At 43.3% G+C, this 125073-nt stretch overlaps 3 protein-coding genes across 6 annotated transcripts in view; 1 reads left to right on the top strand and 2 right to left on the bottom strand.

Annotated features, from left to right (window-relative positions):
• Positions 1-4925, bottom strand: part of DPY19L4 (dpy-19 like 4) — a 31713-nt gene extending 26788 nt beyond the window's left edge. Inside the window, exons 1-2 of the mRNA XM_071554152.1 lie at positions 4724-4925; positions 814-921 (exon numbers count right to left, since the gene is read on the bottom strand). Coding sequence (XP_071410253.1) covers positions 814-921; positions 4724-4862 — 247 coding nt within the window. The 5' untranslated portion in view covers positions 4863-4925. The remainder of the gene's footprint in view (positions 1-813; positions 922-4723) is intronic.
• Positions 4926-64556: 59631 nt separating this feature from the next.
• LOC139670912 (collagen, type I, alpha 1a-like) lies at positions 64557-67080 on the top strand. Its single transcript, XM_071553061.1, has one exon. It carries the CDS (start codon positions 64817-64819, stop codon positions 66269-66271), a length of 1455 nt encoding a protein of 484 aa, XP_071409162.1. The 5' UTR covers positions 64557-64816; the 3' UTR covers positions 66272-67080.
• Positions 67081-78133: 11053 nt separating this feature from the next.
• On the bottom strand, positions 78134-120068 carry ESRP1 (epithelial splicing regulatory protein 1). 4 transcript variants are annotated; one of them, XM_071554156.1, is made up of 15 exons: positions 119675-120068; positions 119346-119474; positions 118375-118488; positions 115843-115957; positions 108493-108591; positions 108338-108392; positions 106276-106386; positions 106055-106187; positions 105929-105971; positions 104171-104472; positions 102478-102696; positions 100361-100559; positions 98370-98538; positions 88318-88423; positions 80802-80819 (listed from the first exon to the last, which is right to left on the bottom strand). In XM_071554156.1, the coding sequence occupies exons 1-14, from the start codon at positions 119804-119806 to the stop codon at positions 88333-88335; spliced, it is 1911 nt and encodes a 636-aa protein (XP_071410257.1). In that variant the 5' UTR covers positions 119807-120068; the 3' UTR covers positions 80802-80819; positions 88318-88332. The 4 variants fall into 4 exon arrangements, with proteins under 4 accessions (XP_071410255.1, XP_071410254.1, XP_071410257.1 ...); XM_071554155.1 differs by lacking the exon at positions 80802-80819 and adding an exon at positions 84220-86803; XM_071554154.1 differs by lacking the exon at positions 88318-88423 and having other exon boundaries at positions 78134-80819; positions 100373-100559.
• Positions 120069-125073: the final 5005 nt, after the last annotated feature.

The raw sequence follows: 125073 nt of genomic DNA on the forward strand, positions 1-125073 counted from the left end.
ACACTTCGAAAACTGGGTTGTTATTCCTGTCCTGCAGTTTTCTTTCCCAGCTGTTACCATTGCTTTGAAGCACCCTCAGATAAAATACTCACACACTGCACCACAAATTTTCTCTCCATTCCAGTAAGCTTCATGTTCGAATTAATTCCAAGAAAGAAAAGTGCCTTCCAAATTAACAGAGCAAACTCTAGATTCTACCCCAAACACCACAATCTCCTTAAAGACATGAATAGACAGAGATGGCAATACCGCATTCTAACACCATTTCTGGAACATTCAAATTTCCATTCTGTTTCTAAATATAAGAAGGAAATAATCTGATTTTTACCAAATTCATTCTACTTCACCTGTAGCCACCTTTGAACACAGAAGTTTTTGGTAGCTTGGTGAGTGCTTGCCTAAACTTATACCTGGTTTTGGTTCTGTTTCTTGAAAAGCTGTCAGGACTTTTTGTTTGTTCCTGTTTCAGAACTTCCTGCCTCTAGGGTTCCCAACCAAAAGATCATTCCAGGAGAAATAAAAATATTTATTTGTATTCAAATAGTAACAACAGTAAGATTCTTAACTCCTCTCCTTCTCCCCCACCACCCTGCCCCCAGCCTGAAACAGTCCAGGACTACCATTTCACTCCACAATACATAAAATGTCATTATTAAAGAATTCTCATGTGCATGCCTGTTTTCCCTTGAAACATTCAATAAACCTAATTCAAATAAGTCTGTTATAAATTACTGTGCTACAAATATCTTCCCATAAAATGTAAATGAATCATGAAACAAAAATCAAAAGTCGGCTAAAAACTCTGTAGCTTACATTTTGGCGATCTTCCCAGCTTTGAGTTTTCTTTGTTTCTCTGCTCTGGAGCCATTTTGTCAGAGTCTGTGCAGTTTTGTTTCTTTCTCTGTCGCATGTCTGCTGCTCCTGAGGACAATTTTTTTATATTATTGCAACATAATACCTAAAATCACACTCTGAGAAACCCACACAGCAGCAGGTAGTAGCCAGTTATTGCTACTGATTCAATCCCATAGAACATATATTTGACAAAGACTCAATTAAAGTATGTCGCATGCTCAACTAAAATAACAATATAACCATACAGAAATCAATTCCTGTCTTATTCCTTAGAAAAAACAACAGCATTCTCTTGAGGTCATATTCTGGGATTACACAGAACCCAGAGTGGAAGCCAGTATTCCATGATGAATATATTACACAAATGAAGGAAATCAGTAGTACAGATAAGCTGCTGCAGGCACTGAGAGACACTGGTGCCAATTCCATTCTATTCTCATCCTGGTTTTACGCTGCTGTCTATAATAGTGTACAAGGCACACTACTGTAATACAAAAATTGCTCTAGTCCATTGAATTGAGCTGCCTATTACTCACATGGCAAAAGGTTCTTTAATAAATATCACTTTTTTCCTGCTTTCAGATCTACTGGAACTAAGCAGATTTGCAAACAGTTAGTCTAACATATAATTAAAAAGCCCAATCTGCTCAATCACGCAGATCACACCACAAGACTAAGAGCTTCTTCGGCTCCTGTTAAGTTCTCTGTAAACAGAAGGAGAGCACTCCAGACTGAATCCCAAGGACCTGAGTTCAGGTCTCAGTGGGACCATCCCCTGGCCGTTCAAGGCCTCCCTGCCATCCCATCTCATCAGATCTCGGATGCTCAGCAGGGGCAGCCCCAGTTAGTACCGGGTGCTGTGACAGTCCTGAGGACTTCACTGTCACTGTCCAAGCTCGCTTGGCCGTGGCAGATGGACCTCAGGACTTAAATGGTGGGGCCAGTTCTGCACACGCTGTGCCTCACCTAAAACATCCACTGCGCAGGCTGGAAGGGCTCACCCAGGTGGGGAGAGCCCTGCCCGAATCTTTTTTTCTGAAGTCTGGCCATACATTCAAACAGGAACAGTTTGAAGCTCTAGTCCAATTATTTTACAGTCTGAAGGGCAAGGAGTCTAATTCATAGAGTCTATATACAAAAAGACTCATTGCAAAAAGTATTTTATAATTATTATATTAAAGATATCCCACAATATCCATGCCATTTTGGAAGGGGATAAAAACGTTTAACTGTAACTCATGCACCAGAATTTTTAGCTCTCCTTTTTGACCTACTGTCCAACATTGCTTGAAATTCTGTAGCCATGAATTTCCTCTGGACTTAAAACAGCTCTTTCATAAAGCCATCCACAACAAACCTTTTAATTACTCTGCTTGTATATTACTTCAAGTCAAATTCAGTCTACTTTAACTCCCAACTATTGGATTTAAAAGTTAGAAACTAGAGATAGAAATGAAAATTATTAAAGCAATGTGTGCCTGTATCAGAGCAATTTCTAAGGTATTCTGAGAAAGCCAAGATCTCAATGGTAACATTTTTCATGGAATGAACAAAAAAATTTCTACCTTCTTAAAAAATACAAGAACTGGGATGATTTTAAACAAAAGTGTTCAGTATCACGTTTATCACTATGCCAATCCAAAAGGAAATGTACACCAGTATCACTTCATGTGATGCATATGAGAAGCTAATCAGCAACATAAACACCAATGCACTGCAATTAAAAACCACTTGTACCACACAAAATAAAATGGGATGGGAAGAAAACCCTCAATCACCAGAATAGGCAGATGTGCTTGGTGGGACAACTGACTGTCCTTGTCATTCCACTTATGACTAAAGCAACAGCACTGAGAACACTGGAGGAAAAGGTATTTCTTTTGGTTTTCTGGCAGAGAAGTGAGCCAAAGTGGGAGGGTAACACAGTTATAAAGTCTAGAGTTAGCAGCATTCATAGAGAATTCCCAAAGAAAGAACAACTTAAAATTCTAATTCTGAAAGAACTACAAACGATTTTCACCTCTGTTTTGAACACTGGACAACAGATTCTCTCCACAAAGCAATAACACAGAAAGATCCAAGTATGTTACTTCTGTTTCATCTGCAGCTGCCTCAAACAAGAAAAAATATGTTTTCCCTTTTATGAATCCTTTAAATGGGGTGGAAAGAAAGTCAAACAAGGAGACAACTAAAATTTATCTAGAATTTTGAACTGCTGACACAGCCTCTAGTAACTCTCTATCCAGCACACAATTTTTCATCTGAGATTGCTTTCTGGTTCCCAGTAAGGTCCCAGTATATTTTTTCCCACTCTTGTTCAGACATCCTTTTGTATATGTATTGCAGAAAAGTGTAACTCATTGTTCCTTTGTGCCAGTATATTCATCTATTTTTCCCCTGTAAACTGAACACTGTCTGCAATTCTTGTCCTCTCACCTAAAGAAGAATAAGATAGAGCCAGGAAACATTTAGAGAAAGGCCATTAGGATGCTCAAAGTTGAGCAATGGCTCCCATAAAAGGAACAAGGAAGGAAATTGAGGATGCCAGTCTGGAAAAGAAGATGACCAACCAAAACATGCTAGATGTCTACAGGCCAGTGAATTGTACCAACAGGCTGAATAGAGAGCAGTGATTCACCTTCTTTTCTAATACAAGCAGTTCTCAAACAAACCCAGTGAGTCAGGCTAAAAGGAACCAGGTCATGGCACATCACCTTCACGTACACCCCTCCTACTCAAAGAATGTTCTGTAAACCAACAACTTACACAGATTCAAGAGAAGACTGACACATCTGTTGAGGACACACAACCTAAGACTACTAAACACGCAGAAACCACATCCAGCTCAGAAAGTACCCCAGCTGAGAATAGCTGGGAGGCTGGAATATGCCATGGAACAGATTTGCATATGCCTCCTGCATTTCTCTGGGTGCCTGCTGACAGTCGTGTTTCTGCTGATTTCCCCAGAAAAACTAAATGCCATCTCCTAGACCCCACAAAGGGGTTAGACATGGAAAAAATGCCTGTATGGGGGCTAAAAGTGAAACAGAATCGTAGAACATCCTGAGTTGGAAGGGACCCACTAGGATCATCAAGTCCAGCTTCTGGTCTGGCACAAGACAGCCCCAAGAATCACACCATGTGTCTGAGAGTATTGCCCAAATACTTCTTGGACTCTGTCAGGCTTGGTGCTGTGATCACTTTTCTGGGGAGCCTGTTCTAATGCCCAACCACCCTCTGGTGACGAACCTTCTCTAATATCCAGCCTAAATCTCCCCTGACACAACTTCTGACATGATCACCACAGAGATCAGTGCCTGCCCCTCTTCCCTTCACGGGGAAGTTGTAACTGCACTGAGGTCTCCCCTCAGTCTCCTCCAAGCTGAACAGATCAAGTGCCCTCAGCCGCTACTCATATGGCTTCCCCTCAAGGCCCTTCACTATCTCCACAGCCTTCCTTCAGATGCTCTCTAATAGCCTTAACGAAACGAGGGAGGACACTAAAACTTACGGAAGGATGCTGAAAAAAACCCACACTCCCGGAGACACCCACGGAGCCCACAGATGCTGCCCCGGGCGCTCTGCCCAGAGGCAACACCGGGCGAGGGAAGTGAAAGCGTCCCCAACAAGTGCCTGGGCTCGCACCGGCCCGGCCTCCTCCCGCCTGGGGCTGCCCTGGGAGGGGATGGGGCCCGAGGGGCCGCCGGACGGGCTGAGCCCGGGCGGCCGCCGCTGCCCTTCAGCCCAGCGCTTCCCCCGTACGTGTGCCCCGACCGGGCCCGGCTGCGAGAGGCGGCCACACCGCCGGCCTCACAACCAGCGGCCCCGACCCGGCGCAGACCCTGCGGCCTGAGGAGCCGCTCCTCACCTTCCTCCATGGCCTGCTCGCGGCCGCCGCCCTCCGCCGGGTCCCCGCGCCACTCTCCGCGGGGCGACGCCTCCGCCCCGCCCGCGCCGCCGCCACCGCCCGCCTCCCGCCGGCCGCGGGGGCGGGAGCGCTCCCGCATCCCCCGGCGAGCGGAGCCGAGCGGAGCGGAGCGGAGCGGCCCTGCGCTTCCTCCCGCCCCGGAACTGCGGCTGCCGAGCCAGGGGGACGGCCGGAGCCGGGCGGCGGCGCACAGGGGCACGGCGGGAGTACCGGGGCATAGCAGGACTACCGGGGCACAGGAGGAGTACCGGGGCATACCGGGAGTACCGGGGCACAGCGGCCCGATCGAGGCATACCAGAAGTACCGGGGCACAGCGGCCGTACTGGGAGTACTGGGCCACAGCGGCTCTACCAGGGCACAGCGGGGGTACCGGCGCATACCGGGGCATGGCGGGAGTACCGGGGCACAGGGGCCGTACCGGGACACAGCGGGAATACCGGGGCACGGCGGGAATACCGGGACACGACAGGGTTACCGGGGCATACGGGGAGTATGAGGGCGCAGCGGGAGTACCGGGGCATGCCGGCAGTACCGGGGCACAGCCCTGTCACTCGCCCCGCCTCGCAGGCTCCGAAAGCAGCATCCTGTGCCAGTCCGGCGCAGTTCCCGCAGCCTCCGTCTGCCAGCCCGGCTCAAGGGCCGCGGGGCTCCAAATTAACCCGGAGAAGAGGAGGCTCAGGGGAGACCTTATCACTTTCTGCAACCACTTGTAAGGAGGTTGTAGCCAGGTGGGGACATGGTCTTTTCTCCCAGGCAACTACTGACAGGACAAGAGGACCTGATCTTCAGCTGCGCCTGGGGAGGTTTAGGCTGGACATCGGGAGGAATTTCTTCGCAGAAAGGGTGATTATACATTGGAATGGGCTGCCTGTGGTGGGCGTGGAGTCACCCTTACTGGACGTGTTTAAGGAAAGACTGGATGTGGCACTTACAGGGGCATGTTCTGGTTGACATGGTGGTGTTTGATCAGAGATTGGACTCGATGATCCCAGAGATCTCTTCCTACCCCCACCTTGCTACGGTCTCATTTCAGATGGTTGCAGAGAGTGATAAGGTTCCCCCCAAACCTCCTCGAAGTTAACAACCCCAAAATGAACTGTGTGGATAAAGGGAGGGCAAAGAAAGAGCATAAGAAAATGGTGAAGCATCCTTAAGCAGTGGACTGTCAGGCTTTGTTTGCTGCTCCTTCAGCTATCAGCAGGTGACTCAGAGGGGAGTTGGAGGCGGGGCTTGCTCGTTAGCAGGAGAGTGAGAAGGCTTTAAAAACATCTCTAGGGAGGGCAAGTGACCTGGAGCGGGCAAACAGGGGCGTGGCACGTCAGTGAGGGCGTGGCACAGCAGTTTGCACGCAGTTCGCACAGGCAGGGCAGAAGCCTCGGTATTTCTGCAGCCTTTTCTTTTTTTTTTTTTCTCCTCTGTTCGTTTGTTCTTTCTACCTTTCCCCACAGCTTAAGGCAGTCATGCCTCCCAAAAAAATGAAAGCTGTTGCTCCTGTTACCAGTAGAGGGGTGTCAATACAGACAGAACCCTCTAAAAAGGATGCAGCCACTCAGGCCTCTGGCTGCATAGACTGTCTGAGCCTGGACCTACTACCAAAGGACAGTATGAGAAGCGCCTGCATACGATGTGAGCAGGTGAACGATTTGCTGGGTCTGGTGGCAGAGCTAAAGGAAGAGGTCGATAGGTTCAGAAACATAAGGGAGAGTAAAAGGGAAATTGACTGGTGGAGTCACACCCTTTCCACTCCTAAGGAAGCCCAGCCCCTCCTGCCATCAGGCAGACAGAACAAACCATAGGGATGGGGATGAATGGAAACAGGTGCCTGGTTGTAGAGGCAAAAACACCCCCTCTCGACCCCTTTCACCTGCCAGGGTGCCCTTAAAAAACAGGTATTTGGCCCTGGACTTGGACAGTCTGTTGGAGGACAGTCAGGAGGAGGATCTATCTACAAGATCTTCTGGTTACCCCCAGCCTACCGGACGGGTTACGACTACAGGTAAGAGGAAAAAGAGAAGGGTTGTTGTAAGCGGTGACTCCCTTCTGAGGGGAACTGAGGGCCCTATATGTTGGCCAGACCCGTCCCACAGGGAAGTTTGCTGCCTTCCTGGGGCCAGGGTGAGGGATATTACCAAAAGACTTCCTAAACTTATCCAACCCTCAGACTATTACCCACTGTTGGTTGTCCAGGTTGGAAGTGATGACATTAATAAAAGGAGTACCAGAGTAATTAAAAAAGATTTCAAGGCACTGACCCGATCTCTTCAAGGGACAGGAGCACAGGTAGTAATTGCCTCAGTTCCTGTGCTAGCTGGGATGAATGAGGAGAGGTTTAGGAAAGCCCAGCTTACCAATAGGTGGCTTAGGGGATGGTGCTATCGTCAAAATTTTGGGGTTTTGATCATGGGGCAAACTCCGTGTTGCCCAGTCTTGTCAAAGCATATGGGCTTCATTTATCTAGGAAGGGCAAAAGAACTGTAGCCCATAAGTTGGCAGGGTTAGTTAGGAGGGCTTTAAACTAGGTTTGAAGGGGGAAGGGACGGCAACTGGGCTCTCCAGAGATAGGCCTAAGGGCATAGAGCCCGAGTTGAGAATGAAATCAATGGCCCAGCTGAAGTGCATGTACACCAATGCACGCAGTATGGGAAACTAACAAGAGGAGCTGGAAGCCATAGTGCAGCAGGAAAACTATGACATAGTTGCTGTCACAGAAACGTGGTGGGATGAATCACATGACTGGAGTGCTGCTATGGGGGGCTACAAGCTCTTCAGAAAAGACAGGCAGGGAAGGAGAGGTGGAGGGGTGGCTTTATATGTTAGAGAGTCTCTTGACTCTGTTGAAGTTGAGGTCAGCAGTGACAAGGTTGAGTGCCTGTGGGCCAGAATCAGGGGCAAGGCCAACAAGGCTGACACCCTTGTGGGAGTCTGTTACAGACTGCCCAACCAGGATGATGAAGGGGATGAATTATTCTACAAGCAGCTGGCAGATGTCTCAAAATCTCCAGCTCTTGTTCTTGTGGGTGACTTTAACCTGCCAGATATCTGCTGGGAGCTTCATACTGCAGAGAAGAGGCAGTCAAGGAGGTTCCTGGAGTGTATAGAGGACAATTTCCTTCATCAACTGGTAAATGAGCCTACCAGGGGTAAGGCCCTGCTAGACCTACTGTTTACAAACAGAGAGGGGCTGGTAGATGATGTAGTGGTTGGAGGCCGCCTGGGGCATAGTGACCATGAAATAATAGAATTTTCAGTCCTCAGGGATGTAAGGAGAGCCACCATTAAAACCTCTACCTTGGACTTCCGGAGAGCAGATTTTGGCCTATTCAAAGAACTGATTCAGAGCATACCCTGGGAAACAACCCTTAAAGGCAAGGGGGTCCAGGAGGGATGGACATGTTTTAAGAGGGAGATTTTGAATGCACAGCAACAGGCTGTCCCTGTGTGCCAAAAGGCCAGCCGGAGAGGAAGACGGCCAGCTTGGTTAAATAGGGAGATTCTGCAAGAAATCAGGGATAAAAAGAAAGTTTACAGACTATGGAAAAAAGGGCTGGCTACTTACAAAGAATTTACAGATAGAGCTAGATCATGCAGGAAAAAAATTAGGGAAAGAAAAGTGGAATTTGAAGTAAATTTGGCTATTTCAGTTAGGGATAACAAAAAGTCCTTTTATAAATACATTAATAACAAAAGGAGGGGCAAGGAAAACCTCCATTCTCTGTTGGACTTGGAGGGAAATATAGATAAGGAAGATGAGGAGAAGGCTGAGGTACTTAAACACCTACTTTGCCTCAGTTTTCACCAGTAAGACAGGTGGCCCTCAAGACAACTGGCCTCTGGACCTGGTGGACAGGGAGAGGGAGCTGAATACCCCTCCTGTATTCCAGGAGGATATAGTTACTGACTTACTGAGCCAGCTGGATCCTAACAAGTCTATGGGACCAGATGGGATCCATCCCAGGGTGATGAAGGAGCTGGCAGAAGAGATTGCCAAACCGCTCTCCATCATCTTCCAACAGTCCTGGCTCTCTGGGGAGGTCCCAGATGATTGGAGGTTGGCGAATGTCACCCCAATCCACAAAAAGGGCTGCAAGCAGGACCCTGGCAACTACAGGCCTGTCAGTCTGACCTCCGTGCCTGGCAGGGTTATGGAGCAGTTCATCCTGAGTGCAATCACACAGCACCTTCAGGGTGGACAAGGGATTAGACCCAGCCAGCATGGGTTTAGGAGGGGCAGGTCCTGTCTGACCAACCTGATCTCTTTCTACGATCAGGTGACCCACCTGGTGGATGAGGGGAAGGCTGTGGATGTGGTCTATCTGGACTTCAGCAAGGCCTTTGACACTGTCTCCCATAATATACTCCTGAAAAAGCTGGTAGCCCATGGCCTGGACAAGTGTACCCTCTCCTGGATTAAGAGCTGGCTGGAGGGTCGGGCCCAGAGAGTACTGGTGAACGGAGCTGCATCCAGCTGGCGGCCGGTCACCAGTGGTGTTCCCCAGGGGTCTGTATTGGGTCCAGTCCTGTTTAACATCTTTATTGATGATTTAGATGAGGGGATTGAGTCCATCATCAGCAAATTTGCTGATGACACCAAGTTGGGAGGGAGTGTCGACCTGCTGGAAGGCAGGAGGGCTCTGCAGAGGGATCTGGATAGACTTGAGAGATGGGCTGATTCCAATGGGATGAAGTTCAATAAGGCCAAGTGCCGGGTCCTGCACTTTGGCCACAACAACCCCCTGCAGCGCTACAGGCTGGGCACAGAGTGGCTGGAGAGCAGCCAGGCAGAAAGGGACCTTGGAGTACTAATTGACAGGAAGCTCAACATGAGTCAACAGTGTGTCCAGGTGGCCAAGAAGGCCAATGGGATCCTGTCCTGTATCAAAAATAGCATGGCCAGCAGGACCAGGGAAGTGATCCTTCCCCTGTACTCTGCATTGGTGAGGCCACACCTTGAGTATTGTGTTCAATTCTGGGCCCCTCAGTTCAGAAAGGATATTGAGGTGCTGGAGCGGGTCCAGAGAAGAGCAACAAGGCTGGTGAAGGGACTGGAGCATAAGTCCTATGGGGAGAGGCTGAGGGAGCTGGGGTTGTTTAGCCTGGAGAAGAGGAGGCTCAGAGGTGACCTCATCACTGTCTATAACTACCTGAAGGGAAGTTCTAGCCAGGTGGGGGCTGGTCTCTTCTCCCAGGCACTCAGCAATAGGACAAGGGGGCGCAGGCTTAAGCTCTGGCAGGGGAAATTTAAGTTGGAGATCAGAAAAAAATTCTTTGCAGAGAGAGTAATCAGGCATTGGAATGGGCTGCCCAGAGAGGTGGTGGATTCACCATCCCTGGAGATTTTTAAACACAGATTGGACGTGGCACTGGGTGCCATGATCTAGTAAATGGACTAGAGTTGGACCAAGGGTTGGACTCGATGATCTTGGAGGTCTTTTCCAACCCAATCGATTCTATGATTCTATGATTATCGTGGTTGATGTAAGCACCCTGGCAAAAGAAGGTTTTGGAGAGATTTTGTGCATGTGAGCTGGGCATGCCTTCAGAGTGTAAATAGCATGGAAATGTGTTTTCTGTAACTTAGCCAAAGATCTGGGGAAGCCAGTATGTTCAGTGTTAATGTGATTAGAGATAGTAGCTGAATTAGAAGGACAAAACTGGTGATGAAGGATCTTTAAAGTGATGTGCTTTATGCTTGAAATGACATCAGGTAGGGGTCCAAGGAAGAGATACAAGTCAGGGGATGATGTGGCTACCATGACAATCATCTACATTGTCTGTTGCCAGGGCCCTTTCGGGCTCTCTCAGTCAGAACCTTGTCATTTTTGGGAGTCTGTGAAGCACAGTGTTCACTTGCCCCAAACCACCAGCAGTGATGCCACAAGAGCATATTGCACCCTGCAGCAGTAGCAGCTTGCATGTTTGGTGGTGAAAGTCCTGAGTTCTGGCCATGACAGCAAGCTTAGCTGATTATACTTATGGAACCAGGTTCATTGCAGTATGACAATCCCCAGTATTGCAGCTGTGGCAACATAAGCTGCTTCTGTGCTGCACACAGTGTATCAGGCCAGGGCAAACGCTGGTGCCCTCCCTGACCACTGCCTGGGCACATGCCTCAGGAGGTCTCCCTAGAAAGGAGCGTTGCTGCTACTGATGGTGTTTGCCACTGCAGGTACTCTAGTGCTTGATTCTTGAGTTGGGATTGTCAAGGACAGAAGTTGGTGCCCCAAATCTGCCTGCAGATCTCTGTGGTGGGCTGAAGGCTCAGGGCTGGCTGAGTGGGTTGCTTGGATCACAGTGGGAATTTGTGTTTTGGTGGTTGGCCACAGCCCTGGGGAGGACCTCCAAGCCTTGCCCAAACCTTGCTGTGCAGAGAGAAGGTCGAGACAACTGGTGCAGGACCCAGCCCAGAGGGAAGGGTGCTCCCAAGCAGCATGTTTTCCATAGAGTACCATGTTTTCTCCTTCCCGATGTCCTGCTACAGCTCTAGGGAATGGACCGAGGCATGGGCTTGAGCTGCCAGGTCACCATTCATCAGACCACAGCTGTACTACAGGCTAGCCTTCCACATGGGATTTACCTCCACACATCATCAGATGGTCATGGTGTATGAGGCCCGATGCATTAGAAGTATTCTGAGAAGCTCCAAAGTCTGTAGGCTTGTGGTCTTGGCAGAGGTAGCCTAGCAAAAGATGAAGGGCTGGGGCAAAAGCTGATGCTTTGCTCAATCAGCATAGGTTTTTCTTTGACTTAGGTCAGACCTGTAATGTTGAGGGTGGGGAATGCCTCTCTAATCACCCAGGGTGTGTGTGTGGAAATGCACCAAGGTTCCCTGACAGGGTGCAGACATCATTCCATACGTAAGTGCTCTGGTCTAAATTCTGCCACCTGATGAGGGAGTCTTGGCATGGACATGAACTACCAGAATAGGATCATCATCTCTGGGAGCAGGATGGGATCAGCCAAATATTGAAAAATTGCTGAAGAGACCCAGCTATTTAACTAATAATCTAAAAATGACTGAGAGGTTGCCAGGACCTGTGCTGTCTGTGTCTCATCCTCCATGTGTGTGTATAGGGAGTTTTCCAGTCATGATCTGCCAAGGGCTGTGCTGCCTGGGGTCAGTTTTGGGTTGTGAGGCTGTAATTCCCAGCAGGGACCCTGTCCTGCTGGACGAGTGCATTACTGAGCAGAGCAAATGGGCTTATTTAAACCTCTCAGAAGTTACCATTGGAGGAGCTATCAAAGAAGTGTGTGGGAATTGCCCCTTGGAGACTACATGTCATCTGACCTGCAGTCAGGCCAATGGCTGATCAACTGCTGGAAAACTGATTTGGCTTCTTGTCTGGCAGCTGCAAGGAAAAACTAAACCTATTTGTATGTCCTATTGGAGCATAAAATGAGATTTGTAAGTTGCCTGGATTTTTAATAAAATCTAAAATACTTCTGCAATTGTTGATTTATTGGATAGTTAAAGAAGTTGGTTATGATTTTAATGATCCATAAATTATCCATTGCATTTCTAATGTATTAGATTTGATCTGGTTTCTGTTTGGTTTTGTCTGGGTTTTTTGGTTAAGTTTTTTTTGTAAGTTACTGGGCACAAATAAGCCCAAATAATCATTGCAGTGAAAAGAACAATAATTGTTTTGAATATTTGTACTCAGAGCATTGATACATGGATAGGGATAAAATAAATTACTATTCAGTGGTACTTGCAATGTTGTTTTTCTTAAGCCTTCTTTGTACCTGCTCTTTTATACTCTACTTTGTTACATTTCTTATGCAACTTCAATTTTCTACTGATGCTCCAGTATGTAGACCATCCCACACCTTGAATTCAGTAAAATTGTAAGTACACATCAAGTTATTTATATACACAACTGTACAGTTCGCAGAGAAATGAAAAATCCAGCCTGCTCACTTGACTTTCATTTTTTTCCAAGGGAAAAAATTGCACATTTGAAGGTGGGAGAACCAAAAATCATTTTTCATGCAGGTTTCTTTCTCTCAGAATGAATATGCTGAAATGATTTTTAAGGTAATGTTGAAAATGTTATTACTGTTGCACTTCAATCTTCCAAAATGCTTGCTGTAACTAATATTATATGAAAGTTATTTCATTTGACAGCTTATTATGTGCCCTAAACATTGTACTGTGATACACTGCAATGAATAAATATGGGGATGTTGTGTTCTTTTTCCAAGCTTTCTCTGTACAAACATGCATCATGTATCTGCATGATGGCATTTCTTCTCTGTTTTCATGTTATTTGTAAGCCCTGCAGACATAATTTTTCTTTTTATTTACAAGTTCAACATACTGATGCTTTCTAGTTTAACAATTGTCTTTTCTCTCTTTTAGAGATGTCAGCAGGCAGACAGAGATGCACCTTAGTTTAATACATTAATACTGGGCATGCTAGTCATTACTCAAAAGTAAAAAATGTGTAATTGTTAGTTTTGTAAGCAAACCAAGTTATATTTTTGTACGTTCAAGATCCCATGCCTAAAAATCCTTGTAACGTTTCAATGATCAGATGATGACTGTGAATATTTCACCCATTCTCCTAATTCCTTTTGTGGGGTTAATTTACTGGCTTCTAACTTATGGTTCTAGAATATCAGTATCCAAAGGTTTTTCTTATTTTAATTATTTCAGACTCTTCCCTACACCAAACTGTATATCTCCTACCAGGGTGTAAAAGAATAGTTCCTTCAATGTGGGACCAAAATTTTGCACTGTGCTGTCCCACCTGACATGGGGAATGGAAGGAAATACGTGGGGGGAAATTGGGGGATAATGACAATGTGGAAGCATTACTTAAAACTGGATATAAGAAGTCAGAAAATTAAATGACACCAACTACATAGAATCTTTGGGATTTTTTCCCAGCTATCTACTTCTCTTCCTACCTTATTTCAGCACAATTTCCAGTGTTTTTGATGGCTTCAACTCCTGCCTGTCTTGCCTGGGATATAAGTAAGTCAGGATCTATTGTCATCTGCTTTAGTGTAAAACATGGTTAGTACACATTAAATCAAGGGAACTGAGTTAGATTTGCATGCTGAACCTGAGCTGGGGGTATGAAAACATGGATTGACTCTATTCTCTCTTTGCATCAATCATCTGGTGGTAAATCTATGTTTTGATTTCTACTGAGGCCTTTGTAATTTTTTTTAAACAGCACTGCCCCCCACAATACAGAAGATGCTACTGATGTGATTGCCATGACCATCTTCTGGTTCTTTTTTCTTCTACCCTGCTTCTTGTATTTACCACATCTTCAGTGATACAGTTTTCATACTGCCCTTGAAGCAGCATGAGATCTTGCATGTTCATTTTCTTCTTTCCGTCACTCCCAGTGCTTCTCTGTAATCTAGAACTAACTCATGTCACCCTGTGTTTAGATGTTTGTGATGCTCTACAGCCTGTCATCCCATCTGCTTCTCTTCTACTTCCCTCTAACAAGCCCATCATCTTCTCCATTCCTTTTCTGTACCACCTCAATGAATTCCTCACCCTTCTTTGTGTTTGCACCCTCCATAATGGCATTGATCCTTATCACAGTTGCCTTTATCTGACCTGTAATTTTCTGTGTTAGTCCCTTGCTTTTCATCTCGCTTCATAAGACCAAGCCATGTCAGCTGGCTAACTGCTGTATTGCTCCTGCAGCCCAAGTGTCTGTGGAGCACTGTATCAGTAATAGTCATGGTAAAGGGGACTCCAGGAGAAAAATCTTGATATTTGTTTGTTTAGTTGCTCGTTTAAACACACACCCCCTAGTGATGGGACTTGCGTTCTCTGCCACTTCCCTCTTTCTGTTCCTGCTCTAGTTCTTGTTTGTCCTGCAGGTGAAGTTGCCCAGAGCAGGAGTCTGACTCTTGTATTTGTGAAACATGCAGAGTATTGTGGGTCTGGCCAGAAATAACTGTAAGAGAGCATAACTGGCCGGTAGCAGCCTTGCACTCCACATGGCCTCTGCTCTGCAAGCAGGCCCAGATCTCTGCCATTGTCTCTGTCCTTTCCTGCACTCCTTTTTTCTCCCTGAGCTGTCTCTTTGACTTTTATCCAAGGATAAAGCCCTTTGAGGTGGATGACTCACAACTCTGCACTTCCTTTGACTCACGCTTTGCCACCTAAGACATTGGTCAGCTCTTACTAAATTGCAATTTGGGGTTTTTTATTGCTAATGACGACAATCCTTGTAGCTCACATCTCTGATTTCACTGTCACTTCTGCTGGGTCAGAGCTATGCTTGTTTTTTCTACAGTTAGTCAAAGCTGTATTTCCCCTTTCACCCCTCTCCATTTCCCCTTTCTCCCTCTCCATGGCTTTGATAGTTTTTGGTTTTTTAAACATCCCCTCCAGACTTCAGAGCCTGGAGGCACTTTTGTCTCTGGATCCTGGCTGTTTGAGCTGCATTTCTGAGTAAGGAGGTCCCAGTCCCCACTGAAACCTGCCCTGCCAACATGGAAAGACAGCCTGGCCTTGCCACCCTGTGCAGCATCCTCACTGTTCATCAGCTGCTTGGCCACGAGCAGCAGTTTCTGCAATGACAGAGCAGTTGGTGGCATCTCATGAGAGCTGATGATGTTAGCAAACACTTCAGCTGGTGCAAAACAAGCACTAGAATTCAGGTCACTTCCCAGGCACTGTGTTGTCCCCGAAGGACAGGGCTGTCATGACTGGAGTCACTGAAACCCCATCCTTGGCACTGACATCAACAGGAATGACTGATCACATCCAGGAAATCACTCTTGGAATATTGTGCTGGCCTTCTTAATATAAGTATTTTTCAGGCAAGTGGAGCAATGTGATCTTTAATGTATTAGTGTTTTAGTGTCTTAAGTGCACTAGTTGGGCACATCTCCCATCCCAACATAGCAACTAGCACCCTTAGGCCCACATTCTTGTCCGACCATGTTACTGATGGCATAGGGAAGGACAACATCACTGCTTTTGATGTGTTTCCAACTTTGCAGGGAGGAGTTTGGCCTGATACTTGAAGATCATAAATCAGTAATACAAGTCATAGCCTTAACTCTAAGCAGGCACTAGATCCCTTCTTAAAAGCTGTGTCCAGTGTTATTAAAACATCTTGGACTGAAGCAGCCCTCAGCAGCTGGTGCTGCTTTTCAGTGGAATGAATAGAAACAGACTTCAACACAGGTAAAGCACACTTCAATCAGGCTGATTTGCTATTACCACACTACTGAACTCTTTGCTGTCTTCTGAAGTTTCCTAGACAGCAGGAAAAAAGTGGATGTTGTTATTAATGTAGGGTGCAACTTCCATCTGGGATGTGGATTCTTGGCTCCCAGGCATCTCTGAAAATCCCAGCTGTAATTTTCCAAGGAGGAAACAAAAGCCAGGCAATTTGTTACAGAGAGGTGTGATTCCTCTAGGAAGGGCAGTTCTGTTCCCTGAGCTTTTCTTGACTCCTGGCCAGCATTGCCAGGCTTTGACTTCATTCCCAGAACTGATGCTCCCCAAGCCTGGAGTTGTCCAAGTTAAACTGCCACATTTGAAATTATTACTTTTGTTGGCACCTATATCAGTCAGTATAACTGCTTCTGTGAGACATGGGGCATTATGAAAACATGTGGAACAAATAAACCTAATGTGTTAGCAGGACACTCATCACTCTGTAATTATGCATAACTGTACAGTTACATAAATGATTTTCTTGGGGAATCACCAGTGACGGCAGCAAGCTTTGCCTGCTGTGTTTGGGCTAGTTAAAGCACTGGTTCATCATACTTTGGATGCTCTGTTTCCTGCTTGTTCCATGGTAAATGGATTACTGCCTGCAATTTCAGTAGTAATAAATGAAGATGAGAACTTCATCCACTGATAAAACTGGGTTGTCTGAAGAAAAGGATTAATTTACTCCACATGTCAAATCTCAGAGCATTACTAGAATCATTAGCTTGTTTGCATACAGACTCTTCCTGACAGATGCATTTCTATCACTTAGGATATCCAAACCATTATTTGGTTCTTTTGTTCCTCCTTCATCTGAAGTCTTCCCTTCCTTCTCTTTATGCTGTGTGCATGGGACTCACTTCTGCAGTGTGTATTCTCAAGCTGTCCCACCGTCTGTTACACATCAAGCTGGTCAGACCTTAGCTGCAGAAAGCAGACTGGAGGAAACCTTATTGTTTAGATGAAGAGGGATGCAAAAAGGGAGCAATGACATGAGAGAGTGGATCTGACTAGGCAGGAATCTCAGCTTCATCCACTCAAATGGAAGCTCCAGAGGAGATGCCCACACTGATTATTTCAAAGCACATTGTGAGCACCAGAAGAAGGCACTATATTAGTGCCAGATGATTATTATTGTGATATCATTGCTGCTGTTATGGTGACTGCTACTGTAATACCTTATTGTAATGCTTAGACAAGAAGAAATATGCATTGGCAGGTGGAGGGAGGGAGGGAAGATAAATGATAGGTTTGCTTCAAACAAATAGTGGCTAAACTTGACATTTGATCTGAATACAGTAATCTCAAAACAGATTCTTTGCTTCCTTGTAAATCTGTGCATTTCTGAGTTAATGCAAGTGCTTTCTGCACAGATAAAACAGAGTCTGAATAAGGTGGGTAAGAGTTCTATCATTAATGAACAATTTATGAAGAAATTAATTTATGTAGAGTTCAGATGAACAAACATTCAATGTGTTGGTGCACATTGCTAGCAGAAGTGCCAGATGTTTTTATGGTTTTTGTGATGGGAAATTCTGGGGAAGCTGGGCATTGTGGTTGAACTTAGTTGACTGCACTGCTTTTTCCTGTGTTTGTCATGTTAGAGTCATTTGTTAAATCTCTTTCCCAACTTTATGTAACTCCGACCTTACAGGTGAAGAGTTTGGTTCTGCAAGGAGAATGATGTTTGTTGACAGAGGTAGATAATATCTTCCTCTTCAGTGAGTCAGAATGTCAACAGCAATGACTTAGACAGGAATTGACAGGAGATTCAGGCTTAGTCCTTGAACTCAGTTGTTTTGGCAGAGATGTGAAGAAATGAAACAGAAAGTGACAGAGGGAGGAACCTGGATTCCCTCCCAGAGAGAGAGTTTACTTGAATTGCTTTGTCACGGACTAGCTTGTTTCATTCACAGAAAAAGTTATGGATAGTCTTAAGAGACACTACTGCGGTACCATGCCATTGACATCAGGGACCCTGAGAAGCAGCAATCATGTAACTGTTCCCTGGAATATACTTCAGGAGGGTGTCATTAATTGCTGTAAGGGTTCAATGTAGCTTCACTGAGTTCCAACAGCCCCACAAATATCACTGAAACTTCTCTGGTGAGTTTTGTAAACAGGATTTAATTGTGAATTAAACCCAAGCAGAGATGGTGTGTGTTCAAAATGTCAGTTATTTTATCCTGAAATAATTACTTATTACTAGTTTAAATTTTCATTAGTTCAAAGAATGGACATTCTTTTTATCCTCCAGATGTGCAGGGTTGCAAATCAATAGCCAGTCCCTGCAGTAAGTTTTCATTTAGATACTTTATGACCAAGGCAAAAACTATGTGTATAAATAGGGAGAAAACTGATAGACTGCTAGAAAATGAGCGTGCCTGCCTTTCCTTGGAAAGGTTAATGGAAGTATTAGCCTACAGGTATTACATTCGTTTGTGGAGTTTTCTTACCTCCTCCTCAGCCCTGTTTTTGGGGTTGGCATTTGGAGAAGTACCGATTTAAATTCAAGCTGATGCATGTGTCATGTAATTCTGCTGAACTGAATGGAGGGGCAAGAGGCTTATGAGCCCAGTCCTGGGAGATTCTGGCTGCCATTTGTGCCTGCAATAGGGAGTTCAGGGTCTTATGAGAGCAGAGTCTAAATTAAGGCAGGCTCTGGCATGCGCAGTGGCAGGGAAATGCAATTTGATACAAACATTGAGGCTCCAAGGTGAGCGAACACCACCTACACTGCTCCCAGGAGGCTCCTGTTTCTCGGAAATGTTATGGCAACATGTTGCAACCTAGATATTAGCTGTACTTTTCAGTTTGCTTTGTCACTTTGATCAGCAGCTTTTACTCTGTAATAAAAACATACTAATACGTGGTAATGTAATGATCTTACCATGAACACGTGTTTTCATTGACTAAAGAAGTGGGCAGCATTTTGGCATGCACCTCTGCGGTTTCCAGACTTGATTGCGGTGTGCAGTTCCCACCCTAAACACTGAATTTCCATTGTTACAAAGAAAGGATTCTCAGTGAATACAAAATTGCTAAGTTCACCAATAACGCACAGCGTTTTTCCATTGGATTAAACGTACAGAGATTGTCAGGACTCAATACTTGCTGGCCAGGTTCAAAGGTAAATAAGCCAAAAAATAAAATTTAGACAGAAAAAAAAATTAAAAAAAATCCTACAACACTGCCCAGTGAACATTTCTTGCCCTGTGAGATGTTCAGTGATGAGGTGGGTATTTTCCCTCAATGGACCCTGCTTAACAGAGACGCATTGGAAGGCTTATTTATAGCTCTCATGTACATAGGATGCTGCTCTCCTCTTAGCCAGTGCTCTGCTGCTCTCATTTGACCTCATCCCTAGAAGGCTGAAACTTTATTACTGTAATGAATCTTTGTTTCTCCTGGCTTGCTCCTGGGGGATTTAAAGGTGCCTGTGTCAAGATGCCCTCTCCTCACTCGGCAGTATATAATCTAGGATACATGCAAGTTGATTTCACATGGGAATTAGAGAGGATGGAAGAGATTTGTCACAAGACATTTCTGCCCCACGTTACATCAGCCTTTGGGAGCAGAGTATGTCAGCCAAAATAAAGACTTGCCTTGTGAAATAGGTTGTTAGCACTGATAAACAAGATTTCAATAGGAGTTGAGAGTCAGGCTAGTAGCTTGAAATAGTGAAGTCTTTTGGGACCTTGAATTAATATATTTATCCACAAACAGGTTCAGGGTGGAGAAGGGCAGGGCAGCCTTTCTCACCTAGAAAACACCATACGCCATCTGATGCCAGCCATTGTGGGAGAACTTTGATCTTCTTTGATTACTTGTTAGCCTTCAAATTGCTATTTATTGTTTATTAAGTTCATCAGTGCAGAATCCAGCCAGTCTTGTGTTCCCTTCTGATTCCCAATAGCACTGGCATTCAGTTTTGTAATTTGCTGCTTTAATGACTCCTAATATACCTGATTCAATGCATGGATTGCAAAATGTGTTTTCCATGGAAGCTCTGCTCTGAAGGGCAGTAGAACACTTCACTTTTACACTTACCAATGTGTGTAACTTAAAGTGAGACACAAGTGAGTATTTCTGCCTCCCTTTTAGAGCTCGGCTTCAAAGTTTTTCCTCAACAGCTCCCACTGGAATCAGAATTCTCCTTTGTTGTTCTGTTTCTTCCTTTTCCTCTATGGCCAAGCAGTTCAGCACTGTTTAATCCTGGGAAAACCAAGAATTGAGAGTTACTGGGAAGAGGGGTGGGATTCCTCTCACCTATCTTGAGCTATCTGAACACCTGTATGCCGCTCCAGCTCATCATCCTGCTCAACCTGAGCAAATGGCCAGCAAGGGCTCTCCTGGGGGCCATTCAGCCCATCCTGAGGGAGTGACTGCGAGAGGTGTGAGGAACCACATGAGCTGTGCCCCAGCAGCACAGCTCTGGCATTTAGAAATAAAGAAAAATGCTTAATCCCAAGAAGCACAGATTGACAGTCACACAGGATGAACAGAGCAGACAAAGAAGGGTTTAAAGTGTGGATCAGCTAGTATGTTATTGATAAAGAAGTCCACAAAACTTCCGTGAAAATCTCACTAGTTTATTTTTAAGAGATATATTGTGTTTTATTACAGTATATATTTTAATATAGAACGTGCATAAATGTAAATTCATAAATAAATGTAAATTTGTAGATTTTAATACACTTTTTCTTCAAGATAATATTTGTTTAATTTGAAAATCATTTTTTTACCTAGAAAACTTTTTTCTTTTTTCCTTTTTCTTTTTTTTTTTTTTTTATTTTCAGCTAAAAATAAAGTGAATTTCAACTTTATGAACAAGCCCCAGAAAAAGGTCCAAGGAAAGGTAGCAGTTTAATCTGTATGATGGATCAATTCCTATGCATCTCAAAAATTTTTAGCAACCATAGGCCAAGCTTAAACTTCTATCTTGAGCACCCTTCATGCATTGTTAACTCACAAAATACATCACTGTGCACATTTGGTGTATGTAAATACAGAGTTTGATTATTTACTCCGCCTAGTACAGCAGAGTTAAAGAGCTTTTAAAGTGCATGTATAATAAACAAAGGTTCTCAGAAAACTATTTAGATTATGTTTAAAAATCTAGACCAAACCTCAAACGTTTTACAATGTAGATTATCTGTCACAATCATTATTTGCTATGTGACCTCAGAATTTATTTACCTGTGTAACACAACAAAAGTCACTCACAATTTTTATTTTGCAGTGGTTCTGCTTCTTGTGACTTCTAATGCTCTATATTTGTTTCATGTGTTGCTTTTAATTTACATTCCAGAAGTCACGTGCCTGGGATATAATCTCAGTTATATTTCTCTTTTATTTTTATTTTAAAAAAGCATGTTCCAAACTTTCATGATTAGATAGAAACTTGCAAAACTCAAACGCATGAAGGCAAATGTATCCCAAATATATTACACCCATGACTTGTAAGCTAATTCCTGGATGTGAGGTTTGTTAGTGCATGGGAGGCTCCATGCTGTGCTGTAATTTATGAAATGTCTACTGCTACACAGGTAAACAAAGAAACACAATCACAGTCAGGATTTGGGGTAGAGGTGGCAGGTTGCTTTCCATTAAGATTGTGAGGTTGTTTTAACTGTGGGAAAGGATCCAGAAATTTAGAAGCAGAACTGATGTAGAGAATAGGGGTTGGAACAAGGCTGCTTTTGTAGGACCTGCCTGTGGAGAAGAATGCTCAGGGCTTGTCAGTGGGTGAAGTACTGACCAGCACAAGTGTAGGGCTGTCCTGTGTGTGTTCCAGCCTCACTTCAGGAAAGGTACTGATAAAGCAATGAGCATCCCTTTGCATACCAAAGGGATATTTAAATTCTTTGATAACATCTGAAGTATCAGTAGCCGCTTCGTTATTGGAAAGTAGAAAATGAAAACAATACAATTCAAGCTGTAAATTAAAAGTCCACTACAGATGTAGACTTCATGAGCAAAGTTATTTAAGAGTATTACTATGCATATTAGAAGTAATTTAAAACAAGCAAACAGGAAGAATGCCAGGTGAGAATATGTAGGTTGGAGGAGAATTCTCTACTCAATTACACAATGCAAATTAATATCTTGTAAATAAGTCCACAATCATTTCCTTGGATGAAGGTACAGTCATGCTGCTTTTAAGTAGCTTAACCATAAGCACTGAAAACCAAAACAACAGCGTACCATTTACAATTACAAGAAAACAAAAATTAAATGGAAAACAGAACCGACTTGTCTGTTCTCAGTGGTGCCCTGGAAATGAGGTTGTCCTCTCTGAGGATGCTGATAATTTGCTGGGCTGAGACTAGTCCATTTTTTTCTGAGTAATATTCAAGAACTATTTTCAAGAAATATTTTAATAACTGAAAGTTGTCTGGCTAGTCAAATAAAAGATGATTCATAGAGCCACATAGGAAAAAAAATCCATCTTGTTTGCCCAAATGACAGCCAATATTTTAATTCTCTTCAGATTAGTTTACTCATGTGAAATCAATATTTCAAGGTGCTACAGTACCTCCCAGAATAAATAAGTTACTAGCCAAACTGGGATCTGTGGAGCTTCTGCATTCCATCAGGTGTCACAAGGAGCCTTGACGGGTCTGTGCCGACTGGGGGGAATTAAGGCCAGGTGAAGTGCCAAGCTCCTTAGCTCATCAGCTGCAGAGAACAGGTCTACAGTGTGCCTGCTCAAGTCTAGTTACAGGAATAAATCCGACATGCCTCACTTACTAGGTCAGAAACAATCTGCAGTGTCTCAATATGCCATGATATCAAATGTATCACAGAAGCCAAAAGCACGATTAGGTTGCAAAGGCGAGGACTGGAAATTTAAGAAATGCCAGAATTAGGATGCTTACTCTGCTGACATTTGTTTCCTGGTGACAAATGACTTATGATACATTTATCTCTAGCCATATGATCATTCACTGGTGTCTTCCCCTGCCCCAGTTCTCTGTTTACTCTGTGCTGAATGTGCCCAGCCCATGGTTACCATACACTCTTCAAACCCTGCTCTGAAAACAGTGATTTATTCTTACATGGGATTTTTCATATGATTGTATTGCTGGAGTAGCTTAGAAAAACAGATGTGCAGAGATTCCCCAGCATTTCCCTCTGCAGATGTTTGACCTGGCATTTGCAATAACAGTCCCGAGGGGGAGGAGAATGGGTGATTTGCCCACATAAGAGATTTGGGAAAACAAATCAAAGACAGTTCCCTTGGGTGTTACTGCAGTGAAGGCCAACTCACCAGCAAAATTCAGAGACTGCTTTGCAGGCCCTCCATCTCCATCCACAATTCTTTGCCCTGATGTAAATCTCCTCTTCCTCCCAGAATTTATCCCACCTATATTCCCTACATTTCCCACAGCTCCACATTCATATTGGGCAACTTCATCTTTATGACAGCATTCACATGTCATATTAGGGACCTAAAATCACCATTTCCCATTGGTTCTGGTGTCTAGCCTTGATGGACCAAGATCACTTCTCATCTTTAACTGCAGGTAAGGTCATGGCACCCTGAGCTAGAGCACACCCCAGGACATCAGATGTCATGCACTGCATCTTGACTGGTTACATGTTGATTTATTGTTCTGCCAAAGAATATAATTTGCTATATTTCTCTAATTTTTCAGACACTGCAGAAAAGCAGATTACTGAAAAGAAATCACACTGCCATGACAGACTTCTGAATGTAGAGAAATGAGGCTTCCTCAAAGAAAAAAGTCACCAGTGTCTTATTTTAACATAAGCAAAATTATGTCTTTTCCTCTAGCATCACAGCTGGACACAGCTGCACTGTTCTGCCTGAAATGTTCAACAGTAATTCAACAGGAGACAGAGATTCAGAATGAAAAATTTCAGTTCAAGTTTGACAAAATCATAAACAACAGATTTATGGGTTCCTAATGGGACACGCTGAAGACCTTAATAACAGATGCTTTCAGCAGCTCTGCTTATAGTAAGCTGTGGGAATTGATGGTGTTCATTTTAAAACCATTTTCACATTTAAATTTTGATGGGACTCATTGGTTAGACGCTGTGTGCAGGGCAGATAAAGCAAATAGTGTTGCTAAGTCATCAGCAGCCCTGCAGGGGTATTTCAGACAGAACTCCCTTTGCATTTATGAGGAGGCTGGGGTTTGCCTCCACCACAGCTGTGGATTTGGGGCATGTAGCTCTGTTCTCCTGTATGACCATTTAAGTGCCTTGCTCTGAACGGCTGCTGGTGCTGTACCACGTGTGATACAGGCCTGTGCCCCATACTTGCCCTTTCAGAGATCAGTTCCCACGTGGTGTATAGGCTTCTCCTGCAGGCTTGGGCTTTCTCAGGATGCTCATAAGTCAGGAGCTGCTTAGGAAGCCCCAGGACTCCAGCTTGGAGTGACTTATGGGAATTTTCAGCTGCTTGGCTGGGCAACCCCCAACTTCTCTTCAGTGTTTAGAAGAGGGTTATAAACCATTAGGAAGTGACCTCAGATGACGAGTATATCATGTTCTTTCTTTCTGTTCACTTACAGCATTTACAACATCTCCCCATTATCGTTTAGACTTTTACAACTCTTAATGACCCTTTTATCAGAACAGCAATAACCAATAAATCCCCTTTGGCATTTATTGCCCTCTCTCTAATACATGAAAGACCCAATTTATAACATCTCATGAATGCTGGAGATTGTTTCTCAAACTATTTCTTCACATCTCACTGCAAAAGTAAATGCTCTGATAAGGGCCCTGTTTCTGTGGTTTGCTCAGCATCAGCCCTAATTTAAACTCACCTACTACCTGCAATAAACTCTGTGGACTGGATGCTTTATGGCAAAGAGAAACCAGAGGGCCAAAATGTCTTCCCTATGGGAGGTGTTCTGCCCCCGTCCGTCTCCTGCTAGGATCAGTTTTGTCCTTAGCTACCTGGGTACAATCAGCAGGATCGGGAACAGAGGACAGTGCTTTAATTGTCAACAGCCACAACAGACAGTACAAGCACATCTGATGTGCTCTACTCAGCAGTCAGGTAACTGAAATCAGTTTGCCTGGCTTTGTCCAAAAATGATGAAGAAAAACAGGCACCACCAGGAGCAGTTTCATCACACTCTACAAAAGGTACCCAAGAAGGACACCTCTGAGGTGCACAGTCCCAGCTGCCCCTCTCCCTACACCCCTGGCTGACAAGTCACCCAACTTTAAAACACCTAAAATTAGATGTCACAGATCTCTATGCCTTAGTTTGCAGTGATGACAACATAACTTAGAAGTTATCTCTCTATTACTACAGGCAGAAACAAGACTCCAAAGATACCTTGTTTACTCATTGTTGTAATTTTTACCCAGTAATGTCCTGCACATTCAATGAATCACCATTAGTACTATTTGAAACTGTCCCTTGTCTTGGTTTATCTACAGGCACAACACATGCAGCCACAGGACTCTGCAGAGTTTCTTTCTGAAACTCTCCCCTGCATTTCCAAATCCCAGAAATCTGAACACAACAAATTCGTCCTTAGGAAGAATTTCAAGGGAACTGGTGATGAAAGCAATACAAGAATACTATGTGTTCCTGGCAGTGATTTCAGTTTTGCTAACTCTATATCTAGACACCAAGCTTAGACCTGATTCAAAGCCCAGCACCAGAAAGACTTGGCATCACCAGATTTTGGACAGGGATGTAGATATTTCTATGGGGTGAATGCAACACTGTGTGAAGATGCCTAGGCCAGGGCTAAGTCAGCCACTGCCAGGGCTGGAGGTTGGTATTGCTGTACTGGTTAGACATACTATCCCAGCTAATTAGCCCTGATGAGAAACCACCTGCTTTGACCTGGGCAGAGAGCTCAGTTAGGGCAGCAGTTTTCCTCCTGACGTAAGTTAGCCCAAGCATCCCTATGCCATGTGGAGACTATTTCAGTGCCATTGTAGCAGGGGCTGTGCTAGAGACAACACACATGCTCGGTTCATCCTGTTTCCCATCTTCTCAGCTGCCCATTCATTGCTCTGCCCAGGTCTACTGCTAGGTCCTACCATTTTTCTCTTTGCTCCTGCTGACTCTTCTCCTCTGCAGAACTATAAACCAAACAGCTCCCTAAAGAACTTTTCATTAGTATAATTTATTAGTTGAATCATTCCTCTGACCTATTTCTTCTTCAACTAGCATATCTCCCCATCCACTCAATATAACTGGTACAGCACCTGAACTCTGCTGCCAGGGTTTAAATGGCCTGACATATATCACTGAGTCACAGGATATTAAGAGAAAGATGAGAGGATTATTGGCACACTGCCACTCAGATCAGATTGGATTTCTTGTCCAACTACTGAAACATGGTTGCATAAAGAGGGTTCTCACAGGCTGAGTTTAGTCCTTACTCAAAGCTTGACCACTTGTAAACAACACAGGACTTCCACTGAGGACTGGGGACTTGGCCATATAAGGAAGCCCTTCTTACAGACATTATCCTGTTGATTTTCTGAAGGTTGTGAACTGTGTGAGGCTCTGCATAATGGAGCTGGTGAGGAAAACTGTACTGACCTCCTGCCTCTGGAGCTGGAGTTGCATCAAAACTCTCCTCCTGCCTGACCACACCGGCCCATTGTGAGAACCACTATCAGCACCCTGGCCTAGCCTGACAGTCCTCACATGTTCTCAGGTGCTCCCACCACTGTGATTTCTCATTTTGCATCATGGTCCTCTCCCCACTGATCCTCTTGTTTCTAAGCTTAAGGAAGTACTAAACACTGTAGGTTTTCAATGGTGATTAGTTTTGTTGCACAGTCTTCTCCCCCTTTTGAATTATAAACCATCAAAGGGTACAAACAGCCATCATCCTCACCAAGAGATATCCATTCTTTTTGTTCTTTTTCCCTGGGAAAAAAGGCCTGCTGATGTCATCTGCCTTGTTCGGGACCTTTGCAATTGGCCCCTGTCTTTTTGGGCTCCTCCTTCTATCCCCTCATCTTCTTTCCACTCCATATTAAGAGGTAACCAGGGAAACTGGGAACCATGGCAACCCAAAGCAGCATAATTTTTCTCTGAGGAAAAAAAATATAAGCATGCAAAATCCCTTTAATGTTTATACCAGGTGACTGGGACTGAATATTCTCTACACCTCCTCTTTGGTGCAAGGAAGTGATGGGCCTGCCTTGAAGCCCAGGCAAGTTCACCTCCCATCACTCCATTCCTCCAGCCAAAGGTCTCGGCTCTCCATGCCCCCACAAAGCCAATGTGGCAGGAGGGCCTCAGTTTCCATCAGCATGGGTGGTCCTGTCCCACCAAGAGCAATCAGACAGGCCAGGACAGTAACCCCCACAGCATTTGGCTCCCTGTTTTTATCACAGGGACTTGGTTGCCCCATCACTAAGTGCTCATCAGTTTTGAATACATTTCTCAACAGAACACAGGGAAATGCTCTATCACCAACTGGAGAGGGAGAGCCTGGGCACAGGTTTATGGCCTGGTTTTCAAAAGATGACCCAACTTGGTGCTTCCTGTAGCTTTGGAAACCTTTTCCTTGTCACAAAACTGAGGATGAAAAAGTTGGTCTTCCCAGTCTCACTGAATTTTTCACCCTCAGATTCCAAACTCCGTGGATGAGAGACAAGGCTTTCTCCCTGCTGGGCAAGGCCAAGGACACAGAACTTCAGAACACAGAATACGTATTTTTAATACTAATATTATGAACTAATGATCATATTTGAGTGGTGCTATCATCACTGCTCCTCCAAAATATAGTAACAAAGGACAGCTGGGGAAGGGGCTCCCTTTCTCTCTCCCCTGACATGATGCTTTCTCTTTTCCATGGTGAACAGGGTGACATTGCCTGACTGCAGCTCACTGCCCATCAGCAGGGCTGTGCACAGGACTAGGAGGCAAGGGTCCTGCAACCCCCTCCAGGGCAGCATCACCGCTGGGCAAAGCCCCTGCTCCCTGACCTGTCACCCTGCAGACAGGCCAGTCTCCTCAGGGGGTGATATCTCAGCCCCTTGACAACCCCAAGGTCACTCCTTCTACAAAGAGCTACTGCAAGTGCTGTTCTTGGTGGGGTACAGGAGGTTTGGGTATCAGCTGTAGAAGCATCAGGCAGCATGCCCAGCACTGCTCGGAGGCCAAGTCAGCAAAGAAATACCTAACAGGTTTTGCTACTCCAAAAGAGTACAAGAGACAAACTGCTTGACTTCTAGCTTATTTCCAAAATAGAACACTGACTATAAGTTGTCTTCTCTAGGAGAAGAATGATGACAGTAGTAATAAATTGTACACACTTATTTTTGAGTTTGCAGATGGATAAATGTTGAGCAATGGTTGGGAAGAAAACAAACAAACCCTGGCAAGCAGCTATTTTTATAGGATAGTTTTGTGTTGAAATTTCTATAAGCTGGCAACAGAGTCGTCATGAGACCTTTTATACAGATAAGACCATGCCAAAATCTTCAGGAAACATCTTGCATGCTTAATTTTTTATTTACAAAAAAGGGGAGAGGAAGGGGAATGAAAACTCGGGGGAATGTTTGCAGACATACAGTGTATGTTCTGTAAGGCAACAAATACTTTTCATTTTGTGGATGTAAATGGGACTTTTCCCAAACCTGCCACTTGCAAAGTTCAAATCTGGGGTAGCTCCAAATCAGACCTTGCACTGGATTTGCTTGCAGGCTGGGGAGATCGATGTCACCAGGCAGAGTAAGCAAAGTTCACAAACCGTAAGGACCAGTCTGGGATATCTCACCTTTAAGGTCAATGAGGCTGTTGAGAGCATAATGGCTCTCCAGTCCTCCTAAGCACAGTTGTTTTAAAGAGACATGGTCAAAACTCTACTGATATGTTGTCCCTACCTCCTGCCTCCCTGCCAGTGCCCAAACAAGGTCTGTTCATGAGAAGCATTGAGCCAAGTAGACATCTGCTGCCTCTGTGACTGCAGCTCCAGGCCCAATACTCCGGGAAGTGGCTTCTTTATTGATGTTTGTTCTTTGTGCTTAATGTCTAGGAAATATCTGGACTTTCTTAGACTGTGTGAGTGCATGCATCTGTCAGTCCCTAAAATCTGCACTATAAAAAAAGCATTTTAAAATTAAGTGTTGGGTCATGAAGAGAAACTATTTTGTACTAAAAAATAATCTAGAGCCCTTGACATTGCTAGAAACAGTTTCTGGCTAATAAGACATGTCAAAATCCTGTTTATTAGAATTGTTCTTTTGAAATCTGTCATCCATGCTGTCTGAAGAGGGGAGGAAAGGGTTACCTACTATGTGAGAATGGAAATCTAAGATGAGAGCTTTATAGCTGGCTCTGTGATGTGAACATTAGATAGTAATGTCTCAAAACTAAACTATTTAAGCAGCTCCAGTTTCTATGTTGAATTGACTCTAGTGTGTTTGTAACCAAAGGGACAGATGCATCCTGAAGAGCCTTTCTTAATGCTTATAGGGATTAATTGGTTTTGTGTTGAGATGATTGAGATCATCTTGATGCATTTATTTCATTTTGATTTATTGCCTCATTTTCTTTTAACTTCTTTTAACTTCACTTTAGAAGCGTATTTTCCTTGATTTTACTCCTTTTGCTTAGACTCAGTTTCTTCTAATAAATAAGGGCCAGAAGGGGGTTCAGAAGTGGTTGCCAGTTTGCCATTGTAAAAGCTTGACCAACTCCTTCAAATTTACCTGCAGTTGCCTCTCTCAAGATTCATGGTGAATTTTTCACTTTTCACATTTTCGTGCACATGTGCAGTTCCAAGTAGTTCACTGATGTTCCCAATGGAATTTATAGCAAGTTCAAGCACTGAGTGAAGTTTTCAAAACAGTTTGTGAATAGTGCACAGTGAAGTCTTCTGAGTATGTAAGAGGTTGTTTGCAGAGGTCATGCCTGGGCCTCAGCAGCAGCAGGTTGGTCTCTGCTGAGGATCTCTCAAAGGACCCCACATGTCCACCCAAAAGTATGTGCCTTATTTAAATTCAAGGCATGGGTGCACCACAAGGTTAAAATTAAAACCCTGTGGCATCAGTCACTAATTAGCTTCTCTGCTCATTGCATACCCATGGACCCCACTCCAGGCAGATGAAAGACTTATGGCAAGCAATTTAAAGGTTCAGGGAGAGGGAGAGAAAGTAAAGAGAACAAAAGCTGGGGCAAAGCAGGAAGAAGTAACACCATTTATAGCTATGTGCAGCACGGGGAGGGATCAGAAGCACTGAGGAAGCTAAAAAAGCCGTCTGAATTGATCAGCAGCCACCAAAAACAACCACAACCCTGCCCAGAATGAAGGGCCATAGAGAGCAGATGTAGAAAAAGGACAAGACAGAAAGACTTAGGAGGTGCCCATGTGTCCCAGCAAGGAGCCAAAGAGGGCCCTACTTGAGCTTGGTGCCAGGGAGTCTTGCAGTACTGCTCCCTTCTAGATGACAAGGTTCACATGCAAGTGTTAGGCACCAGATCAGTGATTACTGGGTCAGAACCACCTCATCTCTGTGTGTGTGTGTGTGTGTGTGTGTGTGTGTGTGTGTGTGTGTACGCGTGCGCGTGTGCACACGTGTGTGTGTGAAGGGGGAAGGGATGGGTTGAACCTCATGGTGATAGGGTGGTGTCATATGCCTGGAGCCTGCACGGGGAATCCTCAGAGCACCTGCCAGTCACAAACAGCCTGGGAAAACTATCTCAGCTTGGATTGGCAGGGACAATGAGAACTCTGGCCTAGAACCCCAGAGTGGCTTCACAATGGATTTTCAGATGAATCTTCATAGCTCTAGTAGAATGACATGAAGATACTATTTTATTCTGTGACATGGGACTCAGCTGCCTCTGAGGGACTTGTGTTGTAGCATACTATGCATCCTAAGTACCTCTGCTTCTTTTCTTCAGAATGTCTGAGGCTCCCAATTCCATTGCAAAGTAAATCTAATAATTCCTTGGGCTGCTGATAGTGCTTGCAACAGGAGATATGTATCTGCTTTCTGTATTGAGGTACAGCCACCTGGGACACATCTGTCTGTCCATTAGCTGGTGTGTTTGTGTATACAATCAGTGGTTGGGGATTTCTGCCACATGGAAGTGACATGGTGTTTCCCAAGCAGAGGGCTCAAGTGCATGCTCCTGATGAGAAGGAGAAGGAAGAATTAATCCCCTGATGAGAACTCTTGGTGGTTTTATGCTTGAGCTGGAAGGCATGAGAAATGATAAAACATTGATTAGGTTTCTGAGTCAGCAGCAGACGCACCCTCAACACGCTACCGACTAGTCTACTCGCTCTCCCACTTGTTTGTTGCCTAACTTACCTTCTTGACTCGTCCCAAATCCAGCTGATATCAGAGATAGGCTTACTACCCACTACAGCCCTTTCACCAGCCCGCAGTGCACCTTCTGCTGCCCTATATCTCCCATCAGGAGTAATATCACAACAATGACATTTTTGCCAAATCAGAAGAAAAACTTTGGGAGTGTAACAAGGAGAGGGGATCCTTGGGAGGAAAAGTGAGTTAGGAGAGCTACTGGGAGAGGAAGTGGGGTTTTTTTTAAGAGATGTTTCCCCTTCATGCACTTCTGCTAAAAATGTTTGATACCAGTTGTGTTTCAGTGATGGTGATGTGCTCACCATGAGTGAAGCAGCAACCTCTTGTAGCAGCAAGGCACAGGTAATATGCAGTACAGTCTTTCATTTCTCTCTAGATATGATGGGGTTCTGTCAATGTTTACTTGTTTTGTTTTGACAGATTGACATTTCACAGTGCCTAATTAGAGCCAAAGGACTGGCATGGGGCTCACAGGCATCCCAGTACTGGAGGTCTGTGAGCATCACCACTGCAGCCAGTCCTTGCTACTCACTGGTTCTGAGCTCAGCCATTTGGACCCAAAGTAGTCTCCTAAGCACCTCTGCAAATTCCTTTGTAATTCCTTTTTAACTAATATGCTGTAAGGTTGGTGCAAATGCAGTGGTCATGGAGAAAAAGAGGAACTTGGGAAAGGGTGCTGAACATTTCCATGCACTTCCTTCGATTGAGTAGCCTCAAACTGTCATAGGCACCTTCCCTCTTTTATTGAATTTGCAAGGGAAAAACAGAGACACACTGTGTGTGCTTCTGGTTGAGAGCAATACAGGCAACAGATCTCACTTCCCAACACATGCTGCGAGAGCCCAGTGGGAATCCAGTCAGGTTCAGGGAGGATGCAAAAGAAGACTGCGTGGTTTTTGGTAGGACTTGACAGCAGATGGAGGTGGGGGTGAGGTTCATCTAGGTTTGACAGGCATGAAGGGGCTGGACTTGGGACTAAAATGTCTTAGGGGAGATGAGTAGGAGGAGAACAGGAGCTATGGATCTGAAATCCTGAACAGGAAATTGGAATCTGCAGTGGGAAAGTGAGATATTAGGGGCAGGTGGAAGGAAAAAACATAGCAAAGAGGGGTGATGTCAACAGTGTAGATTGTACCTCCTCTATGCACACACACTGGCTTGCAAAAGGATCTCCAGAACCCCTCCTTTTGCTCCAAAGGACCCCGAACTTTCCTTCGTACCTTGGCCTGTGGACTGCTGATGCAGTGGCACCTCTCATGGACCTAGCTGTCCTGGAAAGAGGGTCTATGCTGCAGTCACCTAGCTGTATTGAGGCCAGGAAAGACCTGATGTGCTCCAGGACATTGTTTTGGTGTGGAAGAGTGAGACTATTCACAGGCTGTGGGATGCCTGGCAGGACCTGTCCCATGTCACCAGTCCTGCCGCACAGTCACTTGCTGGTGTCACATAGATATCATCAGCAAAATGCCTGCTGCTACTATCATCTAATCCCAAATAACGTTAATACCAAATAATGCCTTGCAGTTCTCTACTTTCTAAGCTAAATCCAGTGTCTCAAGCTGATGCTCTCTTCAACCCTCATACAGGGTAGCATCATGTACAACTGCTAATACTTCTCTCTGATGGTCTCTTCTGCCTTCAGACGTGTCAGTCTGTTCTCCAGGAGAGGGACAGGCTCTGCTGGAGTGGGTTTCATCATTCCATAAATGAATGAGGATGGCAGCCCTGGCATGGAGATCTGGATTATATCACTCTGCCTGTTTGATGTCCAGGTTAGCCTTGCTTGTTGCAAATTCAGGAGCTCCAGATTTTACTTCTTGGTGCAGTACTCCTGCTTATTTTGTGAATTCCCAGTAGAGTGTCCGAGAAAGGCATCCTCTCCAAAATGGCATCCTAATGCTTACAAGGAGCTTTGTAAGGTGTTCTCAGAAGCAAGGAAGACTGCCAGAACAGACCTCCCTTCTCTAATTAGCAACTGCCAGCATAGCAAGGAAGTAACATTGTTCCTTCAGATATTCATTATTCTTGCCTGGGACAGATGCCCATAAATGTCCTTTCATGTTTGAATTTTGATAAGGACACCCTCAGCAGCCTCTCTTTGAGGTAGCTCCCCTTTTCTGCTGCTCGGGTGGCCACTGTCCCAGTATAAAGTGCACATAAAAGGACCAGCCTGAGAGTATGTGCTGCTGCTATTGCACATGTGGAAACTGAATTCATTGCAAAGCAGAGAAACTCTTGGGGAAAGAGACGTACTTTCAGTTTTTCCCCCTACTGCTGCTCTTGGAGGTAGACATTCACCTGAGTTGAATCAGCTGCAGGAGGCATAGCTGAAAGGCTGCAGACTGTCCTGCTTATCAACTCACAAACACTGGAATGTGATTTCATGTCACAGGCTCTGCCTGGACTGGCAGAAGCTGGTGCTGGCTGGGCACAGGTGAAAATTCAACTTTGCCTGCTGCTAAGGCATATGAGGTCTGCTTCATGCTTTGTGGCTTCTAAAAACTAAGGCAAATCTCTTGTTTGGTGTCATTTCCGCTGCTGTTAGTGGGGGCTGAAGATCCCTAACTAAACTGCAGAAAGAGTATTGTAGATGTGTGATCCCAGACCCCTGACTTCCACCCTGGATTCACAAACTTTACTTTTACTTTTTTTTTTTTAACTTTCTCTGTCTTTCCAGCACACATTTTTCCACTCCCTCTACAGCTGAAGGACACAGAAACGCTTATGCATAAATATTCAGGACACTGTTTAAGTAGGTAGCTATATCTTGTAGATCATTTGCTTTGCTATGTCACAAATGTTGCATTTTGTATTGTGTAGTGTCAATTATGGATATATGCTCCATATAGTCTGGGATAGGCCCGTACTTGTCATATATGCCAAAATATAATCACACAGGACCAGATTTACTTCTCCCACTTCCTCAGCTGGGCTCATTTGTTTGTGAAAGCAGTAAATATGTGCACTATTCCCAGTTACAGGGATATTTGACCTAGAGCCAGAAAAGAAGGAGTTGTCATGATGATTGCTAAAATTCAGTCTCAGTCTTTATAATGAGGTTGAAAGAGAAGGACTTAGCCCACCCTACCCCTTATCACCTGCTCGGCTGTATTGGTAAATTAACCAGATGGATCCAAACTATCCTACAGCCCCGTGTGAAGGAACATGCAAAACTCCAAATCCAGATTCCAATCTGTTAGCAAACAACAAGTTTCTGTAGTAAAATGCCAAACTAAACCCTTGTATTCAAAACACCCTTCCACCTAGATGTTCAAAATCCTGGGCCAAACTGAAGCTGTGTGCTGGGACACTGAGGAGCACTGCGGTGTTTCCAGAAGTTGCTGGTGGAAGCTTCCTCTGGAGCATGAACCCACTTGGTGCCAGAGCATGCTGGGATCCACATCTATTTGGCCAGCTCTTGGTGCCAATGCCTGCATGGTAGGATGAATTAGGCCCTTAATGGCTACAGAAAGACTTTGGAAATAAAAGTTTATATTTACATAGTACATTTCATCCCAAAGGACACTAAATCACACTGTACAAACTTTACATAAACAGCAGAACTGAAATGCAGTCGCATCAGGAATGAAGGGTGGCAGCCAGCTGGCATGGGTTAGGAGGACAAAAATAAGCCAAGTGACTATTTTTGGCCAAGGACATCAGGGCAAACCCCTCTATTGCGAAAGTGCCTTCAAAACTTCAAAGCGCAGATTCACTCCAAATAGTGATTGTGGATAAATAGATCTTTTGGAGTCAATTGACTTGTTCCCAGGCACATCTGGGGAATGCACTCACTAAAATAAGGATTTGCTACATATTATGCCAATTAAGGGTGCAGAGCTTCCTCACCCAAGATAGCACATTTCTGCTCTGACTCCAGTCCCATTCGCAGAACTGGAAGCCCCTCTTGCACAGCCCTCAATGCTGAGGGTGGGACATAGAAAAAGCTGCTCAAGCTTTCACAGCTGAACTTACCCTGAACTGACACATCTGGAAATGTGCATTTTCAGTTGTAAGCTGGGCATATACATGTGTTGATTAGAAAGACAAATTTTCACCATGCCCATCAAGGGAACTTTTCGGCATACAACTGACCTTTAAATATCAGCACTGAGAGGCCAGGACATTGGAAGATCTCGCCACAAAGCCCCTCAGAAAACAGGCTGTGCAGCATCTCTCAGGTCTCTTTGGGCTATCCAAACAGTTCATAACACTGAAAAGCATGGTTCCTCACAGCAATGTCACTGATGAAATGCACAGTATTTTTAAAGATACATATTTACTTTGGGGCCAGAAGGATATCTATGCTTACAGACCGAACTGCATCTCAGAGAGCTCTGAATAACCCTTCAGGATAAGTTGCCCTGTGGCAGCTGGTGGCTTCCTGTGGGTCTTCTCTCTCCATGTTGTGTTGCAGCTGGATCCTTGTATGTGAACCAAGCCATGTTTCAGCATCTGCCGTCCCAAGCCATCCCGTCACACTGTCATGCAATTTAAGGACTACTAGAGCACTCCCTGGCATGATTTTGGTCCGGTTTGGGGGATATGAACAATACAGGGACTGCTACCCAAGAGGAAGGATGGATGAGGAGAGTTTAGCCATACCACTGCCCTTTAGGGCCAAGAAAGAAGCCCTGAGCTGTTTGATAAAATAATATGCCTGTGGTCTTTGAGAGCAGAGAACTTCTTTGGCAGCACACCGGACATTGGATGGACAAGGAAGGAAGAAGCTGACCAGGAGCTAGATGTCTTTCAAGGAGCCTTCCAAGCTTGGACACAACTTTGCTGGAGCTCCATTTGACATAATTTGCGGCTCCAGCCATCCTCCCTGTCTCCCATCCCTGGCACTAGCAGTGGCACCAGTGCAATCACATAGTGACTGTGTAAGAGAGCTGGTTTGTCTGAAGACTAGTAATATTTTCCCTGTGATGTTAACTTTCAGCCAGCTCAGCTCTCTGTGCTGGGTCCTGCCAGCCCTTGGTGTGCAAGGTGTGCCATTGTTGGGTGTGGAAATACAGCTGGGGCTGGAGAGAAGGATGTACTGCATGGCAGCCTGGGGTTTATGCTACTAGGGAAAAATTCTGCATTACAGTGTCTCTACCTACAAACATGGACTTCAAGAGGGAGCCTGCCTGCCTCAGAGCCAGTCCCTCATCCTCTTCCCTGCCTCTCTCTCCCAGCACCTCATAGAATGCATTTTCCTGACAGAAGAGCTTTTCCAATGAAAAAACATATAAAACTCAGACAAGTATTACCTATTGATAATAGTTTTTAAGTGGTATTTCTCTATCAGAAGAACTATAGGAAGTCCAAGTAGGACAAACACTGCAGAGTCCTGTTAGTAAGGCTTCAATGTGGTTAGTTCCACCAGTCTCCAAATTAATCTCAAAGCAGCATTAAAGGCTGTTTGGACTCAGAGCAGGGCAGCAAGGGAGGTAGGTAGCATTTCAGGTGCCCAAAGTGCACTGCCTCCTCTGGGATCCCAAATTCATGGCTATCTCCTACCAGCTGAGGACATCAGCCTGTCTTTGTAGGAGAGGTGCTCCATCCCTCCAATCATCTTCATGGCCCTCTTCTGGACCTACTCTAACAGGTCCACATCTTTCTTGTTCTGCAGCCCCCAGAAGTGGATGCAGTGCTCCAGGTGGTTCTCTCATGGGACAGAGCAGAGGGAAAGAACTCCCTCTCCTGACCTGCTGGCCACAACCCTTTTGAGGCAGCCAGGATGCAGTTGGCTTCCTAGACTGTGTGCACACACCGTTGACTCATGTCCAGCTTTTCATTTGTAACAATCCCAAAGTCCTTCTCCACAGGACCACTCTCAATGATGACTTCTCCCAGTCTGTACTTATATCTGGGTTTGCCCCAATGCAGGTGCAGCACTTTGAACTTGGACTTGTTGAACGTCATGAGGTTCTTGTGGGCCTTCTCAAGTTTGTCCAGGTCTTTGTGGATGTCCTCCTGTCCTGTTGTGTCAGCTGTACTACTCAGCTTTGTGTCATTGGCAAACATGATGTAGGTGGACTGAACCTCACTGTCTGTGTCACTGGTGAAGGTACTGAAGAGAAGAGGTTTCAAGATACAGCCCTGAGGGACACCACTAGTCACTGGCCTTCACCCAGACATAAAGCCATTGATCCCAGCTCTCCAGATGCATTCATTCAGCCAAGTCGTTATCCACTGAATGGTCCATCCATCAAATCCATGTCTCCCCAATTTGGAGGTAAGGGTGTCTTGTGGAATCATATTGAAGACCTTACAGAAGTCTAGATAGCTGACATCTGTCAGTCTTCCCTTGTTGATCATTGCTGTCACTCCACCACAGGCCACCAGATTTGTCTGTAGTTCCCTGAATCTTTCTTTTTCCTCTTTTTAAAAATGGGAGGAATATTTCTCTTTTTCCAGTCACCAAGGACTTCACCTGACCACCATGACTTTTCAAATATGATGAGTGGCTTACCAACAACATCAGTCAGTTCTCTCAGGACCCTGGGATGAATGTCATCAAGTCTCATAGACTTCTGGCTATTCAGCTTCATCAAGTAATCCTGAACCTGCTCTTCACTTATGGTGGAAGGGGCTTCACTCCCTCCCCACCCACACAGAGGATCAGTGACTTGAGAGAAGTGGGAAGCCTGACTGCCAGTGAAGAGAGAGGCAAAGAACTCATTGAGTACTTTAGCCTTCTCCAAATCAATTGCCACCTTCCTTGCCTACCGGGAGGTGGTACACTCTACTTGGCCTTTTTCTTCTGACTTATCTAATCCCTTCTTGTTATTCTTCATGTCTCTTGCCAAGTCCTGTTCCAGCTTTGCCTTGGCATTCCTGACCCTATCTCTACACATACAAACTGTATTCCTTTGCTCTCACTCCACTGACTGTGCATTTCTGTCTTATTCCTCAGTCTGAGGAGCAGATTCTATTTCAGCCATACCAGTTTCTGGACTGCCTTGCTTGATTTTCTGTACACTGGAATAGAGAGCTCTTGTGCTCTAAGAAAAGAGGCCTTAAAGAGCTGTCAGCTCTGGTGATCCCCTCTGTCCTTAAAGACAGTTTCCCAAAGGCTCTCGCTCACAAATTCCTTAAACAGCTGGAAGTTAGCTCTTGCAAACTTCAGAGTCTTGACTTTGCTCCTTGCCAGGCTCAAGCTCCTTGTGATCACAGATCTTAAGATCTGTATCTGAGGCATCCTGAGAGGCTCTGAGAGTGTAGACAAGGAAAAACAGAAGAAAACACTTTGTGACTTAATTGGAGCTCTGAGAAATGTGGAAATGTGCAGGACAGGGGTGTGATGTTCTTGGAGGAGCAGAGGCTGAGGAATGCAAGGCAGTTCTCAATTAAAGAACCAGTGCAAAAAGGGTTCATGGAGGTGGATCCATCTTTGATGTTGTGAGTGGATTACAGAGCTATCTCACACTAGTTCCCAAGATTCCCAGATAAGAAAGCTGGTCACACACTAGAAGACTCTTCACAATGTACCAGGAGCGCCCAGCTCTGTATACCAAAATCTCCCTTGTCCTTTAATTAAGCCCCTTGCCTTTGCTCTGCTTGCATAGCATTAAAGAACTACACTTTCCAAGGAGGAAAAAAAGTTTTGTCTAATATTTGCAATTTTAAAACTGAATTTTACTTTTTTTTTTTAATGCACCAGAATTACCCAACTTGTAGTCCAATATATAAAGTTGATCATGACCTAGAGAAAGCCTAAACTTTTGGAATGATGCTGCAGGCAGGGAGGAAAGCCCTACAGGCCAGCACTCAGGCAAAAGTTCCATGGTTTTATGCATTCATAAAGTACTCAGGCACTCCAAACCAAAATCTCACTGCGCAATAAAAGAGCCTCCCCTCCTTCTCCACTCTCTGCCTCCGAACAGAGGGCCCTGAAGGGAAACTCGCTGTACTACTGCTGATATTTCCCCCAAGCAGACTTTCATCCATGGCAATATGAAAAATTAATAAAGGAGTACAGAGTGCATTAACAAGTGCTGACATATCTCCCACAGTTAACTGACATCCACCATTTTATTTAAAATTAATAAATCTTGCCAAGCCTGCAGAACTCGTACATCTTGGCAAAGGAGATGTCCCACATAGCTCATTGGGTCAAGTCACTGTATCACTGATACTGTGTACCAAAAATCATGACAAATATTCCCAGTATTATGTCAGGCCTGTATCCAGGGTGTTGGTCTCAGCATCAGTGTAGGAGGGCTTTCTGACACATGCTCTAGAAATTGCCACTCTAATGGATGCATGACACAGGCTGCTAAGACAGTCTTGTAGCATCTAAGCCCCTTGTCTCCAGCTGAGGGGAGTCCCTCACTCTTCCTGGTGCAGAGAAGGGACAGATCACCCTCAGCTCATGAAGCCTGACTGGTGTCTCCATCCAGTTTGTGGTGATGGGGAGCTGCACTGCACTGCTGACCTGTCACTTCTCCTGCAGCCATTAAATGGACTTTTCCATGGTCCAGATGTCCCACCGATATCTTACTAATCCACACACAGAGGGTGCAAGCAGAACCTTCTAGAAACTAAAGAAGAAACCCTGACATTGCTAATGACACTCTTAAGTGGAATGGGAGCTGCCCTTTCTTCAGCAGTGGAAGCAGATGACAATTTGGTGAATTGCGTACACTATAAAACCAAGACCTCTGTAAGGTTTTCACAAGGCCTGAAATAGAGCAGACAACTCCTAGATGAAGTTTTACTGGTAGGCTACAGAGCTTGAGGTACCACCAATGGCACAGCCTGAAATGGGACTGGCTTAGGCAATCTGGAGTGATCCTGAACTTGCATGGTCTGCCCCATCAAGACCAGGGCTGCATCCAGTTACCCTGACTGTATTTGTTAAGTGCAAGCCTTAGCTCAGGACTAACAACAGCAAAGGCTGTGCTGCCAGGGAAGCCAGGGAAATTAGGGACCCTCATAGGTGACTCTAACAACACTGCAAAAACTGGGGACTTCCACATGCTGCTCTGACAATGACACCTTTCTGGATGGTGGTGACTGTCTGCGTTTGAGTGGGCAGTCTGATGTGGTGGCTCTCAGGTTAACTCCCTGTGGAAAAGTGTCTTTTCTCACCTTGAAGCAGGTCCTCGGCATACTCCTCTCCACTCTCCCAAGCTCATGTTTAACATCTTTATTGATGATTTAGATGAGGGGATTGAGTCCATCATCAGTAAATTTGCTGATGACACCAAGTTGGTGTTGACCTGCTGGAAGGCAGGAGGGCTCTGCAGAGGGATCTGGATAGACTTGAGAGATGGGTTGATTCCAATGGGATGAAGTTCAATAAGGCCAAGTGCCGGGTCCTGCACTTTGGCCACAACAACCCCATGCAGCCCTACAGGCTGGGCACAGAGTGGCTGGAGAGCAGCCAGGCGGAAAAGGACCTGGGGGTACTAATTGAAAGGAAGCTCAACATGAGTCAACAGCGAGTCCAGGTGGCCAAGAAGGCCAATGGGATCCTGTCCTGTATCAAAAATAGCGTGGCCAGCAGGACCAGGGAAGTGATCCTTCCCCTGTACTCTATGTTGGTGAGGCCACACCTTGAGTATTGTGCTCAGTTCTGGACCCCTCAGTTAAGGAAAGATCTTGAGGTGCTGGAGCGGGTCCAAAGAAGAGCAACAAGGCTGATGAAGGGACTGGAGCACAAGCCCTATGGGGAGAGGCTGAGGGAGCTGGGGTTGCTTAGCCTGGAGAAGAGGAGGCTTAGAGGTGACCTCATCACTGTCTAGAACTACCTGAAGGGAAGTTCTAGCCAGATGGGAGTTGGTCTCTTCTCCCAGGCACTCAGCAATAGGACAAGGGGGCACGGGCTCAAGCTCTGCCAGGGGAAATTTAAGTTGGAGATCAGAAAAAATTCTTTCCAGAGAGAGTAATCAGGCATTGGAATGGGCTGCCCAGCGAGGTGGTGGATTCCCCATCCCTGGAGGTTTTTCAACCGAGATTGGACATGGCACTGAGTGCCATGCATGATCTGGTAAATGGACTGGAGTTGGACCAAGGGTTGGACTTGATGATCTCAGAGGTCTTTTCCAACCCAATCGATTCTATGGTTCTATGATTCTATGATGAGGATGGAAGATGTATGAAGCACAGTTCTTCCAGAAGAACACCATACTGAGCTCTCTCTAGCTTTCCTCTTTGTCCTTGTTCTTCTGGCCCTGCTGCTGGTGAGGAAGATGAAGCTGGGAAAACGACAGTCAAAATTGCATGGGAGATTTGTGCCTGGTTGCAAAACTTGCAGCTGTCTGACACTGGTATGCCCAGTATCCCAGTTTCCATTGCTGATGGACACCTATGCCCAGTTACTTTGGGGAGAGCCGGTTTGTTCCTAGCGATTTTTTGTGAACTTGAATGATAATAACACCCAAAAGGTGAATCACAGGGATTTGACAGTGTGAACATGTGTATGGAAATCTGTGACTTCTGGTTATGCTTTGTCATCTGCCCCACTGGGTGCCACGTGAGCCATTGCAAAGCCCAACAACTCCACCAGGTACCATGGTATCCAGCTCACTGTATGTCTGAAGCATCCTCCTTCTCTTTCTCCAAGCAGAAAGAGTGGCTTGGGAAGTAAAAACCATGTGTTCATTTGAAGACTGCTCCTGCATACTAGTTTATATTAAGAAATTACATTGCAACACCACACATTTTAAAGTAAACTTCTTTGTGTAGCCATCTCTGAAAAGAGAAAAGAGCTTCTCCTCACATTTCAGCAGAGAATTGGACCCCCACTTCTGAGGGAGCTGCTAACTCTTTTCATTTATGCTGTGGTGAATTGGCTCCTTGAAAAAGGTACCAAGCTCCACTTTGATTTTCAGTTTCTAGTCTCTACACAGAGACTGAATCAAAGCAACTTAAACTGTGGCTTTGATTCACGTTCCCAGAGCTGGCTTAAGGTGTAGTTTCGTGAGTTTCCTGCTATTTGTTATCTTCTGTTTGCTGGAGATTTATACCTCCCTGGCAGAGCTGGACTTGCGTGTGTGCATCTCTGGGCTTTGATGTTCACAGCTTCCCAAGACAGTATTGAAACACAAGCACTTCTGCTCAGGAATAATGGTGAGAGCTGATGAATTAACATATGACTTGAAATGCTTCCATTCTGTTCTTCAGCATAACATGCTCAGTATTCTGGTTTAGTAGCGTTTACATATACCCTGATCCAGTTGTTTACATCATACTTGGTAATTACCTCCACAGGGTTATTTGGTTGTTTCTAGGCATGATGTAATCTTTGCTTGTACTGCTTGTCCACATAGTTTGCTGTATTGAAGGGCCTTGGAGTACTTCCTCCAGTGATTTTATGTCACTGGCTCTTTAGAAAAAGCTATAGTTATTTTCTCATATAGTTGTGTCCAGAACTTCTGTCTCAGGGAAGCATATGAGGACAAACAACTTCCCACCACTAAAAGAGACACTCACTGTACAACTGGAACTGAGACAGATAATTCAACCTACACTTGCTACAAAATAGGTTGGATCTTCAGCTGTGCTCATGCACTACTTAGTCTGAAAAAATTAGTGGACAAAAGTTTAAACAAACCTTTAGGTCCCTCTTCAACTATTATATTTCCCAGAGGTCATGAGGGTTTTTGTTTTAGCCCATGTGTGATCTCATCAGTTTAACCAAAGATGCCAAGTTAGCCTGGGATGGTTAAACTGGTGTGTTTCAAAGCATGAATATGTCCCATCACACTTCTCCAGGGTATATGGACGGAAATGGGGTCATATAAAGACACACATGATCTGAGTTGTGGAAGTGTCCTAGGCAGTGATAAGTCAGGTTTGGTTCAAATCTGATGCCTGGATAGGGGATAGGAAGAAGATGCAAGCATTTAACTATGGTCTATCTCTCCCAGAGGACTTCACTGTTGTAAAGTAAGTGGGTTACTGGAAAGGGTCTAAGGTAACATTTTTTCCCAGTTCTGTCCTTTGCTTGCCAGATGACCCTCATCAAATCAATCACCTACCCAATGCTGTTGGCATAGTGTCTATGCAATGGGTGTCAAACTATGTACCTCCAAAACTCTTTTGAGATTCACCAGTGGGATGTGATAGTGAAGTCCCCACTTTGCTTCCCCTAAATCTTGATTTCTTTCTTATCAGTGGATAAAAAATCATGAGATGAGACAGAGATTGTTCCCTTCCTCTTCCTATCCCATAGCCATGTGGCTTGGGCATAATGCTGGGGTATGGCAAAGGAAGGATTTAAATTCCCTGGGGCTGTGGAAGCAGCTGTGCTGACTGACAACGACCGACAACCCTTGCTGCTACAGGCCAGGAGTCCCCTCCTCAGGTGTTTACTCGGCGCTTGTGCTGGTCATCATCATCCTACAATGAGCTGGCGGAAACAAACCTCCCTGTGCCCCAGTTGCTCTAGGACAAAAGTCCAGAGTCCTCCAAGAAGGGGCTGATGGAGGTAGGTATGAGGGAAGCTGCTTAGTTTTTGCACAAAACCAGCTGAGATGAGCACCCACAGCAAGGGCCACCAGCTTTGCTGGGAGGGACAGACCTCTGCAGGGGATGGGAACAGAAATTGATGAACCTGTGAAACCACACCCTGAACTGGCTCTGGGAATGTAAATCAAAACCATGATAGAAGTTAAATTTGTGCATGTTCTGTGTTCAGCTGAGTCCTCTAATCTTTGAATTACTAAGGGCCTTGAGGGACCATTACATAAGGTAAAGCATACCAAGGGGTAGGTTGCTCCTGCCGCTTTTTGTGCTCAGCAAATGTGGAGACTGTCTAGAAGTGGCAGGGATGTCTCTGGTTCCCTTTTAAGAGGGGTACTTTCAGTCAAATTGTAGAGTCAGCTTTATGACCCTTTTCTTCCATCAACATGGTACAGAGGAACTTCATGGGAACCAAAAGCTCACCTGGGCTTTTTCTAAAAACTTTTAGAAGGATTAACACAGATTTATGTTTGAGAAGCAGGCTAATTCCAATCTAAAGTGCAGGACAATTTCTCCCAGTTCCCAGGAGGGTAACATCATAATCCATTATTAGCTGTGCCAGTTACAGTTATTTCCTTCCCACATTTCCTTTCACATGTCAGACTAGAGTGCAATTGCTTTTCTTCCTAAGAGCACTATTTTTAAATCTGAAGCATTGAATGTTATTAATATAGTAGGTGTTGTACTGTGCAGCCCATTCTGTAATGGGGTGTTTATAGTACCGATGCTCTTACCCAGCCCATTTGTAATCAGAAGTAATAGCACCACTTCACCACTTGCTCTGCTTGAAGATGCTGCAATAAATTCCAATGAGCCATAGCTTGGCGGCAGCTGGTGAGTGATGTAGAAGCTTTGTGCATTTTCACTTCTTTAATGTTTATAGCTCTTTTACATTATATGAATATTGCCAGTCCCAAGGATTCAGCTGTCATGAATCAAGCCTCAAAAACTAATGAGATTTCACAAAATGCATACAATGGAAGTGTGTTTTATGGGCCTTCAAATGTTTCAGCCTTTGTGCCATGCTGTCAGGCTCCCTCATTTTCCTGCCACAAGCTTGCTTTAAGAAAGAAAAAAGAAAGCTGCGATTAACATATGATCATCTGATTCCAACAGCTGGCCCCTACCAACATCACCTGATATCACAAAACTCGAGATAATATTGTAAAAGCAGTCAGTACAGTCAAACAGAACCTTATAGCTCAGCTAAAACTGTCACCTAGAGCTTATACACCCCTGGTTTTCCAGGGTAATAAAAACTTTCAACTTCAGCTGCTTGCTGCTCTGAGCTCCCTGCATGGAAGTAGGAAGGCAGAGCTCATTTTGGAGAAGTGGCAAGCGAAGCCATCGGGCAGCATGGTGTAGGCTGAGCAGGGCAGAACACATGCATATGCCACCCTTGTCTGGTTGGCAAGGGAAGTTCAGCAGCACAGACCCCCCAGCCAGCAGCTCATTGCCAGCTCCACCGGTGTAAGTGTTTGTGAGGCTGCAGCATGAAATGGGCAAGGGAATCAATCCAGGTTAAAAATAACCATGCTTCTTGCTCCCTCTCTCCCCTTCTCCCAACTTTTAAGTATTACTTTACACCTGGATTGGTTTCTTATGCATGCTCATTAGCTGGCACCACAGCAATAGTGGGACAGCAGGTAGATGACACTTCTGAATGGGAAGAGTGGATGCAGAGCCCCAAGTGGGAGACACCACTCTGAATACCAGAGCTTTCTTAGGACAGATTACAGATCAAAGAGTGCATGTGCACAGGAAATGGAAAGGAAATGAGAAAAAAAATCAGAGAGGGGATGATGTGTCTTCTCCAGCAGAAGTAAGGAAGAAACTGGAATTCGGGAGTGGTGTTTGCTGGAAGGACAGATTTGGCTTTCTTGCAGTGCTCAGGGAGGTGTGAATTTGGAGGGCTTTTTAGTAAGTGATGAAGCCTGAACCTAAGAAATGCCTGTTCCTGGCATCACTTCCTCTTAAAACTCAAACATAACCCCAAATTTAGTTTGAGACTTCACTGAAATGCAGGACAACTGCAAATGGATTTGACTCTGTATCTTTGCACATTTCTTAGTACTGAGGCGCAGGACTACTTCTATTGAGACTGGTGGCCTTAGGAGCAACTACTCTCAGAACAGACTTAACAAAAGAGTACTGATGAGGAAGCAGTGTGGGAGGAGGCAGCAGCATCCTCTTCTGTCTCTCCTTGGATAGTGTCCCTGTCTTAGTACCAATGGTCCCCAGATTCTTTCTGATGATCCTGAGCACAACATTTACATGTTTAAAACTTTGGCTATTTTTCACTCTTTTCCTAAACTACCAATGGCAGTTGTCCCTGCTTTATACTGCACTTCTCTTAACTCTGTACTCTGTCATCTACCTGTGCTAGTGTTCTCAACTGATATGTTTTTCCATTCCTATTGTATTAATTTTCTTTCTTTCTGTTCCTTCTTTATCCTCATCTCCTTAGTTTTCTTACTAATTAGTTCTTCCTTTCCCTCTCATTTCTACTCTGAAGAGCCTTTTCTGATAAAAAAAATGGATTTCTAAACAAAATACAACCAACCAGGAAAGTTGAGATTAACAATTCTGCCACAAGTGTATTTTTCTTGGTGAGATCTATAAGCATGTGGAAGAGCTCTCATCATTACCTTGGTATATATTTGTAAGACAGAGTATTACTTTCCCCCAGATTCCCTCTCCTTTATCTTTCAGAAGTGTTCCCTTGTGACAGAGATTATATTACCCTATCAGTTTGTACAATTTCTAGAATGTCTGTTCACTCCTGAAAGATAAATGCTGTATAATCATCAAAATAATACATAAAGTGCTCATTGCTGGCAATCTCAGGATGTCTGGAGCTGAGCACATCATAAGCATCTCTCTTTGTGATTGCCCACTTCCATAGCTCTAAGGAACTTGGAGCATCCTTCAAAGGTGACAAGGTGCCCTGACCCTCACACCACACACGGGCAACAGTGATGTGCCACAGGACATGTCACATGTCCCTGCAGACATGAGAACCAACATCTGTTGAACCTTTGTGCTATGCTTTGATGTTTGGTGTCCTTCTTTCCACACAGCAATGGGAAGCAGGACTTAACTTCAGTGAAGGCAAAGCCTCCATGAGCCAAATGATCTTATGAGCCCCCTTAAATACAGCCATGGCGTCTGGTAGACTATAAAGGGGAGAATGAGGAGGGAATGATACAAAGTCCATCTCTGTTTGCCGACACCCTTTATTTCTTTTTTAAATAATGCTCTGAGCTAGTGCTTCCCAAGGGGGAATCTGGAGGGAATTGCCATGTCCACATGGACTCATGTAAGAGAGGAAGTGGCTGGTCCCTGATATTTATTGCTGTACATCAGATTGGAAACTTTGGTTGAAACACTGCACAAACCCCCATTTCTCTATGTTATTTTCATCCTCCCTAACTTTGTTCAATTAAGTAATTAATACTTCAAGGGGGGAAAAAATCCTCTGAGAGTTCATTTCAGTCAGGACAGAGAGCACTGGAGCATAAGTGGAGACAAGATAGAGGTGCAGTTGATCACAGGTTTATTCCTGTTCTTATTTTAGCTGAACCAGTTCACCCTCCCTGACAAATAGGTGATAAGGCAGTGTGTTTATAGCAAGAATCCCGTGTGGCACAGCTGTACTATGGATTAGGAAACGTCACTGACTCACTGCAGAGTTATTGGTCCACCTCATTCTTTCCTTTGTCAGAGCAGTAGACTTCACCATGTACACAGTGGTGGTTTGCACACACTAATCAAGCCTCACAACTTTTGTTAGGTTAGGTGTAATTGTAGGCATTTTTCAGATACAGGGACTGAGAAACTAATCTTTCTGCCACAGACATCAAGTTGTTTCCTCTGGGTTTTTTTCTAGGAGTGTTGGGAGCTCCTTTCAAAGAACCAAACCCTCACAGGTTCATGCGGGAATTACCATCTGGTATCACCATGCCTAGGGAGTTCCTGGCCAAAACTTTGATACTTGCAATGAATACGGGGCACCTAGATCCAAAACAAGTAAAAATAAATAAGGTTTTAGTAATCCTGCTGTAAACATGAGCTACAGACCTAAAGTGTCCCAGGTTTGGGATCTTCTTCAGTGGATTTGGAGAATTGTTCTCCATTTTAGTTTAATGCGAGAGGGGTTTTAGTGTATGTACTGACCTACCCAGACAGTGAAGCTCATTACAGCTTTTAGGGGAAACAGCATAGGACTTTCTCTGCACAGCTCCTAAACTAACACAAGCACAGAGTACTTGGCCAAGCACGGTGAAGAGGATGACTGATTGCTCTTTCAGTGGACGTCCCAGGCATCCAGTGCTTTTTTCCCTGCCTGTGTTCTCAGCTGAGCTAGGTACACAGGATTCAGATTGAAGGAACTTGCTTTCATATGATTGTACATCATCCTTAGTCACAAGAGAGAACAAGGCTCTTGTAGAATATCAATATTCACATAAAGCTGGTGAATAAATCAGGAAATGGGGGGGAAAAATCTATAGATTGCTACTCAAATGAACTTTTAGTACCCATTCCAAATGACCTCAGATGGAACCTTCATAGACAACATCAAAATTCAGATGAGGTTTTTACTCTAAATGCAATTCCACTGAAACCATGGTGGGGGAAAAATGCTCTCTGATTTCACTGTCACTGAGATTTGGCTTTGCAATAGAGGGACTAATTGTTGTACACTGAAGCCAATGGAAAGAACTGTAATAATAGCTTGAGTCCATGGTTTGGCTTCTGGTGTCAGTATTGCTTTGGACTGGCTAAAGTAGTTGCTGTTTACCCTGTCCCCATAAGCTGACCACTCATGCCTCCTTACAGCCTCCTGAGTTGCACCAGCCTGCTGTTTGTGTAACCACACAGTAAACCATCTTAGGAAATAACCCATCACAGTGATGTTCTGCAGCACAGCTCACCACCTGGCTGCAAAACAGCTGTCCCAGCCCTAAGGACAGGTGGCACAGGGTCTAGGGTGAAGAACGAGAAGCAGCTGCTCTGTGTTATCAATAAAATGTCCTCCCTGAAAGATACTCCCAGGTTGAGCACGCAAAGAGACGGAGCTGCATCTGCAGATGCTGTCAAGAGGGTCTTTGCTTGAGCCATTTGACTTGTGCTGGCTCTAGGATTCGAAAGCTTCACCAGGGTAACTGAGCTCACTAATCTGGCAGAAAACTAGGCTGGCTGGGAAAGAAAGAGGCTAGTTTTCTCCTGGGTTGTTTGATGGCTTTATTGTCTTGTAATATCTCAATAACAGTGATCAGATCCTTGATCCTTATTACTTATACAAGAACACATGGTTGTATGCACAGCTCTGCCTATGTTTGATGGAAATAATCCATGTTTACAATGGAAATACCAGAGAGCATAAGTCAAGAATGTGGTGACTAATTATATTCCTTTAGCATTACTATATTGGTATTTTGTTTATTGAGCACTTGAAGATTCAACACACAGGCTCATTCGTGGCCTTTTCCAGGACATCTGCCTTATGAAGAATATCTGCCAAAATGGCCTTGTACATCCTCCACTTGTTAATTCAAAGCTTTTACTGAGATGAACGAACCCATCCCATACAATGCTCCCAGCAGGATGGCTTTCATTTAATTCAAAAGCAGTGTAGCCAGGGGTGGGGATTTTTATCTAGTTTCTCCCTTCAAATACCAAATTTCAGCCTGAAAAAATATTTACATCTATATTATGTAAACTAATGAAACACAATGTTTAAAATTAAAGTGCTAGCACAACTTTATAGAGAACAACAGTGGAAACAGTCATATGGTAATAAACAGGCTACCTGGCACAGTTTATTGTTTAACTCCTTGCTTACTTTTAGAAACTTAAGTTTATGTTCTCAAATACCTGAGTCCTCTGAGACACACACATGTGTTGGGTTAGTCACGCAAATCTGTGAATATATAGCCTTGGAGTAGCTCAGTGAGCAAAGAGACTTCTCAGGCAGGGACTGCCTGTATTTTCAAGCCCTTCACAGCACAGAGCACATTATAAAAAAAGCTTCAATGTCTAAGGTAAACAAGAAGAAATTTTGATTTTTAAAAAAGGGCAGGAAATGTCTGAACATTAGCTGGTTTTCCATCTTGCAACAATCCATCAGGAAAAACAAAAGAGAGTGAGTGATTTTATATTACTGCAGTGTTGCCTTTGTCATGCATAGCTGTGATAGTTTCCTAGCCTGTGATTGCAATGGTACAATGAGATATTTATAACATGTTAGGAAAAATGTTTCCTTTTTAAAGCCCATCACAGTAGCATAATAACAAGCCTTGAAATCTGTCTTTCCTATATCCCAAAATCACTTGATGGAAATGATTTTTATGTGCTGGCTGTTGGTGTGCATATTAAAGCCATTTCTAAGGAAAAGCTGTAAAACATACACTCGTATGCTCCACTCTGCACACATGACTGCACAACCAGATTAGGCCACATGGCAGTAAAAGTGCCCCTGCCTGGTCGAACAAGAGCTTCTGAGTTGTTACTGCAAGAGAAGCCACGCTGGTATTGGAGCAAGGGTGGGAACAGCGTGAGTGCAGATAAGCCTTTACAGTAAATCAGCTATAACATGGTTTGGCTCCAGGCCCAAGTAATAACTAACCAGTTTTATGTTAATTATTTGCTATCCTTCTACATACAGCAATAGTTACTAGCCAGTGCTAAGCATAAATGACTGCAGTGCATAGCTGGCTTTCATAAAGTCTCTGCTTTTTTGGCATACTGCATCACTTTCTAACTGACAGATGTGAATGATTCTGTTTTTGCCTTTTGCTCTTGCTTCTTTCTTGCAGTCTTTCATGAAGTAATATTTTAGAGTGTGTTTGTAAGGGTAAGAAGAGGCACTCCTGCATTCAGGTATTGCTCTCCATAGTTCCTGTGTATATGGTAATTCACCTTTACGCATGGACTGCAAACCAGTCATTCTCTCCTGAGTGCCCCAGTAAATCTGCTCTGGTTAGAATCTATTCCTGTATCTGGAATGTAATCACCAAGAAGATGGGCCACAAAACCACAGAGCCCCTCTCTATCCTCCTCCACCCGTCCTGACCACAAGTCTCCAGTTCCCAAATCACAATCCAACACTCCATCAGGGAAGTTAACCCAGCTCTTTGTGGGAGTGATCGAGCTGGTCCAGCTTTGAAAAGTCAGCACATTACTTCCCCCAGGGTTACTTTTTAAGCTTACATACCAAAGGGACAGCCTGCAGCAGCACTGGCAGGAGCAGAAATGAATGTCAAAGGAACAAATACCTATAGTTTTTAGTGCCTTGATTCCCTTAGTGGAGTCATGATCTGCGACCTGTCTCCATCACAAAAAGATCACAGTAGGAACCCACTGGCTATGAGATGCACTCACTCCCTGCACAGTTTCACTAAGGAACCATCTGTCTCCTTCAAAATCCCAACCACAGAAGTCCTGTACAGAGACTTAAATGTGTAAACTTCCCTGAAGTGCTTGCGTTAATTGCTGCTCTAGGTCTTACCATCTTGGTCTCCACTGGTAAGGATTTTGATTCTCCATTGTGTCTTGTATACTCCTTTAGGGCTCGTGTACACTTGGAAGGGTTGCTAGGATGGTTCTACACTACAGGTAACACATACATGGACACACCTAGGCATTGAAGGGTTTGGGTTGTGGAGTGATGGTTAACAACTTTGCTGCTATCACAACATATCTGGCTCCTTGTGAGTCTGGGTTTCCCACTAACTGCAGGCACTGCTGTAGTATTATCTCACCAGCAAAGCAGGAACAGAAAGGAACTTTGGAGAAATTATTCTACAATCAAATTCTGATGTTGAAGAAACGTAGGTCAGTGTTGAATGCTCTGAGACCTCACAGGCTTCAATGGCAGAGCAGCTCTCAGTTTCTGAAAATGAATCCCCTGATGCACAAATGGCAGCAGCAGGGCCACTGAGGCAGCCCAGATACACTCAGAGTATTGCTGTGTTCTGATTCCGCCAGCCAAACTCACGAACCCTAATACTACGTGCTAGAGCCTTTCAGCAAACTACATCACAAGAAGGAATAGGACAGAGAACTAAACATGTGTTGTGCTGTGGAAAAGGTAGTGGCAAGATCTAGAGCTTGTGTTGCCATATAAATAAAATGAAAACTTTGCAAAAAAAAGCAGGAAGAGTGTTTGGAAAGAGCCCAGTTCTTGCAGTCCTCGTTTTTCTCAATGTTTTTGTTTATTTGTTCTATTTACGGCCTCTAGTTTTCAAATGTGTCCAATTATGTTTCACCTTAGAGCTTTCCAGCTCTCAAATGCTGCAGCCAGGCGCTGGCTGCTGCCCAGCTGGCCTCTGCCCTAGTTACACTCCATAACACTGCAAGGGCTGTAGTATCAGTCCTTTTCAGGGCTAAACCATGCCACAGACTTTTGATCATTAAAGGAAATGAACTTGAGATGACATTAAAAAAAGTAAATAAGGCTTGTGTACAAGGACATTAAGATTACAAAGCAGCAGTCTCAAAGGTTGAGAGATACCGTGTGCAGAGCCACTGATTCAGTGGTGTTCTTTGGCAGGAGTTTAACTGACAGCAAGATGCGTGAAGCAACAAAGAATAAAATCCTGAGTATTCAGCTTTCAAGGAAATTTGCAAAAAACACTGTCTCAACAGCCAAGATCTACACGTGTCTTCCGAGAAAGAATTACTTTTCTGTGAGAAAGTAATCATCCCCTGACTGCTGAGCTAATGATGTGTAAAATAACTCTGACAAGCCCAAGTCCCACAGAGACACTAGACAACAGAGGAGAAAAGAGGGAATCCAAACAAACTACTGGTGACCAGAAAACAACTAGGAGCAGATCACTAGGAATAAATCATAACATGACATTGAAGCTGGGCTCATCTTACAAAGAGCAAAGAGTAGAGAGAGAATTGCTAAGGGCAGATGGCAGTGCCTTTCCTGGTGATATAAACACAGATGAATGCATATCGTTTCTGAGTACTGTATACAGCTCTGCCTATCTCAACTGCATAAATAACTGGAAAGAACTATATTTCTAGGGATTGAGTTTTAATTGTTCTGTGGTTTACAACCACTGGGTGCATCTAATTATATTTAACAGGCTATAGCTTCAAATATTCCACATTGCAGAAACTGGAAGTGTTATACCTGCCAAGATCTGAATTTCATGTTATACTGCAGTAGCTGGTGGCAAAACAAATCTACTGCAGTGTAACAGGAGGTTATGTCCTTTACACGGTTATATTTAATCTCTTCTGATGCTTATCTGAGTTGTAGCCAAGTACAAGGAAAAACAGATTCTACATTCAAGTTGCTGTAAGTATGAATAGTAATGGCAACGGCCACAAGCGTAATGCATAACTCCTGCATCTTCCTGTCCAAGGAACTAAGGAATATTTTGTATTTTACAGGTAGTTTATCCTTGTTTCAAATATTTCCCACCAAAGTTGTGTGGAAAAGTCCATGAAAATCAGGAAATCTGACTCTTTATAAGGAGTACTAGAAGAAATGTGAGCCTGATCATACTGAACATATGATCCCATGCATAAATGAACAAGCTAAAAACTACAGTATATATTCTTCCTCTTCTAGAATTTGCTACAATTCCTTTTGGGATATCTGTAGCAACAAGTTCTAAAAAAAATTCAGACAGTAGAGTGACTTGCCAAAAAAGTATGTCCACATCACTACACATGACTAAAACTTTCATTTTTCTATACTATTTATGGATACATTTGTTTGTAAATCTTTTAAAATGTTCTTTCCACTTCTTCAGATTTACTTACACCAGTTCATACTTCTGTAGAACAAAGCTGACATCTCCAGATGGCAAATATAAACACCAAAAGATGGACTGCCACTCAAAGACACATGGGAAACATTTGCCAAAGCTAAATACAGTCTGAGAAGGATTTCAATATTAATGTGAGAGTTCTTCTGAATATGCCATTAATAGTGGTGCAACAGATGCAGCTGACACACTGGAGGTGATGAGCTGCACTCAAGTACTTTGCTACTCAGAAAATGGCACTTATTTGGGGATTGCTCCATACTCAGGAAATCATACAGTAAATCAAAGTTACAAATTACACAAACTGTGCAATAAAAAGCAGCACACACTAAATGACATACAAGAAACATGCGCATGTGCATGGTGAAGGAAGAGTGTATGGGAGTCAGCCTTTTTGCTGAATAAATACTTGAGAGTTTTACAGTTCTTCAGCATTTCTTTTTATATAATCAGATAACTGCAACTACAAATTCAGCTTGAGGACTGACATTTTTACATCACAGTGGTTTCTTTGTTGCTGCAAACAGCAATATATATACAATAAATCAGTTTAGAGAGAACATACTTTCCATCATACTTGGCTTTACCTTATTATCAGAATGAGAAACTATGTGCATGAAGTTCATCCTATTTTTTTTTGTTTTTACTTTACATATTGGAAGGGGCAGAAGGGCCTCTGCTAAAATCTATTACACATTTTGTCTTGACTGTAGAGAGAGAAGGCATTCATTGTGAGCTGGGCAACTCAAACAGCTAAGAATGAGAGAAAAAATTCACTCATAATAGTATACAACTAATCTGAACTTTGCCACACTCTCCAAGGAGAAAATACATTATAAATAAAATATTTTACAATGTTTTCTCAGACAGAGAAGTCCAAAATCCTCACTCATCCCTTACACCAGCCGCTACAGAAACAACTCTATGATGACTGGTCCTTGTGTCTGACACCAGTTCTGCCAGTCATATGGTTGCATAAGAATCACATTTCTTTTGGAGACTCCACCACTAGCAAACTCCTAGTGGAACACTGAGACTGCCTGTGAAGACCACACCTTCAGGGGCTTTGGTCCAAATCTAAATAAAGGCAGTCTTAAGGTGGATTTTTTTCCCAGCATAATCTATGGTTTATTGCCAGCATGGAAGAAATTGGATTTCTGTTTATTCCTAAATCATTGTAAAAGCAATGGATTTTGAAGGCCTGCAACATAAACTAATTGAGCAGATTTTCATGGCTTCCTTCTGTTAAGGAGATCTGTGGCACCAGTAAGCCCTGGTAACTGTACTGCAGCTGTACTTGTGTTCCCTCTGTGATGCCTGTCTACTCTACAAGATCAAATGATGTCCAACCATGGTGTCACATACAAGCCCACAATGCCATGCCATAATTGCTATGTCTTATCTTGTTCCCCCAGTAGATCATTTTCTGTGGCGAAAACTAAATCCACTACTGTAGCTGCCACACAGAGAATTTAATTTAATTAAAAAGCACAGAGGTATTGCAGATCCTGATGTGTTCAAGGAACATGATCCACTGAGATCTCTCCAACTGTAGTTTTATGAGGCACTGGCTCCTGCAACCATGTTGGTTAAAGTTCCTGCCCTATGACCTCCATTTACTCACTCCTGGTGTTACACCACAGCTCATCACCCCTGTGTTGCATCACAAGTTATGTACCTTGAGCCACAGCCCAATTTACAGTCTAGTGCTATGGACGATGATTTCTCAGACCCACTTGAGAAGGCTGTGAACTTCAGCATGATGGTGGGAGCAATCAGCGGGGCCTGGACCAGGACAGGCACTGCTTCAAAGAGCTGGACTGCCAAAGTCAGTGTTTTGGGCAAACCTCACTTGAAGGTTTATGATTCAGTTAAGCCAAACTTGCAGCTGAAAGAAAAAGTCCCACTCTCACTCCCTCTCCTGCCTGCTATCCATGCGTTCTGCAAGTTCTTTCCTAGGCAGGTACATCAAATCGTAAATAATCCAGTGCAGAAAGCTAAATGGATATAAAACTCATTGCTTTTTTGCAGGCCTAGTTTTCTGGTGTCTGAATCCTCTGATACAACTGCCTGTGGCTCCAAGGAGCACCAGGACCAGCACAAGGATGTGTTAGAAACACAGGAAGGGGAGCTTTCAAAGGCAACTTGGTTGCAACTTGGCTTAGTCAGGTTTGGTCATTATCAAATGACATCTCCACGAAGAGGTGCCATCCAGGCTACCCACAAGTTACACAAGTCATCTTACAACACCCCCATGAAAGCTGGGATACCTCAGCACAGGAAACATTCATGTAGTCACTCCCTTCTGCTTGTCATTTTCAAGGGGTTTCTCATTGAGCAATGCAACTGACTTCCTCTTTTGGTATCTTAGAGGACCTTTTCTTATGGGATTTTGGGACTGCACCATTATTTTAGAATTATTTTATTAAGGAAGAGGAATTTAGATTCACATTCTCTTTAAGAGATTTCTTCAGGTTAAAATCTTACCTACTTCAGTTGCAGAAGCTTCAATGAGAACAGCACCAGGAGTGAAAGATGGCAGCAGTGATAATGAGAGCATATGGAAATCCCAGTAAAACTTTAATAATCATCATTAACATTTTATTTTCTGCAGTGCAATTCCTACTCTGATGTACTACAGTTTGCTGTAGAAGACTGCAATGCCCAGTGCTGATAAGAATCTGTGTAAATATGAAGAGTAAGAAAGCCATGAGGAAGAAAGTAATCACAAAGCTGGAACTGCCATGGGAGTTTTTCCTTTTGGTGTTTTGGGTTTTTTGTTTGTTTGTTTGTTTTCCTGCTGTATGGGTGTCTTACAGATCAGGTATGATTTTGAAGTAAAAGAAAGGTAGTCTCAAACATATAGACAGATGATATCTAGTTTCCCTGGTTCCTAGCTTTGTTGCTCATTTATAAGTTTGTGTCTTCATGAACTATACTGCAGCTTCTGGTTTTAGCACTGTTTTGCCCAATTTACTATCTTATTCAATTGAATGTTAAATGAGGGTGATAAAACACACCAGGCAACAACGAATTTTGGTAAATGTGGTCTAGAGTTTTCCTTTTGGAGCTTGGCATTCAGTAAGAAACACAAACTTAAAGTAGGGACCATTTGAAAATGTGTAATGTAGATAAATTTGTGAAAACAGTAAAGGAGGGAACTTCTGGAATATATGCACTCATAATGCCAATGGTATATAATCTAAGTGATGACTTCCTAGCTGAGGATGGTGACCTAATGTCACCGTGTATTTTATAAGAAAGTTATAATGAAAGTTAATAATACTAAGTTCTTTATAAAATGGTTCATTAACTGAAAAGAGACATTTCTTCCTTGGACAAATTGCCTTAGAAATGTTGGCTTTTGGGGTCCTGTCTTCATTCCTAAAATAGAATTGTGTCATCAGAGCTACTTTATACAGTTTAAAATCAATTTTGCAATCAAAGATTCTGTTTATAAGCTCTTTGGGCTCAATTTCACTGCAACGTTAGCCTGAGTTGTAACTTATTCCAGCTAAAACTGGAATCCTTGCTACACAAAAAATATGAAGCCCTAGCCTGTCATTGCTTTTGATTCAAGACAGTGAGTTTAACAGGAAGACAGGGGCTGATTTTGAAGTGTCTATCTTGTCAGATATTCTGCATTATGAGCACATTTTTGCACCGTTTGAAGGATGTTAGTCTTCCAATGCCTTGTCATTCTCCTTCTTTATTGCCAGAGGGCTCCTGCTCATGCTTTCAACAGAATGAATAGCACAACCCAAGACACAATGATAGTTGTGTTGTAGCAGCCAGTGTGGGGAAGAGGAAATGCAAAATGAGTGGAACAGTTATTGCTATTTGGCTTTAAAGTGTTGAAGAAGTTTCTTCATAATTGGTGGGAATTTTGGTTTGCTGCTCTTAGTTTAAATGATGCTATACAGAAGGCAGAGGGTGGAATTATTTCAAGATGTTGCATGTTTTCAAATGGAGGAGAGCACATTTATTGACAGCAATGGTGAGAGCCCAATAAGAACAATTCAGATCTTGCAAAAAGCAGTGGCTTTCCTAAGCCTCATCCCCATGGGTCTTCATTCAACCCAGACACAGCCTTCCAATCCCAAGTGGGAAGGCAATGCTCTCACTGAGATGGGTGAAAGAGCTTCTCCCCATCACTTCTCCACTGCCTGCTTTCCTCGTTTAGCCTGCTCCTCTGCAACTACAGAACTGCCACAAAACCAGCTCTTACCAAAAAGGAAACTTAAAATTTGACTTAACTGCATGCTTCTGAGTCTGCTCAGAACTACGGGAAATGGTTCTTCAGGTACATACACAGCAAGTAGAAACAGAAGGAAAATAAAGTCCCACCGATAAACAGGAGAGGTGAATGCCAATACAGAGGTTCTCAATGCTTCCTTCACCTCTTTCTGCCCCAGCACTGCCAGGCCCCTGGCCATGGGAACAAAAATCCAGGCTGATCCCAACACAAAGTCATAAAGCAGAGATCAGGAAGTCATTATGCCACTCTGCTCAGCACTGTCAGAGTGAAATACTTTTTCCATTTTGGTCCCCACTATGAAAACAAGATGTAGACAGGCTGGAGAGGGTCCAAAGAAGAGCCACAAAGATCACAAAGGACTGGGAAGCCTGTCACTGGAGAAAAGGCTGAGACAACTCGGTTTGTTCAGTCTTGAGAAAGGAATGTTTTGGGGAAACCTTGCTGCCATGTTCCACTATTTAAGGAGTGGCTAGGGAAAAGATGGAGACTCCCTTTTTACAAGGAGTCACATGGTAAATGCAAAGATAATGGGTACAAGTAGCTCCTGGGGAGGTTCTGACTGCTCACAAAAGGAGAAGTTTTCACAATGATAACAATCAGCCATTGGAATAATCACCCCAGGGAAGTGGTGGTTTCCTCAGTGTTGGACACTTCTGAGATTCAGCTGCCAGGGTGCTGGGCCATCTTGTCTGGATCGTGCTTTTGCCAAGGAAGGTTGGATGAGATGATCCTTGAGGTCGGTCCTTTCCAATCTGTATTCTATGATTCTGTAATTTAAAATCATGGCCAGTTTGTGTGGGTGCCTTTGGCTGTGAATTGTGGTGCTTCAACAGGACCCTGGAGAGAGGAAAATGGAATGAGGCAGGAACATTCTCCATGCATCTTACTGTAAGCCAGAGATTTTATTTATACAAAAGTCTTGAGAGGTAAGTGACACGACCTGTGATACTTACTCTAAATTATGAATAACAACACTGCAGGATATAATGAAATCTATTATGTTGAACATTATATACTGAAAGGTTTGCAACATAAGGGGCTGCTTTTCATTATCTACTGAGGGTGAATTTAGCTCTAAACAAAATATACAGGAAAACACAATTGCTAATGTGATGGGAATTATTACTGTGTAATAATTTATGGATCTTGTTTGTTGACTTTGCTGTTGGGAAATTCACTGTCTAAATATATTGTCTTGATTTAATAAGGGAAAACCAGTGTGACCTCACAGATGTCTGGAAGATAAAATAAGCAGATACAATAACAAAAAAACCCCAAACATTCAAAATAAACCACTACTTTACACTCAGACCAGCAAATCAAGGGAGGCAATTCTGCCACTCTATTCTGCTCTCATGAAACCCCACCTGGAGTACCACACCCAGCTCTGGGGTCCCAAACACAAGAGAGGTGTAGACCTGTGCAGTGAGTCCAGAGGTGGGTTACAAAGGTGACTGGAGGGCTGGAACAGCTCTCCTATGAACACAGGCTGCAAAAGTTGCCTTCCGGTACCCAAAGAGGGCCTACAAAGGCTGGAGAGGGACTTTTGTCATGGGTATGTAGTGACAGGGGGAATGGCTTCAAAGTGAAAGAGGGCAGGTTTAGATTGGATCCTAGGATGAAATTCTTTACTGTAAAGGTGGTGAGACAGAGTCACAGGTTGCCCATGCCCCATCCCTGGAAGTGTTCAAGGCCAGGTTGGATGGGGCTTTGAGCAAACTGGTCCCGTGAAAGGTATCCCTCCTCATGCCGGGGAGTGGTAGCTGGATGATCTTTAAGGTCCCTTCCAACCCAAATCATTACATGAATGTATGAAATGTGTTTGGATATTTAGAAGTTAATGGGAAAAAAAAGAAATAGTACTGTAAGAAGGTCAAAAGGACTATCTTAGGTTAAAAGAGAAGTGGCATATGCAATGTCGTCAGGCTGTCATGACCACAGTTTTTTAAAAGAGAAAAAGGTGTGAAGGACTAAGTTAAATGGGAAAAGATGAGATGAGTAATATTGAAAAAAAAAAAAAAAAGCTGTGGTCAGAGAGTAGAAAGAAATGCTACCATATCTGTAACCACAGCAGCTGCCCTGAGCTGTTTCTCACCTGCAGGTTGATTGTGCTTCTGTGAGGAGCAAATCCAGGGCCTAAATTGCACAAACACAACAGTTCAGATTTGAAGCAAGAAGGGGTTGTCAGATCTCAAGTGGTGCCTGGTTTTCATTTTTCTTTTTAAGTAACAGTCATCTTATTACAAAGCCTTAATGTCAAAAGTATGCTTGAAGGAGGAATTTCAATGAAGAAAGCAGGCAGTCCTGCCCAGGTTCCATTGATTCAGTGGAATTGGCTCCAGTCCTTATGGAACAAGTGCTTCCTTAATTTTAGATAAGTCTACTTCAAACACAATTAGACAGAAGGTGCTTTGTTTTTTCTTTGCTTTTTTCTTTTTTGCCCTACATGCTGAGTGAGACACATTACTTGTAATCATTATTTACTAGTTTATTGATTGTGGCTTTTCAGTATTCACTGTAGATAGGCTTGTTTTAACAGAACTGTCAAGAGATGTGTCTGGTTAACAAACAATTACCAGTTGAAGGTATAACAACAAGCACAGGGATTTTGTCAGAACATACTGAAATGTGCAGGGAATTTTGACAAAAGGTAAAAGGGATTTTCTCTTGAATCTGATTTTTCAAGAGATGTTACTGAAGTCTAATGGCATTTTAGGGGTGGTTCAATATTTTGTTTTAATCTCTGCTTCCTATAGTTTCATATTTGAAAAGACCAGACAAATGGAAATTATTCACAGGAATTGCATATATGGAAAATCTATAAGAGCCCACATGATGGATTACACTGACCCAATGCTTATAATATAAGGTTACCAATAAAATGTATTCCAGTTATTAGGAAAGCTGGAAGTGAGTCAATTATTTGAATAAACAAAGAACTGGTTACCCCACAGTTTAGTGCATCCCTGAGACGTCTGTAGGCTCCTTTCCCACGCCTGCTGTCTCATTCCTAAACTAGCAGAGGCTGTTGTGCAAGGCAGCCTGGCAGCTCCTAAAGAACAGGTAGCTCAATGCACTCCTCAGAAGCAATCCCTGCACACTGTCCCCCTCTGCACATTTGGGGCAGGCACAGGGTATTGACTGCGTCTTTCATGTATCAGAGGAGGGAGAAGAGGTTTGGCAGACTAGGGAAAGAGGAAGATCAGCTTATTAAGCCAAAGGAATGTTCCTCTGGTCCCTCTGAAGAGGCCACATGTTCTGATTGCATGGATGAGCTGGAATACAGTACTTTGGTGTGTCAGACATTGGCAGAAGGTGAGAGGAGAGAAGAGGGTGCCAGCCTTTAGCCTTGCCCAAAAGACTGGAGAGGATTTTTTGTGCCTGAAAGATGCAAGAAACAGTGACAACTTCAGCAGAAAAAGTAGCTCAGCATCACAACTGACAATGAGGCTGATGATGTAGCCTTGCTAGGAAGCAACATCCATATATGCAAATTCTTAGGTAATTTACTGGGGTTAAATAATACATGAAAGATACAAATCCTAAACATCCATTGGGACAAAATATACGTATTTGAATTTCTTAAGAATGAAAGTCTATATTTTTTAAAAACAACTAGTGTTTCCTGTTTCCATTAAGGTCTCAGACCGGGTATTCAAAACTATATAAGGCTATTGGCCAACAGGTTTATATTTACCCTGGGAGTTAAGGAAAGATTCATGACACTGGTGCTTATTAATTCTCTTGTTTTAATGTGTTTGGCTTTTGCAAGTTATGACACAGTAAATACATTTGTGTCACATAGCAACCTCAGCTGTTTCTAAAGGAATGTCTTTTGTTCTTGGAAGTCTGTTATAAATGCAGATTACAAAACAATTACTGGGGAATCTAAACTTGTCTTATTTGGATGGTGTTTTGGCCTTTTCCCATTCTGTATTTGAACTGTGTACAGGAAATTAATTTACTTTGCACAAGCATTCTTCATTGACACTATTGTTACAAAAAGAAGCTCTGCATATTTAATAAATGTTACAGAAGTTTCTGAAGAAATTAAAAGACATGAGAAATGCCTGGAGAAAGAAAGGACTGGAAAGGACCTCCTAGTCACTGGGTTCACCGTCTTTCTGTTTTGTAAACAACACTAAAATACTTTACCATTGTGATGCAACACTACCTAGTCTCTGTCACCAATTTATCAACCTGATTTGATATACACAACACTAAAGTCTGAGATCACAGATCACACCATTCCAGCATAAAGGTTTGAAATGTAAGCACCTGTACAAATTAAATATCATTTATAATTTGTACACTGATTGGGTTATAGGGTTTCCATAACAGACTAGAACACATGAATGATTCTGAACACGTACATGTAGTGGAATGACTGAGATTACACTGGATTGCAGACTTCCAAGGATTTAAGGGTTTTCTTTGTCCTCAATGGATTTAAACCTGAGAATTCACATCCACATTATCAGGATCAATACAAAAGGCAAGATATATAAATTGACCTTTATATTCTGAAATAAAAACGTATTCTCAGGAAAACGCTATAAAACCATGTTAAAATGTTATAAATGGCCACATAATTAATACAATTAGTACTTGTTTATGAAACTCAGATTTTATCCTCTGCTAGAGATATCTGAAGGACAAGTATGACTAAAAATATCTTAAAGACTGTTTTCTAAATGTTTGAATGGAAAAAGTAAGAGTGTGAATGAACAATAATCATACAAAGGAACAAACTACTGTTTGCAACTGTTATGTCTTGCTAATAAAATGACTTAGACAACAAGTTCCCATGAGAATTTTGGCAATCCCAAAACTGAAATAGACAATACTCAGAAACGTATTCAGAAAACAAAAAAAAAGAATAGCAGAAATGCACATAGTCAAATTTCTGATGAGGAAAATGTTGTCAGTGGTAAGAAAAACCTTGTCAACACTTTTGTAACTCTTTTTGTACTTTTATGTTTAAAAGAACTTTCCCCTATCCTCAGTGTTTTGGGCTTTGGGGGTTTTTTGCTCGTGAGGGAGGTGTGGGGAGGGGGTTTGGCTGGGTTTTTTTAAATTATAATTACTGTGGTAATCTGCAGAACTCATTACCAGGAGTAGAGCCCCAGGTATGATAACCAAGCTCGGATTGTCCTGATCTAAATGAGAATATCTTGCTACAGCTAATTCAGGACTTGGCCAAGTGACCTGATAATTACAACTGAAGAAGCCTCAGCTTCTTCAGAACTGACCTAGCAGCCAGCCCTGTTACTCATGAACTCTGCATCAGGGACCTATGAAAGCCACTTTGTTGCAAAAGCCACTGATACAGTTGTCATTTCTACAGAGAGGCACTAGCACTCGGCTACCAGCTCATAAACTGCTGTAGTAATTTCTGCCCGGAACATCCAATGGCGGCTACAGACAATTTAGATGTGCCCTTGGCATAGATTGGGGTTTAAGCAGAAAGGTCTCTGAGTGCTGACACGCAGAGATCCACTCCACAGATGTGATTATGATGTGAATTCATACTGAGCCCTTTTTGATGCAATTTTCCCACATAAACAGTTTGAGGGAGAACTCCAGGATCTAACATAGGATATACTGTCTTTCCAGCATTTCAGCTTTTCTCTTGTCTTATTGTGAAGATAGACTACTGAAGTAGTGGCTGAGGAGAATACAATCTGAAACAGCCCTTCTCCTGAAGATCCACAAATCTACAATACTTACTCTGCTGAGGTGGTAAATCTATTAATCCTGATCAGCAGCGTGCAGCGTAAACATTTTCAGTGTGTTTAGTCCTAAAATCCTCAGCAGATACTCAGTCGATTATAAATCAGTCATCACTAAAGTTTGCATTTAAAAAGATCTGAGGACATCAGGATTCTAATGACTGTGCTCTGAGGTCCCTATCTGTAGCACTGATCTGCTCTATCCTGCCAGCTTTTCCCAGCGCTGCTGTTGGTTAGGGATGCAGTGGAGCGCGATTTGCGATTATCATTGCTGGGCTCGTGAAAGCCCCAGGTGTAGATGTAATCACAGGCGGCACTGAGCTTTTGCTGGTATAGCTTATTTTGCTTTTGTGGGAAAAGAAAAGCCTGGAATAAGCTGTACTGGTTTATTGCAGTTTTGCTTGTATAGAATGACAGATTACCTACTCAGAAGTGATCTGAATATAGATCTCCCTTGGAGTTGAAGTAGATCCATCCACTGTAGCTATGTAGGCCTGCTTTTATTTCACTTGAATAGGTACTACATAATTAGGGAATAAAAGTGTTTTCTTTAAAATATTTTTGCTGGGGGGCAACAAAATTTTACTTTTTCATCATCTGTAGAACAACGCCATCTGAGTTTTAATTGCCGGTTACCAAGAAGGTGCTACAAATAAGAAAGTATCTGTACCTTAAATATACGTATGAATAAATAATATGCAAGTAAGTAGCATGCTCTATGCCTAGCTCATGTAAATCCAGACTGGAGATGTAATAATGGACTTGGATATGTATGTTGGTGCAACCAGTAACATGTTCAAGTGACAGGCACGTTCATGAACACGTGCAAATATGCACAGGGTATCTTGCTGTGTACAGCAAGTGAAATTAGCTCAGGAGAACATGGACAAGCCGATCAAAGGACATTCCCTTTCCTTTGCCAACTGTTTACTGATTAATCAAAGGCACGGTGCTGATGGCAGTTTCGTGTATGAACAACTCACACTTCGCTAGGTGTTCCCAGCGGAGCCGACCGCATGCCCCGTCATGTGAATGAGCGTGCTCTGGACTGTGCCCCCAGAGTTCCGACACCCAGAAAATGTTATTTAAGGCTCATCATAGAAACGTCAGTACCTGCTTAAAGGATATGGTGGCGGAATCAAGGAAAGGAATGGGACCGGGACATGCACGACAGAGCCTTGGTGCAGGTGATGCGAGTTGGTAGAAATCCCGACAGAACGCCCGCACAGAGCTGCCTCACGTCGGATAATTCTAGTGATGAAAAATAAGACTCCAGAGGCATTCCTATGCCAAGGAATCAAACGCCAAACCAAGGCGCTGCCGGGTGTGGGGACGCGGCGGGCATACTAAGCAGGGCCAACGTGACCGCCGGGCGCGAACCAAGCGGCCAGAGCCGGGCGGTGCGGCGCGAACGTGCCGCGGTCCCAGCGCGGGATCCTGCGGAAGACCGCAAAGGGCAGCGGGATGGCAGAAGACGCCGGTGCGGGACGGTCGCGCTCGGCCGGGAAGGGAAGGGCCGGCTCCCGCTCCCAGGCGCGCGGCGCTGCGGGAGACCTGCGCGCGCGCAACCGCCGGGCGCTCGCGGGGGCACCGGCGCCCCACGGGCCGTTAACGGCGGGAGCAGGAGCGGGGCTGGCGCGGGGCGGGCGGGCACAGTGCGGGCTCCGTGCGGAGTGCGGGACGCCGCCGCCGCCCCGCCCCCTCCTGCCAATCAGCGCGGCCCCGCCCCCGAGACCCGAGGTGCGGGGTTTGAAAGCGGGCCAGTCCACGCCGCGCGCAGACGGGGGGGAGGGGGCCGGGAAAGAGACCGGTGTGTCCGGCGGCTGCGGGGCGGCCTCCCCCGGCCGGCGGTGCCCGGCGGCGGGAACCGCCTCCGCGCTGTTGGCCGAGACCTCCCAGCGCGGGGCGCGGGCCCCGGGAGCGGCGGGCGGGCGGTGGGTCCGCAGGGCCGCCCCGTGCCTCCCCCCGGCCGGCGCAGTGGGAGGCGCCCGGGCGCGCGCGTCACCCATTGTTTACAAACCAACGCCAGCGGCCGAGCTCCAGCCGCGACCGCAGCGCCGGAGCCGCGTGTGCTCGCGCGCGCGCGGGCGGCGGCCCCGGTCCCGCTGCGGCGGCTGCGGCACGGCGGGGACCCGGCAGACATGCCGTGCCGCCCGGGCGAGCGCTTCCTGCTGCTGGAGCGCCCGGTCGCCGTGGGACAGACGGGCTCCAAGGAGGTGGACGCGCTGGTGGCCAAGCTGGGCGAGGTGCTGCAGCTGAGCGCCCAGCGGGCGCCGCCGCCGGCCCGCGCCCCGAAGCACCTGGGGCCGGGCAGCGCCCGCGACCGTGCCGCCCCTTACTCGCCGCGGTGCTGCAGCGGCGGCGGGGCCGGGCTGCTGGCGCCGCGGGGTCCGGTCCCGCCGCAAGCACACCCGCAGCACGCCGAGAACCCGCGGCCGGACCGGAGCGGGCACCAGCGGGTGACCAAGCAGCTGTGCGGCCGCGGCTGGCTGCGGAGCGCCGCCCGACGGAGGAAGCAACAGCCGCCGGGGCCAGGCGACGGTTCGGCGGAGGAGGAGGACCCGCACCGGCTCCTGCAGCAGCTCATCCTCTCCGGCAACCTCATCAAAGAAGCCGTGCGGCGGCTGCAGCTGGCGGCGGCGGCGGCGGCAGCGGCGGCATCCGCGGGCTCCAGCGGCAGCGCCTCGGCGGGCAGCGGCGGTGCGGACGGCGAGGCGGCGGCGGGGCAGCCCCTGCAGTAGCCGGCGGAGGAGCGGGCGGCGGCGGGGCCCCGCCGGGCGGGCTGCGGCAGCGCGGGGCGGGCTCCGCCACGATGTAAGTGTGTCCTGGCGGCGGCGCCCCCCGCGCCGGGGCCGGTCGGGGCGGAGAGGGTTCCCTGAGGCCCCCCCGCCTCAAGGTCACCCTCGGTGCCCACCCCGCCGAGCCCCGCCGCTCGCCCACCGGCGGAGGCCGCGCACGCCGCCGGCCCCGAGCTGTTGTTGTGCCCCCCTCTCTCCCTCCTCTGCCTTCCCTGGGAGCTCCTCCTCCTCCTCTCCCCCCGGAGCAGCCCGGCCGGGGCCGCGGACCCCCCCGCCGCCGGTCCCGCTGCCGCGGAGCTGCTCCGTCTCCCAGGAGCCATTTGCAATAATCCTCGCTGACCCCGGCGGGAGGTGTTTCCTTTCGCCTCTCGCTCTCGTTTGTTTTGTTTTGTTTTTGTTGGGGGTTTATTGTTATTTTAACGTTTATTGTTATTATTTCTCGTTGTGACTGTATGAAACAGTTTTTAAAAAATGTGAATATCAAAGCTGAAAGGCAGCTGGACTTAACAAATGCGTTAATGGAGCCTGAGACGCATTATTCACATAAGGTAGCCGAAACAAGTTTTTTCTACCAAAAAGAAAAGCCCTAAATCCACCCTTCCCCGACAAACTCAATGGCTCAAGTACAGGATGCAGCTGTTGATTTTAAAAATGTGCACTTCGTACCGGAGCGTTTGAAATGTGTTCCTGATTTACAGGACTTACTGTCTTAATTAACCTGTCTGTATTGAATAAACGTGGTCTTGTTTTTATTTTTGGGTCTGTGTCTCATTGTTAAGGTGACCTGAATCCTGGTTCGCGAGAACAAAACTGTGTGGTGAAGCTCCGGTAGGCATGTTCCCCCTTGATCTTCGTTCAGTTGTATAGATCTCCATTTTGCAGGAAAAAAAAATTCCCACAACAATCCGCATAGTCTGATGCAGTGGGACACCGGTTATTAATGCACGGAGATGCAACTGAGCCCCTTTGTTTGCCAGCAGCGTTCATTCGTAAGCTGTGAGACGCCCCTTCGAGCAGCCAAGAATGTGGCTGTTGGAATTTATAAGTCAAGTCATTCTGAAAACAGAATTAGGTATCCTCTCTTGGGGCAGGAGCGTGGCTTGTGTTGTTTGCTTGTGTTGGTTACTTCTTCGAGTTGTCTTTTTTTGTTTGTTTGTTTCTCTGAGTAGGGGGAGGGAGAGATGAGAGAGGAGAGGTCTAGGCAGCAATTTAAAAAAGAATAAAAAAAATTGTAAACCAGACTTTGATAATTTGATGCTGGTCCATTGTTAAGTTCCAGTACCTGCTTTGAATAGCTTCTTTGGTAAAATCCTACCTTGGATTTTTAGGAGTCATTGGGCTTCAAGATCAGAACTGAACACATCAGACAGACTGGAGCATAACAATCTCCCAACCCCCACTCAATTTGAGGTAAAAGCTTCTCCTTTGAAGAAGGTAGTAATCCCACATGAAAGAAAATGGAAGATGTTTGCCTTTGTCCAAGACAGCAATTTGAACAGCTACGTTTACTTCTGTGATTTGTTCTTTCATGAATACATTAAATCTCCAAAATATTTCACGTTTCTTTCTCTGTCGCAGCTACTAATAGAAACTGATGCTAGAGGTTTTTATGATGTCTCACTGAATTCCCCATGCACTAGGACTAGTGTGCGATGTTATTATTAGCTTTATCTTGATTAATTTATAAGTAGAATGCAGTTTTTCCATATCAAAGCATGTAAAATGCAAAGGAAGTTCAATGCATTTTAGAATTTTCTTAATTGCTAGCATCTGAAGTCCTTTTTCTCATAACTTGCACAGCTTTTGTGGCATTTTGCACAACTTGTAAAGGACTCAGTCTACCATTAATTCTTATCCTCTAATACAATAATGTAGCGGATAGATTGTCCTTCAAATGAATTTTTATTTGAAAGTTTCTTGTTTCTTTTTTAATCCAGGAAAAAATTTCCATAGAATATACTAAGAAATCTTAGCTTCAAATATAGCCAACTAGCCACAACTAAAACCCCTACTTATTCTCATATTTGTTCTTTAGATGCTCAGGGAAGCAGGTATTTGGTGTGCTGAGTCTCAATTTGAACTCTGGGATGAGTAGTTTAATTACTAAAGGAGCTGGAGGAAATGAGCTAAAAACAGAGCCCAGCCGATGGAGCCTGTTACACAACTACGATCTAAAGTGTATGTGTGGCGGTCAGCTGGAATTCTGAAAGCTGGCAAGTTTGACTTGAACTTTTTTGCCACTGATAATTATGCATCGATTTTGCATCCCCCTTCCCTCGTCCCAGCCTCTGTATACTAATGAGAACAGCTAACTTTACAAGTGTCCTTTGTAGTCATTGAAAGCCTTGAGACATTCCTTTTAAGGATTTTACTAGAATAACACTTTTCAATAAAGTGGCAGTTGAAGTGAGACATAGAAAAGATGCTAATAAATTTCACTGTGACTGGCTGGTTTTTATGCTTCCTAAATTACTTCTAAAATAGCTTTTACTTTCTCCTTTGTGTGAGGCTGGTAGGTGTATATATGAAAAGGGTTATAGCAAGCTAAGTGTTATGTAGAATGTGATGATTTGGTAAAAGGAATTTTGGCACTTGTTTCAGATAACTTGCATAACTCACTGACACATCTTCATCATTTATAATGTGAATGTCCTAAGCTCATGCCAGCAGCCTTTCTCATCACATCTTCCATGTAAGTCTTTATATTCTTCAAAATAGAGCACATGCCATTTCTTCATATGGGAATAATGGATCAAACATGGCTTATTTTAGTTTTGGAAGCCACAGTTTGTAAGATGTTGGACCAACTGAAATATTGCCAAAAGGTTTCCACTGATTAATTGCAAATTTTCTTTTTTTTGCCCTGTGCTACGCTGTATGGGCATACAAACAGGAAGGAACTGTGACATAAAAGTTACCATCTACTTTGTTTCCCAAACAGGAGAAAAAGTGTTGAGCAGGAAAATAACAATTTTTTAAGCTTTATATATATTTATAATTCAGAGTGAGGTTTCTTTAGTACATTTAGTTTGTGCTGGTCCTCAGATACCTGTTGCTGATTTCTTAGAGAAGCTAAAAGAAAATGCCAGTGTATTTGGCCTTCACAGTATGCTTTGGCTATTTTCATTTGTAAGTGAAAATGTAGTTTACCTCAGCTTCAGATTTGGAATAAAATTATGTTTTCATGGTAGGCATTCAGCTAGATTTTAGTGGGTTTTTTCCATCTTTTTTCTTTTTGAAGAAAAAAAATTATTCAAAACACAAGATTTTGCAGTGGATCACATGAGCTGTAGAACCGAAAGTAAACCATTTAGATGTTTGTAACAATTGACATTTCAATGCATTGGGGAAGATATTTATTTCCATTTTATCGGTGGGAACTGTATTTTGAGAGTACACTTGATTTTAAACTTCGTAACAGATGTACTGAAGACTCACAGCCTCATCTCTCGATGCACCTCTCTGTGATGCAGAATTAGCATGGCAAAAGGCTGGCACAGCTTTTTCATTTGTAGTCTATGTTGCTGCTTAAGTCCTCCTGAGTTTTTTCTGTATAACTGGACAAGTGTTTTCCTGACTCTTTGCCCAAAACTCAACTTCACACCATAGTTATATCTTGCTCTTTCTAATCCCATGTTCCCAGAGCTCTTAAAAGTAACTCAGTTTAGCCAGAAGTCTGGCAGGTAAAATAATTTTTGTGTGCTATTTCCCTTGTGTGTCCTGTCCCCCTTTTAGCTCACTAGTGTATGTTGTACCAGCACCTAGAACATGTGTTGGCTTGGTACTTGGCATAATAAACATGATAGGAAAGTAAGGACTCTGCCCTAAGTCCTTAAAATCAAGTTTTAGAGAAGTCTTTCAAGCAAATAGCAGGCGCTTCATGGAAGATGTAAGGGAGAAGAAGGATGCAGAACTCCATCATCTCCATCTTCACCTCCATCTAAAAAACATTCCTCATTTCCTCCTAGTCTCTTGCCCAACGATTTTCCTTTCCTCACCCTGCATTCCCTGCCTTACCCAGGCCATTATTTTCAGCTTGTGGTTGTAGTCTTTTACATATGTTTTGTTCATGTGATGTTGCTCTTCCCAAATATTAAGTAGTTTTATTCTCTTCAGTTGCTTTTTGGTAAGTACTTTTGATGGACTTATTCACTTGACTTCAAATATTACAGCTCAGTCACTTATTGGTAGCCACAATCTGGATGACTTCTTATAAACCTTGTAGTGTGTTAGTTGGAAGGCAAGTTAAAAGTGTCCTTCATCTTCAGTTTGTACAAAATAGTGCAGAAATCAGGCTAAATCCTTGCTGCAATTAAATAAATAGATTAAGTTAACAGAAATAGCCCTTTCAATTTCTATCTTCTGTAAGGCTTTTTTGGTTTTTGGCATTTTTTTTCAAAGTAGCTGGAAAACACCACCTAAATTGCTACAATGACTACATAAACGACATCAGCAAACTCATCTCCTGAGTCAACGAGTTTGGTTCACTTTTTCTCTTCCAAAATTGATATTCTACCTATGTGACTAACCTCAGCCACCTTTGTCAAAACTGCAGAACTGCCATTTTGCAATTTCCTTGGCAAAAGGCAGCTGCTGGAAAAGAAGGAATTGGTGCCCATAGAGAGAGGAAGGCTGCAGTGTGCCCAAGCTGCATTAGTCAACACTGTAAACCCCACAACAGAGGAAGCTACAGGAAATCAGGCACCATAAATTGAGAGGCGTGCAGCTCCTTTTGCAATATCCTGTATCTAAACTGTATTATTTCTGTTTCCCATTATATAATATGGTGGTGTCAGAGTAATACAGCCAGCTAAAGGTGTTCTTCATCACTGCAGGCACTAGGACATCAGCAATCAAAAGAAATTGTAAAAAACATCTTGTTGCTCTGTCCCCCTGGCAATCACTGGCTTGGCAGGACTTCATTTTTGAATAGGTGCTAAAGAAAGGCTGTAAGCTCCTGAGCTCTATGAAGGAGTTTACTACATCCAATTCCAACCCCAAATACATGTTTTATAGCAGCAACAATTGTAAAACTAAGGGTGGAGTTTTTGTGCTTGAAAGCCAAGTGGTAAGTTTGAGAATAAATAGACCTGCTTTCATTTTCCTCCAATGTAGGTACTGTCAGTCATCCGAGGAACTTTGCTGCTGCCTGGCAGGCTATGGAGCTTGTGTCATCAGCTCCCCCTCAGAAGGTGGTCTCTCAGTCCAGTGAGATTGTAGCCTTCCACCTCAATGGAATCACTTTCAGGAGCAGTTCTAACTTGATAAATACATTTTTCATTTGGTGGGATGGGATGAAACAGCACCAAGATGAAAATTTTTTAATTAGAGGAAATGGATCCTGGCTGGCTTAATAATAAATATTTACTGCTCTAAGCATTTTACCACAAGAGGTTGGGGTTTATTCTACCTGCATCACAAAAATTGTCCTAGTTTCAAGGCTTTAATCTAAGGAAACACGGACTCAAAGTGAAAATTTGGGTTATTAGCGTTGTTAAATCCACGGTGCAATGCCTTTTCATTTTTACAAAACTTGTAGTTTTCCCCAGGAAGTCACACAGTGCTGAAGCAGGTGCCTGAATCCATGTATGTACATTCCCAGCTTCTCCTGAAAGATGGAAAATGAGGGGGACATGTAATCCTCTCCTGTTGTCAGCAGGCAGCATTGTCAGTTGCTGTACTGGCAACACCTGGCTATCAGTCAATGCAGAGGTATGTCCCCCTTCTCCCCCACCAAGATGTGATGGCGTATCTGTGCATTGTTTTGGAAGGTAAAAAAGCCGACATTTATATTTTCCATCTTGCTGCTCTGCTTTTCTTAGCTTTCACCAGGCTGCTTTGACAGCTGCTTTCCTCCAATACCTCCAACAGCTTTCAGCTCTGTCTTGAACTGGCTGGATCCTGGGTCACAGGACACAGAAATCTTATTCTCATAAAAAAGAAGGAAGACAGCCTGGAGTGTGGCAGAGTGGGAGAAGAATGAAAATAAGATACAAATTCCCACGTCTGCACCTGTATCGATCTGTTCTTCTCCCCCCCCCCCCCTTTTTTTAATCTCTTTAGAGAGGCTACGGATGTCAAGAATCTCTGGAAGTCAAACTGCCTCCCTCAGAAGGGATTTGAAAGTGATCCACAGCCCCATTTTTCACTTTCCCCCTTGTTTTCCTGGAGACCCTTTGACAGCACGTTTGGTTTGTGCTCATTGTGTTCTCTGATCTGCAGTGAAACAGAGATGCTTCGGGGCTAAAGAGCCAATGTTCTTATCCTGAGTGCTGTGCATGTGCACGCACAAGCCTGGACCAGATGTGAGTTGCTGAAAGTGCTTGTGCAGAGGGTCAGATGTGCAGGTATTTTATGGACACTGAGAATAAAAGACAGCCCTACACAAGGGACATGCACTATTAATTAGATTTAAAATTAAATTGTCAGGGAAAAAATAGTACATAGTAAATACTGTGGAAGAACATCATTGTGCTTTTTTTCTCATTGTAGAAGTTAAGGCAAATGTATCTTTGGAGCAATACCACATATGTCCCGTGTGTGCATTGCCTTGATAGCTGCTTCTGAACATGTCTTATCTTAGTAAAAGCAGATCAACCCTATCATAACTACCAAATTATTGTAAGTAATAGAATTTCAAATGAGTTTTGGTTCCCCTGCTTCTTCCAAAATGAAACAAAATTCCTCATTGTCAGGTATATATTCATGCTGAATGACTCTTTGAAGGATGCAGGAGTGACTTGAAGTTTGTAGCCAGTACAATATAAATTTGGCTTATCATTGCATTGGCTTTTACTTATCTATTATTAAAAGTCTCCATTATTTTGGCTTCAGTATTTTAAAATATGATTGCAAGTTTTTTTTCTTATTTGCAAGAGTGGAGATTTTTCTCATATCTTCTAGAGTCACCAAAGTCTTCCTTCAGGGTGAGAAGGGAAAAAAAGAAAGAAAAGAAAAACATTTAATGGTTTCAAATTGTATATGCTTGGCAAAATTATATTACAAACTGATCTTCACCTTAAAGTACAACAAACATGGACATGTAGAAGTTGAAATTGTGTTATCCAGGAGGGACTACTTTTAAGTCCATAAACTTTAGAAAGTTTTAAATTGGAGAGGGGAAGTTAACTTGAACAGTAAAACTAAATAGAAAGAACAATGATTTTCCATGGGCAATTTCAACATCCCAAGTAGTCCAGTCCAATTTATTTGAACTCCTGTGACTCAGCAGATGAAATTATAGATTGACACCAAAGGTGATCTTTCATAAGTGATCTTTCATAGAATCATAGAATGCTTTGAGGAAGAATCACTTCCCACATAATTAAATCTTTAAAACTCTAGGAACTGTTGTTCTGGGTGAGACCTGAGCTCTAGGTAGGTAACTCAATACCTTGGGTGCCACTCAACTGCTTCATATCAGCTGCTGCATGGTGGGAGAGCACCGGAAGTTCTTATTCTGATGTCTGGCAGTTTGGCTGCCTCTTGGTTACAAACCCTTCCATACTGTCAGGTTTTGGAGCTTTAGTCATGGTTACAATTGATCTTGATAGCTGTGCAGATGGTATGGGTGTTCCAGTGCTTTCCAAGCCAGGAGATCAGACCTGCTGTGGTCAGTTGGCCTGTGTTTGCTCAAATGCAAAGCTGCCTTCTGTGGAGGGCAGGGGGAGGGTGGTCAGCATGGTCTGCGGAGCAGAATTCCCTCTATGAGAAGCAGAGAGCATGGCCAGCCCATCAGATATGCCTACCTTGACTTCTGTGTGTAATGCCAAGGGCTGACAGTCAAACAGCAGGAATGGATGCTGCCTGTGGAAGCTGCCTTCAGAGAGGAGTGTGGGACTGGAAGTCAGGCTCTTTGAGAAGAGACTCCTCAGGAAACACTGGAGCTGACCAGGAAGAGAAACAGAAGATGAGCAAGAGAAAAAAACTTCACAGAGAGTTGAGATTTGAACCAGCACAACGATGGGAGCAACTCTGGAGAAATGATGGGTTCAGACACTCTAGACCAAAGGACCTATGCTGAAACCTAAAAGGGTGCATAAGCCTCAATTCCCCTTACTAACTCCTAGAGAGGGAGGCTACTGAAGCTCTAAGAGCAGATTACAGAGCCCCATAATGAGACAAAAGATTGTGAGAAACTGTACTAGAGAGCTGTAGGTTAAACAAGCTTCCTGATGAGAAAAAACCAGCAGCATAGCCAAGAAAATGAAGACAGGCTTGAGTAGCCATCCTTGACTACGTACAAAAGCCTGTTGAAATGTGGATGCTGGCTGTGGGTAGCACTGACCAGCTCTTCCTTTTATGCTTGTGTACTCTTGGCCTGGGTCATGCTGGGGTTTTGTCTTTCCTGTCACTGATTGACTCCAGGATTGCAGGTTTGCAGGGCAGATGGCAGGACAGAAGTAATTTTGAGGCTTGACCGTATTTATTTCTGCATCAGTACTTCTCAACACTGCAGCACTTTAGATTTGAATCTTCTGTCTAATGCTTCACATAGAGGCCTCAGCCTCTGTGGGGAACTGGGGGAAGTACAGCACTGACCAAGCCTGATTTCCATAGTTGTCGCTATAAAACAGAACCTCTGTGGTTATCCATTCCTTGGTTATTGCAAAGCTTGTGATGTTGAAAGCAGTGGAGTTGTAGCAGTTTCACCTTCCTCTTCAAGTTACCTTTTTCTTTGTTTAACTTAGTTGCTGCTGCTCTTTAACTTGTATCACAGTGAGCTGAATTAAGTACAAATGGTATCTACTGTCTTGCTGCTCTTCTGACTGTATATTCAGCAATGATGACAAGACTTTTGTCAGTACCAAAGACTTCAGCATTTATGTTGTCACTTATGTCTCACAGTTGAAATTCATGGCCCTGGGTGCTCCTGTCATCAACAGCTTCCCTTGAATGATGGCTGTTACTCAGCTGTTAACACTCTCACTGGTTTTGGTGATGTCTCTGAGGTACAGAAAGGCTGATTATATAGTTTACCACATGCTTATGTCCTGCATTTAAGGATAAACCTCTTCCCCATGTGGACAGTCAGACATTGGAACAGGTTGTTTAGAGGTTTCTGTCTCCATCCTTGGTGAGTTTTATCAGACTTGATAAAATGCTGACTAACATGATTCACATCACACCTGTCCCTGCTTTGGGAACAGGTGGTTGGAATAGAGATCTCTTGAAAGATCCTTCTGTTTTGAATTATCCTATGATCCTATAAAGTTGGCACATCCACCTGCAGCAAAATATTCCTTGCTAATGCAGTGCATGGAGTTTATCCAGTGTTCCCTAAATCTCAACTAGGAATAAAGAATCCAGGCTATGTGGATGTGGTCCTTAGCAAGCATGTAATTTCAAGGCTCTTTTCTGCCATAGCTTCATGCACTCTGATTCCACTTGAGTACTACTGTCATTTAGGGTCCTATGATTGAGAAGACCATTCTCCTCAGTTTCTTCTATGTCTAGATTCTGGTGTTTCCTGCCAAAATCTGTGAGGCCTCAAAAGCAATGACATCCTTTCCCCATGCACCAGTTACTCATCTACAACACAGAGGACATCCACTGCTCAGCTGATACTGCTGAGGCAGATACAGGTGCTTTCTTCTCCAGTACTGAAAAAGGCAGACAAGAAGGACAGAAATGATGGAAGATGTCACCTTTGGGGTTCAGGCATTATTAATTTCCCCCATGGCTCACATCTGGATCATACCTTTGGACTCATGAGAGGACAAACCAGTTCAATGTTCATGTTCAAGTGAAAGGGTTATTTCTAAGAGGCAAATAAAAAACCCTTTCCTGGATTTGAAGGACCCCATCCCCTGTGCTCTTTAGATTGTGTTCATAGTGGCAGCTCTGTCGCAGTAAACCCAGTGCTTTGGAACTTGACAGGAGCTGACAACACCCTTTGTATCAGAAAACAGTTTCCTTCTGAACCAGTGACTTCTCAGAAACTCTTCTAGGCCCGTGACTGTATGGGAGTTTCAGATTACTGTGCCTGTACAACAAAACTCTTGATTGTTAAAACTGAAAATTGAATATGATGTCAAGTTTTTGTTTACTACAAAATTAAATTCATATCCTTTGCTTCAGATAAGCCATAAACCTGAGACCACCTCTCAGGCATGTCTATGTGCCCTGTACACCTCTGCTCTCCAGTGTATACCCTCCTATTTTTCTTTTGGCAAGAGCATTAGGAAATATAGGTATATAGCCCACAGGTATGATCTTAAGAAGGCAGTGCCAGCTCAGACAGTTCAGCTGTCCAGATCTCCTGAAGCTCTCACTTTAATCATCAGTATTGTAGCCAAGTTGTTCAGTCATTCTGAATGGGAGCATCTCTAAACCTCACCTGGAATATTGGTTCGCTGGCTTCCACATGGACAGCTTCTTCAGAGTCAAACCAAACTCCCACAAGGTCCAAATTATGTAAGATCAATTTTTAAGAAAAAAAAAAAAAGAGAGTGTGTGTGGAGTTCTCTATGGTGAGAGAACACTATGGTATTTCTTAGCCGAGGTGGACATCTGCAACAGATGCACGTACCCTCTCAGAGCAGAGTGTATATGGCCAACACTTCTCAAAGAGCCAGTTCTGAGGAACTAACCATTCTTTCCTAATTAAATATTGAAAATGGGACATGATGGATGGTTTAATCAGTCCCCTTTACATAATTTACTCTGGGGTGGAAGACTATTCACAGAGTTTTTTTTCAAATGTGTCTCAGCACAAGGGCTTTTCTTGATCTTTAGTTCTTCTCCTCTCTCTTATCTGAAATGCCATTATTCCTCCCCCCCCCCTCCCCGTAGCTCTCTGGGAGGCGTGACCACCACCTCATATGGCAGTGCAAGGAGGGGCACTGCTGCCTGCTATGAACCACCTCTCTTGTCTCCATCCCTGCTTTTCAGAAACTAGAAGAGCTTGTTTGGTTTTACAACAAAACTCTGTAATGCCCTATATCCTACCTAGCTGCAATGTACTGCTTTTGCTTTTTGCTTAGCTTGTTTGCTGGCAAACTCCTTTTGCATGTGTATGTACTGCACTTGGCATGCCAGGAGGCAAGCAGAGATAGGTCTATCTGGCTACGTGTTTGGCAAAAACAAGCTAATCCTTTTATCACCAAATGAGATGTCATTATAGCCACTCTCTGGCCTTTCCCTCAGCAAAATGGGGCTAAAAAAAGAGGCGGGTCTCCAGTCCATCCTATTAATGATAGAAAGCCAGTCCAAGTCAGCGGTGCAGGGGCCTTAACCATCCTTAAATTGGCGGCACAGGGCGCGCTGCCGCCGTGGTGAGTCAGCACGGGTGGGACGAGCTGGTCGTGGTTAGCAGGCACTCCACGACTTGGCACCGTACCGGCTGCGTTATGTCATTGCTGGAGATGTATTAACACCTCGTCTAATCTGTCTGCTTTCTCAGGGGCTTATCCTTGCACCTCCCTCAAGTGTGAAGTGGAGAGAGAGCGCTTACAAACTCAGTCTTTGACTGCCGAGACTCGGGATCTGTGCCAGCAGCCCCTGTCAGCTTTGAGCCTCTGTTTTCCCGTGTCGTGGGGCTCTGACAGTGCAGAGAGTGCTTCCCATTAGACACTCACAGACACCAAAAATAGATGCTCCATTACTGCAGCGCATTGGCTGATGGTAATGTCAGGGCTCTGCTTACTAGTTCAGTTACATACTGGCAATCTGGCCACTTTGCATGCTTTATTTATCAGGTATTAATTGCAACTTCCACTTACCACCCCCAGCCTAAATCACTGCATGGTCTGTTGCAACGGTCAGACATTTACTTATTTTTGTTTTATTATTAGCATCAGAAAACTCAATTACAGGCAAGCAGGCATGCATACACAAACACACAGTAGTAGGTCTGTGCTGATGTTTTTAAAGATACACATCTGCTGATACTAAAAATAGGTCCTTGTCAGCAGCTTGGTAATTTTAGGCTCAATGAGAATTCATCCCCATGGTAACTGTACAGTTGTTGAATCATTTATTATTTGAGCTTCAAAATCACAACAGTGCCGGCAATTTTCATCCTCTGAAGATTTTTAAGGACCTTTTGCAGTCTTGCAATACTCCTTGCTCCACACCTTCAATATTTATCAAGCAAACAGCTCTAGCCCTTGAACAGACTACCTGCTTCTCTTTGAACATACTGGAGCTGGAATACTTGATAGGAGGATGGCAGTTTAAATAGGTTTCACTTTTGTGATAACAGCAGTCCTGCAACGTGGCTGTTTGGCCAGGGATGGTACAAATGGAGCCCTGCGAACTCCCGATTGGCAAAATGAAACTTCAAAGTGTCAACCTAAGCCTTGGTCTTTGTCTTGAGAGCCAGAAAACAAGATATGTCAGGCCTCTCTGTTGCAAGAGGTTTAGTAGATAAGAGGCTGGTAGTTTTTAGCCTCACAGATAGATGCCATTGACCCCAAGCTGGTGGGGGGGACACACTGCCTGGCTTCATGGAGATAAAAGATGTTTGTACTTTCCCTCATTTTCAGATAGTGCTCATCAGCCATCTTGTGCTAAAGCCAAGAGAAATCAGGCCACTTGGCTGGCAAAATGTAAAGTGAAACTCAGGTTCCCTGAGCCCAGGCATTGCTCAGACTCTGCAATCATGGAGTCTCCAGGGAGTGGGACCCGGGTAAGCTCTGCAGGGTGGGGCAGGGAGACTGTGAGCACTGTGAGGCTTGAAACAACAGAAATAACTCAGCAGAAGAAACGCTTCCAGTAGCACACAAATTACACTGAAATGGGGGCCTAAGACTGGTTTCAGGATGGACTAAATCATAGACAACAGCTTGCTCACCAGCTGCCCCCATGACTTTTGTTGCACCATTGCTGGCCATTAGATTTACTGGAGTGCACAATACAGAGACAGCTGTTACATTTTACGTAGAGGATGTTCCAGTCCCTTTTAGTCTGACAAACTTCGATCTGAAAAACAGACCCAGAAACACAGACGGTCTTCCCAGGTGCTAGCAGTTGTACAGTGATACACTTAACAGAGATGATTCCTTCCGGGTTAAGCATTATGGCTATTATACACTGTCATGGCTGATGATGTGTTTTTAGATCAAATGCACTTTCTTTGTATGAGCTTTTAAGAAGCTCCTGGGCAAGGTAATCTGCTTTTAAATAGCCTTTCATCTTATTAATTCAGTTGAGTTGAACACAACAAAATAAAGATGTGCAGGCGCCTTGTACAGCTGCTGTGCAGCTGCCTTCCACCTTAAGCAGCTTTCTGTAAATCTGTCAGAACCCAAAGCATGTTGTACATCACCCATATGGGATTTGTCAGGTGATCCTGGTATGCACTGCAGGGAGAGGCAGTTGCTGGCATTGAGGGAAGCTCAGTTTCCCCTCCTGTGCAAGTGTATGATCACCACTTACGTCACTTCAAGTTACCCACATGCCAAGAGAAAAGGCAGTGGTTTTCCCATGGGCAGGAGCAGGAGAATGTAACACATCCACAAACCAACACTCAGCACTGAACTTGTCTCCTGAACAAGTAGCAGCTCTTCTTTATTTTTTTTCAAGCATCTGTTTGCTAAGTCTGCTCATTTAATTAAACCAGAAATTTCCTTCCCTACAGTTGGTTCAGCTGCTATACATTTATCCCAGAGCACATACAGAGACAGCTTTGGAAGACGCTGCCTTTTTGTATTTTCACCTACCAGCCTCTATCTTCTTGGGCTGGAAAGCACTCTCTGTGGCCATGGCCTTAGCTGGTGGAGGTGATGCCAGGTCTCACCATGTCACAGACACACATTTCAATGACAGAGTTACTTTCCTATAGCATCCAAAAAGTTGATCACTGTTCACAGGTTTTATAATTGGTTGGGAGGGGGAGAAAATCACCTGCACAATAGACTAGAAGCAGAATTTATTTTCAAATCTGTTGTGGTGAAAAGCTTAGTTCCTAGTAGTTTTTCCCAGTTGCCACACAGTGCTGGGTGGGTAGGTCAGCTCTGCCCCACGGACTGCTGACTGTGGAGATGGGGTGGCTGTGCCAGAATCCCTCAGCTCTTCCCAAACTGTTTTCCTCAGTTTTTCCCACAAAGAGTGAAGATCTGAGCAATGACCTCAAATATACTGTTACTGCCCTGTGGTGTACAGGTAACGAAAGTACCCAGTTTTGCACTGTCATTATTTATTTCTCTTTAGCTTTTTACACTCTCTTGCTCCTGATTGGGGAGGGGGGGAGGAGGGGGATAGCATCCACAGTGATGTTGTGTGATGTTCCAGCAGCATTGCCAGCTAAGGGCCCCCACAGCTCATGAGTTCCCAGAGTGGGTGTAACCCAGAGTACCTGCACAGCCATCCTCCAAGGTACCTGCACAGTCAGCAGCCTGTGCCAGGCACTAGAGAGAGTGTTACTGAACCTGCAGAGCAGCCGCAATTGGTGACCATGCATGGAAAGGAGACCCACATTGCCTGAGGCTTGGCAGGTTGTGTTTGAAATGTTGGGTGCAGTCTCCTTGAAGATGGATTGCTTTTTAACCTGAAGTAAGAGAGGAATAATGTCATTCCATCATATTATTTTTTGCAGTTGCTGTCTGAAAAAGAATTCAGTGTTAAAGCCCATCTATTAGCTCTGTTTTACTAGTTTTTCCCATCTGATTTTAACTGTATTATCCATCTGAGATACTGGTTAGTAAAAATAGTTCATCTATGGTTTGTATTAGAGTAGTGAGAAGGGTCTTTTCACCAGGGTGGCTCATGAGCAGTGATGTACTCTAGAAATATTGTCACTCCATCACTTTGTGCCTACTTTATGATAGCTTATGACATTCACTCCATGTAATATCCCTTCCCACTCCACCTACAAGCAGACTGCATGGGCTGAAACTTTTCAACAATTGGGTTGCTTTGTTCTTCATTTGGTCTGTATCTTGCACCCAAAATTACACACGAGTCTCCTAAGAAATGCAGGTGAAGCACTGTTATGCCTTTTCATGTGGTAAGCACAGGCCAGATGCTGCTGCTGCTGGCAAAAGCTGAGACTTCTGGGGAGCTTACAGCACAGACACCTTCCTCTGAAACCTCTCGCTAGCACTGATGTAGGGGCTGAGCCTGGAAGCCAAGCAGAGCCATGGGTGATCCTTTTTTTTACTGGCAGCCAGAGGAGCAGGTCAAGGGACACACAGACAGCATAGATAGAGCCAGCAGCCTCTGGATTGCAATATCCCATGCAACTGCCCACTTGGATGGATGGACACAAGACATAGGGTTTGATGTTAGAGATCTCAGAGCAAACACAAAATCCCATTCTGATGCTGATGCTTCTTCATACAGTGATGGATAGATTCTGCAGGCACCAACATGTAACAGCTCTCTAAAAAGCAAACCAGGCTTGCTGATTGATGTAGGCCATCTTTAATTTTCTCTGCACTCATTTCTTTACATTCTCATTTCATTCCTATGCTGTTATGGTGGGCTCTCACTGCTAAGTGCACTTAAATGTGACTGGGACCATGTGAGAGAGAACACCGCCCCCCCCTCCTCCCACCCCCCTCCCTCCCCACGAGGGATCTGATTGCAGCAGAGGTGATACAGCCTCAGCCCCTGCCCAAATCCCTCAAACTCCAGCTGTAATTCACAGAAAGACTTAACATTTCCAGGCTCCATTCGTGTGGTGAGCCCAGGACTGTTCTTTTATCACGAGTCAGGCTCACAAATCACCACAAGATTAGTCATTGATTGCTGAGGGAGGCAAGGCTTGTAGTCTTTGAGGTCCACACAACTCCTGCATTTGATTTCTCCTCTGTGATTCAATGAGACTGCATGGGACAAGCTTCTGTCCCCCACTCATTCATCACAGGAAGCCTTGATTGTGTGGGACAATTCCTTGTGCTAATGCTATCATTAGAGTGAGAGCAGAGCATCATACCTCCAGTTGGCCTCCCTATATTTTACCTGGGTGTTTTCAGGCTATTTCATTGCCAGGGATCCTGTGATGCTCTAGTGACAGCCCAGTGTTCCTGGTGGTGCTGCTTCAACTCCCTGCTCGTCCCTGGCTCTACAGTGGAGCTCCCTTGGGTGTGCAGCCACCACTGTTGATCCACCTCCAAACTGTGCTTAGTAATAGCAAACTATTACAGTAAAGATCTCTATTATTTCTCTATGCCTATGGGTGCACTTGAACTCTCAGGTCCTAGCATGGTGTGTAGTGGCAAAGGGCTGAATGCAAGCATAGATGGCAAGAGGGATTTTCAAATGAGATTGCTCTCATACTATGACATCATGGCCCCAGAGTATGAATGGGGGCATATCTTGTGGTAGAGGTGATATCTTTCATTAGGTGAAGTGATAAAGTTGAAAAAACCTCCAAAGTTTGTGTACGGTATTTCCATGTTTGAGAATCTCATAGGCAGTCAGAGCCAGTCAGGGTATGATTTATCTGAGTTCATGTGGGCTCCTTGCTTAGGTATGGCCACTCAATCAGTCCTCCCCCTCAAGCCCAGCCAGGCTGACATGTGCAGCCACATTTCTCACATCAGTAAATAAAGAAGCAGGGTTGGTATTTAATAACTTTTCTCAGTACAGCCACAGTGCTTTTTCTGCTGTTTTCCAGCTTGATTCTGTAGCCAGTGCTTTGGGCACACGTCCTTTCAGCAAGGTTTTCAGGGGCTGCTACTGAAGTGCCTTGTTGCAGGAGCTCCCACAGCAGGACAGGATTACACAGCCCCTGGGGAGATGTAGCTACTCTGCCAAGTAACGGCCACACAACATGCAAGAATCACAGGAGAGCAGTTTTTATCATTACGCTCCGTTTACACCATGAAAACAATTTTTTTCCCTTTATTTTCATTAGACAGCATGACCTTCCATCAGCTCCACAAACCGAGCGGGGCAGAGGTGGTGAAGGTGGGTGAAAGCAAACTTTGCTCACACTTACTCTGTCAGCCCAGCCTTGTCTGCCAAGTAGCCTATCTTTGACCAATGAAGTGTAACAGGAACACTTGGCTCCCTTTCCAGGCACGGATGCAGGGAAGAGCAGTTGTTTACATCTCTGTTCAAGTGATTAATGAGAAAACAACAATAAAGGAGTCTGTGGAGATCCATGAGCTGAACATGCTCGGCTGAGCACACACTGAAATAACCAGTTGCTTTAAGGCAGTGGTGAGCCAGCAAACACCCAGGCTCCTTACCTGAGCAATGCACTGGAGAGGGGCAGGGGCTGGATGGGAGATGCTGGGGAAGGGACCAGACCTGCCCCTTGTCCTCTCTTCTGGGGCAGCACTGGGGCACTCACATGGGATGCTCAGTGCTTTGGGTCTCCTCACTGCATCTTTCATTCCCTTCCCTCCCTCCAGCCAGCCTCTCTGCCCCTCTGAGGGGCACAATCCTCCTCTATGCCTTCCCAGTTCCAGAGAGGTCAAAAAAGTGACCCTGGGAAAAGCAGAACAGGGCAGAGATAGATGGAAACATGGAAAAAGAAAAGAAAAACTTTCTCCATGTAACACAATAATTTTAAATACAGTCTTCATGAATATACAATATATATTTTTACATATTTTTTCAGATTAATTCTAATTATTACCTACATATTACACATTCCTTACATATGCAACACACACAAGCAATAGACTCACATCTGAAGTTCAATCAATATGCTTCATCTCAGAGAAAGTTACATTGTGGAACTGGACTTCTGTCTTTACTGATGGAGTCTCATGCTTTCTTGCTTAAATAAATAAAATTGCCTCCAGCTGAGAACCTGCCTAACTGAAGTTAGGGAAATAATTCAGAGATAGCACAGCTGTGAGTTTTCCCAACTAATTTTGCAAAAAGAAAACTGAATATGCACATGATTCCTCCTTTTGTAGAAATCACCTAATTTCTAATTTGTTTTCTAAATCCTGCAGGCATTATAGTGAGAGAATAGTATTTTACTCAGCTTTAGGATAAATTAACTTTAATGTTGTAATCAATTAAAACAGAGTTATTGAAAAAGAGTATAAAGGATTCAGTTCTGAAAATAAATAGATTCCAAAGATTCCCAAACATGAGAGCGCTTACAAAAAGTAACACAGTCCCCAGCTCAGATCCGAGATATTAGGATGTACAGATAACTTTGTAACATCTAAGGTCAGGATCCTAAGAACAAATCAGTATCATGACAGAACACAAGGCTGGAGGGGATCTGAAGAGGACATTATGTCCATGTCTGTGCTGACAGTGGGACCAGCTATACCAGTGCCATCTCTCATGAGTCCTTGGCCAACCAGTCCCAAAAGATTACCAGGGTGGAGACTGAGCAGCCTCCCCAGGCAGTTCAGACCAGTATTTAACTACTGCTGCTGGGAGCAGGTTTGTTCTGATCTCTTAATCACTATCTGTAACTCCATCCCTCTCTCTTGGTCTCATTCACAAGGGGAAGAATTCATTCCTTCTCTCTTCATAGCCATATTTTTTAATAGACTGTTCTCATACTTCTCCTCAGCCTCCTTTTCACCAAATTAAAAAATCCCAATGCCTTCAGCAGGCTTCTGGAAGCAGTTTTCACATTCCCTCTGTTCACTCTGCAGTTGATCCACATTTTTTGCAATTTTTGTGCCAATTGATGGCCACAACTTTTTGCTAAAGTTTTACCAGCACTCTATAGAACACTTGGAAAACACTTGAAGGGCATTTCAAACTAAAGACCTGTGCGTGTAATCCAACAAGTATGCCTTTGTTTTTCAGAAACATTAAATTATTGTTGCACTCAGTTTGTGATTTATTCTTCCAAACCTATTCTGGCCTACTGCTTCCCATCCACTCACCCTCTATCTGTATTTGCACAGTTGTGATATTTCTGCACAGTTAAGATGTGAAGACTATTTCACCATCACTTCCCCCGTGGCTTATAGAGGCTAATTTTCCCTATGCATAACTATTAATTTATAGTCATGGCACAAAATAAAAGGCAAAACCATCTTCTCAGAAACAAAAGTTGGAAATAACACTTAAAAATATTTTGAATCAATTAATCATGTTCAATGTACTCATGCTTACAGAAGAGTGATTAAAAAAAAAAAGCTCTGTCAAATGCTTCAGACTGTGACAGTATGAATTTTGCCAGGAGAAAATATAAATCTAGATTACAATGGCTGTCATGACTGGGGGAAGGTGGCACTCAGGAAAGAGAAGTGAAAAAAAATAAGGGAAGAAAGAAAAGGGGAGACTCTCACTTGTCTTGTTTAGAAGAGTTTTCCTACTTCACCACCTCACCCCACCAACCTTGTTTCGTTTTTACTTCCTTCCAAAGATACCAAGGCACTGTTGTGGATTTGAGCTCATGGGAATTAAATATTACTATAGGAGTACCCTAAGCAACACATACCCAAAGTTTAATTTTGAATATGCCACAGAACCTATCCACTTTGCAACATTTAGCCTCACAAGTCTCTTTATTTCAATTTCTTTCCCTCTTTCTTCAGTAAAAGTGATGAGTGCAATAGCCATGGAAAGATGCAGTGACCTAATGCTCAGCCTGAAGTCCAGCCCAGGCAGGGAGACTAAAGGCTGCTAAAAGGTATCAATTATTTAAGTAAAAGCACATTCATCCCTTGATTTCTCTAGTAAGAGTAACAGTTGTGGTGCTGGATTACTTGCTTTAGTTCAGAGAGACCAAGCTCAAACTACTGTGCCTGACTGACCCTCCTTAAAAGCAGACAAGGTGCTGGGTCTTACTACACATCACAACTCCTTCTCTTGCATAAAAGACTGTCAAACATCAAGTAGGGTGGGTACAGCAGGAAGTGGAAAAATAAAAGTAGTAGCACAGCAGAGAGGTTAACTACATTTCTAATTTTCTGGCTAAGCAGTGTGATCAAAGTTTGAAAATGTCTGCTCCTGTAAGCCTTTTAAAATTTAAATACCTGAGTGCATATGAAAAAGCATACAAGATAAGAATCAAAGCATTTAACATCCCACACATGTATTTTTACAAAGTTACAGCATTTTTTTCCTCAGATTTTACATTCCCAATTATTTCTTCACTGTTATTATTACACCTGCATATAAGTTTACAAAGCCTTTGTTTGCACAGATTAGACAACAATATACGAGATTTTTTTATTAAAATATCATATGCACAATTAGAGGTTATAAAATACTCTTTTAATTAAAAAAAATGTGTGCAAAATTAGATAAAAAAGATTTTCTTCTTCTATTTCAAAGAATGGAAGAGATCAGACTTATGTTCAGGCTAAACTATTTCTGTGTTCAAAGCAGCTTAATACTTGATCAAGGAGAAACCCTCAAGGACTTGTGTGATCCATGTGCTCTCAGTGAAGGGCTTAGTGGTCTGTGTGTGCATGTCTGAAAATGGTGCATTAAACTTGAAAACAATGAGAGATCCACCTGCTGATTTCCAGAGTTCTGGTGATTTTTCTCTTGAGCACAAGTGGCTTGAGAAGTGGTAAAACTGGGACCATAATCAAAATCTCCATCTGTGCTCGCTGTATTTGTTCAAAGCACCAGAAAGAGTGGAGGAATCTGCATGAAAGAGTTGTGCAGGTCACTGAACACCACCATAAAAGCAAATATTAATTTCTTGATTTCCAAAATATCAAATATTTACTGAGGAACTAAAAGCTTTAGTTTTCACCTTATACAGACAGGATTTCAATGACATTGTCTATTAAAGATAACAGTGCTACACTGAGAGTATTTAGAATTGATGCAATATCACATGACCTTTTACCTTTCAAGGTGAAGTTTTGTGATCAACAACTATCCCTCAGAGCCTGCTTTGGCCACTTTTACATCTCCATCTCTGGGCCAACACAGGCACTCACACAGCTGAGACATTAAGTGGCTGAAAACAGATTGAGAGACAACCCCCATAGGTTCTTCCAGTTGGATCAGCTTCCCAGCCTAGTCACTGCCTGGCAACACTCACTGCAGACAGGCAGCTGTGGGATGGGAAGCAGTGTAGCACAGTTTAGGCCAGGAGGTTACTAAGCATCTAATTTTGGCATCAGACTGAGTTATAGGGATGGGGTTTAGCTTTATCAATGTGAACAAAAGTCAGTTTGTTAGCCAACTACCTGAGATGGTCATTTTTGCTCTTACACATGCCAAAGCAGCACACTTGGAGCAGATGACAGAGAAGTGATGCTGGAGGTAAAGATTTTGCCCAGAAGTAGGTTATACCCTGGGCTAAATTACCTTTATGTCAAAAGTAGAAGAACAAAAATGAGGACTTTTTTTTTTTCTGTTTGTTTTAGAGGTAAAGCTGAAGAAAGGGATAAAGGAAAGGACGTAAGAAATCTTATCACCTCTTTGATTATGTGTTTTTAAAAGACTAGAGATTACAGGGGCATTTTTCATAAATATATTTCTCTATCTTCCTCTGAGCCCATGGCATGTGATAAAGCAGCTGGTACAGCCATCAATACACTGTTTTGCAGTTCAACTTGCATTTTTCTGCACAAATGTTTTCTGGGTGACTTCACCCTTTGACTGTTCCTATACAGAAGATTAAGTAAACCAAGCTTGAAAGGCTCAAGGGGCTTGATCAGAAAGCTCACAAAGGCAAGAGAGTAGCTGCCATTTTACGAACACAGTCTACATCACTGCTGCAATTTTACATCAGCATGAGGCTTAGAAATTAGACTCTATAGTCACCTAAGAAAGTTGCTCATTCTGACTAACCAACACTACATCCTAGTGCTTTGCTGCAAGAAGTAACATCATCTCTGCACTTTGCTCCACAGAGAAAACTGACTCTGAGGAGCTTTCTCTCAGTACTGGTATTAAAGTTTGAAGTAGCATGGATTTGAAGCCCCGGGAAGCACAGAAAGCAGCAGCGCTTAAGACAACTCAAGTAGTCAAAGTTTGGCTTTAATAGTCAAGGCTTTAAACATTACAGTGTGACACTCTGGACATATGAAAGACTAGCCATGTTCCCAGGGCAGCAAATGGAAAATTATATTGAGTATGGTGGTTATCTGAAGCAAACACTATGATACACCCAAAACAGATCTTCTGGGGGTTATTATCCTTACCTTCACTAAGGAAGTCTAACTGCTGGGGCCTTTAAATGCAAATCCATTCTTTGGACACTGTCCTAGTTGGATCATTTGTGTGTACAAGTCCATCCTCTGTTGCATACTACAAACACAAGTTAAGACAGAAGCAATCAGAAGCCAAACTAGTGCAGAAGAGAGCCAGCAGCTGGCTACGTAGTCTTAACATATTTTAAAGCCCTGGGCAGATATCAAAGTTCAGGCTACGTAATTAGACATTCATAATGCTCCCATCACCATGGCATCAAGAGCAATTCAGCAACAGAAACTACACTGGGGTAATCAGCCTCCTCTAACAGTGCAACACATGGGTACACAGAGTATTTTGTTGAAGACCACTGTCTCCAGACTTGGCAGTCACAACTGACTGGTCTCAAGAGTATCCCTGGAGATTGGAGACAAACATGCCTCCTGCACAGCCACACACACTCTCACAGTCACTAAAGGGAAAGTTAACAAGTTCACTGTTTGGTAGGTTTGCATAGACCACTTACCCCTGAAGTTGTCCTAATACTGAAAGATGCCACTGGCTACTCCTTATTCCACAGTTTTAAGATGAAAGTTAAAAAAAATGAAAAACTCTCTTCCTCAAGAGCCCATGCTTCTTGCTCAAAGCCACTTTGATAATTTTGCTCTATCTGCTGAGCATGGCTTCAAGCACCTACCCATTTCCATGCTATTCCTTAGACCTACAGTAACCTCTCCAAACCACAGGAGAAAGGTAGTTCCCAGACAATCTCTGCTTTTGTTCTTCAAACTCGAGGCTATGAAAATAACACAAGAAAGTTTCTTCTGGGCATTATCAGTCATCCCTTTGCTTGCTTATATCTGTGTTTAAATCCTTAGCTAAAATGGTATTCATGAAGACTAAGTTTAGCTACCGTCCCAAGATGGCTTGTGGAAGAGTCTTCCCTTCCTCCTCAAGAGGCCTTCAGTGTTAGCCTACATTCCATTTCTGTGAGTTAAAGTTCATCTTCTTGAGTGCTTCTGCAGCTTCTAAATCCAATAAGTGCATTTGCCTCCAAGCACATGTTCTCACCAGTTTTCAGTCTTGCCTTTACAGAGTTTCCACTATTTGCAAAGCCCTGGGTTGTCCTCATGGAGCACAGTATGGAAGGGAATAGTTTAGTCACAGCAAATGACAAGCCAATCCAGCAGACAAGCCATTCCTGGACACAACATACACACGTTTGTGGCTTGCCTTCAAACAAAGCTTTCCAAGGTGTTCCACAAAGCCAATGAAGTTAATTGAGGTTTAACAGCTGCTGCTTCTACAGTGAACAACTATCATGTCTAAGAGAGCTGCTTTTTCCATTTTCCATTGGAACTGCTTATTTCCACAGTTTTGCATTCCTGGGTGTTCTTGTCAATAATTCTTCACTAGACAGAGATAGTCTGACGCCAAGGACAACACTTGTAATAACTTACATCAATTCTGAGACCATTGTCAGAAAAACAGCTGTAGAATAGCATTTTCATACAAACTTACCACATCTCATAAATGGTTTCCTGCATGCCTTTCCCATGACATTTATAGTTATACTAATTTTTGAAAAATACTACCACAGTCAAAATACCTACATTCTACTCAGCTTCTCAAACATAGGATCCAGGGGTCACCTTATGACATTAATGAGGCTGAAAATAAGTCTGTCTCTGTCATTCAGCTGTGGAACTTACTGCACTCACATACTGTCTCCAACCTCCTTTTTTTTTTTTCCAATGTAGCTACAGAGTAAGTATTTGAACTCATGGCAGATAGGCCCATCCCCACTTTGGATGCCAAATCTATGTCAGTGGTTACCCTTACCAATCTGCCAAATACCCCTGAGGAAGGAACTCTCCACAGCTGCCAGGAAAGCAATATTTGCTTTCATTTACTTATATTTCATGGACTTTTTAGACACAGCATCTTTTGTAGTAATTGGCAACTGTTGGAAGTTAAATGTTAGTGCCACAAAGCTACATGCTTATCTTGTTTTAAAGCAATATTAATGCCACAATAATATGATTTATTCAGGTGTAATAAAAATTATTTTCCTATGCCCTAAATATTCATAAACTGTACATGTTAGAATCCTTGATATTCTTTGTCATGTCTTTCATAGCCTTATTCAAACTGACATGAAACTGTAGCTACTGAACACTTTCGTTTTGATTTTGCAGTTCCAGAAAATATCCTTTTTGCTAAAATGTGATGTAATCCACAAGTACCCATATACTGCTACATGCATGTATATATGTGTAACATTTAACTAAAAAATATTTTGCTCTTGGATGTAGTGAATAAGATGCACCTCTCCAGCCTATTTACACCTGCACAGCTTTATACAAAGTGTCCAAAGTATCATTAACATGGATCCTTTTGGCCAGACAATGCAAACTGTCAGAAAGGCAATTTGTGCATCAGATAAGAAAGCAGAACACAGTAAGAGAACTTATAACATAGAATAGCTTAATTTTTTCTAGAATCCTTATGAGGACAACCCCATTACTACTAAAACTCTTATGAAGACCATGGAAAGAGAACTTTTGCCAGCTTTCTATACAGAGTTCTTACTAGGCGGGATAAAAAGTCCAGCCCCTAAAGTAGACCATGATGCAGCTTTCTGAAGTAAACTAATTTATTAAGGCAAGACAGAGTTAACTTATGTCACCATTAAAAAAACAAAACCCAAAACCAAAACAAGGCACAACAACAAAAATATCCCATCACCAAAACAAGAAAGCACCAGAAAACAATGAGACAGACTCCTTGGGCAATCTTGCATTCCTTTTCAAACAAGGCTACAGCCCTTGTCTTTGGAAGGCATTGCTGTTAAACTGAAGTTCCTCTGTCTTCTCAGCATTTGCTGAGAGACAGGCCATGAGAACTTGCAGTGGTGGCCATGACAGCCTTATCTGGGTTTTTCAGAGAACAGCTCTCCCACTGTCTTGGCCATTAGCCCCACTGCTGCACCTCCCTGTGCTTTCCCCTCAGCTTTGGTAGGATAGCAGTTGCTGGGGCAAGAGTGCTTCTCTGAGTTCTGACCCCCCTCTTTCTGTTTTTTTACTCCTTTTACAGGGTCCACATCTATTTCAAGGAACTCAGACAGCTGTTTAAAACTCTAGCTATTCAGCCTTGCTGGCTCTGCACTGCAAAGCTCTAAGCACTTGCTAATTCATAACTCCACCTTGGAGATGAAGGTGAAGCTTCAGCCACAGGTTAGGCTAAGGGTGCTATCTGCTCCAGTTCCCTGACAGAAGACAGTATATGGACTGCTCCCAGACAGCTCCGTGTTCTCCAGTCGGAGTGGTGACAACCTCCTAGAGGAACAGCAGCAAGTGACTTAGAGGTGTCATGTCTCCAGATGGAAAAGCAGTAGATAGGGGACATGGATAATGAAAAGTGTCCAGGGAAACAAGAAAAATATTCCAGCTTATCTTCTCTAATTAAACGAATCTCAGAAACAAATACTTGCATGTCTTACATTAGGTCAGACAGAATTTCTACAGCTGTTCTTAGCTGCATACTACTGTATAATAATGCAATGCAAGAATTTAATTTTTTATATCCATCTAGTTCTTGAAATCAAATGTGATATGAAGCCATTCCCAATGTAAACCTCTTTTCCTTATGAATCGACCGTTCTTCTTGGATCTAATCAACAGGCAGATTGGATTTTTTTTCCAATCAATATTTCTGAGATTGCTGTATTCTCCAAAGAATCTCAAAATAAAACTTAATTAAGTTTCAGAAATCAGTTTTGATGCAAGAACAAGTTTTCACATCTTCTGAAGGTTGACACTGGCATTCAGACATCATTTGCACACTTCAAGGGATTGCAAACATTCATCATTAAAATATGTGGAAACATTGACGATCACTGTCTCTCCTGATTTCCTAACATTTTTCCATGATACTTTTGCTTAGCAGATATAAATATCCAGAAGGAAGCTGTGGTTTCTCTTACAAGTGGGTGTAGTTGGGAGCAGTCAGCATACATAACCAAGCAGGTGTTTAGGTTTCTGCCAAGTATCTTGCAGGTCAAACAAAAGAACCACAGGCATACACAGCACTATTCGCATGTAGGAACAGATACACATGTAGACACCATCTAGAGGTTTCAGCTCTCTCCCCGCACATTTTTCATCCCTGTTTCTCCTATGATTTTGTTCTCTGTAGTCCTGAAAAAGTTTTTTGTTTGTATAGTATTAACTATTTTCTGCTTTGTAAAAACTGATACTGAAGATAACCTTTCATCAAGGTACTGATTGACAGTTTCTATTAATTTCAGGACTGTAAGACAGGTCCTGTATTGCAGGTTAGTCTTACTACCTATCCCTCACTGTAATACACAGAGGAACACTAGTAGGAAAAGAAAACTTGTCAGACTCATCCACTAGTGTTTCAAGATTAAATTAGCCCCCACTTTGTGAGGTCTAGGAAGCTCAGCAGACCCTGAGCAGCTCTGCAACACCCCAAAGTCAGATCCTCTGACTGAAGCAAGCAGGAGGACCAGAAAAACCAAAGGATCCACATCACCATGCAGTCTTCAAAACAACCTCAAGGAAATTTGATAGATGAGCCCTGGATCTAGAGAACAGAAGATTTTTTTCAGAGACTGTAAGGAATTTTCAACTACTCCTGGGGTTGCACGGGACATGGGTATAATGTTCACATATACACAAGCTTGCAGTGTAATGCCTATAATGTTCATTGCTGGAAAGCAGCCCAAAAGCAGGGGGAAATGCAGCTTCACTATATAGCTTTTTTAGAAGTGGTTCATACAAATGTCTGAGAGAAGCAAAGCTATTAAATTTTGTGGCATAATTACCAAAGTTGAAAGTTTTAACATGGTACTTCATTCAAAAAAACCTAACAAGATGTGCTATTAGCAAAAGTATTTACATAACTAGAATAATTTTCCTTTTCTAAGACTGAAATGTTTATCCACATTTAAAGAAAGGCCATGTAACTTGACAAATAACAGGAGTAACAACATTAAACCATCAGGTCATCTGTTAGTCAAATAGAAACATTTAGATCCCCTTGGCTGCTGTTTAATCATGGACAAATATCACAGACTCTGTTCTCAACTAGGAAGGCTTTTAACTTAAACAAAAAGCTTTCAAGTCCAAGGTGGCTTATTCCAAGATAAACCCAACTCTGCCCCTGAAAACACCAAGAACTCCTTCAGCAGAGATGCCTTCCCCATGTTTAACCAGATACCCTGCTGCCCACTCCAGCTGACTACTGCAGTCAGCTTCCCAACTGCTGAAATTGATAGTAGCACAACAAAAACAAGCAGTGGGAATGAAGCCAGAAACACTTACTGCCACAGAAGACTGAAAAAGTCTGCCCTGGGTAGTGTTGGGACTTTCATCACACCCTGCAGAAGACTGCTTCCCAGTATAGAGAAACATCCAGCAGCGTATCTTTGTGCCCCAAATAAGCTGAGATCACTGCAAATGTTTAGAGAGCAACCTGCATGGATGACACACATGCCTTGAGGCACAACAGGCAGATCTTCTCTCCCACCACTGAACTGTGTAGTAAATAACAAAAAGGAAAAACTACACTCAAACTGATCTCTGCAGCAAGCTTGCACAATGTTGCAATACCAATTAATCCCTCATACTAATCCAAATGTTTTAGTAGTTAGTGGAAGAGTCAGAAGGCAACAGTGAGAGCTGCTGGCTGAAAATCAAGTCATTCAGTATATTATGCAAACAAAGGAGAACCCATGGTGGCATTTTGTATGGTGGGCTGAGTAAATCTTGAATGCTACTACCAGCAGCAACATCTTTACAGGCTTACCAAAGGTGGAGGTTTTGGTTTTTAATTTAAATAACTCACTATCTTGATATCCAGATGCCTATTGATCAGAGCATTACCTTTCTGCTGCTTTTCAGACACCGTGGCTGTTTTACTAATTAAAACCTACAAACGAAGGGATAATGAAAGCCTATGGAGGCATGCAACAATTAATCTTCCCTGTTAGTGTGCTCCTCCCTCAACCAAATACAGTAGTAGTTAAAGGCATCCCTGCTGTTCTAATCCTTGGCAAGTACATCAGTTTAGAAAAGTGAATCATTAAGTGTCCCACCCAAACAATCATTTCAGTGACAAGTTTGTGCCATTAACTAAAAAGTTGATGTTATTTTTACAAATTCATGATGGAGACCAGCTCAATAAGAGGAAGGATAGGTAATGAAAAGTCCCAGAATAGGCAATGAAAAGTCCCAGAATAGGCAATGAAAAGTCCTAGATTCTGCCACTTAATGTAAACATGTGAACTACATTTGCTGGACAGCAGCTGAAAGCTGCCAGTAGACATTTGTGCCCAGTAAGCCCATTCACTCAGATGTGATCTCATGCAATCTGAGCTGACATACCTAGTACAATAATAATAGCAATAATAATAAAAACTGCAACAGTTTAAGAGCTGTGGTCCTGGGTGTTGCTATGATGCTGTGACTACAACTAAGCTGATGAGAGGTTTTCTTTCTGGCTGCTGCTGTTCTCCATCTGTGACAAAGCTTCCAGGCTAAATACACATATGGTTGTTTCCTAACCCAGTTCTGTCAAGTGATGCTGGTTAGCCAGACGAAGATATGCAAATAAAGCTGCTGGCAGCAGCTCTGACTAGTATTGCTCTGATCCAGCCTACTTGTTCCCAGCTTTGCCAGTTTTAAACTCCTATAACTTATTTGTGCTTCAGTATGGTCTGAGCAATGACCAAGGTTAGGAGAAAGCCTCACTTGTTTTCCATTATGGTCTCTATAGAGGAGCTGATCCATCACAGAGAACAAATGAGAGTTTTTTCTAACCTTAGTCATTTCACTTTTATACACACATACTTCTGTATGCGTGCATACATAAATATTAATGTTATATGTATGTTGAACATGTATGTACTTTTACAAGTTGATTATTGTATAATGAGAACAAACATACCTAATCCATAGCAGGAAGAGACAGAAGCAGACAGATGCAAACACTAACAGATTACCCTGTATTTCCTTGTGCAGCGAGTGTCAGAACTGTACCTTTATTGCATAAAAAGGCCTTTTAATGCAAACCACTCCAATACAGAGAACTATATACACACTGGCACAACAGGGAGATAATCCAAACTTAGCCACCATTAGACCAGTACAACTGAATACAGCTACAAACACAACAGAACAGACCTACACTCTCAAGCAGTGCCTGTATCTCAAGACAAGTACTACAAAGGTGAGAACAAACAAGTTCTCCCACACACCTTGGTTCAACAACACAAGAATTTACCATAGGACACAGAACATAAGAACACTTTTCCAGTTATTTTCAGTTCAAGGACTTCCTGAGCCAGGTGTGGTTTCTGTGCATTCACTAACTCACAATGAATTTCCTGCCAGGGATTTTATCCAGTTTGTTTGAACCCACATCAGTCTTCAGCTTCCACGTCATGTTTTAGCTATGTGTCCTACAAGCACACTACCCACTGAATAAGAAGCTCTTTCCACGGCACTATTTAAAATACTGTTAAAAAAAAAGGTACAAATTATAAGCGTACTACTACATGTATAGACTTTGACAGATACTTCTGAAGTTTTAAAGGTACTGCTTAAAAGTGATAAAAATGGCATTAGAACTCAATAAATACAGTAAGATTCCTCTTTGTAAAACTGTACACCCTGTAGCAGTAGCTTTCAAGTTTGTATACAATAAAAAGTTTTATAGAATCTGTTATCAATTGCCAAGCAGTGCAGTTATTCATTGCTTTCAGTGTACACACAGCACCTAGTACACTCATTTATTCAGGATTAGATAAAGAAACTCCTCCCTGCCATGAATCCTATTGTTTTCTTAAAAGCCTGGGACTAGACAGAGAACAAGACCACTGATTTGCTGTCAGAGCATGTTGCCAGATATAATTACAAGCTGAACAGAGATATCAAAGACTGACAGATCTCGAATAACTTGCTCTCCCTCCTTTTCATTAGAAATTCACTAAAGCTATTTTAATAGCTTAGAAGGCATCCATTTCTTTATACCACTGAGTTTCGACACCAAAAGCTATAAGAGCATTGAGTCTGAGAGTTTCAGGATTTTTGATAGATACTGAAGACCAAAACAATGTCTGCCACCATCTAGGCTGATTGCTGTGTGGAAAACAGAACTGGATTGTTATAAAGCAACTTGACCTTACAAACCACAAGTGGCAGAACCTTTTGGCAGCAGGTCAAAGAACCTTCCCTTACTTCCATAAGTATTCACTAGTTATATTTATGAACCATTGTCTGATCATTCGCCACCAGCTCTGTGCTGCTTTTCCACGTACAGGCATTTAGCACACCGCTTAGTCCAGAGGATACATCATTCTTTCCTGCTGCACATAACATTTTTTTGGATTTAAGTTTCAGAACTAAAAGAACTGTTCTGATTGCTACTTCAAAGGGACCCAAATTACTTACTGCATCCTTTACAAAGCACAGGAACTTGCCTGAAACACAACAAAACTCGATTTTTTTTGAAAAAAAATAGTCCAAAATGTCACCGATAAAGGATCACTACATCTACTGGAATATATGCAGTCTGTCTGTAGATCAAACATTTACTCTGGATAGATAAGCAATATTCAAACACCAAATCTCACAATACAGAAAGAAGCCAAGTTGACTCCAGAAATTTTTCCATATTTTCTTTAAAAAGGAGGTACTTGTAATTGGCACAGAAGAACACTGCACACCTGTCAGTTATACAAGAATGTGAAAAGGATAGTTAGAGACTTGGGATTGATCAGTCTGTAACCAACATATATGCCCACAGCCAGTGATGGAACTCATGTGGGATCCCATTCGGTGAGATCTCTGCAGGGCTTGACACTTAGCCTGCAGTGGCCAGTTTATTATTTTAAGAAATAAAACATGTCAAAGTTATAACAAACTATTACTACTATATTTTCATGACATATAGAACTGTTATTGAGAAACTTGGTTTATATTGCCAGTGCAAGTTTGGAATTTTATTTTTCTTGATATTACATTAGCGAGGCTGAGTTTGGTAACATATTATAACCATAGGACAGTTATTGAAGGCATTATAGAAATTAATTCCTAAGTGAAGAAAACATTTTAATAACAAAACCGCAACAGGCAGCTCACAGACATATTGGTTTAGTGTCAAGTAATAAGAAAACTTTTGTTATCTTACAGGTATGATAGAGTCCATATTGCTTAACAAGTTTCTAAGTAGCTATTTAGACCCTTCTCCAGAGACAAAACTTGAGTTCTTCAATAGATTCCCTGATAGATAAGGAATGGTTTATGGCTTATAGGGAACATGGCTCTTTCCAAGTATCAAGAGTTTTTGTTCTGTAGAAGACAGTTAATATATCCCAAAGAGCCGAAAGCCCTTTGTGAAAGGTGTTTGAGGTCAGGAAGAATATATGCCTTGCTATGCTTTTACATATGCATTCAATACATATATGCTTCCATGCAACACTTATTTGTAGAAGTAAACAGTTTTCAAAGGTCAAAAGTTGCTTTGTTAAAAAACCAAAACCAGGCAGAATTTCAGATGTTGTTAGGGCAGATCCCAATCCACCCATCCTAATGAGGGGCCAAGGGCTTCCTCATAGACATGGGAAGGAATAATGCACATATCAGTTCCCACCGAGGGCATAACAATGCAAACTAAGTTTAAGAGGCATATTAGGTAGAAAGAAAAGAATCAAATATCCCACATAAACGTGAGACCTATGTTTAAAAAAAAACAAAAACAAAACAAACAAAAACACCAAAACAAACAAAAAACCAACAAACCCCAAAACCACACAACAAAGAAACTAACACCCAAAAAAACATGGCTACCTGAAATACTCTAAAACTTGGAAAATCCCTAGATATCCTTAAATTGTTTCCCTGAAAAAGATACCGAACAAGCTGGTCTTGGTAACACAAGCCTTTTGCAGAGCAGCTAATGTTCTTTTGTGAGCTTTGTGCATTTGCTGCAAAAAAAAGGACTTCTTTGTTCCTGCTTGGTTTCTCCTCTGCTTTACCTGGGGTAATATGCTGTGTAGTTCATGAAGAGCTGAGCCCCAGCAGGGAAGTAGGCTGTGGAGGGCTGGAGTGTTCGTGGGTTCAGGAGCATGGGTGGTTGATACAGAGCAGCTTCTGTTGGCACAACTGCAGCAGGAGCTGGAAAGGAGTAGGAAGGGGGTGAAAGACCTAAAGGGAACAAATGGAAAATAGATTAGGAACCCCTGAATTTCAAAGCCAATGAAGACCATACATACACAACAAGCCTGCAGTATGTCAAGACCATTCACAAGCTTCTCATTCCCTTGAACATTGCAGAAAACAAATCTGAGCCACCAACACGAGCTTGACTACAAGCATTGTGTCTACCCCCCACCAAAAAGCAAAGCCAGGAATACACAGAAAGCTACCTCTTGCTCTCAAAATAGGATTTTTTTCTGAAGAGGAAGCCAGTTTTTCTCATCTAGGCTCAGATTTTAATGAAGTCTGCAATCAAGAAGTATGAGACTTCCTCACTGTAAGAAGTAAGCTTCCATGATAAATATCTAACCTCCTCCAGGACAGAGGGCACTTTCATCCAGGTATTCCCTATCCCTCAAACAGCTGTCTTCAATTAATCAACAGCAGATAGAGAAGAGTCAAGGCTTTGCAGCTTCAAGTGTTAATACTAAGGTTTTAAAAAAACCCAGAAGTGCACTTGCATTGTTCTGACAACATATGAGGCCCTAAATGAATTCTCACTGATAAGAGCTCACCCTCCTCCTTTGCCATTATGTTCTTTTGCTCCCCTCTACTCCTCCCCAGTGTTGTAAAAGTTAGCATATAAAAGTTTTAGATAAAGTCTTTATTTTTGCTCTTTAAAGTGACAGTCAGCAGATAGTGTGAAATGGGGAAGTGACAGAGCCAAAAGTCTTTATCTGAGGAATAGAGCACAGGCATTTGTAGTTGGAAACTACAGCACTGCCACCTAAGTGTTTCTAAAATTTGGGACTCTGCCCAAGAACTTGTCCTAAGAACTCAGAAGATTCCACCCCCTGTCTGGAAGACCCATCACACATAGGACTACATACTTCTGATTCCCGCTCAGAATACTTTCATTGAAAGGAAAGAAAAAAATCTCTAAAGGATTATCTGAAGGTCTCCTTGTACTCTAAAGAAGCCACTCCCATGCAGTTTGTTGCCATATTGGCAGCTCTGACTAGGGTTTAGAGGATATTTCTTGAAAAGTCCACCAACAATAACACATTTGCATAGAGAGACAGAGAAAGCTCCTACTTGACTACCTTGCCATTCATGATCTTGGAAGCAAAGTATTATTTTCCCCATAGGCTCAGATTTATGTGGCACATATGCCTAGTAAGTTAGTCCTTGAGCTCTTAAAGCATTTCTCACAAACATTTTTCTCAAAGTCCATGTTCATCCTAGTAGCTCTGAGAAGCAAAATTTAAAAGGAAATACAGTTTCTGCAATTCTGAGGCCAAAGCCATGTGGACTTTACTCCCATACAGACAACCTCAATTCTGTACAAACAACAAAAAGGAAAGGAAGAGCTTAGTCGGTTCAAAAGGCAGAACACTCATTAAGTCTCAAAGGGGAGCACTGCCTGTGGTTTCATAAGTTAAGTTTCAGAAGTGAAAGGGGAAGGGCTTTTTCTTGACATGTTCACTCTAATGAAAAATGTAAATGCAAATCAGTTTAAATGGGAAACAATTCTTTAAGGTCTAAGCAGGGCTTACTAACTACTTTTCAAAATCATCACTCAGCCCAATAAAGTTAAATTTCAGGGAGGGAAGGGAAGGTTTGCCAATGGAAAAGTAAAAGTAGTTCTCCAGTCATAACTCACAACCAAAGGGAAAAATAACAATTGCAAGCTGCTCATGATTTAAGACAAAAAGACCTCATTTTAATATCCCAGTCTAACAACCATTTCCAAGAATCAGAGTCAACAAAGCAGCGCCAACACCTACCCGCACACAGCGTAGAGTATTGACAAGACCTAAGCAAAACTTACATGGTAACTTACATGGTGGTGGGGACAAGCCATTTCGATTTAAAGTGCCCCCCATTAATACAAAGTTCATCTCCTCAGCAGAACATTGAAAGACTTCAACATATCTGTCCTTCATGGTCTTCTTATGACACTTCTGTGCAGCCAGGAAAGCTCGATCTGCAGACTTCATCTGAATAAAAGCATCTCCTGATGGACGTCCCTACAAACAAGCCAGAAAAAAAAAGTATGTTTCTGGAGCTCACATGAAGGATAGCAATAATTTGTACTGTTTAAAGAAGTCTCTTCAGTATAGTCATCTCCAAAGTCAAGTACAGTCAGTCAACCTGAGCACCCAGCAGCAAGTTTAAGTCCTCCTCCCCAAAGTTTTTCCCACTTGTGATAACTTGATTGTATTTATTCACCTGCTTTGATTAAGCTACAGTGTAACTTGAGCCATGTTGATATGTTTAAAAAGAAATACCTATAGGACAGACTAATTCAGGGGCACTCTGATGCTTTGAGACCTGCTCTGAACAATGTAGTGAGAATGTAAAGCTGAAAGATCTAACCCCCATTTAATACCTGTGATTTTTAAAATCCAAGGATACAGTCAAATGCCAAATGTTAAGTGAATTTTAAAAAAAAAATTATTTTGTAAAGACCAGTATGGACTGGGATGTTTCACTAGGCTACTAACTAGCCTAAGGCATGGTACAAGCTTGCAGAGGAAAACAAAACAATCAAAGAGGCATCTTCAAACACATAGCTGTAAATGAGTGAGATGCACCACTGGAAGGAGTCATTTTAGTGACATGCAGCTGCCAATTTAAAGTATCCAAAGCTAGAGATCTTAAGCAAGCTGTAACTTGACTTCTGTACTTGTTCTGGAGAGTTTATCACTGTCCTTTGTATAGTCATTCATGATTACAGGGTTGAAACCAGAAATGGCAGGTGCATGCAGAAAGATAAACATCTAGTAGTCAAGCAAAAGCAGTATATGGGGAAAAAAAATTGTGACAGCTTTGGGCAGGGCAAGGGTTGCAGACAGCCCTCAGGACTATGGGCACACACCAAGGTCTTCATCCAGGAACTGCTGGAAAGAACTGATGCTATTGTAAACCATTACTTGTGCTTTAACACCTGCATCTTTTCTTAGCCTCTCCCAGCACTGCTTGTTCATTATAGTTGTTCAGTTTTAGCTAGGTCAAGTCCTCACAGACACAAGAATCTCCTTAGATAGAGAAGTACTGAAATAACTATAGGCCCAAACCATACCCCACAACAGCTAAGCTCTGCTCTGGGATGAGGAAGTATTTTGTAGTTTTCTACGACACTAAGGTGAAACAATTTAGAACCACCATTTTTATACCACAATAATCAGTTTAATAAATTAAACCACTCAGAGCATCTCCACAGAGTCAAAGGAGCTACTGACTCCTCCTCCTAAAGTCACAAGAATCCAAAAATAAAGATCACAAGAATGCACAGTCCTTTGTTTAAAAAGTTCTGATAGAAACTGCTTCCCAAAACCAGTGGCAAAGATGTGAGTTTATACATGCCAATGAGCTGTTAAACTTGGTGTTCAATTGTGACTGTATAAAGACAGCAACAACACAGTTCGGGAAACCCATAGATTCAGCTTCTGACCTATGCCATGGGAAATACATGGCATAGAAGGCCACAGCCATATTTGTCCTCCAATATACCAGAGGCACATTGTTCAGCAAGGCAGGGGCAAAGCACTCCTTTGAGAACTAACATTGCCCACACTTCTGTTTCAAAGGCACTCCTTGCCCAGCACAAGAGGAATCACGCATGCTGTTGAGCAAGACTCTTCAGTTCAAGCCTCCTACAGTGCAGGATCACAGCTGCTGCTCCAAGAGCACCAATCCCTCCAAGACTGGCTTAGCTTTCAGCATAAGGCTCTCAGTAACACAAACCACTCTACAGCAAATGCAGCAGCTAACAGCAGGGTTCAAACCATCTACTCCCAGCACACCTTTAGAGGAGAGCTGGAGGCCCATTAGAACCATCAGTGCCAATCGTAAAGGTGCTTCCCAGTGTAAATATGCGCAGAAGGAGAGCATCCACATACACAGGCATTTGGCAGAGTGGCTACAAATGGGTCGCCCACCAACCTGGTGGTTTAGTACCATGTGAACTCCATGGGTTCGAATATCTGCAGAAAACTCTCCCAAGAACTCCAGGATGTCCTCTATAGTTGCAGCATAGGGAAGACCACGCAAACGTATGCAGTCTCTGATGTTAGTGGGAGGCACAAATTGTTGAGGTAATACTGGAAGAATAGGAGGTGTTGGAAGAGGAATGAGAGGTGTGGAAGAGTACCTGTTCAGCACCTGTGCAAACAAAAAGAGAGGTTACAGAAAGCCTCCTTACTCATTCTTCAACTCAGAGACTGAACATAACCCCAATGCCATCTGTTTTCACTCATTGTTTTCACTGAAGTATTTTAAGAAATGAGTTAGATTCTGAGCTTAAACCACAACAGCAATGCTTAGAATTCAGACATTTTAATGTAAATCTTTTTTCTTGAAACACAATTTTGTTTTCAATAATTTACTCGAACAGTTAATGTAACCCTCAGAAGACCTTTTAAACATGAAACCTGTATTTCTACAGTATTTTTATTGTAAAAGTATCGCAAGACATTTTACCATCTAGAGTCATGGTGGCACTTTTACCTAAAAATATCTCCTCTGCAAAACTTTAGGAGAGTCTAGGAACTAGAAGCATATTTCACTACCAAATAGCCATGACTTGGGATGCAATAGTCTGTTCAAGAGGTGGCAGTGCTGAATCATGGTATGTCTGACAGTCACACTTTGAGATTTCTTAATAATTATAACAGTAAAATCCCTGTCTGGTGAAGAGTTCCCTGAATATTCAATTACCACTCTTGAACTCTAAGCAAGATAAAGATTTATTTGCATCTATACAGGTACTAGAAGGTTTTATAATACAAAAAAAACATATGAGAGCACTTGAGAAAAATATAATGACAAGAGTGAGAGTTGCAGCTCTACCTTCTCATCATTAGTGGCACCTTTTAACTGTGACACTGAAATCTCTGCATATCTGGGAAAACAAAGCTGCATCATTTATTGGTTACAATGAAATGGCTATAATTTGCACCATAGTTTACACTATTAGAATCACATTTAGAAATTAGTGACCTCAGCTGAAGCTCTGTAAGTCTTTGGAAACTTAATCCTTTCAGCCCTACTTCCTTTCCCTGACAGCCTAACTGTAATTTATGGTCCACCAAGCCCTGTTAACACCAGATTCTTCAGGACCAGTTTCATAAAGTCTTGCCACCCTCTGCTAGGCAGCCTGTGCTGGCAGAAAATGGCAGAGGTCTGCCCTCAGAGGCAATTTGTAAGACTCTTCAGATACACTGCTCTGAAGAGGACACCTACATCAAAAGGCTCTGCTTTTCTGTCATTGACATAAGTCTTTTAGATCCAAAATTTGTTGCCAACACTCCTTCTGAGCAAACCATCATTGGATTTCATCAAATTCAGTATCTGCAGTGTAAAGCACTAGATCCACATCAACTTTCTTCAAGGCTACTGGACCCAAACCCCCCAAATGTTTGTATATATGATTGAGAACATCCATATACCATAAAATCTTACATTTTGAGGGGGAAAAACCTCATAGAGATTCAGACAGAACACATTCCAGCAGGAGTCAAGAGTGAGAGAACATAAAAGAAGCTTTCAAGTCATGGCCAAGCAGTATTTGTTTCCAGTGCTAGCAGTGTAGAAGTTTGGATTACAAGAAGCCAAGGTTTGCAAAGTTTGCACCAACCTGCTGAACTTCTGCTGCAGTGCTTCTGAAGAGTTCAATATACCTTTTGCCCAGCAAGTCCTTATGCTTTTTCAGTGCATTTTGTGCATATTCCTCACAAGCAAACAAGACAAAGGCATCCCCTGTTGGCCTGCTGTCAGGGTATGTGACAAACAGAACTCCCTCCTTTCCTCCTGTTACAGGGCAGTGCTGACCAAAGAAAGTCAGCACCTCTTCTGTTGTGACATTGAAAGGAAGACCTCGCATTCTGATGATGACTTGGTTTTCTTTTGACAAGAACTGCGCAACCTCATTGGAAGTGCCTTTAACAAGAAAAAGAACAGAATCACTGAAGTCTAGACTGCCACAAAATCATGAGCAAGTCTGGCATAGCCAAGTCCTCCCCACAGACGGTTTTTGAGTAGATAGAACAGTATTTGCCTTGAAAGTCAGGAAAGATGTCCCTTTGATAAACTAGATATATGCTGTAGGACACTGCCCAATAAAGTACAATAATGTTACTCTATCATTTAGAGGATATTCACCCTATTCAAAATTAAAATAGCAAGTTTCTGCTGTGTTCTAAGTCCAAGGAAAGTACAGTCTCCACATCTCTAGGGTAAGCAACACCTGTGCTACTGTGCATCTCACCTTTTTAACTTCAGAATACCTTCAGTGTGCACTAAAGCCATAATATATAGCAACCAAGTACCCAGATCATCATGCTAGGAAATAAAATTGAAAGGGCATGTTGAAAACAGTTCAAAAATTTCATCCTATCTTGACAGAATTGTCAAAGTCTGCCAATTCTACTTTCAGTACTTTTAGGACACAAGTGATGCTCATAACTTGACCCTATCCAAAGGCAGCTGCCAACCAACTTCATATATTAATTCAGTCCTTTCACTTACACCTCTCTCATTCTGCAAAGTTTGGTCGTACAAGACACACACCATTCTTCACCCATGTCATCTTGCAGTGTCTTGACTTTGAGTGAGATAATTATTACCAAGCTTATCCGTTAGCTATTTAGTTGACAACTTAATAGTCTCTCCCACAGTAAAACCTTAAACTCAGATATCCAGTTAGTCACTTGCAATCCCCAGACCAAGTATCTTCCAGGAACCAGCAAGGACCTTAAGGCTGTATTGTAGATACAACAGCTAATTGGATTTTAATTCAAATTTTGTATGCTTTCAGACATAACAGAGAGGAAAAGAGACCAAAGAAAAGTTTTGTAAAGCAAATTTTGCTGCCTTTCAATTATCAGCAAATATTTCAATATTCCCTTTAAATAAACATTTCCCTTAAATCCTCCCTATTAAGTCTGAGGCAAAGACTTGATTTGAAGAAAGTTGGTTCCATAAATCTCTTGTGTTTACAGCATCATATGTTCGGTTTCATGTGCAAGTCTCCACAGCAACAACAGTCCTATTGTTTTGAAAAACTATTCCGGTTTCATTTTTTCAGCAATCAATAACTTAGATCCCCACAGTTAAGATGACCTAACAAATTAAGTTCATATACAAGATTACTTTGCCCAATCAAATCCTGATTTGACAGGCTGCTTGAAAACAGCAAGACTAAAAGAGAAAGGTGGGCAGATAAATCATAGAACACCTTGGACTGCTGCTAGCAGAATACAAAGTAATCAATACACCAGCCAAATACTTGTTCAAAGACAAAAAATGAAAGGCCACATTCAACAGGAGCAGTTAACAGCCAAAAGTTAGTGATGCTGATGAAACAAACCATCCCTTTTCACCCTCTAAAAGTTACCTCCTGCAATTTTAAGGAAGTCTTCACCTGTTGCCTTGTATACCTAAAGAAAGAAAAGAGAAGATGTGATTGTCATGCAATTTGCATTCCTTTTGAGAAGGGGATCTCAAAGCCAATGTCACGCACCTCAATGTATCGATTCCCCATGTGATGCTTGTGCCTTTGTAGTGCCAGATCTCTATGCTCTTCATTTACAAACCTCACAAGAGCCTCTCCATTCCTCCTACCCTGGGCATTGAGACAGAGTGCAGCACCACCCCTGCAAGATGTCAATCAAAAGAGATGAAACTCCGTGACTCAAACATCCAAAGCACTACAAGTGTACAGGTAAATTCTTAGCTACTGACTTGGCAATATTTAGGCCTTTGAAGAACCTTGCTATGTCCTGGTCAGACGACTGCCATGGCAATCCTCTTGCTCGGATAACAGCATTGTCATCCACAAGTTCCATCTTGCTGCTGCAAGCACAGAAAGATGGAGTAAATGCAGACATCTGCCTGTAGTATCTGCCACACATCATCAGCCCTTCCTGCTTGCCATTTGTGCTCCAGGTACAGGCTTCTGTCCCTGATCCATGTCTGCTGGATGGCACTGCCAGGTCAGTGAGGCCTAAGTGCCACCATCATCCAAAGCCACATCACAATTGAAACACACTGTAGAAGTCTCTTAGGGAAAGTTTGCTCTGTTAAGCTGCCCCTTTCCCAGTTTCCTTTTCCTGCTTCACCACATTTGCTCTTTGAGCTGTCATCTCTCATCATGGTCCCAAATTACTTCCTGCTCCCAATATCGTTTGTGCTTCTCCATTATCTGAAGAGGGTTGCTGGTATAAAAAACAAGCCCTTGCTATTCTAATCTAGCTAGGTGGAAATTGAAGCAGAGCAATCAGATGTAACTGAGATTAGTGCTTATCATTTGCACTGTGACAGCGGGTAAGAGCCAGTCACAAGCAAAGACCAAAGCTGTTCGTGGCTGTGCTCAGCACACACAGGACTCCTGTCCAGAGTTGTGAGCCCTAACATGGCTTGTTCAGGCCATCATCGTGCTGCTAAAGACTAATATAGCTAAAGGCTACATTGGCTGCTTAGCATGGGAACAGCTTAGTGACAGAAAGCCAGGTTTAATTGGTCATTACCACAGTCTCTTTTGTTCTCTTACTTGTTAAAAGTTCACGTACAACAAAATGCTCTCAGCTACCCAAGGCTGCCTTTCTGCCTATTGCAAGAACAGGGTTATGCACAGCAGAGACTGTGTGATTGATGAAGCAGAGGAAGTGCTGTTCAGTAGCAGAGGACTCCCTCATACAAAAGGGCCATGGTATGCCTCTTTATAGAATGGTCATGTTTCTCACTCATATTTTAATTTCTCAGGTGGCCTTCCTGTACCTGACTGTCCCAAACTGTTCTTCCTTGCCTCCTAATTCAGTACTTCTTACTATCCAATAAGATGGGAATCTTCCACCTCACCCCAGAATTTAGTTAGTGAAAAGGAAAAAGCTTAGAACAATGCTAAACATAACCCCTGAGCTAATATTTCTAGATACTTTCTGCCAATATTGTTGCATTTTTTTCTTGCTTCTTTTGGCTCAGAGGTGTCAGCATCATCTACCACTATGGTAGATCCTTAATCTGGAAGCAGGGAAGTAAGTATTTGTGCAAGATGGAATACAAGCAAAGTCAGTTTAACACCAGTCTCTTGTGATATTGCAGAGAGAGTACCCAGCAAACCACTGAGAAAAATCTGCATTTATACATATAAAAAAAAGCACGGTTACATTAAAAAAAAACCAAACAAAAACCAAACAAACCAACAAAAACAAACAAACAAAAAAAAACAACAAAAAAAGATAAACCAAACAACACAGCAGTCATGAAAAGCAGATAAAGCTTTATGTTTAAAACATACTGGGGAGTAAGACAAACATCATAGCCTAAGCAATTGAGTAGAAGCACAGTATCTCCGGCCCAGTATCTTTACAAAAGTGTTTCTTCCCTATAAAAAAAAAGGATCATGATGTGTATGTAGTAACTGTGGAGTAAATTGAAGGAAGAGTGCAAGAGTTAGTAACCAATAGGGTCACTTCTGCAACACTGCTTATATTCTTTGTTAACAGCACAGTACACTTAGCACCCCTTTGAAGAACTTATTAGTGGAACCCAGAACTATCAGCAGCTAACAGGCAACATTGAGATTAATAAGAAATCTGGCTTGCACCTGGATCATAGAATGTGTTCCTTTTCCCACTTAAAGGATCTAATTGATTCCCACAGAAGTGGCAAGATAAACAGAAATAATGGTAACAGCTATTTGAAGATTAGAAATACAGAGAAGCACAGCTTATCTAAACAGTAACTTTAAACAAAAGGTGGTGGGGGTTGAAACACACAGCAAGAAGAGGGGGAAAGTACTTACCAAGGCCCACTTTCAAATTTGTAGTTGACTCTTTCTGGATCTGAAAATCGGTGATCTATGAAATACAGCACAAGTTACTTCCTGCTTCATCAGCTTACAGGACAGGCATCAAAACCAAGGAAGGAACAGAGAATTCATTCATCATAATCACTTACTATATGGTTCAGATATTAGTGTTAAAATAATATTCCCCATATCTTCAACTTGTGAGGCTCCATAGGGAAATGCTGGACTGCTCTTGTCAAGATTTAAATCTTCATGCTGGAGTTAAGTCAATCATCACCAAAAAGATTCCTAATTGGCTTCCTGCTAGAGTAACACACTTTCATGCTATCCTTGATGGTATTTGTCACTTCTCAGGGGAAGATCTAATCCATTTTCCTGCTGGGATATGTTAGCTGCTCTGCCTTGGCCTCCAACTACTGCCACCTGCGGGAGTGTGAGGTAATTTCAGGAAGTGTCTGGGAACATAAGATCCCATAATAAGGGCATATATTTAATATATGCATGAATTACGTACATTTGACAGATATGCTTCTCCATATGTGGAAGAGACTGGAGTCCTCTTTAATTAACATCATCTTTAATCTCTAAGGAAAGATTTGGAGAAGAAGGAATCAACTAAAAGTTCCACAAATAGGAGGAAATACCACATGCTTTCTGAACAAGTAAATCCCAAAGGAGAATAAGTGTCTTACTACCTCAACAAAATCCACAAATGGCACTTCATCTAAACCTTGCCTATTAGAAGTTACAACCCGAGTTTTGTGCTGTTACACAGAAGCATTTTGAGAACCTGGTAAGAGTCCACCACTTATGTATTTTGCCAAGATGCAAAACAATCCTGAAGCTGTATCTTCTTCAATCTGAAGGACTTTGGAAATGACTGCAATAGAGAGAAGGAAGTGCCCTCTCCTAGAAAGACAGGCCACAGAAAGACCAAATAAAAGCCACACATTCATAAAGGGAGTCTGATTTAAGTTGCATATACCAACTTTTTCACACAACTTAAACAGAGATTACTAAGGTATCTCTTCTACTTTCCATCATGTTTGCTCCTCTCCAACACCAGGCTACAGGACTGCAAGGCTTCTTGCAACTCTACTCCAGGAAGCAAACTTTTAACAAGTCTTTCACTCATCACTTTATTTAATGAGTGTAAAGTGAAAAAGTAATCAAGAACAGAACAAGAAATATAAAGAAGCCTGGGAATAGGACTTGTGCTTTTTTTTTCACTTGCTTTATCACATTACATCAAGACTTCAGAAAAAGAGTGAATGAGTTTCTTAAAAAGAGGCCCATCTTGGTGTTGCAGTACAGTAATGCAACACTGAAAACTTGCCCACATCCCCCCTCCCAAACTACAGCAGACACATTTCAAATGCTCAAGAGCCTGCAATTTGGTGCTCAAAAGTTGCTCCATAGTCTAAGACAGCAGGTTTCCTCTTAAAAGGAAAGGGGAAAAAAAAAAGCTCCACCTAGAGCTGGGCAAAGTTTGAGTTGGCAGATGCCTACATGAAGTGCGGGGAACCGAACAGTTTCTGTTAGAAACAAACACTTCACAGAAGCTTTGCCGTATCATCTCATCAACAGGTGAGGCAGCACAAGTTTCTTTGTGAAATAAAGTCTTCCCTATTATTCATAGGATGACTGTAAGTCAGTTCTACAAAATAGATTTTTAAAAAGTTGTTTAGGTGTTGTCTTCTGAGATGAAAAATAATTTCAACTGAATTAATGCATTCCTCCTGACAGCAACAAAAGGAAAGCTTCTGTGCCAACACAATACTCTTGAGGCTAACTTGATTTTGAGGCTTTGTTGGTTTTAAGTATGCACTGGAATACGGAAAGTGAGAGGATGATGTTTAGTCTTCAAAGAACATTTGAAGTTTCAGAGTTTAAAAAACTTAAACCAGTGATTTCTCCCCCCCAACTGCTTGACTATAAATAGCTAGTCATGGCTTTACTCTCCCTCCTGGTACTTCCTTTGGGGTAAAGTACTGAGAACATTAGATAGCTTTCTTAAAAATAAGCAAAAAATCCTGAACAACCTCAGAAACACAGTTTAAGAGATTACCACTATTTATGACAATAAAAAATTTCTTCACTCTAGTATCTCTCTGTAAGCTTTAAATTCAAGCTCACCTCCTCCCCCTGTCCCTGGGAAAGGGTGGTTGAAAAGAACAGTAACCCACAAACAGACTCCCTCGCAGAGAGGGTGCCTAAGCAGCACCACACAGATGTTTCTGGGCACCTTGTGTATCAGAGCAGGGGAGTGCTGCTTCTTTTCCCAACATCCTTGCCCCTGCAGCATCTAACAGCTCTGCACTAGGCTTGTGCAGAGTCTCTACTGTCCATCCAGAAGCACCTAAAGATGCAGGTATTGGAACCCTGGTCTCACCTGACAAATTTTTATCAAGATTTGCAAATGTCTTTCCTCTGTCAAAAATTAAGAGAAATTTGGCAGCAGTTTCAAGAGCTATTCCAGCAGAGGACATGCATACACATGTGCACACACATGCACTTGGGTGTTGAGACTGAGCTGTCAGAGCTGAAAAGACATTTCAATATTTCCTTTGTGCAGAGCCAAAGATCCCTACAGGTGATCAGCTGCCAGAAATGAGAATGCAGCAGCATGAAGAGGCTGCAAATTGGAAGAGAGGCTGTCACACAAGGAAAACAAACAATTCCTCCACCCCATGTTAACTTCCTCCAGTGAAAATGTTTTCTGAAGACACTGACCCAGATGAGATGTAGTTCCTAAAAACACCCTGCTGCCAATGGAAATTGGTACCAGATGTTAGACATGGAGTCAGTTGTGCCAAACTCTAGATTAATATAAACAGAGTGGGAGGGAGGAAGAAAGGTATGAACATTAGAAGTAAGAAATTGCACACCTTCACCTCTGATTAGTTAGAAGAAAGGCTTTTAAGCAAGACTGGAGAAAAGAATTGATAATTTTCTGTACATACAAGTCAGTATTATTAACGTGCTCCTAAGTGAAAACCTGTATTCTAATGAGCAAGACTGACTACACAGAGGTGGACTCCTGTGGACAGAGGCACTAGAAGTTCTAAACTCTTGGGAAAAAACTGAATTGAATAGCCTTGACAAAACCCACTCCTTGCTATGTTAACTGATAAGAAGCCACACATATTTGTGTACATTTTTATTTCAAGGATGTCTCTCCCGGGCAATTGAAAAGAGACAAGTGCAGTGGATAATCCAAGTTCACATTTAAAGCAGTGCTAAAAATCAGACTTGGCTGTCTAAAGCTACTATATGCAGTCGTATACACATGTGTATTCTTAACAAAGCAACAAGCAAATGGCACTCCCAAATACAGGGCAGTATGGGAAACAAGGAACTGCTTAATCTTGCTGTGCAGGTATGGTACCACCTCCTGCAACACTCAGGAAGTTTAAAGGATCAGGAGGGAAGACCTGTTGTACATCTAGGTGGCCTCTATAACATGTAAGAAGTTTCTTAATCATTTCTTGATTCATCACCACAGCTTCACCCACTGCCAGTGCCCTCTAAGATTTCTTCCCTCCCACTGTCTTCCATTTCTCAGTCTCTTAACTCCTTTCTTACTGAACAACTCAACCTGAGATGACATGAAACAGCACTGCAGTTGTGCTATGCACTGATCCTTTCCCCTTTGTTCTGTTTCTTATTTAAGTCTCTTTAGACAGAGGATTACCTTTATGCAAAGTATTATTTAGAAAGGTATAATCTCATATTACCCAGTTTCTGAGTACTATCACAAGAAATACAAATAGCAATAGCCAAGATTCTCAGGTAATACCCTATTAAGTGCTTTTCATTGCCAGAGTTAAGCATTATTAGTTTTAACTGTGCTCCACATAATTGTTTCCAATTTTGACCCCTAAATCAAAAATCCCAAAACAATAAAAGTCCAACAAACCAAGTTTCAGCACATTAAGCAGGTTGTTCTGCAGTGCACTTGTGTTTCTTCTGAGAAGACTGTCAGATACTCCTAGTAAGGAGTTATCCTCACAAATCCAGTTCATAAGTGGAACAAACAAAGCACTGGAGGAAGCAAGAGCTATTTGCCATTTAATGGCTTATGCACACCCAATCTTGAGGCAAAGGATGAGTCTTCTGCAGACCTAATGTGAACAATCAAGCAAGGTTTGTTCACTCCACCCTGAAGGCACTCACAGGGTGAAAACTGGCTAAGCAAGCTTTGCAAATCAAGAAGAGTAGCAAGTATGGGAAGTACAGAGGGTGCATGAACAACCCTGCTCCTTTTGTAGGCTTACACATTAAAAAGGAAAAGAAAAAAATATTCAACAGACCCAAGTTCCTTTCTCTGCTGGAACATGATCACTTCTCTCAAGTTTTGTTACTTGAAATTGCTCATAATTGTCCTGCTGTCACTACACTTACACAATTCCAACTAAGTTCTGTCAGAAGACTGTCTCCTACACTAAGAACTGTTTTGAGATTGTAAGTTAAGCAGTAGTAGCACTCAGAGATAGTAGTTACAACTAGTCTCAGTTCTTCCACGGTCCTTCAAATTTCATGGCATTTTAAAAATTGCACGACCTTCAACTACAATAAATCAGTGAGTATTTGTACATGAAATTTGTAATTTCTTGGGGGAAGGAGGAGGGAAGGTATGTAAAGCTTTCACCTGAGCTCTTGGGTTGGAATAATTTTGTTCCTTTACAAAAATTTCAAGTACCCTGCGAAACAATAAGTCCCCAAAGTACTTTCTAAAGGAAGAATAACCCAGACAATTATTCAGTTTATCTCTATGCTCTTTTTCAAGATTGTGCTTGCCTTACCTGCAAGAAATACATAGCTAATCCCCTACTATCCAGTGTGTAATACTGAAATGTATATCCAGAATGACAGTGCAGTAGGAAGCTATATCTCCTCTGAGTGTTGGGAACATTTGCCTGCAGTTTGTTGTTTAATCAAATGTTACACATCAAAATAAGTTTTTGAAGACTTTAACAAATGAGGTAACTGTAGATTAATAGCAAGCTTTTCCTTAACTATTTTGTATTATACAAGTTTCTTCTTACTGATGACAACCATCTTACACACAGATAAATGGAGATGTAAGTACATGAAGGGACGTGCCCAAAAATTATTCTATTCCTGTTCCCATCAGTTTACAAATGCACATCTCTTGAATCTCTAGTCAGTACCCTACCCCTATACCAAAACCCTTCTATCCTCACCAAATGCTAACAAAGTGGCACAGTACAGTTTATGTGGCAGAAATCATGGAAGATCCATCTCATGCAGCCTCTTTAGTAGTGGGACTGAAGACCTGCACTTTCAACAAGAATACCAAGAGCTTCGTCAGATTTTATGCACTAACCTGCAGCTTCATTTCAACCCAATGCATTTGTTTCTAACTTGTTTCTGTGTCCCCCAGCCCAGCATATCCACACATGAAGGGAAAAACACCCCAAACGACTCTGCAGACAACTGTTTGAACTAGTCTTTAGACTTCGCACCTGCTCCAACAACCTTTTATCCCAAACATTACATACATGTCCAGACTCTCAGTGTGCAATTAACTTACACAGCTTCTGACACAGATTCATTTGGTACACTTCAAGAAGGTAAGGAAAAAAACCATATTTGTCAATTAAAGGAAAACAAAAGTTATTTATCCTCTTTGGTCTCTGCATCCTTTGCCCCCAACACTCTCAAACAATGGAGTCAGAGACAGGCAATTTTAGCCATGTTTCATAACCATAACAACTTTACAAATAAGAACATTACCAGTTACAAAACAGGACAAACCACAAAGATTAATATAAGAGCAGAATGAAGTTAGGTTTATATGCCTTAAGAAGCGTAACATATCCAGAATTCAGACTCGTGCTGAGTGCATTTGGATAGACTGACCAAACTGCTAAGAACTTGGAGAAAATACTGTTGGCACCTGCCAAAACCATGCTCAGATGGTACTGACTCTTTAGGAGCTTCCTCACAGTCAGGTAAGACAGAGTGGTCTACTTTCCTCTCCTGGCAGCAGGTAATACACAGTCCTTCACCGTGCCTTAGCTGACCAGAGGCACTCCAGACAGCTACAGTCATACAACTCCTTGCAGAGTGGCAAGACATACCCCAGATATTCACCCTCAGCAAAGGCAACTCTCCAAATCAGCTGAAATAGTTCATTGCCTTTAACTTCTCCAGCTCATGTCAAAGCATTCCTTAAACAATGCATTAAGGTTTTGACCATAACTTTAAGAAGCCTCCAACATCCATTTTCTATGCAACACAGCTTTTATTTCACTTCTATGCACAAGTCAGACTCCTACTCTAAGTGTACTGCTTTGCTTCAGACTAGGGGGAGAATTAGTTACTGCCTCTTCACTAGCAGAGAAGAATCTTAATTTGCAGATGACAAAGAAGAGCAAGGAGCCTCCAGTATTCAACCTTACAGTTAAACAAAGAAAAATATACAAAAATCCACAAATGCATATGTATTTCATGCCTCTGACACAGGTACAAAGCTCAGGCAATGCTAGTTCTGCAGTGAAAGGCCAAAATAATTCAGAAACCACAGACATCAGCTCTTAATGGCAGCCACTCTGTGGGCATAATAGGCTAGTCAAAGAAAAAGCTATAGAAACAATAGCAACAACAATCATCAATAATAAAGAACTTCCCAAATTCATTTATTCCTCCCTGCCAGCTAGCTTTTGTTGATCACTACTTCAAGAGCTCAGTAAGGAAGTCAAGTGTTTCTGTGTCCAAGAGTATGTTTGAGATGAGGAATAAAGCTTGTAGGAAGAGGGGTGACTGACAGGGAAACAAGGAAGAAAGCATGGCCAAGTCATTCACAGCTTCAGCTCCTGATTGTACCTGGCACATAAACAAAAACATGCTGAGACTAGTAAAGAGCCAGACAGGACTAGGTTACAGACCACTTCAGACTACTCAGAGAGTCATTTTAGACATCCCTATCACTGAAAACAGAAACATATTACTGACTGCATTTCAGTGCCAGCTGAGTCTCACCTTGTCAGGTGCAGCATGTGCCACATGTACCAACAGGATCCCAGCCTTACAGATTCACTAGAAGTTCATATCAAGAATAACCATTCCCTCTCCTGAAAATTAAGATGCCTCTCTACATTCCTGCCTAAAAATTAGATAAAAATCTAACTGGTGCAATGAACCACGTCAAACTTTAACATCATGATTCATAGTAGCAATTTGAACAAATGTGCGGTTACACTAAACTGTGAAGATTAAAGAGAAAAAACTACAAAAGATAGTAAAAAACCATATAGAAGCCAAGAAGAAATACAGGATTTTTTTTCCATGGAAGCATGCATCTTCATATGTTTTTATCTTTATCTTTGTGAGAAAGCTGAGTACAGCCCTGAGTCACTTATTAAAGTTATACCACCCCTAAGCACATGTTGCAAGCATTACTCACACACCTCTGTCCTACAATTCAGCCAAGACTGTAACAGCAGCAGACACCATCACTGGTAAAAGGATACATTCTGTCATGGCCGCAACATCGAGTTTGCTAACTTCAGGTGAGCCAGGGCAACACTTCTTGAACTCTTTCCGCAAGTCAAAAAAGGAATAGAAGCATTCAGGCAGTAAGATATTCTGTAACAGGAACAAAGTAACTACTGTCAGTTAGGGTAAGTTTAGTCTACTTCGCCTTTCGATACCAAACTTTCTAACAATTTTCATATAAAGCTAAGAAATACAAATATCCATTGCTACAGAGAAACTCACATTGCTCTTCTTAGTCATCTAAATATCTTTCTAAACTTTTTTGCTTAAGCAGCTTTCTCTATGTGTAGTTTAAAAAGGCAAATGTGCTTCTGCACTGCCAGAGAAACATTTGTGATTATTACTAGAGCCTCAAATTCAATACATAGTTTGAGAGCAAATGCCTGCCATTGTAACTTGTACCATCAATTCTTGATTCTAATTTAAACTGTGAAACACCAGAGGGCACTCAGCTCAGTTTACAGAACCAAGCACAATTTGCAAAAGGAGCAGATGCTATTCCAGTTTGTAGACAAGGTTGAGTTTTCAGAGAATAGTCACACTTCCAATATTTATTCCCAACAAAAGAGATGAGGGCTTGACATGGTGCAGAGGTTGGCAGTTTATGGTAACTGCTTTAATTGCAGTGTATGAAACCAGAAGCAAGTTATGTAGTCCCCTGAAAGTCCATAAAATAATTTTTGGCCCACCACTACATCTAACACATGCTTTAAATTTTTGGGGGGATGTGAAAGAAAAGACATGGAGAAGTCTTGGGGAAGCTGTTGAAACCAACACAAACCTTACTCCTTCAGCTAGCTCTTCACCCCAGAGCTTCCCCACAGACAGAATACTTCATATTCCTCTTTGCTGATTGTTGCCTGCAAGGCCTCTCCAGACTAAAAGTAAGGGCTTTCTCAGGTTTAACTACTAGTTAGCATCTGGCATTATAACTGAATAACAGGCTATGTGAAAGCAGACTTAGGGAGCCCAAAGAAAGACGTTTAGGCTCTTAAACAAGTTCTGCTTTGAGAATGTTAGAGCTTATCTTAACATACGGACAGTGCATTAGACAAACAACACTCTTTAAAGACAAACTTATGAAAATGCAAGTGTGCTTGCCAAGATTTTCTGCTTTAGTTTTAGCAAGACTCTTTCTTCAATGATGTAAAATGAAGTTCAGTACTTCACTCACATTCACTTGGAATACTTGATGCTAGTTCATTCTCTGACTACCATGAGCTGCTAGGTGAGTTCAGAGTGAGCATCTTGATCAAGAGCCTAGTGATTTCTGCCTATCTGGATTTTAGTGATCCCACACTCCAGTGTCTGGATTAGGGTATTCAACAAAGAACTATTTAAGAGTCTCATAAACATATGGTTTATTTTATCTACAGGCAGTACAGAAAAGGTTTCTATTGAATAATTCTTAACAAAACAGCAACAGAAGATTTAGATGAAGATTTCATTCCTCTCTGTGACCCTGTGATAAAGAAAAAGGATGCCTATCCCCAACATCAAACCAACTTCAATAATTGTAGGAGTTGTCCCTTCTTTTATACACATAATTTAATAGGATGAAAAGATTTATTAACCAAGAAAAAAGTATTAAAAACCTGTTTTCACATTTTTCATATTACGCATCATAGAAAACAAGTTACTGTCCCTGCACCATGAATCGTGCTTACTGTTTCTCTTCCAAGCTATAAACACTTAAAGCACCAATAAGTATTGCAACCAAACTCATTCAGTATTAGTTCTGTAACAGCACAGACTTGCAGCAGTACCCTTTCAAAGATGAAGCAGCGGATTAGTGGGCACAGAAGTCAGTTGCAATGGGAGCAGAAGAGCTCATTTACAGAGCAATGCATGTTCATAGCAAACCACAAAATGATATGCTATTAATATTGAATCAGTTATTTCAGAACTAGAGAGACTCAGCATATTGCTGCAATCCTATCACTAACGAAAAGTAGGCAGGACCTTGTAACACTGTTAGAGATTTGGCAACTCTGAAGTTACAGAAATCTCTAGACTATGGGACTAATCATCACTCACAGTCTGCCTCAAACTACTGTTCGGCTCCACACAAATATGAACACCACCCTTGGGGTGTCAGCTGAACACACAGAGATTCAAAGCTGCTGAAGCTAAACATGAATGTAAAATTTCAAAAGAGAGTTTGTGATTAAAGGTGGTTAACTATTTAGCAACATCTCCAAATCCCACCTTTAACCCATTGTAGCTCCTACAGCTGCAGAAGCTACGAGTACTGTCAATGCACTGCTCCTCTCTCAAACACTTAAGAGTATCTTCCCTCTGATTTAACTTCAAAAGGCATCTCAAGGCTACATACACACATGCCTTCCACATGGACAGGCTCTTTAGCCTGGTGAGCACATTAATGTAGGAGTAATGTTTGTTCTATGGTTTTGTGGAGGTACCCTCTTACTAAAGAGACATTTATCAATTTTGCAAGAAATCTCAGAAAGCACATTAAAAGTCAAACTTAAGTTACAACTACATACCTTTTTGGAAGCTTCAGGATGCAGAACCTGCCTAATGTGCAACTGTCCATCAGTACAGAAACAGAAGGAAGTACCTACACCAATATTCAGCTCATTGCTCACAGACTGATTAAACTGTAGGCAGGAACAAGAAGAGACATACATGTTAAACAGATCACAATGACTGCACTAAGCAGTGTCATCATGTTATTCCTGGGCAGCAGGAACATGGAGTTAGAATCCCCTTTTGCATAAGCCTACTCCTTCACTTCTGTAGATTTGTTTCTTACTACCTAAGCGCATGCTAACTTTCGTAATTATCCTCACTACGAAACTACCCCTTTCCCCCTTTCTAAGGAAAAAAGGCTACACAGACACTCCACATCACAGCAAAAAGTCTGTTTTGAGAAACATTTGCAATAGCACTGCAATGAGACACAAAGCTAGTTGCAGAATGCTGAGACAGTCCTGGGGCAGAAGAGCTTTTCAGACAGGGCAGTCAAGCATGTTGGAAAGCATACAGGTTTTCAGTCCTAACCTCAATGGAAATCATGCACACTACCTTGTTAATCTAGGGGCTTTAGTACTGTCACCTTCTCAGGACTGATCAGCACAAGCCTAGACAGGACACGCCACCACCCAGCCTTTTCAGGGGATATCTAAACTTGGCTTCTAACACTGATTGGGGCTCACCCTCAGCTGAGACTCACTCAGGGTCCAGCATAGCAGGAGAGCAGGATAGGGGAATATCTGATCCTGACCTTCCTCTCTTGGGGCTCACTTTCTCCTCAGCTGAATGAGGAAAAAAACAAGGGAGAAATGCCCACAAAGCCCTTCATATAGAGGTTGCCTGGCCCACACATATCAGTGGTTCCCTTGTGCCAGGTTCCAATCCTGATGTTGGGGTGGAAAGGATAAAGTACATGATAATACTGCCTCTATTGTACGGGGTAGCTCCTACAGGACACCAGCACCCAGTTATGGGCTGTCACCTGTCTCAAAGCCTGCTCCAGCGGTGGAGCCAGTGCCAGGCTCTCCACATCCACCTGGGTGATCTCCTGGCACTCAGCCGTCAGCTCCAGGTGGTCAGGCCGGACCAGCACGTCATGCAGGTGCCCCAACTCCAGAGAAAGCAGAGGAGGGGTGAGTCAGCTCCCTGGGCCGGGGGCCCGCACCTGCAGCACCAGCCCCTGCCCTCCACCAGAGCCTGCTCCAGCCTGGAGCACCCATTGCCAGCGCTAAGACCACCCTACTCACACCCAGCATGGCAAGGGCCAAGGGGAGCAGCAGGTCGAGGTGCTCTTCCCTCGGCTAAAAATACCTCCTTATTCCTCAGGTCAACCACTTTCCACAGGAGCTGGAGCAGCTCTCGCTCGTCTGAGCCCAGCCTTGCCCCGTTGCTGCCCGCCGTGGTCACAAAGAGGATCACCAGGTAGTCGGGAGACGCCGTCATGGTGCCACAGGGTCAGTGGAAAGGGTAGAAAGGAGAGAAAGAAAAAAGAGAAAGGAAGGAAGGGAGGGAGTGGGACAAGAAGAAAGCGGAAACTTTCCCTGGCGGAGACGCTTCCAAGCGGCAAAGCCCCCACCTACAGCCTCCTCCCCAAGGACCTGGCGCGGGGAAGGCGCACGGCTCCCCCCCCTTTCCCTCCCCTTTTCCCCGAAGCGGGCGGCAGCCGCTCCCACGCCAGCTGCACCCTTGGGGAGCGCGCAATGGCTACGGGCTTCTCTGCGCGGGGCCGCGGCACCACCTGCCCACCCCCGGCTCACGTGGTGCAGGTAACACACACCTGGCGCCGCCGCCCATTGGCCCTGCCGGGCGGGGACGTGGCAGCGCGGCGGGGGCGGCAGAGGGAGCGGGAGCACGGGGCCGGGATTGCGGGCGGGACGCTTCGGCGCGGGGCCGGGACTGCGGGCTGGTTGCGGGGGTCGCGGTGGTAGGGGAGCCTCCCCGGACCTCCGAGGAGCTTCAGCGTGCCCCGACGGCGGCCCGGACCCTGCCGGGCTCCGCCTGCCGCTGTCGGGGCGCGCTGCCCGGGAAGGTCCGGCTGGGCACCGACAGGGCGGCGCCGCCCGCTCCTGCCGGGATATGTCGCGGTCCTCCGTCCGCGGGAAGCCCCGTCCTTTGGGCTAAAGGGGAGGGGAGATGGCCACGCCGCCCGCAGCAGCCCCGGCGGGTCTCCTACCGCAGGGCTCTGTTGCGGTGCCAGGGAGCACTGTCGTGGCGTGCGGGCCAGCTGACCCCGGGAGCAGCTCCCGCCGAGCGAGCCGAGGGGCTCAGGGCGGTGGAGCCTCTTTCTCTGTCGTACTCAAGGCAGCGGCATCGCAGCTTCTGCCCGGCAGATAGAGCCGTGTGTTAAGAGCTGGCTGCTTAGGTGTTGCAGCCTTCCCTCTGTTAGCTGATGATTTTGGCCCTTGTGACAATCTCACTTCTGTTGATTGGTGTTTTGGGGTGAAATCATTTTAGATGCGTAATGCCCCAAATCAGATTTTTTAATTACAAATCTCCGCAGGTAGGGTAAACAAGTAACGCTAACTTTCCACGGGGAAATTCTATAGTACACCCATTCTTTAAGACCCCAGCTGTTTATTTCCAGCCTCATTGTGATGCTGCTTCTTGAAATTTTTACAGAGATGATAGAATATACTGAGTTGGAAGGGACCCATCAGGATCATCCAGGCCAATTCCTGGCCCTGCTGTGGTCACCTCAAGAATCACACTGTGTGCCTGAGAGCATTGTCCAAATGCTTCTTGGACTCAGGCAGGTTTGATGCTGAGACCACTTCCTTGAGAAGCCAGTTCCAGTGCTCAGTCATCCCCTGGGTGAAAAACTTTTTCCTGATATCCAATCTAAACCTTCTCTGACTCAGCTTCATGCCATTCCCTTGAGTCCTATCACTGGTCATGAGAGTGAAAAGATTGGTCCCTGTCCCTCCAGTTCCCCTTGTGAAGCTGTTGAAGATGACGATGAGGTCTCTTCTCCAGGCTGAACAAACCAAGCGACCTCAGCTACTCCTTGTAAGGCTTCTTCTTCAGACCCTTCACCATCCTCATGGTCCTCCTTTGGATGCCTTTTTTATATTGTGGTGCCCAAAACTGCACACAATATTCAAGGTGAGGCCTCACCAGAGCAGAGTGGAACAATCCCCTTCCTTGACTGGCTGCCAATGCTGTGCCTGATGCCCCCCAGACTATGGTTGGCCCTCCTGGCTGCCAGTGCACTGCTGACTCATATTCAACTTGCCATCGACCGGGACCTCCAGGTCCCTTTCTGCAGCACTGCTCTCCAACCTCTTCCTCCCCAGTCTATACACACAACCAGGGTCCTGTCCCAGGTGCAGAATCCAGAGCTTGCCCTTGTTACACTTCATAGAGCTGGTGATTACTCATCTTTCTAATTTGTTGAGGTCTCTCTGCAGGGCCTCCCTGCCCTCAAGGGAGTGAACAGCTCCTCCCAATTTAGTGTCATGGGCAAACTTCCTTAGTATTCCTTTGAGTCCTGTGTCCAAGTCATTAATGAAAGTGAGGAACGCTGGGCTGAGGATGGAGCCTTGTAGAACCCCACTAGTGACAGGTCATCTGCCTGATGTTACCCCGTTCTCTATAACTCTTTGTGCCCAACCTGTGAGCCAGTTGCTCACCCATCAGATAACGTGGTTATCCAGCTGTTTGCTGGACATTTTGACAGTGGTGTGCATTGTGTGTTTCTTCATCACCATCCCTTATGTTGGTGCAGGTTCACATCTTGCACCACCTTTTATTAACTCACACATGTTTGTTTGGCGGGAAGGGAGCAGATGTTTCACCACTGCTGGGGATTCTGTCTGCCACTGACTCATCTGTATAGTGCCCAGCACCCTTGTTGTGCTCTGCTGCAGTTTGGTGGAGCCTGCTGCTCTTTGCAGGGACTACCACCAAGTTCCTGCTTGATAGTTCGTGTGCTTCAACAGACAGCATGACACAAGATAGCTGGGGTAACTTTCACTCTTACTAAGATTTCAAAAATGGCATTCACTGTTAGCAGAGACTGCAACCTGAGGGGTTAAAATGTCAAATTAATCCCTCCAGTTTTTAAAAGCTTAGCTGAAACTGGCCATGTGAATCTGGCATCAGGAAACACCTGAGCTAATTGTGCCCCATTTGTCGAAGGGTTAGAGCACTTTGGTTTTCTTTATACATTTTAATTCTGCTGTTCTGATGCATTGAGTAAAATGTACATATAGCAGAGGACTGGGGTACATGTCCTCAGCAGTGGTGGCAGCTGATCCGTGCTCAGCATCTGAGGAGTGGGGTTAGTCCTCACACAGGGAGTTTGCTTTGTGACCTCTCCCTAAGCTGGAGCAGGGGGATTCAATGGTATAGGATTTCTCTGTGCAGTTTTCCTTTCAAGTCTTAGTTTAGTGCAACTTTAAAAAAAAAATTTATAGTTTACTACAAAAGTCCAGAACTACATTTCTGAAATGATTCCACATTGGAGGGTGCCAGACAGAGAGAACTGCCTTGGTTGGCTCCTTGTCTTTCAGTGAAACTTAATCATCCATTCTGAGCAGTTTCCTTCCCAGTGCCTGCTTGGCTTTTGAGATGCAGCCTTTGTCTTTGTGAGAACAATTTTTGGATGGGCACCTGTTCTTTTACTTGTGATTTACTGTATTCTGGCTTACATATTTCTTTTTTTCTACCCTTTTATGCCTTGTTGTCTCATCCTATCTTGTCTCCATCTAGGAGCGTGAGACTCCCCAACTTATCACTAGGTCAGGCTGCATTATGTATAGTAACCCCTTTCAAAGCTGAAACTGCACCCTGAAAGTATTTTTAATTCACATTATGTCTTTTGGGTTCTTGGCTAACCCTTGTTTTATTTATTTATTTATTTATTTAGGAAGATGCTTGCCACTAATTGTTACCATAGTGCCATTACCTTTTATTTTTCTTGGATAACACATTCCTTAAAATGTGTGGTTTACAGTTACAGCTCCCATTCTACCCTCTTTCTTGCAGGCTTGCAGCACTTGGTCTGACAACATGCCCCAGTTGTTCAGGTTCCTGTGTTGTGTTGCCCAGGCTGCTGGCATTTGTGTACTCCCATTCCAGTTGCTCCTCCCTGGCTGTTCCTTGTCCCAGGACTGGTTAAGCATAGTCTTTGCATGAAGAGTCACCTTCCAGGTGATGTCAGTGTTGTTACCTACGGGAAGGTACTAGGGTGCTTTGGGGCAAGATGACCTCTCATGGCTCCTCCCAGCACCTTCTTGCTGTGCTTCTCTGGTGTTCTCTCCTCTGGTATTCCTTCTGTTTCCCATCTGCTGTCCATTTGACCAGCCCCTTTGCTAATCTCAATGTAACTGTTTCTCTGTCCTTTTTGTGTAATTTCTGGTGGCTTCCCACCAGATGTCCTTTTGTTCCACTTTCTGTTGCAGCACATTTCTGAAACTACTCTTACCTTTGCTCTTGTCAAGGAGCTGGTACTAACATCCCCTGTGAGAGACCCATGGGCCCTCTTACTTATATCTCCCATTTTCCTGTAGCTTCCTCATCTCACCCATTTATCTTTCCTCCCAGTTTATTTGAACAAACCTGTGACTTTGCACATTTCACTGTGTCCAGGTTTTTCTCTGCCAGTTCTGTGTCTCCCACCCTCTTCTACAGGAGGGTCTTCAGCCCAATACCACCTGCAACTCTGTTGTCCTTTCCTGCACAGACCCATCTATGTTACTCTTCCCCATCAGTGCTCTAGTTTTCTTTCAGAATATCAACTTTTTACAATTGAAATTAGAGAATCAGCTGTATATTTTTTTATGTGTTAATATTTACTACCAACAGGTTTTTTAATTTCTTTAAGATGACTGCTGCTCCTTACAAACTTCTCTTTTCTGCACTTTCACCAGTGCACAAAATACCCCCAAAAATACCTAAATTGTTTTCTGATGTCATGGAACTGGATGATATTCAGACACTGCTGCTCTACCTTCCAGCAAGGAAATACCACTAACTTGTAAGCCCAGCCATGTGTTGAAGTCAATGACGCTGCATCCACAGCCATCTGAATTTAATCCTGCAAAACTAACTCTTCTTACATGCTGAGCTTCAGCTGTTCCCAGCAGTGAGGGAGTTGCTGCAGATAAAAACACAGAGATGGAATTCCCCTGCCAGTTACTGAAACAGCTCGTGCTCATTGCTGCCCTGGTTGCAGTGATGTTCCAGGCTGTCCCAGGAGAGAAGTCATTTGAGTGGGACTGTGTTCCTCCAGCACAGTGGCACACATGGTGATGCTCATGACTGGAGTAGATCTACAAAGCTGCTCTCCCATAGAAGTCTCCAAAGAGCCCTAAAACATAACCAAAACAATCTGTGCCAAGTATCACAAGGTGCTGGGACATACAGAGAGTTTTTTTGTTTTCTACATTAAAAAAAATCATGTTACTTCAGCAGTTGAGATCTCGTTATTAATCAGTGTGAGAGAAGGTCCCAGCTTGGGGTAAGAATTTGCAGTCAAATCTGCCAGCATGGCCAAGGAGCGCCCTTGATTCTCAAATTCTGAAATGCTTCTTTAAAGGAATTTGCAGTATTTTAACTATATCTATTGAAATAGTATGAGGCAGTACCGTGTTATCAGTGTATCGAGAAGAAATTCTAGTTGATAAGTCTCCCTGCATGCCACAAAATGCTTCTTCAGGTGTGCCAGTAGAACTGGTTGTGGAATTGCATGTTGTGGCCCTGCTCCCCAA

Source organism: Pithys albifrons, chromosome 4 (assembly GCF_047495875.1).
Source record: "Pithys albifrons albifrons isolate INPA30051 chromosome 4, PitAlb_v1, whole genome shotgun sequence".
Classification (NCBI taxonomy): Eukaryota; Metazoa; Chordata; class Aves; order Passeriformes; family Thamnophilidae; genus Pithys; species Pithys albifrons.

Bases quoted from the DNA above. Each gene is read 5' to 3' on its own strand.
- LOC139670912 (XM_071553061.1), top strand. From the start codon at position 64,817: ATGCCAAGGAATCAAACGCCAAACCAAGGCGCTGCCGGGTGTGGGGAC.
- ESRP1 (XM_071554153.1), bottom strand. From the start codon at position 119,806: ATGACGGCGTCTCCCGACTACCTGGTGATCCTCTTTGTGACCACGGCG. The intron at 118,489-119,345 runs GTGACAGCCCAT...TCCTGCCTACAG, and splicing joins TGGAGCAGGCTTTGAGACAG to TTTAATCAGTCTGTGAGCAA. The intron at 108,393-108,492 runs GTAAGTGATTAT...TGTATTTCATAG, and splicing joins ACTAATATCTGAACCATATA to ATCACCGATTTTCAGATCCA.